The sequence below is a fragment of the Caloenas nicobarica genome, chromosome 7 (assembly GCF_036013445.1).
Source record: "Caloenas nicobarica isolate bCalNic1 chromosome 7, bCalNic1.hap1, whole genome shotgun sequence".
NCBI classification, from domain to species: domain Eukaryota; kingdom Metazoa; phylum Chordata; class Aves; order Columbiformes; family Columbidae; genus Caloenas; species Caloenas nicobarica.
This window is the reverse complement of record NC_088251.1, coordinates 15747463-15883454: the sequence shown is the minus strand read 5'-3', so window position 1 is coordinate 15883454 and position 135992 is coordinate 15747463. Positions and strand designations below refer to the sequence as shown.

Genomic DNA, 135992 nt, shown 5'->3' with positions numbered 1-135992 from the left:
TGATGCATGAAGGCATACCAAGGGCACGTCTTTTCATCAGAAAGGAATTACTAGGGAGTGTTTCAGTGGGAGGCCTGTTTCCTGGGAGTCTTGGGGACTGTAACAAATAGGTTTAAAATCCTACTCTTCAGTTTTAGGAAGCCCATATTTTAAATACTGATACTGTTAGCTCTGCCTTGAAATTTGGATTGATATGCTATTACGACCAAGGAAGAAATTCTGCTTGGGGTGCTACAGAGCAACAGTAATCGGTATGAGTACTTTCTTGGGCAGAAAGCGCGACGTAGTCTGAACAATATATGTTACTAAAAATATACGGGGGGGGCTTCAGTCTGGGGAAAACATGATGCTGATCTCACGCAGACAGCAGTAAAAAGCAGTAAACATTCTAAAAAGTACAGATTTTAACAAAAAAGCTACTGAAATGAACAAGAGGTAGTAACTCTGGTTTGGAGCTCTATATAAATGATGAATTAATCACTGCTGTCGGATGACTGCTCTCTATGGACCACTGATTGTTCCAGCATGGGGGCAGTAATAAAGTAAAATCTGATGGAAAAAAAAGCAAAGGAATGTGAATGAAGATTGTGAATTTAAAGAATACATACTGACCAGCACTCCAAAAACAAGAATGAGAGTGACTGGCTAGCTTACTCAGGTAGTCAAGGCAGTAAATAGAAGTTATTATAACACAAGCATTAATAAATGAAAAGGAAGTGGAAAAAGAGGAAATGGGGAACATCTGATGGAAAATACAGACTGTGAATTGTGGAAGATTCTTTAAAGAAAGCAAAGATGTCAGGGGAAAAATCTAAAGTAAACAGGACCAAGCACAATTCAAAGGAGGAATTCTGTGTGTCTTAGGAACAAAATAATGTATATCTAGCAATTGCATAACCATTACAGAGATGGAGAGAGTAAGATTTTAATGATGCAGAAAAAAAACCCCACAGAAGTGTTGGTTATATGCTTTTTCATATTTGAGGGAAAAATAAATTTTCACATGAAGGAATATTTCATGGAAGTATTACAACTAAGTAGCCTGTTTTGTAGATTAACATTTTTGGGGGAAACAAAGTTTTAAAACAATTTGAAATTAAATGCACCAAGTACTTACTGAGAAGATCTATGCTCAATGATGTTGATTTTCAACAAACTAGAGTAAAACACTAGGGATATCCCAGGCAATGGGAAGGATGCTGTTGTTGACCCAATACCTCAGCGGTATGATGGTGGGTAGCCTAGAGGTCTATTGCCAATTTAGTTTTACATCGGTAAAATAGAGAGAGAGAGATTTCCCCAATAATCAAGTTTTAATAGGCAGTTTGATTATGTTCTTTTGTTTTTGCAAAGGATAAGACTTACTAAAGTAACTTTCGGAATAATGTTGTAGAAATTGATAGCACTGTCAAAATGGATAATGGGAATGAATGGATCAAAAAGGAAATTACTCATCCCAGATGGAAGCAAGCCTAGGAGTTAATGTGGTCCCCTCAAGCAAACGTATTAATCTGCATCCTAGAAAGGAGATAGTCCCACCTGCAAGAGTTTGCAGCAAGAACTTCGAGGAATATGTTCCTTTTGGTTTTGGCATTTGGCTAGAAAATGCATTTATAAGGGAGGGGAGGGAGGAGTATTTCAAGTACTGATGGATCTTTTCATTTGTCCTTGGTTTCTTGAAGGATTCTTTTGTTTACAAAGTAAGTCAGCTGACTTAACAAAACAGTTGTCAAACAAGCCTGATTCTCATTTGGAAAAAACAGACTGTATTTTGCCTTATGCGTGTTATCACTATTAGCATTATCTTCTTGATTTACTTCTTCAAATAAGCCTGGAGGTTCATTGAAGTTCTAGGAAAAAAAAATATTCTTAATAATTGAGTGAATATTGAATAAATCTAGGCTTTAAGTTAAGGGACTTCTAAAGCCTGACTCCCCTGATCGTTAGGAAGCACCTCACAAAAGGGGACCTGGAAAAACTCATCTCCTTAGTTGGTATTTGATAGCAACAGAGTGGATTGTGACTGTAGAGCTGGGAAGACAACTGAAACTTTATCTGATCTGTTTTCCAGCTAATTACTTGCACTTGTTTTATTTTTCAGAGATGGCAAATGTGATTGAAAACAGTAAATAGTAATATCTCCCATGTCTAAACTTATCCACGGCAATAAATGCATTTTTGATGTTCCGATTACAAAAGTTTCCCTATGACTCTCCAGCAAAGAATGAGCTAAGGGATTAAGACCTGGATAACAACAGACCTCAAAAATAGCTATCAAAGGAAATGATTTTTAAACAGCTGTGTTTTCAGAGGTATTCTGTAAGAGGTCTAATGGCGTTAGACATTTTCAATAACAATCTAAAAAGTATAAAATTATTGCTGATTTACAGATGGAGTTTGTCAGTGCTAGAAGGACCAGTACAAATACCAATTAAGTTAGAGGAAAAAGTCAAAGGAAGCCAAGAGTGGTTGGAAACGTAAAGAGCAAATAATAGGCTTCAAGCCAAGCTTGTAAAAACACAGCTAATGCAGCTTTGGGTGGAAAATTGGACATTCAAATCCTGAACAGACTAGAAAGACTTCCAGACAATGCTGTCTGAAAAAAAAAAAAAAAGTAGAAGTATGTGTACATATGTATGTGACAGCCATAACTCATACTTTATTTGTTTTATTAAAGCAATTTTTTTTGTTGTCTGGGAGAAAATTGTGCTCTAGTCAACCTTATTGTGACCACTGCAACCTGTGTTTGCCTTCTGACTTGTAATTACTAGAAATATGTAGAAAACTCTCAAGGAATTTCTAGAGGAGAAAGAATAAATTTAAGAGGCTGGACACCTGGAAAGGAAGGGTTACAAAAGCTGTAATAATTGATAATACTTTTAGCCTTTCCTAAGTTGTATAACTGGCTTAGTAGGGTGCAAAAATATCAAGCTTGGTCACATTCCTTCTTTTCCTAAGACATCTTTGCAATTTTAGCACTTGTGGGGTTGGGAGTAACTAGCAAACCCAACTTTGGGGTTAACACCCCCGGCTAGGTATTCTGTACTGTTTTACTAGCCCAGTGGTTAATGACAGTGCTCAATGCCTGTGTTCTGTGGAGCTGGATTGGGTTTGAAGTGTTGAGACAGGAGCCAGGTTCTCAGTTTGGGAGTTATCTGTTCAGGGTGGTTACAATGTGGTTGAGGATGGAAGTGTTTAGCTTGAACTTTGAGGTGAAGTGAATGATACTGAGATGACTCTGGGAAGCCAACCTATCAGGGATTAGTATTGCTTGAGACCAATCAAACCTAAATTCTGGATTGTCTTCACAAGAGAAGCACTCCTGTTGGTTTTCTGAAAGATGAGCCACATTAAACAGTTTCTTAAATTCTGTTTTCTTATGGCTTCGTCAGCTAATGTGACAACTGGCTTAATCTCTCAGCTCAGTGAAAACTTCCCCGAGCAGAACCGAACTTTTATCACAGGTGCTTCCATCAGCATTTCCTAGCCACAGAGCTGTTGCCAGCGTGCTTGCATGGGGAGCAGCAGAGCCTAAGGGTGCAATTCTACAGTCAGCATAATTTGACATAAATATGTGCTCCTGAAAGAGAAGGGAAAAGGCGGCCGTCCTTGTCCCTAGCCTTATTCTTTTTTTCTGCAACAAACTTTCAACTTTTCTGGCTTGAAAGCCAATGCCAGCCCAAGTAAGAGAACAGAAGGAGGCAAGGGTAAAAGTCACTCAGATTAAAGTTACTGGGGGGGGCTTCACTGTAAGACAAGGAGAGACACAAAACCAGCCCTGTGCTCTGAAACAGTGCTGCATTAGCAGTGCAAATTAAGAAATGAGTTAAGGGAAAAAGTGTGAGAGACCAGATGGAAGGGAACAGAGTCGGCTAAGTGCACACTGAACAAATTCATCTGCTCATGTCCTTTCATGTATTCACTCCCCCCAAATGTGGCTGGAAAGATCCGTTTCCCAGCCTGCTCTTTGGGCACCTCGTCCCTCCATCCCTTGTGGTGCTCTGGCTGTCAATGTTCAAGCATGATGCAGGATGTGTAGCGGTCACTGTTGTCACTGTTCTGTCAGTGCTCAACCACTGCCAGCAGTGCTGTAGCCTCAGCCTGATAGTTCTTGTATGAACCCAATAGGGCTCTCACTGGTTCCAGCTTGGGAAGAGCTTTCCGTGAGGATCTGCAGAGCCGCTTCACTGTCTGCCTTCACGTTGCCTTTCAAATTCCCCTTGTAATGTCAACATACTTTGGCAGTCATCAAGCTTCTGGTATGAGGAGACACGTGCCCATCAGGCTGGCCCGCACTGTCCCATGCTCCCTTGTGCCTTTCATCTAGCTGCACAATACATCTCTTCTGACCAAACAGTAAATTTTACGAGGTGGCTGGATGATTTACAGGTTGGGACTTACACTTTTGAGAGAGCATTTTTATTTTGCATAAGTAGGAGTTAAAGGCTCTTATTTTTATTTGTATTCTCCCCTTTGTTTCTGATCCTCCTAAAAATCTTTGCCCTTGATCAATAGGGTGGTGAATGCCAGATCATTCTTGCGGGAGAGGATGGAAATAAAATGGACAACAAACGAATGAGAATTAGCTTTTTTTTTTACATTAACAGTCTGCAATGTTTCAGCAAAAGCTCAAACCACCACTGGCCTTTGAACTCTATATACTGCATGGAAAAGGTGAATCAGCAGCTCAGGACATAGAAACCACTTCAAGCCCTCAGCCGGTTTGCAGCACTTTCGCACTCGGTTCAGAGGGCTCCGGAGGCAGCAGCGCGGCAGCAACTGCCGGTGGCGCAGCTGCTGAGCTGCTGTGGTTTCCAACGTTCACTTATAGCGATGCTGCAGCTGGGGGCAGGGGAGGCAGCAGCCTCTGCACCTTCCTCCCTGGGCTGCAGCAAGAAAGGGGAGACTCCTCCGAAAGCGAGGGATGGAGGGGATTTGGACATATGCAGCACAGCTGATGGGATGGGAACATCCATGGTGCACAGCAAACCATGGGGAGCAGGCATGCAGTGGGGAGGGGAAGGATGGAGCTCCTGTATGGAGCGTGGTGGTGGGGACAGGTAACGGAGTGGAATTTGTTCCTCTGCTAAAAACTGTCCCTCCCTCCTACCTGCTCTTTGCCTGAATTGCATTGGGCAGCTCTTGCCAGGGAGAACATCTGCTCCTGGCCAAGATCAGCCCTTAGCTGCTGGCTCCAGTTGCTTTGTGGGAAACACACTGGAAATCTGCAATTTTGCCTTGTATTGAATGTGTCCAATAAGCTGATCTGTAGCTTCTATATATTTAGTCTTGTTTTCCAGAAATAGTATAGGAAGCTTACTGTTTGTCAGCTTTGCCTGAGACTGCAGTAAGCACAAAACCAGCTGAAGCTGAAAAGAACTTTATTCTGGTAAAACTAGTGGTTAGGTTCTTGTTTACAAGACTTAGAAATACGGTTGTGACAAAAAAGCATGAAAGCCATAAAGAAAAGAACGTTCCAGCAGTGTTGTTTAGAATTTGTCATTAGCCAGAGATAACTAAGACTTTATTTTGAAAAGACCTTCTTTTGAAGTGAATCAATTGCAAGTTTAATGATGAGTTTAGCAAGTGGTTTGACACATGAAATTAAGTAAGGTCTACCCTGCCTGATGAAGAGGACCATCAGACCAACATTTGTGACTGTGTCGGCCTGACCAGAAAACTTAACCTGTCTGAAGAGTAGCTTGGTAAAAATATATATATATATAAATTTGAAAAGCAATCTGCACTTGTACAAGTGCAAGGTAGAACTATGGCAAAAGGCAGAGGTAGGATAGTCCCTTTTTGTGGCAGAGTTAAGCCAACTGTGAAACTAAGACTGTGCAGTTCATCTAAAAAATAATGTTTTACAACTGAACCTGGCCCCATGCTATGAACTCCTTGTTAAAGACAGTAATTTTACAGTTGCTTTTTAGGTTACAAAGCATTTCTCAACTCAAGAGACTAGTAATTTCTCTACCAATTTAAGGAGCTTTTAGTGTTGTGGCCACTTGGTGTCTGTGAGAATGCTAACTGCATCTCATAAGCCTTGCTGGGAATAGAAGCCCTTCTCTAAACAGGGATCTTAGAGGGCCTCTGCTGCCCGTTTCCTTCTCAGGGGACTGCAATCATAAATTTATGTTGTAATGTACTGCAAACCACATCTCAGGAACTTTTGGTGTGGTGTAGCAGTTAAAGTTTACTAGTATTTCATAGAGATTATATATAATGCAGCAAGACTGCTGTTAGGTAGTCCCTAACTCCTTTATAAAGTAGTGAACCACTCTTTTACTCTACTGGTTTCTCCTGCCTCCACCCCTCAAGTCAGACGGCGGGAAGGAAACACAGGGAATGCTTTCTTTCCTGGTACAGGGCTCAGCTGCCTTTGTTCCTATTTTTCAGCACATTTCTCCTAACCTAAATGATATTTTCCACTTTTCTGTATTTTAAAGTTGTACAAGAACTAGATAGATCTTGTAGTATGAGTCATGTGTGTACTTTACTAGACCAATAATCTCCAAGTTGCTATTAGTGTGGCAAAATATGAGAGACTATATCAAAATGATGGAAGATGAATTTAAGAGTAGGTGTAGCTAGAGCATGCTGATATCTCCCCAGACCCTGGGAGCTCTGCTTCTCCGGAGGATGAGTGTGCTGTGAGCCCTGGTTTGTGAGAGCTTCCCAGACAAGCGGACTAAGTGGTGCAGGGGACTGAGCATCAGGCTGGCTATTTGCTGCTCTCTTGTGCTTTTTCATCACCTGGGGAAAAGGGGCCAATGGTGCTGACCTCTGTAAACTGCTTAGCAGTATATGGATGGAAAGCATTGTGACAAATTGAAATGTTATGATTTGTTATTAGGGAAAGGCTGAGGTTCAACAGACGGAAAAGAATGATGGTCTTCTCCGGCATTACTTGTTTGGTATTAGTTCCCCATATGTTGCGTGCAGACAGCACTGCTGAGAGCTGGAGTCAGCTGTGAAAGCCACAGAGTCAAGGAGAGCCTGGGAATAGTGGGAAAGTAGTGAGATAGTCCTGGCCTTGCTTGGTGTCTATGTGCTGAGAGAAGGCTGAACTCATACGGCTGTGATGTGAGCATGAGAAAATGTGTGCACAAAAGCCTCCTTGTGAGTCTCGTGGCTCTGCTGTGGGATAATTGCAGCTCTCCTGTCTCACCAGGAGCTTTATGGGGGAAGCTGAGGTTAATGCCAGCCTTGTTCTGCGAGCCCGGGTATAAGAACACTACCAGGTCTGCACTACACTAGTGACAATGGTCTCACCCTGTCCTGTCACAGGGAGCTGCTTGGCACATGACAGACTGAAAACAGCTCCAGCACTACCGTTCTCCGTGAGATCTTGGGTGTAAACTGTTTAAAAACCCTCGTTGTGGGTCTGGTAGTAACAGCCAGGGACAGGCTACGTTGTTCCTCTTTTCCTCCAACTTCCAAAAGACCAATGCTGGTGCCGTGCTCGTGTGTGCTGTGCTGCAAGCTCTGAGCAGGAGACCCGGCAACATCCGAGCAGCAGAGCTGGGTGCAGGAGCAGACACCACACCAGCCCTAAAGTCTGTTGACTTTGCTGTTATTAGGGTCTCCCATAACCTAACCAACCCAAGGAGACCTTTTCCCAGCCATGATGCTGGCCTGTGAAGCAAAGGTCCAGGCTCACCATGCATAAGGCAGGCATGCAGCTGAAGAAGCAGAAATACTACAGCTGGCCTGAAGGAACCATGAATGGAAGAGCATGTTTGTGTGAGGACTAGAAGAAGCAACAGAGCAACATTTAAAAGAATGGTCCGTTTTGATAACCCAGGATGTGACTGACTACACTAAAACGGGGTAAAACACTGACAAATGTGGTGTTTGTGACAAGGCTGGCAGCCTGCGCCCTGATAAGCCTCACATGGTTGGCTTGTCAGAAGAAGGCATGGGTGATGATAAAGTCCCTGTGCAGATGACTCCTTGGGGGAGAAAAACTGTGCTCTGATAACAGAAGGATGACAGCAAGGTTGCAGCACATCCTGTGTGCAAGTCCTCCTCTCCCAGCAGGAAGGCAGACTGTGGGAGCTAAGGCACCCAAAATGAGGAAAAAAATTCACTGAGCAGCCACCCGCCCTAGGGCTCTTGGGCGATGAGGTGAGTGAGATTTCAAGGCAAAGGGATCACACCATCGTAATTGTTAGCTCCTAAAGAATGGCAAAAGACCACTTCAAAAATTTGTAGCTTGCCACTGAAGAGGAACCCAAGAGGTGCGGTGAGGACTTGGCATCTGGCACCCTTGGTCCCATCTCACCCAGGATCCTGCCAGAGCACCTGGGCAAGCTCGGTGCCTGTGAGTATGAGGGGAGTGAGAGTGGGTGAGAAAGTAAGTGAGACTGAAATGATTTTCTGAAACACATACCATCTTCCTGTTCAATAAGGTCTTTCACTGTTGCTACATTAATTTCCTATATTATAACTACGTTAAAAATATTCCATTCTTAAATGAGAAAAAGATGTGAAACCTTTGTTTATAACTGGTACGATCAACAGAGTTTAAGAAGTTTTTGTTTTGGCATGATCAGTGGTACAAAAACGGTCCAAATTGAGCTGTGAGAGGCTCTGAGAGCTGAAAGTTGCTGGGCAAAAATATCAGACGAAACAAAATAGGAGGGCAAGAAAAGTTGTTGGATGCTTTCAGTGATGGAAAGTGAGAAGCTGAAACTACTCACCAACGTTTTGCTTTCATTGTTCCCGTCCAAAATGAGTTGACTTCCCGTGTGTCTGTGTAAAGGGTGAGCAGATCGTGGCCCAGGAGAAGACCCACTGCCGAGAGTCATCTGAACAAGAGTGGTGTTGGGAGCACAGCCAGATTATAAATGGATTTTAAAGCTAGGGCTCCCACATCTGCTCTGAGGAGATGTCCCCACAGATTTCTCTTTGCACAGTTACCGTACAGCTCCTATTTCTCCATCAGCCTGCTAGCCCTCGCTTCCAGACTTCATATCTCTTTAAGTGAGTTCCCATCTCTTTGAGATCAAATCCTGCTTTCAATTAGCATTATCGTCCTTACGAGTATCTGAAGTTTGTGATATTTTCCTCATGTTTGTCTTTTTCCAAGTTTTATTGTTTCCTGTGTAGGATGGTGGTTTCCATAGATACCTTGGACATTATTTATCTATCCTGCCTGGATGTGCAGTTCCTCTCAATGAATTACAGTGCAATTTGCCACTTTTGCTTGAGGCCTGTGCACCTTCATCCATATCAGTACCATACTGAGCGTTTTGATGCCATTGTTCTAACGCATCTCTTGTCATCTCGATATGTTGCCTTGTGCTCTTATACAGCTTTCAATCTTTATGATAGAACTCCTATCCCAGGCAGTTTTAAATTAAAAAATGATACATTGCATGTCTATTTTAGGATCCTGATAATTGTTGGAAACTTTAGCTCAGCTTTTCTCTGGGTAACTGTTAAACAGAACAGTGTTCTGTTATTTTTGTTCTCCCTCCCCCTTTGAGAAACGTTATCAAAGGAAAAAGTCTGGCAAAGTATTCAGGACTGGCATGGTCCCGTCAGAGAGCTCGGCTAGCACTGACTGGTATTGTTTGAGACAGCTCTTGCATGAGTTTTCTCTCTTTATCCTGTTTCCACCTCGTCCGGTAGGAAAGCGTTATGTCCTGGATTGCTGAGGAAGATGCTAATGTGAGTCACTGCTTGGTATTTAGTGGTGAGAAAGCTGACCACTATCAGTCTTTCTAAATACTAGGAGAAGCTAAGAAAAATCTGGATGCAGCACAAGTTAATGCTTTCTTCTTCAGGGCTATTCTGCCCTTATCTGGCTATTTACTGCGCAAGTGGGGCTGTTGTGCTGGTTCAGCATCAGAAGTGATGCCAGAGCAGCTCCAGGCCATACCTAAGGAATTACAAAGGAGACCATTAGAGTCACAAGTTTCTCTTCAGCTGATTTATAAATTGATTTGTTTTCTTTCTTGCTCCTTTGTCCCAGAGCTGTTAATAAACAACCTTTACAATGCCCCAGCTCCTGCAGGAGGTGTGAGGAAAGAGGCGTGTGCTCATGTTGACTTGCTGCAAGGGCTGGAGCTGGGCTGGGGATCCTGTGGCCAGATCCTCTGGCTTGAGCTTGGGACCTCCCGTACCTGGGGGGAGAATGGTGCTCAGAGACTGGGAAATGCAGTAGTGGCAGGGAAGCAGCTTTTTGCAGGGGCTTAGGTTTGCTGGCCAGTCCTGCTGCTGAGGGGCTGTGCTCGTCTTAACAGAGCCAGCCAGTGGCTTTTTTCCATGCTGTAAATCTGTCCCCTTTGCTGGAGCAGCTGTGTCACAAGCTTGTCACTTATGCAGCTGAAGTAACCTCTGTTTTGTTGACTTCTGACAGTGGAGAGTGTTGATTTCTCTGTGTCAGCGAGCATCTTTGGACACAGGCTAGAGCATGGGGCATAACACTGGAGGCAAGTGTTATAGAAGAGCTTGGGATTTCCCTGCTTGCACCTCCTTGCTGGGAACAGAGAGCAGCTCATGCTCTTACTCCCCCGGGGGAGATGCAATGAAGTCAGAGCTGTGACGTCCGTCCGTTTGCTGGTTCCAGTCCTGGTGCAGTCTCTGCAGATGCCTTGGGGGCTGCTCGGTCACCCAGAGGTGATGGTGGTTTAATGGCTCTGCAGCAGCTGTAACAGACAGCAGCTCAGGCACTTGTCAGAAGAATGGGTTGCTGTGACAGTCCCTTGTCCTTGTCACTGCTGTGTTTCCATGCTGCCTTATCCACAATACTTCATGTTTGTATTTTGAACTATTTGAGGCAAGGACTTTGGGGCGGGGTGTGGGGGAATAATGAAGGCATACAAATTGAAGGCCAAACTACAGTTTGATTGTAAAAGGGTTTCCTTTCCTGAGCCTAATTCTCTCCCGGGATTCACTGCACGTCTTGGTAATAAGTAAACTGAACTTTAGAGATTAATAACATCCTGTGCCAGCCCATTCATCCAGCTAAACTCCTTTGCTGTTTTGTTCAATGACTGCATGAGGCTCCAGCCCTTGCAAAGTGCTCTTCTGGCCACGAAAATTTAGATTCATATTTAACTTCTTACCTTTGTAACCTCCAAGAAGTATTTCTTCTCTTACACTCAGCACTTTAAGGCCTGTGCCCCGCAACAGCCTTTGGTCCCATGTTCCTTCCCATTGGTTGTCCTGAAAAATACCACAGGGTAATTTGTTTCCTGCTATTTGAAATGGAAATTGTAGCAACATGAGGAACAGAGTGTGATATTCATGCCAAATATCATGAGCTGAATTCTCCTAATGGTTTGTGGGAATCCTAGTTATTAAAGCTGACCTCTGAGAAATCAGTATATTTTTCCACAAAGCTTAGGGAGCGGATGCAGTCCTCAGCAGGAGACAGAAACTATCGCAGCTGTTCCCTGTTCTGTGCTCTGCAATAAGGAATGGAGATACCAGTGCTGACAGCTGGAGGTACGGGGGCAAATCTGGAAGTGTTTAACTAGAGAGTTATCTCTTTTATGCATGCAGCCTTAACCTTCGCTTACTGTAAGGAGGCAGCAGGGCTGCTGCCCTGCCTGCATAGCAAGAGGCCTTTCACTTCATCTGCTAGAATTAGTTGCAAAGGGAAGATGCCTACAGCTTTCTCTGCTGCAAATGGGTACTATATATGTTAAGGGAGGAAAAACTCAGTGGGTACCTTGCAGGTCTGAGATACGTTCCTCTAAAAGAGCAAGAACCTGTGTTGGAAATCACGTGTGCAAGGGGTGGCACAATCCAGATGTAGGCAAAATCCCAGGCACAGATGAGCAGAGCAGCGGTCCCCAGCATATGCACTTGCATCTATTCCTCTGTATGCATGACCTCATCGTACAGGGGCTTTGCCAATGCCTCTGCTGCTGCTGCACCAGCCTGGGACAATGTTTGTGCTTCTGCAGTTGTTCTCCAGTGTTTTTTGGTCCTGAGTGGGAAGTGAAACTTCAGGAGAAAAGCTGTTTGCTTTGCTGTGCAAAAATACTCGGGAAGCTCAGGTTCCCGCTGGCTGCAGCAGCGTGGGCGGCTGCTCTGTTCGCACACATGCAGCACTTTGGGCAACCATGTTGTTTTTTGGAAGCTGGGGAAGTGAGACCCTGAAAGCGGTTGTGTTGCTCAAGGCACAAGGCAGTTGCAGGAATCTGTGATTCAGAGAAAAATGTCTTTGAGACGTGGCAAGGGGCTTAGTCGCCTCAGCCCCTTCAAGGCAGGAGAGGTGGTCAGTGGAGAGGGCATACAGGGAAACTGGTGGCTACTGGGAAGGGCACATTTTAACACCTCTGTAGGCACCAGGCACAGAGTGAGCTGTGGGTGGCATGGGGTTTGGATGTGTTTTCTCTGTGGTCGTTCCCCATGCCAGAACCTCCTGTTGGGGGTACCAGTATTTACAGTGCTCAGGACTTGGTGTTATCCAGGAGGTTTCTGAACTTGCTGACCCAATGTGGGTATTGAAGCGAGGGGAAATGGTTGTTCTGGAGGCTATTTCCTCTCTTTTGCCATGACGAATTTTACATCCCCCTGGTGTGGGTGGCTGATGGGGCACAAGGAAGGGTGGGCTATACTGGGTTGTTGATGTGACTCACACATGACCAATTTCCTATTAAAGCAGTGGCCCTGCTGTCTTTAACAGCAACAACAATAATTAATAGCTGCCTGGGGCTGAACTGGGAACAAGCAACCGAGGTGTGTGAAGATTGATGCTCATTACCAGCCAGGATGCTGGAGGCAGCAAAGGCTGTGACTGCCTGTACAGGAATGAGAAGAGCTAGTGCAATATTGGATTTTAGCGAATGACAGGGTAATTCCTCAGAACCAAGGATAACCATCTCATAACTTGAAATGTATTACTTCCAGCACAAGGGAAATGTATACTGGTCCCAATCTTGACTGAGAAAGAAACATTGCTATGAGAGTTTATGAATTATTATACAAGTAATGCACACTTATTCTGTGTCAACAAATAATGTCAAGTAGCTCTTAAAATAAGTTCTTTCCAAGATTTAAAAATACTTGATCTGAATCAGTGGAGTATTTAAAATAATCAAATAGGAACACTAATCAGAAGCAGCCTATTCACTTCTTATTTTATTCCCCAAAAGCCTTAATCCAACACTTGAAAGTTATGCTAATTTGAGAAATAATAACATCTGTAAGAGATGCATATTTAGGGCAAAAAAGGAAGCTGCAATTAATGCAAATTTAAAGTTGGAAAGTGTAGAAGACAGTCAAAAGAAGTATAAGGAAAAAATTACGGCCAGAGATTTAAGAAGAGCAAATAATAATTTAAGGATATTGAGCAAAAAATGAAGTCTAGGAGCACCATTGGCCCATTGCAAGTCAGCACATTAGAACATCAATAATAACAAAACTGAAAAGGTTGTCAGTGTCAGTGCTTTTTCTCCAAAAGAAAAACAGATGTCTTCACGTCATGTGATAGCAAAGTACATTCAGGCAATAACTTAGGTGATAAGCTGGGGAGGCGGGGAAGCTGTCTTGACCTCACTGGATATTTTCTGATGAAACTTCAAGCTTTGTGGGTAATGGCAATAAATACTCTCTAGTTAAAATACAGATTTGATGGTCCGGTAGCAAGTTAATACCAGAAGTTGCCTGGTAGGAGACTGGTATAACTGATAACAGTTGCTGCTTCTGATTTGAAAACCTCTTTGATGTGTGAATCCTAAAGAAATGAGCACAAATAGGGTACGGGCTTAGAAGCCCAGTAAACATATAAATGTGAGAATTAACTGTCTAGAGGTCATTGTGTCAGTGGTATCCTGCCACTTGTTGGTTGTATCTGAGAATATTGAGTATCTTGGTCTGACTGCTGGGATGTAAGCCAGAAAAATACCTTCCTGTAGAGGGACTATTTAGTGAACAGGCACCCGGAAAGCTGGTGGGGATGGTGTATAACAGGGAGAGGGGCTGTAACTGGGGATGGGGGGGCAGCGTGTGTGCCCTGCAGAGCCGCCAGGGCGGCTGAGCAGAGCACCCAGCACGGCTGGGCACCGTGGGAAGGTCCGACAGGGGAATCTGCTTTGTGCTCTGGGTGAATGGGGTATTTGTTGGTCGGGCAGCCCGGGTTGCAGGGGCTCCTGCCCAGAACCCCCTGGACATCACTCCTCCAGCAGCAAACCCACACCCTTACATGGGGCCATGGGACTCCCCCCAGCACAAAGCCGCTCTGTGCCACTGCGCGGGCGGCTGCGCAAGGGAGAGAAGGGGCCTGCGTGCTGCCTGCTCCTGTGCGTCTGTCTCCTGCTGCTGCTGCTGCTTGGCTTTTGCAGCCTTTAGCACCCATCAGGTCTCTGGGATTGCTATGTGCTTTCCTTCCTTTCCAGCAATACAGGGCTTCTCCGATGTGTCTTGTGCAATTTTCCAGGGTTGGATCCCAGTTGCAACTCTAAAAGCAGCAAAAGAGTGAGGTGCTCCCACCACAAGCAATGTTGTACATAAGGATAGCATATAGCAGGCTGATTGCTGTGGCTGAATTATGCGTGGATGCAACCTGGAGCTGCTTTGGGAGGAGGGAACTGATTTATTCAAATGCATCTGTGTCCCATGAGGAGAGCATATGCACTGCATTGGTCTTTGCTAACAGCAGGGTTTATGAGTGCATCGCCCTCACTTTGCTAAATCCCTGCATTCTGAACTGAGGAAACAGAGCTGGAATACAGTCTAGGAGCCACCCCTGCCCTGAGGCAGGATCAGCCGTGCTGGTAGATAGAGGCTTTGCTTGTCTGAAGACAGCTAAGTGTCTCCCTTGCTCTTCTCTTTCTAAACTAAACAAGACAATTCCTTGAATGTTCCCTCATAGGTCAAGTTTTTAGACTTCTGATCTTTCTTCTTGTTCTCTTCCGGAGTTTCTCCAACTGGTCTACATCTTTCAAGGCAGTGTCCTAAATTGGGCATAGAACTTCATAGGAGGCTTTACCAGCGTTAGATGAAGGGAAGGATTACTGCAAACTACTATAGCTGCAAGAATGTTTTCTCTGGAAGTACTACTTAACTGATTGCTCACCACACTGTCTTTGGGTGATGGCTATTTTCTAAATGTCGTATTCACTCTTGTCCTTACTCAAGTGAGTTGGATGCTTTCCCCAGGCTCTTCCCTATTTATAAAATTTATTTTTAATTCCAGTGTTGTGTGTCAGTGTGCTTTTCACAGAATCACAGAATGGTTGGGGTTGGAAGGGACCTCTGGAGATCATCTAGTCCAACCCACGTTAATTTGTCTTCAAAATTGTAGCAGCAGCTTCACAGGGTATAACTTTAAAGTTATTCTTATTATCATTATAGAAGGTTTTTTGCCCCTTTTTGGAGAGTGTAGTTAAAATACAGCAGAGAGGATGCATCGGTTGGTAGCAAAGTATCCAGGGGTTTGGATGGCCCAGGTTGAGTTTTGTGAAAGCAAATGAAGGAGCTTGCTGCCTTTTGCTCCCAGCTTGGTATTATCACAGATATAGGTGCACTCTTTACTCCGTCTTGCAGCTCACTAATACACGTGTGCACATGGCACAGACTAGTTCAAGCACTCTGCCTTGCTGCATAGACTAGATCCACAGGAGTCCGCCGGGGTTTGAGACTTGTAGGGCTGTGTGATTTCAAAGTATCAAATGTCTCTGAAAGATGACATCCAAAAAAACCACATTGCATTGTTTAGATTATCAGTTTCACTGACATTTCAGTGTTTGTACTTCAGCACTTATAAGTATTTAATCTGAAAAGACATAATCCATTAAATGTGTATTTATAATTGCATATAGCACCACAAGGAGGGTCAGAGTTCACACCAGTATTTAGGCCATGGTCTGTGCCAAATGAATAATTAAAACTTGGAGCAGAGCCTCCCACTGTAAAAACTGATATAAAACCAATCTTGATCTAGAACTTTAATTCTAATTTCAACAGGTTCAGTGTCTTGCCCTGATATTTTTAAATAAAACTTCTCATACCAAAGTAATTCACTTACTGTATATGCGCTTGTATGTATATTCTAAGAAAAACCTGAGCCTCTCACCATCCTAAGAAAAGACTTTTCCAATATGTTGGCCTGAAACAAGTTGTTTACATTACTTTGCAGCAAAATCTTCCTAGGTAACTTGGACAAGAGCATGTTTGAATGAAAAAGGCACATAAGAATGAGTAAGAAGTCAGATGGGGACAGAGCCAATTTCAGAAGAGGGTTGACAAATGAAGCAGTGTGGCTCTTCTGAGTGCTGATGGACTCAGATGTTCAGCTGTGGTGAGGCTGAAGACAGGACTGCCTTTTCGTTAGTGCCTCAAAACCTGATGCACATTCAGCAACATCGCCAAGTGTGTAATTCAGCCTGACAAACTTTATCATTACCAAAATCTCATTTTCACTTAGCAGGAGGTTAATGTGCATGTGTCCCCCTTCCCCTTGAATAGCAGCACTGACTGCCCCCACCCCTTTTGCTGCCATTGCTGCTGACAGAGCCCCGTAGATATGAGTTCTTGCAGTTAACAAATGTGCACAGGTTGCATTGCTGGAGCCCCAGTCTACTGGGCTCTCTGCTGACCTGGATGACATTTGTCTGCAAGCACCTGCCCTGAGGGATGCTCCTTCTGCCCAAGTTGCCCACCCTGTGCTACAGAGCTGTTCACAGGTGCTGGATGCATTCAGACTGCTGAGGGATTCAGGCATGCATCAGCCATGGGTTGCTGTGCTCTTTCAGCTGGCAGTCAGGCAGGCAAGTTGTTGCTCCTTGCTTTAAAAATTCAGTGGTATCTGACTCATTTCAGTCTGTAGTGTTTCTCAGTCTTCAAGCATGCCTGTGTCCCTTTGTGACAGGTCATATCATTCAGTGGCTTCTCAGCACTGAGCTGGGTTTCTCTGGTATGTTTAGAGTGAGCAGCTCCACAGACTATATTCCCATTTGCTGGGCTACATGATTGCGTGAGCATCCAGCAGCTCTCCCACAAAGCCTGGACATGTGCTTAGGAAAGTAGCTACTGGAGAGACTCCCAAAAGGCTGCAGCAGCAATGTGGGTGATCAGCAGCAGATGTAGCTGAGGGGCAGAATTCATAAGATGGTGTCTTATTGTGTCATCTCGCCGAGCCTCATGGGCAGCAGGCATTGCGTCTTGGAACTCCCTTTGCTTACAGCATGTGGTAGGGCTAATTTAATTAAATGTAATCAAATATGGGTTTGCTGGGATTGCATAGGAGAGGTGCTGTGTTGATTTAGCACTGGCTGTGGTGGTAGATGATCATGTGTCTGAGGTAGTACAGGTCCTCACCTCACTTCATTTAGACTAGGACTGTATCATCTCGTGGTGTAACAAGTACGTTACTGTGCAATGCTAGTCTTATTGCAGTGCTGAGCAGAATACTTAAAAGCAGATTATTCTGTATGCAGAGAAGGGTTTCTGTACTATTCAGGTAGCTGGAGAAGTCTGGAAAGACAAAAAGTCCAGAAAGGATCATTGCTTATAAGTTGATTAAGACAATAAATTCCAGGAGGATTGAGTGTTGCAGTTTTGAGGCAGAGGTGGAACAAAAACAGAGGGAATAGACTGTCATTAAATACATTAAGGCTGAAAGTAAGAAGGTTTCTGACCATACAGAAGTATGCTGAGAGCATAAAGGTGATGGTGGGAACTTCCTCTGTTGGTGTGGCACTTGTGCAGTGGAAGAGTGATCGCCTTACAGTACGGCCTCTTGTGATCCTGTCTGTAACAGACTGAATGTAAGCATCCAAAGGAAAGAGCAAACATCAGCTTTAGCTGTTGGGCTAAGCCAGAGTTTACAACACTATTTGTATTTATTGAGAGATGGTGGGTCATAGTAAAGTTATCTGAACTGAGCATGGCTTTGGACTATGCGCAGCTTCTCTCCTTTTCTGCTTGACAATCCTAATTTCAGTCCTTAAACCAGCCTTAGCCTCTCCTTATTGCATCTCTAAAATCAGCTGGCTGTCCGATTCCTTTAAACATTTGTTGCTAAGTCTTATTTGGTGAGCAGGGAGTTGGAAGGCGGGCAGCCTTGGCTGTGAGTGACATCTCCTGGCGCACAGAGCTGCCGGTGACTTAGCATGATTTCAGCTGGAGGGGCAGTTTCCTATTTGCCTTGATGTTCGAAGACACTAGGGAGGATCCTGCTTCCTTGCCTTCACACAGAGCTCCCGCCCACGCTGGTGTGGTCCTTTCTGGGATATTCACTGAGAGCAATGGGGTTTCTGCAGCAAAACTGCTGTTATTTGGAGTGTCTCCCCATGTCATTCTCAGTTGATAGCTAATTCAGAGACAAAATGGACATAAGATCTGTTTACATCCTGGGACCTGCACCAATCACTGGATGGAGTCAGTGGTAGCCCCTACAAAAAACCCAAAGAGACCAAAATTAGAAACAGAGAGAGATGCCTGAGCAGCTGGGCCGTGGTCCAACATCTGGAGAGTGCTTAATGCCTGAGCGGCTGGGCAGGGCTCCAGCGCCAGGCGGCTCTGAGTTTTGGGGTGGGGAAGAAGAAAAGCAGCATCATTTCTTATGCTGATTTATGGCCTTACATGATGTTTTGATCACCACTGACAGTGGGTACTATGCGATAAAGAGTAGAGACCTATCTCTTTGGGTTCTGGCTGGGCACAGAGACAGAAGATTGTGTCTGGTTAATATGTAGCTGAGGAAAACTGCTAGTGGAAGAGAAGTTCTGGGGCCTGGCAATCAGAGGTGCTAGAGGGTCAAGTAGTGCCCCATTTGGTGGAGAACGAGGAGTGATTTTACAGCATTCAGCAACATGAACGTGGGGTGCAAAGGAACGGGAAAAGTCTTAGGGAATAAGTTAATTCTTTAGCCACTGCAGAACCTACAATTATGCCTAGAGCTGATGGAGGTAGCCAAGTGTGCAGAAAAAGGAACTTGTTCAAATGCCTCACTTTTCTGAGCAAATGGCAGGTGAGTTTTTTAAAATTACATTGAATTCTTTCTGAATTTCCAATGTTATAGGTCGCTTTTGGTATTTTTGAACAATCAAGTATTGAAGTCTGTACACTTTGAGTGCTATTTGGAAGGTTATTGCTCTGCTAGGCTACCTTGTGGAATATGCTTATCATTCTGTACCTTTTCTTGTTTGAAATATTTCAACAAAATGCTGCTTGGTAGCATTAGAGTTCACACAGATGGGTGCTCTGGTATGGGATACAGCAATGAAATCACACATACGGAACTCTCAGAGTCCTGAAAAGTGCTCATGATACTGAGCTAAAATTCAGGCAAAAGTCATGTTCAGGGGTAAGGAAAAAATGTGCTTTGGGAAAAAAAATGACTAATTTCAGGTTGCAGGTGGGATGCAGACAATTATCATTATGTCTCTGCCTACAGACAAGGGATTTCTGCAGCTGTTTATTGGGATAGTCCATTACAGTGAGAAAAATGTTCCTGCTTTGCTGTTAATGCTGCTACTTTCAGAGTGTGGCTGCTGAAAAGATACAGCAGACAGACAATACCCCTCACAACAGGAAGTCTGAAAATCATAGAAATGATGCAAAGTCACCCATCCTTTGTTCCTGTGACAGTAAACACCCAACAAAGCCATTAGTGGCTGCCTCCAGGCAACACCTCAGAGTAAGGATGGCAATACTTTACGTGGATGTGCTGTGCAACTGTCAGCAGCAGTTTCAGTTTTCAAGCATACTAGCCTTGTATCTATACTGTGCAGCTAATTTTTCATTTTAGTGTCTGTTTTTATTCATTTTTCTAGTGTTAAAATAATTTTTGTTCAACAGACAACACTCAGTGCTATCATAACCTGAGCCAACTGCCATTTACAATAAGAAGAAAAGTCTCCCAGTTGTCATGCTCTGCTGTTTCTAATCACTTCAAGCCATGAGTTCTGTGGCCTTTTGAATAAAGCTGTATAAAATGCATTCTTATCTCCTGCTGTCTGGTATGTGCACTAGACTATTTTTTTTAAGCTGCATTCTTAGAGATATTGGCAAGCATGCTGTGCCTCTAACAGGCACTCACAAAATGTAAGCATAACAAGCCTCCAAATTTCACAGTTAGCCTCAGCAGATTTACATGAGTGCGATGAGAGGAAGCACAAAGCTCGTGGTCAGTGTTAGGTTTCCAATGGACCTGCCTGCAGGCAGATCTTCAAAACAAGTTCTCTTGGCACTTTTAGGTTCCGTTTTCTCTAGATAGGTGAGAAGGTGTTATTTGTCTACAGCTAGAGATTTCCAGAGTTGCATTGCTTCTTTTCATGTGGGCTAACTTCTGAAAATAACTCTGGGACTTTGGGTCATTTGTAATGTTGGGTAGCAGTATAGTTCTGGCACCTGGGACGACCTTTCATGTGAAACTAGAGTGGTTAGAAGAGGACCCTGTTCAGAACTTGAATGCTTTTCGTATTTGCATGTGTGACACGGGGCGCCAGGATGGATTTGGAGCATTGAACCAGGATCACCCGAGGGCTGGAGAGTGACCTCTGGAACTCCAGTTCTGGCATGCAGGTGCAGAGCAGGTTCAGCCAGCTTACTTTCTTGGAATGTGAAGACAGTTGATGTGGTTGGCTGCACAGAGGTACAACTTGTAATGTACTTCTAAACATCTTCTACAGTACTTGTGTATAAGAAAAAGGGAGATTAGTACTCATGTGACCAGTCCAACAACCAGTGCTTTTGAGTATGGAGCATCAGTGTGGGTAGAAATGGATTTTATATCATAGTAGGAGCAGGCATATCCCCTGGAGTGCCAAAGCAATTTGCTTGTTGTAATTGTTGAATTTACAACTAGGTTATAAATCTGGAAAATATTTTTGCTGATAACTTTTTTAGAGCTTGGTGGTATAGATGGCATTTTTATTAAGCAATTACCAAACTGACTGAGCCTAAGTAGTGAAGTGAGATTTCCGCAGTGGGATACATGAAGGAGAAACCAGAGCAGGAAAATATAAAAGACAGCATTATGCTAGCCCATAATAAATGCAGGTGTATGTGTATTGGTTTAAAGCTCAAGTGCCATATTGGTTGTGAAGGATTTCCATCAGTCATAAGTGGCTTTTTTACAGAATTCTACTGCTAACTGTATATCTTCAAGCAGAAAATGTTAATTTGTTAGGTCATACCAAATGGATCAGTAATAGTTAAGGAATCAGACTGGTAAAAATTTTGCAAAGTGTGTGACTTTTAACTCTGTTATCCTAATTCTGCAAATATAGACTATTTGTAATTTAGTGGTCTTGTGAGAAGTGGCATCAAAAATCTCCATAGATTTCTTAAATATCCTGTGGAGTTCAGATCATATTTTCTATACAGTATTTCCAAGATGCAGGACAGCATTGTTTGAACCATGACTGCCATGCACTAGAATGTTAGTGTTAGACTTCCTAAAGGCATTACCAGTGATGAGGATGTTGTAAATTGTTATAAACATCATAAAAACCTGAAGCACAAGGTATACTAGAATAAAATGTCATGGAGTTTAAAGCCTGGGGTTCCACAAGATTATGTTGTTTATGTATTAGCAACCTGTTCTTTCAGCTTATCAGGGATTATTAAGCCAAATGCACTGTGTAGAAGCAGCTGGTGTTTTCCCCATAGAGATGCTTTTGCTATATGGTTGCCCAGTCACCTGCAGGTATCTTAAGGGCAGGCTAACCATAAGCTGCATCTTGAAGTCCTCCTTCGTCACCACTTGGCACAGAGCAGCCCATGGAGATGTGGCACAGCCCATGAGAGCAGATCAGCAGGGCACCAGCGCTGAGCTCTGCCTCTAGGAAACTCCACATGAAAACATGGAGCAGGAGCCGGGAGCAGGGATGGGCAAAGGCAGATGCTACAGAGTGGTAAGGGACTGTAGATATGTGCCTGAAGATCTTTGGGTTGAGGTAAGATGGACTACTGGGATACTCACATCCTTTTTTTGCTCTAGTCACAGGCGCCAAACCAAAGATGTCATGGACAAGAAAGATTCTACTCATCCTGGGATTCCTCTCTACTTTGGCTGTAATTGCTTTAATTGCTGTAGCAGTGACCCAAAACAAGCCACTTCCGAAGAATATTAAGGTATTATGAGCTGGGATTCTTACAGGAAAACAAGCCAAGCTGGGGGGTTGGGCATGCATGGTACTCCAGGACATGTTGCTGCCCTTGCTGGGTCTGGCTCACCTCTCTTTTTGGCTCCATGCACCTCAACATCTCATTTTACATCTTCATGGTAAATACAGATATGATTTCACCGGGGATCATCTCCTAAGTAATCAGTCCCAATTTTGCTGCTTCTCTGCTCTTGTATCCCTTTGATGAAAACTTTGCACTGAAGCACTACTGAGAAGAGTAATGGCACAGCATGTTCCCACAGCTGCCAGATAGGCTGCTCGTTTCTGGTCCCTCAGTGTGTGGAGACCAGCGTACATTGGGTCTGGGTCAGTTCCTTGGGTGCAATGACAGCTCTGTTTTGCCAACAGTACGGGATTGTGCTGGATGCAGGGTCGTCCCACACTAACCTCTACGTGTATGAGTGGCCAGCAGAGAAGGAGAACGACACTGGGGTGGTGCAGCAGGTGGAGGTGTGTAAAGTTGAAGGTAAGAGGGGAAGAAGGAGCTGTGGGATGAAAAAGGGAGAATGTGACCAAAGGATGGGGGAGGAGAAATCTGGAGGAAGAGGCCAACAGTGCAAACAGTGTTACATCTGTGAGCTAATGTATATCCCACCACTTCCCATGGGGACTTGTTATGTGCCTACCCTTCCTGAGGGGAAAGCTGGACCCACTTTTCCAATTGTTTTTAGGATGCTTGGAAGTAAGTGCTTTTTGGAAAGAACTACATCAAAGAATGTACTTACATAAACAGAAAGTCTGCATGCACCCTTGCTGAAGCACTGATGAACATCAGGCAGGGAGAGGGGAGGGCATGGATTGCTCTTTTTCAAGGCCTCTGTGCAAGCTAGGCACTGGGCTTGTGGGCCAAGGTTGCTCAACTTATGCACGTTGTGGTTTATTTTTTATTCTGTTTAATTGCTGTGTAGATATTTTATGGTTTAGGAAAGCATAAATGAAGCCCAAGGATGCACATAACAGAGTAGACCACTATGGATCAAGAGGCATTGTCAGACCCTGCCTGGGGTCTTTTCAGGCCCATCTGCAGCGCAGGGGAGAGCCATACTGTTACCGAGCTGCTGCCATAGCTGCTCGGTGCTGCAGCCACGCCACGAGCAGCACGCTGAGCATATGGCAACCTGGAGCAAACGCAGAGCGGGTTTCACTGCTGCCCATGCAGGCACTGGTCCTGGGGCAGTCCCCTCACCAGGGGACACATGGCAGGGAGGGACAGTGCATTTTTCTTTGGGTTAGCATGAAAGGGGGTGGCTGCAAAATGCGCAGTGCTGTAGTGTGAGCATACAATACACAAACAAATGACAGCATCTTTCCCCAGAGAACCCAGCATAGTGAAGGGTCAGGGATTTTCAGGCACAGATCCAGGGCACACCCAGGCAGAAGCAGAGATGAGTCTGCAGATGTCCGGGACATACTAAGCAAACAATGCATCTCACTGCAGCCCTCATTGCTAGTTCATAGCCTGGTCCTCACAGAATGGCTGGCAGATGCTGGGCGCTGTGGCCTTTCCCACATATATCAGGCTTAGTTGATACAGTAGGATTTCTAAAGCTACCTAGAAATGGGGTGGTTGAATCTGATATTGCTGCCTGTGATAGTGATATGGTTTAATGTGACTGCTCATGACAGCACTCTGAGGTTATGCTGGGAGCTGGAGCAATGAAGTGTCCTTATTTCTTGCAGGCCCTGGGATCTCAGGTTACTCCCATGCCACAGAGAAGGCAGGTCCCTCTCTGGCACAGTGCCTACAACAAGCAGAAGAGGTGATTCCCTCACAGCGGCACCAAGAGACACCCGTCTACCTCGGAGCAACCGCTGGCATGCGGCTTCTCAGGTACCGCAGGGCTTGTCCCCTTCCACCCCAGCACTGCACTGGGGACCACCATGGATGCTTGGGGTGGGGGGCCTCTTGGGCAAAGTCCTTGAAGATGCTGCCAGTTCACTCTTTGACCCTCTTCTGCCACTGATCTCAGCCCCAAGACTCCCTGGGTTCTTCCCCTGCTTGCCCAGCAGGTCCATTTCCACTCACTCCAACCTCCCGTCTTCTCCAGCCACTCACACGCAGTGCAGAGGCACCAGGAGCGTAACAGTGCCCACGCTGTTCAGGGGATGCTCAGACGTCGCCCGCAGTCTGGTATTAGGCCTGACCTAGGATTTTTGTGCCCAACCGTGTTGCAACTTCTCATATACCTTGACTCAGCCAAGACCTTCAGAGCTAACATAACTTTATAATCGTATTTCCTCCTTTAATTCCAATTTCTGATTTTCATGGGGGTGCCCCAGACCTCTTGCCTGGCTGGGACAGGGAGCTGATCTTATGTAAGTATTACCTGGGGAATCCTTCTGATGATACCCAAGGGCATGGATTTCTTCTGTAACGGTGATGGTAAAGAGTCGGAGGAATCTCCACAGTGCAGTCCCTACCAGGGCACATGCTCCAGGAGAGCAAGAGAGCTCTGGTCTCTGCTCCAGGTACTACTCTCAGCTGTAAGTGTCAGAGCTGGTGGCATCTTTGCTGTCAAGGTGTGACAGAGAGGGATGTGGCCGGTGAAAGCTGGATGTACCCATATGAATTACTGTTCTGTTACAATTAACGCTTGGTGGGGGATTTACAGCCTGCCTGCTCAGAATAAAGCCCATAGGCTGTAGAGAGCTGTCAGCCAGAGTCACTCCATCCTTTCTTCCATTCATCCAGCTTGCAGAATAAAAGTGCAGCTGACAAAGTCTTGTCCTCAGTAGAGAAGACACTACGCTCAGCTCCCTTCAACTTCCAGGGTGCCAGAATCATCAGTGGTCAGGAAGAAGGAGCCTACGGATGGATCACTATTAACTACCTACTGGGAAATTTCAAGCAGGTACTGTATCAAGGGCAAGTCCATATTTGAATCATCAGCTTGCAGCAGTTTTTAAATCATGCCTTGCAGGAGGGTGTTGCAGGCACTGTCTTCCCTTGTAAGCCATTTACCAGAGATCAGGGAGCTGCACATCTTGCCTCAGCAGTTACCCTGAGTACATTCTGATAACACTGTAGTCAGGCTTAAAGCATTGAAATAAAACACCAGCATTGAAATAAAACACCTGCAACAAGAACTTTGCTTGGGCACGGAATCCTCCTCACTTCCTGATCTAAAATATTTTTGTGCCTGCAAAATTTGTCAATTATTCTTTACTATTGAGATTATAAACAGTAAGCCGACTGTGTTTTTCACATAATAACTGTATTAGATTTCATATTCTTAGTCCTCCTGCAGACATTCAGACATGATCCATCTTCTGCTTTTCTGAGCCTGTGTTTTTTTCTTCTGTCTTGTTCCAGCTCTCATCTTGTGCCCCCCTCCAGGTCTTCCTGCCTTTCCTGTGTTCTGTGCTTCTGCTTCTATCCTCATAGGTCTTTCTCCTTTTTTTTTTTTTTTTTTTCCCTCCAAAATAAATCTTCTCCATTCCTGATGTGTCTGTTTTACTTTGGTTTTTTTGTTTGTTTGCGAAGTCTGGCTGGACAAAACTTCTACATTCCCTGAAATCCATAAGTGAGACATCAGGAGCACTAGACCTTGGAGGAGCCTCAACACAGATTACCTTTGTACCAAAAGAACTTTCTTCTGAGTCCCCAGAGAACCTGCTCTACTTCCGTCTCTATGGCAAGGATTACATAGTGTACACACACAGCTTCCTCTGCTATGGGAAGGATCAGGCTCTGCAACAGAAACTGGCCAGGGACCTACAGGCAAGTACATCTGTAATGGCAGGTACAGATCCTTGACCCTCCTAGCTTTGACATACTGGTGCTGTAAAGTTGCTGTGTCCCAGCTAAATGTCTCATCCCTTAGTCTGGATTTAGGAAACATCATTATTCACTAAAAAGTCTTGGCAGATGCCCAAAGAGAGAACAGCCAACATTTTCAAAAGTACTACCAATCTGAGGTGCCGTGATTCTTGGGCATGGGATAGCATGAGTACCATACTTAACTGAAGCACTCAGGGGAGGTGATGTTTCACTGTCTCTGGGAACCCCAAATCAACAGAAGCTTCACAAAATCTGGTCAAAAGTAATTTGCTCAGGGCCCTACAGGGAGGCTGTGGCAGTACCTATATCTCCCAAATCACAGCCAATGCCTTAAACCAGGGATGTCAAACTCATTTTCACTGGGGGCCACAGCCTCGTGGTTGCTTTCAAAGGGCATTAATACAGTCCTAAAATTACATTCAGCCCTTCGAAGGCAACCATGAGGCTGATGTGGCCCCCAGTGAAAATGAGTTTGACACCTCTGCCTTAAACCACCCTCATCACTTTGACCTGATGTGTGTGTCTTGGTGTGATGTACTGCGACAAGTGCTTTGTGGCCACCCTTTCTTGTGGCACTTTCCCAGGGTGTTAGTCTAGAGTGAAGTGTAACAGCTTGGGTTAATTTTACTTTCAGACCATGGAGAACAGCAGCCTCCTTGATCCATGCTTTCACCAGGGATATCAGAGGACTATAAATATAAGTGACCTCTTCAAAAATCCTTGTACATCAGCCAAGAAAAAGCAATTCCCTTTCAGCCAGCTGTACATACAGGGAGAGGGGGATTATCAAGAGTGCCGAAGAAATATCCAGAAACTCTTTAACAAAACCAATTGTCCTTACTCCAGTTGCTCCTTTAATGGGATATACCTACCTCCATTACAAGGGGATTTTGGGGTAAGTCTTCACATTCTTCAACTCTGTAACCCAGAATATCAGAAGAGCAGAAACTCAGAGTAATGCTCGAGTGTGTTCTCCATGGTTGGGGCAGGAAATTGTTTACAAGATGGCTTTTTGGACGTGTAACTAGAAAAGTAGTGTTGCACTTATTGTGAAGACACCATGTGTACAAGCTACCCCAGTAAATAGTACTGCACTGTTCCCATTCTAACTCACCTCCTTTAGGCATCTCCTTGGGGTGCTCTGTTAACTGACTCATTTTTCAAGCAGGCCCTCCCGATGGCCAGCACCAGAGGTAGGAGAGCCTGCTGCAGGCCATGCGTGACACGCTGGTCCTACAAACATTGGCTCCTGGGTCAAAAAGCGGCACCAGATCAGAAATTCATTCAGAAGTGTGTGAACACTACTGAAACCAGTCAGCTCACCTGTCTCCTTCCCAGATGTGATGCAGAGAAAGTGCATGCTCTGAACACACATCCTGTGTGACACCACACTGAACATCAGTCCTGGAGCTGCAAGACTCCAGTGGCTGTGAGGTTCTCTGGGGGAACTGTTAATACTCCCTCGCCCTGTTCATAAACTCCTCCCTACCTGTCACCAATTGGCCATGGTCAAATATGGGCTACCTGTATTTTGGATTGTATGCCGGGGCTGTGTACAGTCCTTTCAGACTGTCGCCTCTGCTGTTTGTGGTGAGATTGGATGCACGTTCATCTCATTCAGTTGCCAAAATGGGATCACAAATGTTATGGCAAGCACAGTTTGCCAGATGCCACTCTGGCACCAGGACATAGAGAGGAGGAATTTATTGAAGTTCTTCAGGATACTGTGGTCAGTGAAGTTCTTACCCCCACTTTCCTTTTTGGGATACTTACCCCTCGTCAGCTCTGAGTGATGTCTCAAAATGACATTGCTATTGAAAATATACCTACTTTTGTATGTGTGACATTGCTTCTTATATTTCTTGATGTGTAAATAAAACCACTTTATTTTGTGTGATTTCCTCCATCCTGCTCATGCTGTGGCCCAGTCAAGTTGAAATATTCTTTCTCCTTCAGGCTTTTTCTGCTTTCTACTTTGTGATGAACTTTTTGAACCTGACCAGTGATCAAAGCCCCATTTCCCTGGACAAAGCGGCCAGTGTCATTGAGAGCTTCTGCGCCCGGCCTTGGCATGAGGTAAGCAGTGCTAGTGCCAGTGGGCTGGGGCTGCCGGGTGACAGGAGCTGCTGATATTTTTCTGTAGGATAAATGGTTGGGGGTAAGTTCCAAGGCTGGAGGAGGAAGATCCCCCCAGCACCTGCAGTGGATGCTCAGGTGCAAGCTGGAGCAGCAAGAAGCTGTTTTAACAGACTGGTGACTTCTCCCTCCTTCCCCAGGTGAAGTCAGCATACCACCACATAAAAGAAAAGTACCTGAGTGAATATTGCTTCTCTGGGGCCTACATCCTCTCTCTCCTGGAAAACGGCTATGAATTCACTGAAAAGAGCTGGCAAAGGATCCACTTTCTTGGAAAGGTGTGTCTTGTGGTGGGGAGGGCTATACCCCCACAGCCAACTGCAACCTCTGCTGCACAGCCTGGTCCTTTTCCCCAGGGATGTCCCTGCCCTGGCAAAGCAGCCCCTGCACCTCCCGGCACTGATTCTGCTCCTCTTCTGTTTCAGATCGGCAGCAGTGACGCGGGCTGGACCCTGGGCTACATGCTGAACCTGACCAACATGATCCCCGCAGAGGAGCCCGCTGTGCCCCCTCTTTCCCACGGCAGCTACGTGGGGTTGATGGTGCTGTGCTGCCTCGTGCTGGCGTCTGTGCTCCTGTTTGCCTGGCTTCTCTTCCACAAGCCCAAGTGCCTGCAGAAGGGGATTGTTTAGAAAGAGCATTAGGGGGAGAGGGGCCATGTCACCCCAGCTGCTCAGGGCTAGGAGACCCCCACAGAGCAGGCTGTACTGCAGAGCCCCTCTCACTGAAGCTACTGACTGTGTACAACAAGGGCATTTATTTCTTCTGACTCGCACTTGCACTGACAGATGTTGGGACATCAGGCTTGCCACCTCTCTCTGCCAAGGACAGACAAGTGGGTGTCCCCTCCTTGAATGAGTCATACTTTCATTCAATGAAACTTTGCTGCTTGTTGGTTTTTGCCTTGTGCACAGCATTATAAAGAGAAAAGCAGCAACAATCTTTGGGAGCCAGTGCTCCTGCAAGGGTAATCTCAGGGTCATACATCCCACTAAGCTCTTGGGAGTGATCACACACAGGGTGATCCTGCACCTCCTCCTCTGAAGCCATTCCTGAGAGCCCTTCCTGCACCAGCACACCTCTGCTCGCCTCCCTGAGCCCTTGCAGCCCTACAGCCAGGTACAGCCACCCAGCTGGCCCCTGAAGGCTGGCCAGGCTCCCAAATACCACTCTGGGACAAGAAGGGATGAGGATAAAGAAACTGAGTGTGCTGGTGGTCATCAGCCCTTAGCTGGGCTCTGGTGGCTATCCGCTCCTTTCACAGGCGGCAAGAAGCCTCTTTCCCATGTCTTCCTGATGTTGCTGGACCAAAGCTGGCTCACTGTTACACTGAGCCATTCCCATGTCCCTAGAGTACATCAAGACACGAGTTCCAAGCCAGGCGTTGCTGATTTTTGTAGGAACAGCCCATACTGGCCAAGGATCCTTGACCAGTAGTGAGTGCTTATGCCTACAGGGACTCTGGTGTGATCAGCGTGCCTACAGGTGTGCATCCACTAAAGCAATCCGGTGTCACTGTGCTGATGATACAGCAGCCTCCGATCTAGCGAAAATATTTATTAGGTCATGTTCCTTTATAAATAGACAGCTGGCAGCAGTTAATCAGATTGAACCACTCTTTCCACTAGCAAAATCAGTGAAAATTTGCTTTTCTGTCCCTCATGGCTTAGGTTTATCTCATGACCATAAGACCTAGGGCTTGTGAGCATACATACTGCAGCCCATCTTCTAGCACCCAGCTAGGGCAATGCCACTGATCAGGTTTATGAATCTCTTTCTTCCATTTTTCCATTCCTTGGTCCAAACAAAAGGAGAGGTAAGTTGGAAGTCCATTTTTATAAAAACACTTGGAAACCACTGGTGCCTCTCTACCTCCCACAAAATCTTGGAAATCTCTTCTGCTAATGACCTGTAAGTGCTGGAGGCCAAAAGAAAGCAGATATTGTAGAGAGAAAGGCATGGCAGACACACACCTTCACCTGTTTCCCCAAGCAAAGCAGTAGAATGCACGGAGGGGATCAGGATCTGTAATCCTAATAAAGCCTTCTCATTTAGGCAGGCACAGACACACAGCTTGGGGTTTTCACACTCTCTCAGCCTGTCTCTTTGCACAGTGCAGGCTGGAAAATATCCCCCTGTTATTTCTTACTTCATGCCTGGAAGTAGGAGCTGTAACATATTGAAGGACCTAAAGGTAAGGGGAAAGTCTACCCTGTCTTGTGGTAAGAACTTTGGGCAGTTCATTGTTCTTCCAAAAATCTGTGTCTTACTTTTGCTCTGAATTAGCTGGCTTCAGCTTCTTTTGGATCTTGTTCTGCCCATTTCAGAAAGACTGAGTAACTCTACTATCAAAATCCCTTTTTATTTGTTGGTGCTTGCAAGTTGTCATTGTATCATATTAAATAGATTGATATTCAGTCTGTAAAGTCCTCTGTGCTGACCTTACTTGTAGCTCTTGACTCCACTTCTTTGAAAATTTTTACATCTCTCTGAAATTTGGACACCAAAGTTTTCAGCAGCGAGTGGCAGTAGATTTGCTAATAGTGTAAATAAAAGTAATACCCTCTGATTTTGATCTATACTCTGTGTTCCCTATTTGTATATCTCAGGGCCAGGCTTCCTCACTTAAGAGAAAGTTTTGGAGCTATTTTGTCCAGTAGGACTATTGCAACTTGGCCTTTTTTCCCCACTCGTATTCCAGAACAGCCACTGTCTCACACCCCACATCACTGTATCTGAATGTGAGCTGCTTTGCCTTCCACATGGCTCCACTGAAACGTATACTATTCAAAGAATATTCCCTCAAGCAAATGATCCAGATCAACCCACAAATGTCACTTTCCCACACAGTTTGTCTGTTGACCAGTTTTTGTTTTACCTGCAAATACATTGAGATGTTGGAATTCATCTAGAGATGGCATTTTCCTTCTGTTTTTCTCAGCAATGACGGGTAGATGAGAGATTAACAGTGGTCACTGGGCATGGCTAGAAGGCTTGCAGGAGGAGCGTGTGATCAGAGCTGCAACAGCTCCCCAGTCAGCCCCACTTGCAGCACACCCCATCCTGTGCCATTCCTTGCATATGGAGTCTTGCATATGGTGCCCTGAAGAAGTTCTCCCCCTGGGCTGGTGCATCCTTCCTCCCTGTGAATAGTGTGGAAAACTGCAGAATGGTAATTCCTCTCCTCAGGGATCTGGCTGCTGCTTGGTTGTGTCTGTGATGCTGGAACTGGCAGATCCATTGGGGTATTTCAGAAATTGATGGAGAAACTCCATATGGAAGCTGGTGTGGAGAGAAAGCCTGTGCCAGTCTGTTCTTCTGGTCCCTGCTAAGGGTTTGTGCCAAAGGAAAAGGTCAAATACAGAATCTGGGAGAAGAGATTTAGCAATCTTTTGTACCTTAACTGCAAGTCCCATAGTATTAATATTGTTAGCTCTTGATTCTGGAGTTAGGTGATCAGCTGGTATCATCACTTACTCCCTCCTGCCTTCCTGCTCTTGCTTTTTGATTTGGGTTTTGTCTTTTTTTTAAAGCTGTAAATGTGACTTGAGTGCAATCTAAAGGCCTCAAACTAAGACAAATACAAAATATGTTACATTATTTTTAAACCTTATGACTTTTAGACCACACTTATAAGTCAATGTCTCCGGGACTGGAATTTCTAAGGTGACACCAGATGTGCTGTGTAAAAATCACTTGAGCAGGCTGAGGCTCCAAGAATTGGTTAACTTAAGGCATCCTATCAGGGTGAGAACCTTGCATATCGCTGGCTGTACTTGAACCTTCCCAGAAAAGTGTATGATTTTTTTCTCCTGCTATTGCAGGACTTTATCCATGGAGGCTATTCAAAATCCCTGTTCAAAGAGTTCAAGTTTAATGAACATTCATCTATTTGCTTCTGTGCTGCATCTGACCCAGCTGTACTCAGCTCAAATGTGTTTTCCAGTGCCACCCAATGTGTACATGAAGACCCTTAATGATAGTGGGAGGAATTTCCAGGTATGCCAGTGATAATACAGTATCAATTCTCTTGTTAATGCAGTCGATCTGCCTCACTGATAACTATCTGTGCCTTATTTCTAATTTGATAACTCCTGGCTTTAATTTCTAGCCGCTGGCTCCTGTACAGTTTTGCTTTTCTGAGTTAAAGCATCTTTTAACACCACATATTCTTGTCTTGCAAATATTTATTCACTGATCAGCTCTGCTGAGGCTCCAGACCTTGGTCTCTCCCGTTTTGCCACAGGAAGCCCTGAGATGTGCTGCAGCAAGGTGGGATGAGGGTCTGTGGTTCGGGTTCAAATGTGGAGTGGTCCAATTTTGGGAAGGTTCCTTGCAGGGGGATTTGATAGTTTTGCTTGGTGTGGGAGCATTCTGGTCTCTCTGGCACTGTTGACTTCCAGGAGCTCTCTCCTGTTCACCCAAGTGTCAGGTCTGAGGCAAAACTTACCGGTGAGGCTGAGATTTCCAGGGGTTGGAAGAGAAAGCCTGGGTGCCTGCAGCATCCTCACCTCTTGCAGAAACAACCAGTTCCCACCGCAGGCTCTAAGTACCCTTCAGTCTCCTCCCTGACACAGCCAGCTGATTTCTCTGGCCCTACAGTGAAGCACAGTGGAGCCTCCACTTGGTAGAAAGTTCTTGGAAGTGGGGCCATCATCTGTGTGGTGAAAGGCTGATTTGCAATGTTGGAGCTGGCCAGGGCTTCCCAGCTTCTCCAAGGGCAACTCTCAACTGAATATGTGCCCCCTCCTTGTCTGTCCCAGTTCTTCCCATGCTCTGTGCTGGGAGGACATGCAGGCTCTGCAGGGCTGCCAGCTGCATCACAGAGCTCAACACCATGTTCCAGGAGGGGCTGGGAGGGACACACTGAGTCCCTGCCACCCAGGCCATGTGCTTTATTTTTGTGGCTCAAATGATGAAATGAATCTTTGTTTTGATGCAGGCACAGATCTCTGTATCCTTATCACAACAAAGATTTCTGAACTGATGCCAGAAAAATATTTGCACTGTTTTCCAGAAGATGGGAACCTGCCAATAGTGGAATGGAGCTTCTGGCACTAAATATGGAAAAGTCCAGAGATAAGATTTTCTCTCTTGCCTGTTCTCTGTTGTTCTTCTGGATCAGACCTGGAGTTCCTGGTGGATGGGCAGCATCCCCTCCTGGCAAGGAAAGGCACTGTGGTCCTTCCCAGGCTCCAAGCACCTCACGTCGGTGGCCTCACTCCCGGGAAGGCTGCTAGTACCCAAACCCCACCTTTCCTTGCTTTAGCTTTACCTTGACCTCCCCAAAGCAGTTCGCTCTCCCCTGCCGTGCACTGGCCGGCAGCAGTCCTCTGTCTTCTCCCTTCCCCAGGCAGCACCACTGGCATCATGCTGGCACTGCACCCCCCCCCCCCCCAATAGATGAAAGATGGGGGCCTGCGCCCCTTGTTTCTGGGGCCGAGCGGCTGCGTGCCTCTGCATACAGCCAAGGCTGTAGCTCTGCCAAGGCAACCAGGCTTGTCAAGGCCCACCATTTTTCTTTCAGTACACGCTCTCCTCAGTTTGCTCGTTCTTACAGCTCTTAGCTTGAACTTTCCTCAAATTTTCCAATCTTCCTCTGGTAACAATATGGTCAGAATTAAACACACCAGGTGGAGTCTTTCCACAGGCAGCTCTGGAGGGAATGGCTCCCTGCTGCCTCTGACTCTTAGCTGCAGAGCGATGAGGGGGACGGGGCTCACATTTGCATTCCTCTCACTCTCATTGCTGTGGCACGGCGCCTTCCTGCTTGCCCTCGTTCTCCCACTGCCTCGAGGTCTCTCCTTCTTTGAACATCTGGGAGGGATGATCCATCCCAGATGTATTAGCCGCGTGTTCCAAATGAAGTCTTTGTTTACTTCCTGCACTGTTTCTAAGAACTAAGGTCCTATACTGTTTATTTCTGCTTTCATCAGTGGTTTTTAACATATGTGAATATATTATTGGCTTAGTGCTTCATTTGCATGTTGTTTTCCTAGGATGTGATAAGAGTGAGTCAGCACATTGGTGCTTGTCTCCAGCTGTGTGGTGGGCAAGGATTTAGATGGACAGTTAGGGAAAGGGTATGATCCTTCTCTTCTAGGCATCAGGGGTGTAGGAAATTTGTGATCAAGCAATTGCTCCTGGATCTACATAACTAATAGCTGTGGATGCCCTGTTTCTCTATGAATTCATCATATCCTCTTTTGCACTGACTTAACTTTCAGCTTTGACGAGGTAATTTCATTGTGCCTTATGTGCAAAACTATTTCCTTTTGTTTGATTTAAACCTGCTGCCTGATAACAGGCTGCCTCCATCTCTATGCTATGGATAATGCTGACTAATTCTCCAGATCTAGTAATGCGTCAGATGTGTTCCCCGCCCACCCCAGATTTTGCTTATGGTTCCTTTTTAGGATCTAATGGTCTGGCATTTCTTTTTTTTTTTTTTCCTGTTGTTTCTCACATCAGTGTTGCTTGTCTCCACAGGAAAGCAAGTGCTTTTCTCATGCATCTCTTGGCAGCTTTGCAGCTCCAACTCTCCCACTGCTGTCGCAGGCCACTGGAAACAGCCTGGGAAGAGAAAGGGGAGGGGGGAGACAGACCAAACATGGGGTTTGTGCTATTTTACTATAGCCATGCCTAGCGCTCTCTGGCTGCCAAGTAATGCTGGCTAGCACTGGAAATCTGCCCACCTCCTTCACATCTCCTTGGTTGCTGAGAGCTGGGGGGAGAGCAGTTCCCCAGGAAGCCAGCAGCCCTGGGAGCAGAAACATGAAGGAGGTGAAGGCATTTGCCACTGCTGTGTGAGCTGCCAGCTCCACAAAATACCACCAGACGTGGTTTGCTGTAGAGATACGAGCTGTCCTGCTATACCCATGCTCGCCGTGCCCTGCCTCAGCTACTTTTCCTTTGTTTTCTATAAGAGCTGGGAGAAGCTAGCACCTCCAAGACTGTTTCTTGTTACCTGATTAAAGACAGGTGCAATGATATCCTGCTCCTGAATGTGTATTGCTCTGAGACTGACTGACAAGTGGAGATGTAGTGGGATGGAGCTTAACTGGGAGAAGGTATTAATGCTATGTTTATACATATATAAGTATTTTTTTTCTGGTCATGTCTTCAAGAGATATTTATTCAAAACCAAGACTTTCACAACCTGTTTTTTGTTTTGTTTTCTTTAAAGGAGCCATAATTGAGAGGAGGATGCTGTGCAGATGGGGCAGGAGACCAAGAAGGCACAGGGACAAGGACAGAAAGGACTGGTATGGTGAGAGTGGGCCAGAAGAAAGTTGGAAGCGGGAAAGTCTGAGTAAGCCAAGCCAGGAGCAGACAGACTGTGTGCTTTACCCGCCAGTCTGCACTGCTTGTGTTAGAGGCTATAAGTAGCAGCTTCTTGGTTTTACCACTGCTCTTCCTGGGAAGCCGATGCAGAAAGGTGATCACTGACCCAAGTGGATGTGGAGGACAGGTAGGACAGCACTGGTGCTGGGCAGCACTGGTAGAGGATGCTTGGCTGGAGAGAGAGGCAGCTAGAGCAAACCCTGTCACAGGGTTTAGAGCAATGTAGCGTGGATCCACCTCAAGGCTGAAAGGAAGACAGATGTTTAGCATGGCACTGAGTATCCTGAGAAGCCCATTGCTGATGACAGGAGGAGATCCTTTCCAGGACAGCATAGACAGAGCAGTGTGGCTCATGTTAGCAAAGGGATCCTTTCTGCTGACACATCCAGGTGTGACAGTAAATCTTTTGGCTGTTTGTAGTCATGTTTGGGCTCTGTGTCAGGGATGTCCTAATAAAGATCTCCATCAGAGCCACTAAGATGTGGAGTTCTAGCCCCATGGGGTAAGGCTGCCTCCCACAGCTGCACCCATCCATGGGCAGAGCACAGGGACCTCCAGGTGACCACTGCCCACTGGGGCATGGGTGCATGTAATAACAGAGAGGTGGAAAGGAACAGTCTTCCCCAAATGTCAGAAACAGTCTGCAATTCTGTTTATTAACAGACAGTGGGGCACTTTCATCTGGCTTTAGGCTGTTGAGCTTTCTTCTGCTGCTAGTTGCCTGATGCCTGTTGGACACCATTATCTTGGTCACTTCCAGTGCACAGCAGGGTGACACCCGAGCTCAGAGCAGCGTTCTCCTTGCTGGTACGTGTTCAGCAGACAACCCCTACATCAGACCCCACGTTGCCCTGTCCTCCCCTTGTGGCTTCCTAGCTGGGCTGCCTGGGTTGGCAGCTCCGGGGAGAGCGATGCGGTCTCCGCCTCTGTCCCGGGAGCAGCAGCCTGCCGGGTGAGCAGGGGCTAGGGCAGAGGGCCCGGCAGACCCGCAAAGCCTGCGCTGATGTCTCCCTCTGCTTCCCCAGGAGATGGGGCAGGAGAGCAGGAGCGGCTCCGAGCTGGCGGCCGGGCCCCGGGGGGAGCGGCGGGAGCTGCCCGCGCCGGGCAGGGCTGCAGAAGCCGTGCGGGCACCGGGGCCGCCCCGGCACCGTTCCCACTCCGCTCGGCTCTTGCCCCACCGACGGGCTCGACGACGGGCATGCCCTCCGCCCGCCGCCCCTTCTCTTCTCCCCCGCCCCGCCGCTTGCCGTGCGCTTGGCAGCCCCGACGCCCTCCGCAGCCAGTTTTCCAGCCCTGTGCTTCTTCTGCAGTGACAGCGAGTGGCTGCGCGGGCCTGTTTACTATCCGGTTAATAAGTGAGCTGGAGCGGGGGGAAACTTCTCCGACGGCGGAGAGCGGGCTCGCCGCGGAGGGCGGGCGGGGGGAGCGTTCCTGCGCCGCGCGGCCCCGGCGCGCCCAGCTCCCACCGCCCCCCGCCCGCAGGTGCAGGGGGCTGGCACTCGCAAACTGGAAAGAGCTGGTTGGAGTTTGCACTTTAAGCTCCCGGCTGGGAGGGAACCGGGGGCTCGGAGCTGGTTTGGGCGCCGGGAGGATGGCTCGGTGGCTGCGGCCCCTCGTGGGAGCCCTGATTCTGCTCGAGGGGGCGGCTGCGCTCAGCTTTCTCCATCATCGCTACGAGGAGATGGTGCAGGCCCTGTTCCGCGTGCAGAGCCAGTGCCCCTACATCACCCGCATCTACAGCATTGGCCGCAGCGTCGAGGGCCGACACCTCTACGTGCTGGAGTTCAGCGACTACCCAGGCATCCACGAGCCCTGTAAGTATGGGGGGACAGGGATGTGGCGCTTTGGAGAGGATGGGAGTCATTGCTGCACTCCTGGCCACACAGCATCATTGGGCACAGAGTGGTGGTTATATCCCTTCCCAGGTAGGACTCCCAGTGATGCCTGGGTGTCAGGCAGTGCCGGCTCTGGCAGGGACCCCATAGCCAGCCCAAGGACAGGCACCCAAAACACATGCACACGTGCTGTGCTTGCATGAGCTGCAGCGTGGCCCAGGCTCGTACTTTGGACAGAGCTCTGATTTTTCAGCACAGGCTACCACGAGAACCCAGGCAAGTCCATCAGAGCACCACACCTGCAATGCCACCTTCTCCCTCCCAAACCAGAATTGTGCAGGCTGGGGAAGGGAGCACCCACCCTCCACCCTTTGCTGCTGGATAGTGACAGGAGAGAAGAGTTCAGCCCTTCTTCCTCCAGACCGCAAAGCAAGGGGACAGCAAATGAGAAGCCCCAGCAGAGCAGGCGCTGTGCTCCCACAGCCCCACCAGCCCCACGGGCTGTGCAGCCCCTGTGACAGGCAGGTCTCAGGGATCTCTACCTCCTGCCACGTGGCCCTGCAGAGCCTTGGCAGCCACAGCCCCCTGAGCTGCTGCCTGTGCAGCGTGGAGACGCTGCCGAGCCAGACCTTGCTGGCAGCCAGGTGCCCTGGGGGGCTGAGGGAACCAGATGACTCCCAGGCTGGGGGCGTATGCACAGGGCTTCCTCACTTCCCCACCTTGTGCCCCAGAGCCACAGAAGCAGACAGGGCTCTGCCTGCTTTTTGCAGGATCTTTTGCCTTTTCAAATCCTGGCTTGCTCTCTGGTGTGGTTAAATGCAGGGGCTGACAAGTCCAGGCAGCCAAGTCACGTGCAAAAGCGCTGGCAGTGCTGCACGGATGAGCAGGACCTGTACCTGCACTCCCCTCAGCAGGGCAGCGCCCCCAAGCCCTACTGTACCCTCTGCTCCCCTCCTGAAGCCCAGAGTATTGCCTTCAGGGATGCCAGGATTTGGGATGGAAGGCTTCCCACCCTGACCTCCTCCATGCCAGCCCCATTTGGTACAGGGAAACCTGCATGCTCCTGAGGACACCTCGGGCACCTCCACAGCACAAAGCAAGGAGTGAGCAAAGGGCATGGGCAATGCGCCAGTGGATTTTATAAACCTGCGGAGCTTCAGGAGAGCAGCTGAAAGTGCCCCAGGAGGTGATCGAGATCTACTCTGCCCCAGCTGGGCAGCATGGACCTGTGGCCCTGTTTGTAGCATGGGCCACCTTCAGGCTGCCCTTTAAGCATGTAGCATGAGGACTTCGGGAATCTGTGGGCTCCCTTGAAGGCCATGGAAAGTAACTCCGAAAAGCAAGCCTAGTGTTAGTGAGCATATGTGCAGTAATTAGGATCTGTGTGGCCACGTGGGTAATGTTTAGGGGTCTGCATATTGAAAAAGGCTTGCAAGTCCTGCCACAGACTCAAAGCAAGCAGCAAAGAATCCCTGCTGAGACCTTATATTTTTAAATAAAGGCTACACATATCCCCTGGACATTTTTATAGTTTTTATAACTGGATTACCTAATTAAACCAGTTCTCATGTCTCCTGAAATTTAACTAGGTCAAAACACATTGCCCACCTGTGGTCTCCTGCGCTGAGGCACAGTGATCAAAAGATACGGAAAAGCAAAAGGCGCGGGGGATTTTGGAGGCAGCAATGTGCGACACGTGGCCCTGTGGTGCTTTTGCCTCGGGGATCCTGGCAGACACCGTGTGTGGCAGCAGGGCTGCACGCTGCCACAGTGGGTCTGGCTGCTGCTGGTGGCTGGAAAACTCATGGTGCAATGCGAGTCTCAAGTTCTGGCACAGACGGCATTTATAATGACACCCTGCTTTTCCTTGTTCTTCTCTGACCCTTTCATGTGAAAGTCAGCTTTCCTTTTTAACCAAATTCCCCTGGTATCTCTCATCTTACCACTGCTAACTCCAGCCTGCAAGGGGGCATTATATTTTCCCACAAGTAACTGCTTTAAAAGCCCGTCTGGGAAAGTGTAACCTATCCATCACGTGTGGTGCCTCTCCTTCAGCAAAGAAGCAAGTCCTGCTCCGGGCACTGTCTGCCTGCAGTCTCTAAATCTGTATTTCATCATAGAATGGTTTGGGTTGGAAGGGACCTTAAAGATCATCTAGTTCCAAACCCCCTGCCATGGGCAGGGGCACCTTCCACTAGACCATGTTGCTCAAAGCCCCGTCCAACTTGGCCTTGAACACTTCCAGGGATGGAGTGCCTACAGCTTCTCTGGGCAGCCTGTTCCAGTGCCTCACCACCTTCATGGTGAAGAATTTCTTCCATGTATCTAATCTAAATCTACCCTCTTTCAGTTTAAAGCCATCACCGTTTGTCCTATCACTACATGTCCTTGTAAAAAGTCCCTCTCCAGCTTTCTTGTGCATCCCCTTTAGGTACTGAAAGGCCACAATAAGGTTCCCCTGGAGCCTTCTCTTCTCCAGGCTGAACAGCCCCAACTCTCTCGGCCTGTCTTCATAGAAGAGGTGCTCCAGCCCTCTTATCATCTTTATGACCATGCTCTGGACTCTCTCCAACACGTCCATGTCCTTCTTATGTTGGGGGCCAGAGCTGAACACAGTATTCGAGGTGGGGTCTCACGAGAGTGGAGTAGACAGGGAGAATCATCTCCCTTGACCTCCTGGTCACACTTATTTTGATGCAGCCCCAGACACAGTTGTCTTTCTGGGCTGCAAGTGCACATTGCCAGGTCATGTTGAGCTTCTCAGCAACCAACACTCCCAAGTTCTTCTCCTCAGGGCTGCTCTCAATCTGCTCTCTGCGCAGTCTGTATTTGTGCTTGGGATTTTGTCGACCCAGGTGAAGGACCTTGCGGTTGGCCTTTTTTAACTTCTTGACGTTCACACAGGCCCAGCTCTCAAGCCTGTCAAGGTCCTTCTGGATGGCATCCCTTCCCTCCAGCGTGTCGACTGCACCACAGAGCTTGGTGTCAGCCACAAACTTGCTGAAGGTGCACTCAGTCCCACTGTCCATATCACCAGCAAAGATGTTAAACAGCACCAGTCCCAATACCAGCTGCTGAGGAACACCACTCGTCACCAGTCTCCACTTGGACATTGAGCTGTTGACCATAACTCCTTGAGTGTGACAATCCAGCCAATCTGTTATCCACCGAGTGGTCCATTCATCAAATCCATGTCTCTCCAATTTAGAGACAAGGATGTCATGCAGGACAATGTCAAATGCTTTGCACAAGTCCAGGTAGATGATGTCAGTTGCTCTTCTCTTATCCACCAATGCTGTAACCCCCTTGTAGAAGGCCACCAAATTTGTCAGGCACGATTGCCCTTAGTGAAGCCATGTTGACTGTCACCAATCATCTCCTTATTTCCCATGTGCTTTAGCACAGTTTCCAGGAGAATCTCCTCCATGATCTTGCTGGGCTCAGAGGTGAGACTGACTGGCTGTAGTTCTCTGGGTCTTCCTTTTTTCCCTTTTTAAAAATAGGGGTTATGTTTCCCCTTTTCCAGTCAGTGGAAACTTCACTGGACTGCCACAACTTCTCAAATATTATGGATAGTGGCTTAGCAATTTCATCTGCTAGTTCCCTCAGGAGACTGTGACCTCATTTTAGAAAAGTCAGTGGCAAGAGACCTTTTTGCTTGTAATGAAATTGCCTGAGGGACAGTTTGATCCATATTCAACTCAACCACTGAGGGTTTCTCCAGGCTTTTTTCCCTGTCCCTTGAGGGTAAGGAAGCCTCTAAACCTTTTCCTTGGAGGCAGGTGAAGGGGAGGGAGAGGAGAAGCTGCTGATGCCTCCCACCACCCCAGGAGTCAGGGGCTGACAGGCAGCAGCCAGAGGCGACCGTGCCCTTCCAGTGAAAGAGCACGGCTCACCCCAAGCCAGAGACTGATTTTATCCTGCTGAGTAGTGAAAAGCTCCTTTAAGCATGCAGAGCCAGGAATGTACCATGCTGGTGAGAGGCACTGAGAGCAAACAGTGAAGGGCAGAGGTGGGAGAAATGGGCTGTTTTCTCCCCTGCCACCCGCTGCAGAGCTGGGAGGCCCCGGAACCCCAGGGCTTGGAGCAGCAGCAACGCTGCCGGTGCTCCATGGTCCCTCTGTGCTGCCTCTGCCCAGTCTGAGACCAAACCACTGGCAAATACATCCTCTTGTGTGCTCTGAAAGCAAGCGGCAACCTTGTGGAGAGCCTGAGCTGCTCCCAGGTGTGCTGTGCAAAACAGAGCAGAGCCCATATGAGAACTGTGCCACTCTCCCTCACTGAAGTTTCCGTTTTCCAAGGGAAAGGGCTATTTCACACCGTTTACTGGGCATCCTTTGGACTTACCCAGGCTCCCTGCAGTAGGAATTGGCTCTTACCCCCGTTGCAGCCTTGGCTGACAGTTTCACTCTCTGTTGCTCTCTCTAGTGGAGCCGGAGTTCAAGTATGTTGGGAACATGCATGGGAACGAGGTGCTGGGCCGTGAGCTGCTGCTGCAACTCTCCGAGTTCCTGTGCGAGGAGTACCGCCGGGGAAACGAGCGCATCACCCGCCTCATCCACGACACGCGCATCCACATCATGCCCTCCATGAACCCCGACGGGTACGAAGTGGCTGCCAAGCAGGTACCAGGCAGCGATTGCCTCCTCCAGCTGGGTAGGGGCAGAAAGCCCTTCAGATCCCTGTGGGATCCCCGTCACTGTGCTTGTGGGGAGGGAGCACCCTTCCTCTCCATGCTCTGCCAAACCCGGCCCCCTCAACTGGCAGCATTGCTCTTCTGCTCCTGTGCCCAGGGCTTGCACTGTGTGTCCTGCCCCAGGTGTCCCTGGCAGATGGTGGAGGAGGCTTCCTGCACCTGCCTTGCCCTCTCCAGAAGTTATTTGTCACAGGATGGTCACTGCAAACTCCCTACGCCAGGTGGCAGCTGAATGCCACTGTCATGAGCAGACAGGGACATGAGGGATGGGGCAGGGGGGAAGCCCTCTAATCCTCCCCGAAAACCTCATCCTTTATAGAATCATAGAACGTCAGGAGTTGGAAGGGACCCACAAGGACCATCAAGTCCAACTTCGTACTGCTAGAACTCAGGAAAATATTTTATTCATGGTTCTTCTGGTTGAGGCAAATTATTTGTTTGGCTCATGCCTTGCTCTGTCACCCTGGAAAACAGAGATACTGTTATTGACTTTCCCTGTCAGTACCAATATTCTTTATTCTCCTGCCAGCAATAACATGTGTGTTGTGACTCAAATGCATGAAGCACTGTTAGGACAGCCAGTCCTTGTCACCCTGACACCCAGCCTGCCTGCGCCCACCCTGTACTCACCCCCATGATGCACCTTTGCCCCGCAGGGCCCAGACAGCAACGGGTACTTGACGGGGAGGAACAATGCCAATGGAGTGGACTTGAATCGCAACTTCCCTGACCTCAACACGTTCATGTACTACAGTGGGGAAATCAGCGGGCCAAATCACCATATCCCACTGCCCAACAACTGGAAAAGCCAGGTACCCATCTGGGATGCTGTGAGGGCTTTGGCATCCTCTTAGAGTGGCCCAGCACCCAAGCAAATATACTGTCCTTTGGCTTGCATGGTGCTTGTCTCCTTCCCTGTGCCTCCAGCATGCAGAGAAACCATGTAATCCTGCCCTGTATCACAGCTTACACCTCTGCCAGGAGAGGCCGGCATCACAGCCAGCTTGGGGAGGAGGTTGCAATCCAGAGGAGGTGGCACATGCTGGCTAATGCCTGTGCCTTGGGGTTTGGGGCTGTGCTGGGAGAGCTGTAGCAAGATGTGCACCAGAGGAGCCAGCTCTGTGCACCAGGGTGGGCGGTGGACAATGGAGGAGGCTGCAGGGGCTGAAGCAGGCACATTGCAGGGTAGGGTCTGATGTGACTGATCACACCACAGCCTGACATGGACCAGCAGCTGGCCCAGATGTGGCTGAGCTCTTCTCCTTGTCACCGGTCCTTTCCTCACAGGTGGAGCCGGAGACGTTGGCTGTGATCCAGTGGATCAGCAGCTACAACTTTGTGCTCTCAGCCAACCTGCACGGTGGAGCGGTGGTGGCAAATTACCCCTATGACAAGTCCCAGGACCAGCGGTTCAGGAACCACCGGCGCACGGTCAACACACCTACCCCTGACGACAAGTTGTTTCAGAAGGTGAGCATGGCCCCAGCGGGCAAGGGCATTCCCACAGCCCTGGCAGGGTGCAGCATACGAGAGCTGGCTGGGAGCCTCTGGGTCACTGCCTCACACAGGAGCCAAGCCAGGAAACGTGTTGGAAATAGCATTTAGCAGACTACGGCATTGCTGCCAGCCACTGGCTTGTGAGCCAGCTCAGGGCAGTCCCAACATGAGCTGGTTCTACCGCATGGACAGGCCAGTCATAACCCTCGGGAGCCCCTTCCTCATCCATGCCATGTTTAGGTTCCCCATAACCCCAGTACCACCAGTGTCTTCAGTACCACCCTGCTCTTCCAGAGCTAGAGCCTGCCCCTAGCTTTGCTTCACTGTTGTAGCATGCATATATGTATATGTTTGTTTGTTTGTTCTTCCTGGAGAGGTGGCAGGGCTTGTCTGGGGGTCTGCTGAGGGCAGGATACGGGAGGTGAGTGCCCAGCAGGGGCTTGTGGATAGTGAAGAATAAGAAATACAACAAAAAGAGTGCCAAGAGAATAGGCAGACATCAGGGAATGTATCAGTGTGTGCTGCTGATCCTGCTAGCTCTAGTTGAAGCGTGTGGTTTTTCTCTATTGTTAAAATGTCCTGGAAAACAGTGCCTTCAGTCACTGCTTCCATTAGGAAATACCCAGCACAAGACGAAGCAAGTCTGCATTAGAACAGTTAATGAGAAAAATAAGTCTGAGCTGGAGTTCAGCCTTCTCTGGAAGCAGAGGCTGTGCAGGGGCTTGCCAGGACCTGCTGGGATCAGGGCTGCACTCAGGCCCAGATGTAGAGAGGCTGCAGTCTGAGGCGTAGCCTAATGACACCCACATAGCCTCAGAAGTCAGAAATGTTGCAAAGTAACTGTTTTCCTACTGATAGCAGATTACACCAGCATCTGAACCATAATACAAGGCTATAGAGTTTCCATTAGAAAATGCAAACAGCAATCTCTTAAACGGTGTCTTACACAGATGACAAACTTTGGATGTAGTAGCCTGATTTTAGCCCTGCCCTCATACCTAAAAGTAAGCAGTAGTCTTAATAAGGGTGATAAACAAGTGGTTGCCAGAACCAGAAGTTGCCCAAATTATTTCTTAATACAAATTCCCCTGATGTATGTGATATTTGCATCAGCACTGACACTGGTTAGTTTTCCTCGCGTATTTGCTCCCCCTGTTAGTGCCATTTGAGATGTGTGGGCCAGCAGTGATGGGGCTGGGTGCCCCTGCGTGGGCCCACTGCCCTCCACTCCCCCTCATCTCAGCAGGAGCAGGGCAGAAGCTGCCTGTGCCAACAGCAAGCCTCCAGCTTGCCAGATTTCTGCTCTTCCTCCTCCGCCTTCATCTGCCAACATTTCATAGAGGTCCTGGCACCTCGTGTTGTATTTCATGGCAGCAAAATGCGGGAGCTGTCTCCTGTCTGACTTCCCTCCCACACTCCCCAGCAAAGCCCGTGCAGGAGGGGGGATGTTTTGCCCAGAGTTGGGCAGGGTCCCCAGCCACCCAGTGCTGGAGCGGTGACCAATGGATGCTCTCTTTAGCTGGCCAAGACCTACTCGTACGCCCATGGATGGATGCACCGTGGCTGGAACTGCGGGGACTACTTTGCTGATGGCATCACAAATGGAGCATCCTGGTACTCGCTCAGCAAAGGTAAGGGCTGGGCAGATGAGCACCAGCTGCAGCACGGTGTTCAGCTGAAGAGAGGTGAAGGGATAGACGAGAAACCTCAGGACAGGATGGGCTGGGGAAGGGCTGTGGTGATAGCACTGTGCCCATTACTAGATACAGTTCTGGTGTCTGCACCTCAGACTGGGAAGTGGCTTGGGAAGACTGGAAGTGGCTTGGGAAAGAGCCACAGAAGTAGTCGAGGTCTGCAGAGAGCTGCTGTGTGCTGCTGGATAAAAGAAGCATTAATCTGTTAGCGTATTTGAAAATGCTATGGCGTAACTCCATCAGGAACCACAACTGTGACCAACGGGAAGACATTTCTCGTAGTGGCTAGCTCCTGAAAAATCTGTTTAAAAAAGGCATAATGAAGAAACTGAAGATCAGCAAATTAGGCTAGAAAAAAGACTGTAGAGCAACTGGAAAGGGACATACAGCCCCTATGGTACCAAACTTCCCTGAGCTTCTGGAGGCAGAGTGGTGAATGATCCATCTGAAGGAGGGTGTAAGGCGGCTATAAGGGAGGGAGCTGCACCAGGGGAGAAGGTGCTGGTTGTGCTGCATGGAGGGAGGAGGCTGCACCTGTGGAGCAAAGAGGAAGAGCAAGACAGTTCTGCTGGAAGACAGACATGGGCCAGGATGCCTGGGAGATGGGAGCGGGGCAGAAAGGGGGCTTTGCATTGCCCTGGCCATGGGCTCTTCTCTTCCAGGCATGCAGGACTTCAACTACCTCTACACCAACTGCTTTGAAATCACTCTGGAGCTGAGTTGCAATAAGTTCCCGCCTGAAGAAGACCTGGAGCGACAATGGATGGCCAACCGGGAGGCCCTTGTTGCTTTCATGGAAGAGGTAAGGAGGCAGTCCTGGGACCTATGCCTTTCTCCTGCAGGCTTCCATGGGTCCCAGCCCTGGTGGCAGGAGACCAATGGAACCTGGGAGCACAGGGGTGGAAAGGAGGTGGTCATGGAGCTCACTGGGTGCCCTAGTTGGCAGGCTTTGGGAGGGGTTTTGTGTCTTAGACTGGCTCTGCTGGGGAGAACCAGGAGATCCAAGGGTATGGGGAAAGATGGGGTTGTCACCAGAGTTCTGCACTCCTTCAGTGCTGGCAATATCCTCTTGAGCAAAGGAAGGTCCTTGGCCCAGCAGTGTGTCTCCCTCCCTGCAGGTCCACCAGGGCATCAAAGGGATGGTGTCAGATGAGAACAACAATGGCATTGCAGGAGCAGTGATTTCTGTCCAGGGAATCAGCCATGACATCACCTCTGGTGGGTTGTTGGTCCCCTTGTATGCTGTCCCTTTTGGATACAGCCTCTCGGAGGCTATTTGGGTATGTGGGAGGGGGTTAGCAGGGGAGGCTATAAGATGTGTGGCCAGTATGATTTACTTCTGAAAAACATTAGGTGTGAGGATTGAGCAGTGCACAGTGCTTGTGCGTGCTGGACCAGGGAGGACTTAAGGCTTGGGAAAGAACAAGGTGAGAACTGGAATGCAAACCTTACTGTAAAGGACTTCGGAAAGTCAATTCTGATTTTATCTCAGAGAAAAGAGAAAATGCATTTATATATAATCAAAGAGAAGACTGAGAGAATAATCTACTCAAGTATCTAAGTATCTACACAGTGCTGAGAAAGTTAATAGCGAAGGACACGATGGCAGGTCAAGATGAAAGGCTGAAAGTTCAAGCCAGAAAAAAATTAGACTGAGAATGAAGTGCCACTTCAGTTTATCCAAGTTGTGGTGGTTTCTCCTTTGCTGGCTGATTTTGACCTCCTTTTCAGCCAAACCAGACATTACACTCTGGCTACAGAAAATAGCCGATACTCCAGCTCTCCAGATGTTGGACTATGAAATCATCAAAACTCCTTCTGGCTGTAGGACTATGACCCAGTGACACTCTAATATTCTGCACTTATTATGCCAGCCTGCATAGGAAAGGGGAGTGTATGAGAGATCACAGATTCACGGAGCTGCTGGCTGCAAGAGCCCTCTGGGGCTTAAAACAGGATTGTCCCCAGCGTTGGCTCTCATCAGGCGTCGCTCCGTCCAGCCCATTCTCACTGACACGCAAGGATGGAGATTTCACAGCTTCTCTGCTGTCCTGTGCCAGGGCTGCACCACCTTCACAGTGAAGCTGTGCTCCCTGATCCACTCTGACGCTCCTGAGCTGCCATCTGTGGCTGCTGCACCTCGTTGTATTGCCTGGCACTGCTCAGAGGAGTTTGGCTCCATCACCTTTGTAGTTGCCCTTCAAGTAGCTGCTGGCTGTGAGCAGATCCCCCTCTGCCTCCTCCCAGCCAGACTGAGCCCGCCTGGCTCCCCCAGCTCTCCTTGTGTGGCCTTAGCTCTCCCTGTGGGTCAGGAGCTCTGGTTCTCTGATGTCCCTCTTGAGCAGGGGGCACCAAAACTGGGCACAGTATCCAAGTGCAGCCTCTCTGGGACTGAACAGAGGGACAAAATGATCCTCTTTGACCTGCCAGCCACCCTCCCTCTTTTCCCTTGGAAGCCCCTGACTTCTGTGTCTCACACCAATTAGCCTCACAAGCCAAAGTGATACAGGCTGCCTGTAATGCTTTCTCAAATTCGCAGTACCCATCCAGTTCCATAGATGGGAATACACTGAAATTGTCTAAGTCATTCATAATTTGCTGCTGCCTCATTGTTGGCCATCCCCCGTCCCCAACCACACCAGTGCACAGTCCATCAAAGTGCTCCTGAGGCTTCCTTGTGCAGGGAGAATCAGGCAGGGGAGCAACTGAGCTGATGAGCAATTTAAACCCACTGATAACCCAAATGTGGCAAAATTGTATATGACAGGAATTAGAGGTTGTGTTATGCATAAAGAATCAGACTGGAGATGATTGCCCTCAAGTCTGCTGTCATCTGACTGGTGAATGCTCAGATTTGCATTTGGTGTTTGTCATTTGGTGTTTACTTGCAGACTGACGTCTACTCTGTAGCACTAATGAGACATCACTTGCAGTCTACCAACGTGAACCCAGCCTCATGGTAGCCGGCAGATCTGGAAGGAAGGCCAAAAACTGGGTTTTGAAAGCTACACATCCTCAAGGAAGTTCACCCAGCAAGAGCTACTGGAATAGCTTTTGCTCTGCTCCCTCTACATCCTGAGTGCTTTCTCTTCTCATCCTGTGTTCCAGGTGATATGGGAGATTATTTCCGGCTGCTGCTGCCTGGCACTTACACTGTCACAGCCTCTGCAGAGGGGTACCAGCCCCAGACGGTGACAACAACAGTGGGCCCAGCTGCTCCTTCATTGGTGAGTCAGGCTGCAGAGTCACCCAAGTGCCTCCAAATGTCTTCACCCTTGTAAGAAAAACGTAGCAGAAGATGTCTAGTGAGCTGTAGAGAAAGGAGATGGGATGTAGAGCATTGCCAGGAGCTACATGCTGTCTGCTTTGGCAGACACAGGGCTCCACACAGCTCACAGAGACGGACAGGGTGAAGGCAATGCTGTGTGCCTCTCGATTCCTTACTGAGGGCTCATAGCTGCACTGGGCTGCCCTGCCAGCTCCTGTGTCCCTCTGCCTTCTGGCTGTGGGGACAGACCCTGGCTGGCTAGGGCTGCTGCTCTTTAGCTCTCCCTCCATCCTCCCCACTCTCTGGGATGTGATAATGTGGAAGCAACATCTGTTCCCTGAGGTTCCACTCTCCCCCTGGCTCTGTGGGTTTCAGTGCTCTGCTGTCACTTCCATCCTGCCTGGAACCAAACACATTATCAAACTCATAGCAAGAGGCTGAGGTCTGCCCTTCTTTCTGGCGAGAGCGCCCAAGACAGATGGAGACTGGGTGCCAACAAAGAACAGCCAAGCATCTTTGGAAGATGAAGTGAAACCAAGTGCTCTTGCCAACAGTGTGGCCTCTACAGCACCCTTCTGAGGGCAGGCTGGACAACTAGAACTTGGTTATAAAAACAGCGGGTGGTGATCCCTGCCCCCTGCTGTTGCCCTGTGAACACAGCAGGACTGCAGATGCAGCCTCCTCTGAGGACTAACAAGAACCCCCCGGCTGCATCATCCTGGCACATCATTTGCTACGCTGCATGTACACTGGTCAGGCTCTGCCGTAAATACACTGTGGTGGTTCTCCCACCCTCTGTCTCTTCATCCCAGCCTACCCAGCCTCTGAAGTTCTTCCAGAGCTGCCCTTTTCTCAGGATTAGAAACCTTCTAATTTTCGTCCTAAATTTATTTATGGTCAGTTTATTCCTTTTTGTTCTTATGCCAACATTTTGCTTTAAATAGTCCCTCTTCTTCCTTGGTATTTATTCCCTGATTTATTTATAGAGAGCTGTCAAGCCCAGTCCTAGCCTTTGTTTTGCTAGGTTAAGCACCCAGCTCTTTGGCTTTCCTTTTTGAAAATAGATTTTCCTTCTACCATGTTATTGTAGAGGAGTGATTTGTTCCCCGATGGTCTCATTTTTGCGGATCTCCCCTCACAGCAACCCTCCTGTCCCTTTTGCCCTCCACCCCTGCAGCACCTCCCCTACCCACCATTCACCCCAGCCCTCCCCCAGGAAGCCCATATAGCCCCATTCTAGTTTCATCTTTCTGTATGGCCTCCTCATTCCTCATTTATCTGATGCTGTGTCCTGCACATTTCTTGTCCCCTCCTCCCTCTCGTACCTGCTTGTGTGGCTGTAGTGGATGGAGCTTTCTTTTCTGTAATTTTTTTGCCTCAATCTACTGGAAGCACTGTTTGCTGAAAGACAGATTAAGCAGGATTCAGCTAACAAGATGCAACTGAAAAAGGACTGTCTGTCCTAAAGTATTCTGTGTATTAAATATACACAGAGATGCAAAGCAATGCTATTTCTCTACTCTCTCATGAGAAAAGATGAAGAAAGAGCATAGCTCAGTCCCTTGCCTTTCACAGTACATCTTCCAAACCATCCTAGGACATCACATTGCCACAGGAGCAACTCTCTACATAAGAAATGTAGCTGAGTGTTGGTACAACATTTTCCACAGGGAAAAAAAAAATGTTTCCAGCTTATTTAAGCACTGAGTTCCCATTGTATCCTAACACTGGCTGAGGCCCCTTATTGCTTGTCTTGGCCCTAGAGTCAGTTTTGAAGTCTTGCGGCAGAGGCAGGTCCTGCAGACCCCTGAGCCAGCAGAGCACGCACATGGCGTTACATGGTTGGTTTTGTTCTTTCTCCAGGTGCATTTCCAGCTCAAACAAGATGTGGTGAGAAAGCCCCCAGACCGTAAAGCCTCAGGCACACGCATGAACAACAAAGCCCTTCAGAAGAAGGTAGTGCCAAGAGCCACTCGTTGGGGGACCCAAAGATGAGGACAGCTCACTTGACTGAGAGTTGGGAGAAGCCGTTTATACAAGGCCTGGCTGATGACTCCAGCCAGTGAACTTTCCAACAGTCCAGCATGAAACTAGCCCAAATTATTAGGTTATTAAACAAGGAAGTATTTAATCCCTGAGCAAATCCTGAAGTCATTCACAACGAGGTGTGTCTGGGCTATGGTTTCCCAGGCAGCGTGTCAGTAACTGCTGAGTTCTTCTCTGCACTTGCTCCATCTAGGAGACCTCTGCTCCCTTTACTCCTGGACTCAGTTGCTACAGCTCACATGAGATGCCCAGCATTGGTGCAAAGCAGGGTGAATGAATCCAGCCCCTGGTCTTTGCTGCACTCACAAACTGGGCATGTGAATCCTGGCACTAAGTCCTCTGGGTGCAAGTGCCATGCTTCTCCTTCAGGTAAGGACAGTTGCTGCCTGCAAACCTAAAATAGTTAGTGGGAGGTCAGTTTTAAAGCAGTCAGTGATGTGACCAGCTCTGAACACAGGTTGTCCCGTACGTAGCACAGCTGTTGCTGGTTGGCAACACCACAAGTAGGAATACAGCACTAGGAGGTGGTGGTCCAAGGTCATCTCCTGGCTGATGTCACATTTATCTTGATGTGCAGATGGGACTTTCGGGTAGCTGATTTGAATTATTTGTAGTCAGACAGGCTGAAGTGATACGTTCTGGCAAAAGCTAAGGATTATCCCCTCTCCTTATGTCTTCAGACCCAAACCAGATGGCTCTCTGAAGGGTCTGCTCTAGCCAACATGAACTATTAGTGTGAGCACAGGAGCAACTAGGTGAGGTCTGACAACCGGGGATGAGTAGGAGTACAAGAGAGGTGATTTGATATGCCTTTGAGACAAATTCCCTGAACCTTGGTCCTGTCAATGTGCAACAGGGAAGTGTGGCTGCTTGATGTCAGCAGTGCTGTGCAGGTACAGCACAAGGCATGTGAGTTGTGGTTGGGTTAGGGGAGACATGATCCATAGTTCAGGGAGGTGGGGTACTGCCAGCTGGGCTTTGAAATGCTGCTTAAGCTGTCTGGGCAGGTTTGGAGTAGAAGAAAGAGTAGAAATACAGCTGGTTATTTCCATGGTAAAAATGTCTTAAGCAGGCAAAACCTTTCTAGCATTCTTCATAGAAAATAAATTACTCCAGAGCGATAAACGGTCCTACCCATGTGCCCAGCGCATGGTGGGGCTGGTTATCCCAATCTCCCTCTCTGTTGCACTGGTTCTCTTCATGTCGCAAGCCCATCCAAAAAGTGTCCCCCAGACATCCTCTTGCTCCTCCTCTTTTGCAAACATCTCTTCATCTCTTGTGAGCAACCTCTACCACCCTACTGCATAGGCAATATTCTGTACTTCATCCCTCACTGCCACCTCCTCCTCTGTCTCTGCTACAAGATGCTAGTGGCATTTTCAGCCCTACCAGCACACACACACTCTCGTAGCTCTGCCTGCTAACAGAAGCTCTCTGTCACGCCTGTGCTTGAAAGAGCAGAGCAAACCATCCTTTGGAGGATATCTATTCAACCTATTGCAAAAACATGCAGAAATGGTAGTGCACTTAACCATGGCTGTGAGTGATTTCAGTCTGCAGAGGCCAGTGTAGGCTGGAGACACTGGCCAGTTCCACATTCACAACAAAAGATGAACTTAGATTCTCATTTTTTTTATATTTGGGTGGCAGAAAAAAGTCAAAAACAATGGTGAGGCTGAGATGTTCAATCTCCTATGTGGTTTAATACCTCTGCCCCAACCAAGCCCAGCAGCATCACTCCAGATGCTGGACCCTCTTGTTTGAAGCCACATGTCAGCACACATTCATCCAAAAGATTTCCTGGTGGACGTGCAGGTAGCATCCTACCTGCATGTAGGGAGAGCACCCTGCACCCCACAGCCTGGCCCCATGCAGCATGCAGAAGGGTCTGCTGTCACCACGCATCTGACCCATGTGCTGGATGATACTGCTGCCCCCAACCATGGCACTAGCTCAGCTGGCTGAGCTAACTGCTCACCCCTGAGGATGTGTATGGAGCTGAGAGCATGGAAGGTGCTCCAGGGCGCAGCCTTCACTTGGCTAACTCAGCTGAGTGGCCCCTGGGCAGGGTGATGCTCAGCCCGCACAGAGCTGCCCACATCACCCACATCCCAATTGTGTCACAGGTCACCTTGCTGAGCCTGCTGGCTGCAGGGTGCTCCTATGTTGCCCTCTTGTGGTCCTAGAAAATGTAAGACCATCTCAATTCCGCTTACTTTCTGGGGCAGAGTCAGAGGAGAGGGATTTCTTCTCTGTTTGAAACAGGACAAGCAGTCCAGGAGGCCACATCACTCGCCCTTGCAGCCTGCTGTGGGGTCAATGGAGCAGCAGCAAAGTTAGAGCCTTGGTGGTAAGCTTTTCCCCTATAAGAGGGTTCCTACAAGATGCAGCCTTTTGAGGGACTCTCTCTGGGCTGGGATTTGTCCAACTAATTCTCCTCCCAGCTCTGAATATTTTGCGTTGAACAGTTTGGTAAAGCTCCACTTGGCCACGGCCAAGCTCTCCATGTGAAAACATGGTTACAAAATGTTTCCGAGGCAGCACTCTCTTAAGCACGCCTCTCCAAGGCTTGCCATGAACTTAGCCCCCAGTGTTGCAAGAAGCAGGGGCTAAAAGCAGCACTAAACCTTTGGACACACATCTGCAGTGCGGTGGTTTTGTATTCCTTTGACGCTTCAGTCAAAGCAAAAGCAGTTGACAGGTTTGTGTCAGAAGAAATGGTAAGCAGTTGATTCCCCTCCATACTGTCTGAGCCACTCATGATTTTGTAGACCTCTTCTTCCACCATATGTCCTTCTTCCAAGCTGAAGGGTCCCAGCCTACACCATTGTTCACTGTACAGAATCTATTCCTGTACCTCTGAGCATCCTCGCTACCTGCCCTGGAACCTTTTTCCATTCTCATTTTTCCTTTCTGAGACGAGGGGACCAGAACTGTGTGCAGACACTGGAGAAACATGTACACACAGTGAAACCAGGCCCAGAAGAATGAGCCAGAACTCTTACAAGCAAGACTGTGTGGATTTGGGGATGAGCAGGAAGCCCAGTGGGGAGGGCAGATGGGACTCTGTGCATGCGATGCATGCTGGTTTCTGTGGCTGGCATAAAGGAGGCAGAAAAAGGGAAAATACGAACAGCTGAACTTGAAGAGCGAGGCAGGTTTGCTAGGAAGGTCAACAGAGGTGAAAAGTTGCAGGAGGGATCGGAATGATGGAGAAAGCTCAAAACCTGTCTCAGCAGGCAAGAACAGCAGAACTTTTGGGCTTAGAGGACACATCTAAAGCCCTGTGGCATAGAGCTTGTGTCCATCCTTCAGCTCTAGCAAACCTTATACAAGCAACCGTACCTGCGGGGAAGAGAGCGCCCAGCTCCCTGTGCAGCTTCGGGCCCTCTGCCAGTGGCATCACGCTGTGCCAGCGGCGTAGGTCCCCCCTCAGCAGAGCAGACAGGGACTCAGCGCCCAGCCTACACATGCACCACCACGACTCTGCCCGCGGCGTGTGCGACGCACTCTGTACACCTCGCTCCGGGCTGGTGGCAAGCCAAGCTGGGATCTGGGTGGTTGCCATGGAGAAAAGTGTAGCTAAATGCACAAACAAGTGCGACAACTGCTCTGGGGGCTGAGAGACTTGGGGCTTTTACAGCGTGTTACTGAAGCATGGTATCCCGTGGGACATGGAGGCTTTTTTTGGCCTGCTGGGAAAACCAGTGCAGGAACAAGTATACTCGGTGTGCCTGACCTCTATGTGATGCACAAACTGGCCCTTCCTCTCACGTTTGTTTTTTTTATTATTATTCGTTTCTCTCCATTTTGGTGCTGTGATGTGATCTTACACTGTATCCAAGCAGTCGAAGCCTTCTGTCAAAGCCTCCTAGCATCGAAACCTAGACTGCAGCAGATGGAAAGTGTAGACCCACTTGTCAGCTGCTGCCAAAGCTGAACCCCACAAGGCAGCAAGACTCCCAGGACAAGGCAGCAGCGGGAAAGGGCAGCCCTGGCACCGCTCACGCCTGCGAGGCGGCAGCACTTCGCAGGGAAGAAGCGGGAGAGAGTTCACACAGGCAGCTGCCCATCTTGCTCTGTGCCAGGCTCTGCGGTGCTCTGGCAGCAGCCAGCAGGGGTGCAGGGCACGCAGGTGCTGTGCCCGGCCTGGCAGCTACGGGAATGGCTGCACCCCACGTCTGTCACCCCACGCTGGGCAGCGTGTCCCATGTCAAGGTGTCCCCGTGGGCCGCCGCGGGGGGGGATGTCTCGCAGCCTGGGGCCGAGCGCTGCTGCCGAGAGGGTTGTCCTCATATCACCCGGGGGGCCCCAGGCTGCGGGTCAGGCCCCGCGGAGCAGCTCCGGCCCGCCCCGCCGGCTCTGGCCGCGGCCTCCCGGCAGCACCACGCCGGGCCCGCAAGGCCGGGTCGGGCGGAGGCAGCTGGGCGGTGGGGCGGGCCGCGGGGCCGTGCGGGGCCCTGCGAGGCCCTGCGAGGCCGGGCGGGCGCTGGGGGCCGGGCCGGCCGAGGCCCGGGCGGGGCTGGGCGTCCTCGGGGGGCGGAGGCGGGAGCGGGACCCGCAGGGCCGGAGCGGCCGCGGCGCCCGGAGCGGGCCTGGAGAAGGTAGGGACACGCAAGCGCGGCCGGGGTGAGCCGTGCGCTTCCTGCCCGCCGCCGCCCGGCCTCGCCGCTGCCCCGCCGGCCGCCTGCCCGCCTCCCCCCGCCCTGCGCGCCCCGCGGCCGCCCGGCCTGCGCCTGCCCCGGGTCCCTGGCGCCAACCGGCCCCCCGCCTCTGCCGCGGCCCCAGCCTCAGCCCGCCGCCTGCTGCCCTCGCACCGGCCCCCTGTGCCCCGCGCCGCCCCGCCGGGGCCCTGCCCGGGCCGGGGGCTGCCCGGGGCCGCGCTGGCCGGCGTGGGGGCGGCGGGCGCCCCGGCTGCGGTGCCGCTCGCCCGGGTGGGTGCTCTCCCCTCGTGCCAACGGCCAGGCTGCGGCAGCGCGGGCCGTCCGGCTGCGTGCCCGGGCGGGTGCTCGCTGTGCCTGCCGCCTCCGTGCCGCGGTGCCCGCGCTGCCCCGGCAGCACTGCGGGGACCTCGGCAGTGGGGAGCAGCTGTGGGGTGCAGCGGCAGCCGCCCGTCCACTCCCCACGTTGCCAGCGTTGGGATTTCGATCTGTTAAGCCGTGTCTGCGCAGCCGGTGGTGACTGGGGGCGGTCATCCCCAGGCAGGCATTCAGGTAGGGGTGGCTGGTGCTTCCTGGACAGCTTGTTGCAGGGAAGCACCTGGCCCTGTAGAAACAGTGTGGGCATCCAGGACCTGGGGTGGTTTGGCACTGAGAGCCTGGAGCAGGGGCACTGGTGAAGGGTGGCACAGGTGGCTGCACACAGCGGGCAGGAGCTCCAGGCTGCTTGGCTGAGAGCACCCGCTCTGCTTGCAGCAGACTGGGAAGAGAAACTCCGAAGAGCTCCCTCCTGGTTTTACTCCAGCAAACACAAACCCTCTGCGTTGCTGCCAGCCTGACATTGTCGTGTCGTACTTTAACAGAGAGGAACTGGAGGTGCCTCCTCCAGTGGCCTCACCAGGGGATGGAGGCTTAGCTCACCCTCAGCACCTCCTGAGAGGCTGCTGCTGCTCCTGTGCTGACGTTTTTGCTGACCTCGAGTGGTGCCTCAGCTGATCCCATCCTTGACAGTTTGGCCTCTGAGTTCAAACATGCTGCCTTTTGAAATACTCCTCCCACCTCTGTGCTTTTACTTCTCATTCCTCTTGCTGTAGTACCTAGGAAGCCTCTAGTTGTGTCATAAGCATTAACATCTGTTTTGAGGTTTGTCGTGTTTCCATGACTTTCAGTTTCTTCTGAAAAGGCTCTCTGCTCTTACCCCTGCCATTCTCTCCTTCGCTTCCATTACGATTCTGTCTTTTCTTCTGCAAAAGACCTGAAAGTATTTGTAGATACAGAATTTGCAGTTTTGCAGGTGCTTTGCCAAATACAGCCTCTGTGCTACAAGACGTCACCATCATCCCCCTCATCTTGACTCACTCCTCTGGCTGCACGTTGTGCTGGGCATTGTATCTAAATGTGTCTGGCTTGTTTGCAAGGCCCTCTATAGTGCCGATAATGCCCACATTTCTGAGCTGTCTGCTTCAGCTGTTCTTTTTCTCAAAATTATCTGCTCTGCCAAGGCCGAAGGTTTCACTTCTCTTTCCAGCTGCTCCAATTAGGGTTAGCAGTGACATTAAAACTCATATGAATATATAATGATGTTAGAGAAATTATAACTTAGCAATGGGACAGGAGGAACCAAGCAGGAGGGAAGAGGAAAGGAGTGACACTTGGAGCCTTGCAGAAGTGAGCCATCATGGGACGCGTGGCTGTGTGATATCTCAGGGATTGTCATGAAGTTGAGGTGTTCCTGGGTGGGTGACTGTTCAGACGGACTTTGTGACAGTGCTGATGTGGGCTTGGGTGGGACAGCCTGAGTTGTGCTTACCTTAGCACTTCACTACATTAACTGATAATTTCCCCTCAACCTTCAGCAAAAGTATTTTTCTAATCACATTCTGAGGATTGCTCAACCCCACTTCTGAGTGACACAGGTTTTACTTTGTCTTATTTTTAGAACCCTTCTGTTAGGAAATAAGATCTGTTGCTTCCTTCTCAGGAGCACCTAGGGGCTCTGAAAGGAAGAGATCCACGTGATGCCAGGTGTCAGCAGAGTCCCTGACAGGGATTTAGGTTCTTTGGAGACAATGAGTGGAGCAGAACAGGGGGTAAAGACCCAAGCTTCTAAGTCAAACTTGGGTGATTTCCAGATTTCTGGACTCCCTGCCCAGCAGCCCAAGCTTCATAATGGGCTTCTGTCCAAAAGCTGCCTTAAAAATGTTGTTTGGGGTGCAAAGTCAAGTGCTCCAGTGTTGTAGCCCCAGTTCAACCTGTTTTGAATATGTGCTCAAGGTGTAATGACTAATTTTATGATTGTGCACTACTCACCCCTGGGATCCCAGCCATGGGTACTGCACAGCAGAAGTGGTGCTGCTTCGGGATTTTATCTGTTCCTTGTTCCAAGTTGTATCATGTCTGCAAAAACAGCAAGAGAGACAACTGTGTGACTCGGGGTGGGAGAAGACAGGACTCAGTAATGGGGTCTGTGGTGTGGGTGCAGCCACTCTGTAGTGAATTTGGGAAACTCTTGTCCCCTAAGGTGGTGTTCTGGCCTTTACGTGCCTGGGTCCCCAGTGCCAGAGATTAAATATCCATCACAGACTCCTTGTTCACATGTTGTGGCAAGATGTTCTGCTTTGCATTAAAAATTGATGCTGTGCACTAGTTTCCAGATTACTTTCATTTGCCTGCTGCCTGGCAGAACACGAGCTTCTCTTCATTCCTCCACAAGCTACGCTTACCCCATGCAGATGCCACCAGCCTGTCCTCAGCCACATCCTGCAACAGAGCAGGTGAGAACGCTGTGACAGCCACTGCCCAGCTGGAGGGAAGAAGAAGGGATTTGAATGAATGACTTGTGTGGTGTGTGGCAGTACTCAGAGGGCAAATACTCAAACTGTCACACATGTGTGGTGGGACACCAGAGGTTCCTCAAGCAGCCCTTGTCCTTGGCAGTCCTGGTTCTGGAGCACTTGGTGATCCAACCTAAATGTGGTCATTTAAATGGGGTTTTTTTATATGTAAGGTCACAGACGAAGGAAAAGAAGCTATCTCTTTTAAAGTGGGGAGATTCCTCTTCTGCCTGGGAGCCATACGGGGTTAGGAGATGGAATGCATAAGAGGAAATCTCCTGTTTCCCACTATGAATCTCAGTAGGGAGGCTCTTTGGGATCTGCTGAGGCAAGCAGCGTGTCCTAATGAGAGGCTGCAGCAGTCAGCATTTCCCTGGTGGGAGAAGGCTCCTCTTCTCCACACCATTCGGTGGGTTTTTGCCCTGTTTGCTGCCTCGTCTGTTTGCTGGGATTTGTAGGGTCAGCTCTGCAGTTTGCTGGAGCTGCAGTCACTGCGTTGGCACCATCTCCAGCTGGGGCCCAGGCGGCCTGGCTCAGCGGGGTATTGTTTATCCCACCCAGGAATGTGCAGGCGAGCAAGGACCTTCGGGAGCTTACAGAGCAACACGTTCTGCCGCGAGCAGAGGGAGTGACTGTGGGTGGCAAGGCGGCTCTGAAGGCTGGTGTGGGCGGTCAGGGTGTGCTGGTGTGCAGGCAATCTCCTACCCTCGAAGTGTGGATAGGGACCGCGCAGGCTGTGCAGATCCAGTGGGGTAAGGAGGAGGGAAGGAGGGCTATCTAGATGTGGAGACCACAGGGAGGAACACAGGAAAAGGATAGGAATGCCTCAGCATGTAGTTAGTAAGTTCTGTTCTTGACACAATGGCGTGAAAAGCCCAGCATCACTCCTGATTTCCTCCCACTGTATGTTAGGTACCCATCCTGCAGCCTAGAGTGCAACAAGAGCTGCAGCAAATCCCTTATCAAAGCCAGACCCAGTGGCTGGAGAATGCACTGAGTGGGGCTGAGGGGCTTCTCCACTTCTGGGGGTGGATTGTGTTTCCATTGAACGGGCATTAAGCTACAATGAGTGGAAGATGGTGTGAAAAGGCATAGGTGAAATGCACGACATTTTTAAATTTTAAGAAAAGATAACTGGCGGTATTTGTTTAATGTTTTTTAAACATTTTTATTCATTCTGCAACCAACATGGCTTTTGCACATTTCTGGGAATCTGGCTGCTTCCTGGTCTACTGCTCAGACAGGCTCTAAGGTTTTAAAGAGACTGAGACATCTGCTGCACAAGAATCCACTTGTCCCATTCGCTCAGACCCAGTCTGCCTGTGGAAGCCTGCAATCTGGTGTTATGTTAGTTTCTCAGTTACAGTGCTGTAGTGATGACCATAGCCAGTTCTAACAGTGCTGCCTCTTGAGTGAGAAGCTAAAAAGTGTTATTTAAAGGGAAACAAGTGGTAATACCACCTGTCAAGTTTGGTTTTCTTTCAGCTACCTTTGTGGCATCCATCCGTTACTGCTCTTTATCTCATGATCTGATCAGCGCTTCGGGTATGCCATGGGATTAGGTATCTGCAAACCCTTTGGGTCTCTTCTTTTACTGAAGCTATTAATACTTTTTGGAATCAGCCTGAAATGGTCTCTTCATGTTGCTGCTTTAGCTCTTAACTGCTTGAAATCCTTGTTTCAGCATCTTCCAGTAAAAAGCAGGGGAGACAGAAATCCTGTTTCTAAGGTACAAAAATGCATCAGTGACTTGTTTGCTCACACTTAGCATCAAAAAGGTGCAAAATGGGTATTTATGGCACAATCTTCAGTAGGTCTGTTTTCATCTAAGTGATAGCACTTGGAGCAAATGCCTGTCAAAAATTTGGTGCTTCTGAGTCCGTTGTTTGAGACTTCTTACTCTGTCCCATTTCAGCTAGAAAAAGAGGGGAGGCATACAGGGAGTTGTGTGAGTCAGTGTGTAAATGTGTTCTCTTGGCTGCTGTGGCTTGATCCAGCCTGTGCTGAAGGTCTCAAAACAATATTGTAAGAGAGTTAATAGCCATCGTTTCATTCTGGTCCCTCCTTTAATCAGCCCATGCCAGACCAGACACGCTCCAGAGCTAATGGCAAAATGGGACAGGCAGTCGTCCATGGAGGTGATGTTAATGTGTGCTGAGCATGCACGCAGGCAGGCTGAGGGGAGTGATTAACGCTCTGGGAATCCACTCTCTGCCGTGCTGCACAATGCTGTTGTGTCAGGCTGGAGCTTGGCACCGGGCAGGCTGCCCTTGGGTGCTGGGAACACATTAGGGAGTTTGTGCAGGACCCAGCAGTGGGGCAGAGCAGCGTGTTCCCAGCGAGGCCAGTTCGCTGCTGCGCGGCAGCTTCATGCTTGCACACGGAGGCTCGCTTTGGGCGTGGGGCTGCTGCAATCTGCAGTCCTGACCTCCGCCAGCTTAAAGGCCCAGTGTTTGCTCAGTTGTGGAAGAGGCCTCCTCCCCTCCCTCCCCCTGGCAGACAGGGATCACCCATCCTTGAGGTGAGAGGGGACGGGTTTTGGCCGTCCGTCAGGAGCCGTGACTCAGTGGGGAGCGCAGGCGGAGCGTGGCTCTCCCTGCAGTCTGCTCTTCCTAATGGAGCCTCTGCGCGAGCTGTTGCTGGATGTTTGTTTTCACCAGATCTAGGGTGGATCTCGGAGAACGTCGAGTCCAGCATTAAGGCTGAAGAGTTGGACTCAGTAAGTTTCCAGTCTGGAAGATGCTGGGAGGCTTCCTTCTCTAGGTGGGGGTTTGGAGACAATGTTGGCAGGCAGCACTCCATAGAGTAAGACAAGCCAAGGTCCTGGAAAACATAATATTTTGTGTTCGGTTTGTGTTACAGAGCAAGCAAACCCCACAGGACTGATTCACAGCTTTCAAATACAGGGGCACGCTGTCTACATTCAGATGGAGTCAGGGAGTGATCCTGCTCTTCTTGGTACTGTGAGGGAGCGTGGGCTTGTTGGGATTCTTTTTTTGGCAGTTTCAGAAGTTACTTCACGTTTTCTTACCTCATGGGCTGGCTATCAGGGAATGCTTTTCACATGAGTATGTTAGCATCCATGTTTTATTATAACTGCAATTAATATCTACATAGCAGAACAATTGCAATCCTGCCTGCTCCTCTGAATCTTCTGTATCATTGGAAAATCTTGTATATTTTAATGATCGAGTCCCTAGAGCTGCAGCTGAGTTAAGGTCGGGACACTGCTGTTTTTCATGCCCAGTGGCAGCAAAGCCAGGGCCTGGGACTGCAACACAGGTGCTATAATCCTTCCACTCCTCAGCCTACTCTTATGTTACACCTTTGACAGAAAAGATGCCAGAAATCTCACTGCACCATCATGTGCTCCTGGAGAAACTACCCTGAGGCAGCAATTATGCCTGCGATATTTTTTTCCCTTTTGCCCAGTGCAGCTGTGAAGTTTGCGTATTCGGACTATGGCAAGGATTTCTAGGACCCTGAGCTCAGTAGTGCCCAGCGCCACAGAAGCCGGCAGCCTGTGTGTTGGATGGCAGCCTGGGCTGCCTGCCCGGGGCTGCTGCTGCTGCGCCTGTCGCTGCTGCTCTCCCGTTCCCGTCAGAGCACGCAGCAGCATGTCCCGGCCACCCCACCTTGAACAGCATGAGGCTCCTTCCTTCTCTTTAGCCTTTCCAAGCTAACTGATGGCTCTTCTCATCTTTTTCCCTGCTCCACATGGCCATGTTTTTAATACTGTTACTCCTTCTGCCTCAGTAGGTTCCTGCTGCCCTGAACTGGAGCTCTTTGTGCTCCTGATTTACTCCAGTCCATTCATCTCTTTTTGGTGGCAAAGTGCTGTCGGCTGCTGGATATTGGGCTCTTTGTTTGTACAGCCAGCACGTCGCTGGTGACAAAGGGACAGCCTGTGCCCCAAGGAGCCCACGTACTACGGGGAAGGCAGTGGTGAGCAATAGGAGTGACAGACGGGACGGCAGAGGTGAGGGTGGCCGGGGGCCGGGGCACAGCTTGCTGGCTGCAGCGGGGGCACGGCTGGGGGTGGGGGAGGACGTGCTGAGGAAGCTGTTCCTGCCGAGTACAAACCCGCTTTGTTCCCAGGAGGTGAGTCGGACTGGATAAACAGAGCAGTCCCGTCAGCAGAAAGCCTTTCCCTGGCTGGATCCCCTGCTGGCACTCGTGCTGGAAGTTGGCTGCACCTCATCAGTGGGGATGTTTTTCTCCTCCCTGTGTTAGCGTCCCCTCTTCATGACTTTCCGGGAATCAGGTGGGCAGTGCGTGGCTGTAGGGAGAAATGGGGGCCCCAGGGGCCCCATGTGTCTGCTGTGGGTTCTGGTGTGTGTTGTCATTGAGCTCTTTCTGCTGCTAGCTAGGTGGGACTGTTTGACAAGCCTTGGTGAGTACAGGACGGGTATCGCTGACTGGGCGGTGCTTGGAGGGCGACTGTTGATGGTGCACGTAGAGGTGCTTTGGGAGGGGAGGAGGTTGGGTCCCATTGCAGGGAAGTTGTGTCTGACCGGGTGGAGCAGGGGCTGTCCTTGTGATGTGGGAGGAAAGCAGCTTGTTTTGGGGTGGGTGCTGGCGGGGAGGATGCTGATGTCCTGGTGTCATGGAGGGCAAGGCTCTGAAAGCACCTCAGAGAGTTGTCAGCAGTGCCATGATCTGCCATAACTGCAGTGGGACAGGAAGATGACGGGAAGCACTCACTGGTCTGAGGTGCAGATGTTGAGGAATGATCTCAGGGTTCCTCATTGCCTTGGACGGATGCACCTTTCAGTTCACTTCCCAAGGGATCTGGGAAGAGGAGAAGGAGCAGCTGAAGCTGCAGAACTGCTGCTGCCTCGGTGCAGCAAAGTGCCTTGGTGGTGAGGTGGTGTTACAAAACGAAGGTGATACAGAGAAGTGTCCCAGCTCAGCAGCCACTTCCAGAGGAAGGGGAAATCTTGCTGGGTGTAGGACGTAGCCCTTGATGAGGATATCTTTGCCAGCCTTCGGGTTTTCCGCCAGGGGCAATTTCAGCTTTGGCTCCCAGAGCCATGAACAGGATCTGCACCATGAGTTATGGCGAGGCCTCTCAGGGATGGCTGAGCCTGGTACCTAGAAGGCAGAAGGAGCATTTCCAGCTGGGTCTGAGGATGCCCAGGCTGGGTCAGCCCAGGCAGAGGTGGGAAGATTTCACCGGTGAGGTAGGCTGAGCTTGCCCGAGAAGACTTAGTGCCTCTTCTCTTGCTGGGCAGAAGTGCGATGCTGTGCCAGCAGATGGCTCCTGTGGCCCCGAGCGGTGCCATGGGAAGGGGGATGCCTGTGCCCGTTGTGCTGCAGCGTGTGCGGTGGGACCGCATGAGCGTTGCTGTCTGCCTGCCCCGGCGCTGGCAGGCTCAGCGCCCTGCCCTGCGTGTCAGGGAAGCACTGAGCTTCCTCCCCTCCTCTTGCTTCCTTCCTGACGGGAATTAACTTCCAATTTTCTCGCCGTCTCTCCCCCCATTGCAGCACAAACATGTGTCCCCACAGAGACAGCCAGAGAGGCTGGACAAGGCAGGCTGGACCGTGGGGGCTTCATTGCTGGAGACCCTGGCACCTGTGGCTTCACGTGGTGAGAGGTTTCAGGGAGCTCAGGACAGGACTCCCTCACACTATTCCTGCCTCTCATGCTCAGGAAGGGTTTTACTTTCTGAGCATACATATGATAATTTCAGGTGTTCCTGGCTGCTAACAAACTTCTCTCTGTGTCTCAGCCTTAGGTATTGATCCACCTTCAGGCCCTGCACGATGGAGGCTGGCTCTGTGGTACGAGCAGTCTTTGATTTCTGTCCCAGCGTCTCTGAAGAGCTGCCCCTCTTCGTGGGAGATGTCATTGAGGTGTTGGCCGTGGTGGATGAGTTCTGGCTCCTTGGCAAAAAGGAAGGTGTCACAGGTAAGACCTGGAAATGCCTGCACCTGGATCTATAGACATGCCAGCTAAATTTCCACTCCATGAGCACACCTTCCTTTGACCAGTACTGTGCAGGACCAGATTTATTTTACTAAATCATTCACTGGGTTTTGCCTGGGACTGAGGGTGCAGGTTCCCCACCACTGGTCTCCTGCCAGCTTTGATTCAACTCTTCAGATACCTTGTCTGTTGTTTTTTGAGAGAGATTAGTGGAGTGTCAGTTCTCGAGGAGACAAGAGCTTCACAGTACGAGGTGCTTCATCCTCTGTAGTGGGACAGCCCATTTCCTGGCTGGTTTATGTGCTGACCCGCTGTGACAGTGGAAAGGGAAAGAGGAAACAAATGTTCTGAGAGTGGAAATGCATCTATATCCAAGTGACCTCGTCAGGTCAAGTCAGTGGGAGACTCAGCGACAGATTCCGTGTGTCCCGCTGAGCCCTCTGACTCAGCCCCACTTCCTCCTCTCAGCTTTAAAGCATTTTCCTGCACAAGCTGCCATCGATATCTGGGTGCCTGAAGGAGTGTGCAAGTCTCTCAGACTTTTGGAGGAGTGTGAGAAACTTCAGAAGCAGCAAAATGCTTTTAGTGAAACACTTAAGAGTCCCATGGCCCATTTTTAAGCAGCTGTTTGTCGTCTTAACACTGATGTTTAGAGGATGTGTGAGCTCTCAGGGAGATGAAAACCAGGCCACTTCAAAGCATAAGCCTGACTGACTCTGTCTCCAGCATGAGGGTGGGACTGGGGTTTCCTTGCTGGCTGTGGAGATGGGGCTGCTATGGTTGCAGCAGTCTGGGCTCTGCTGAAAGACACGAGCTCTTCTCCTGGCTAAAATAAAGATGGGCAGGAGCAAAAGCGGAGAGGAGGACTTCTCTCCTGTGCTCCGTGTAGCTGATAAATGGCATTGAATGAGCGTGTGGCTGCTGAAGTCACTGGGCACAAATTACTTCTCCAGAAATCACCAGTAGCTACTTCACCACAGTTTTGTCTCCCAGCATAACTGATGCGCTTGTTCTCGAGAATATGAAGCTATTAAGGAATAATAAACAGATGTGTGTCATAGCTCAAAGATAAAGAAACACGCTGAAGTCAAACTGAATAGTTTTTAATGACCTTTAACTCAAAACACACTTGCATTCCTGCTTTCCCTTGGAACAGCTGTTGTAGATGTCTGCCCAGTTTTCTAAGCTCAAGTTGTAGGGGATTGAAAAAGTGCTTTTGAATAGAAGTTGTGGAGGTGCTGCAGCCTACCAGTAATAATACTCAGTACTCTGTGGGGACTAATTAATGTAGCTCCATTACTTCCTTTCCAACAGCATTAGGTTGTTTCCATGTCCAGAGCAGGAAACTAAGACATGGAGAAAGAGGTAGTCAAGACTGTGAAAGAAGCCACTGAGGCTAGCAGCCTGTGGGCTGCTGGTTGCACCTCATGTTCATGACAGCAGATGCCAAACTGCCTAAACCTAGTGCAAAGTTCTGGGTGTCTAGGATATGGTGTCTCTCGGTTTTATTGGAGAACGTGGATGCCATAGTGGGTCATCAAGAGTGAATGCTACAAGTGCTACTAGCCCATACTCCATCGTATCTCCTTGTCACAAGTTATAAAGGACAGGAATGACATTTTTAGCAGCCTTTGCAGTGGGCTCTGCCACATCCTGTGCTCCAGGACTGAAATTAGTAGTTGAGTGGTATGTTGTGATGGCCAAAATATGTGCACTGTGCATCTGGCTGTGGCCTGTTCAGAATAGCTGAGCATCCAGCCATGGGTGCTGTGGTGAAATAGCAGGTGATAAGGTGGGGAGGGTCCCTGGAGCCTCAGCAGTGCTGAAGCTGTGACGAAGCTTGTGACTCATAGATGTGGCCGTCCCAAGCCTGGTGGCCTGACTTCTGCACTGAGGCTGCGTTGGAGCCAAGCCTTGGAGTGAGGACCGCCAGGTGGATGTGCCCACTCACAGGACACTGGTCTCGTGATCCAGCACTACTGGATCTCTCAGTCCCCATCATAGCTCTGAAGTGGGAAGCAAGCAGTGAAAGCAGAGAAAACCTAGTAGGTCTGTTCCCAGGAACTCCTTGCCCATGTCATAGTCCCAGCAATGAACACAGCCTGTTGGTTGCCTGGACTGAGCCAAGGGCACAAAAGCTCTTAAGCATTTAAAACCTCAGGAATTCCTGACTCCCAAAATCGTTTCTCTTCCACCATGCTGTTGAAGCACCCTAGGTAGCTGGCTATTTTCCTTTAGCAAGAGATGAACAGATCCCAAAATCTGGAAGGAGGGTGGAGGGAGTGGTGGTGGGGTAGAGGAAAGACTCACTGCTGACAACTGCTTCTCATTTTAGGGCAGTTCCCTAGCAGCTTTGTGGAACCTGTGGATATTCCCCCTTTGAAGCAGGGAGAAAAACTGTTTGTTTGTACCAGTGACTTCACGTCTCAAGAGCCAGGGAGCTTGTCATTGCAGAGAGGTAATCTCCATTCCCTTCCTGTGCTTTGCATCTCGGAGCCATCACCTGTCTTTCCAGAAGCGTGAACCTAGTCACAGCATCCTGCCTTGGGTGACAGTAGAGACAGGGAATTTCCTAATACTTCATGACATGGGTCATGTCAAATCCACCACAGACCTTTGTGCTCCTGCCACCTCATAATGCTGGTTTCTCATGATCCATCATTACTCTTGAAACTCCAAATATTGGGATTTGTGTGATCATATTAGACTTACAGGTGCCTTTTAACTGCCCTCCAGTGCCCAAATCTTAGACTTGCATTTGGGGAGAAATCAAAGCTTTGGTGCATCTTCGTGGCTTAGCAGCTAGAAAGTCATGGAGCCAAAACTGTGCATCTTAGATATGTGTGTGCAAGAGACAGATGATGCTCCATGCCTGACCTCCATTCTGTGCTGTTGTGCATCCCCAACATGCACTGCGCTCTTTGCAGAGTGCCAGACCTTACCCACAGCCAGGAGGGCATGGGGAGGCAGGAATAATAGGGCAGGAGCAATCATGAGGGCAGTTTTGAACTGGTGTGTCTCGTTCCCTGCAGGAGACCTGGTGATCCTAGGGGGGTCCCTGGCCTCCAGCTGGCTCCAGGGCCGAAGCAGCTGGGGTTCCAAGGGCTTTTTCCCCTCATCATGTGTGCGGGAGCTGTGCCTTTCAGTTCGGAGCCATCAGCTGTCCCAGAGTGCTCTCCTGGAGGTGCCTGCCTACTCATTGGGCCAAGCCCGGGCCCTGATGGACCTGTCTGCTCAGCTGGAAGAGGAACTGGACTTCAGGGAAGGGGATGTGATCAACATTGTTGGCATCCCAGAGCCTGGCTGGTTTGAGGGGGAACTCAGAGGCCACAGGGGCATCTTCCCAGAGGGTTTTGTGGAACTGCTTACTCCTCTGCGAGTATCAGGAATATCAGAGGATCCGGAGCCCCCAGTGACTTGTGACACCAATGGGACAGTGGAGATGGCCCCCAAGGAGGAGGAGGATCCAGGCAGTACCTATGGCGTTGCCCTCTATCAGTTCCAGGCCCTGGAGTCCAAGGAACTGGATTTTGATGTGGGTGACAGGATTCGGATTGTAGGCATTCTGGAGGATGGCTGGCTGGAGGGGGAGTTAAGGGGGAGACGAGGCATCTTTCCACACAGATTTGTGAGACTGGAAGCCTCTGAGCCTTGCAGGGAAAAGGTGGGTGCCGGAGATCCCCAAGGTGTAAGCATCCATCAAGAACCAGAAAGCACCTGCTCCGAAGCCCTTCCTTTGCCAGGGAAAGATGTCAGGGAAAAGGAAGATGGCTCAGCTGCACAGCCTAAGCCTGACACCATTTTGTGTCATGTGGCGGGGATGTCAGAGGGTCCTCTTGGCACTGACTTGAGACAGCATCAGTCGTTTCCCAGCAGAGGACACCAAGCATCACATCCCAAAGGTAAAGAGGACTCTCTCCCCTCTGACTGCATGAAGACAGTCAATGGCCTTCTCCCCTCTGCTCAGCTGCCTCCCCAACGGGGCAACGGGCCTGGCCAAGCATGTGAGCTGGAGCCTGGAGGGACCATTTCAGCCTCCCCAGGAAACTCAGAAACTCAGGCCCTACCTGAGCATGATGGAGACAGTCCCACTGTGCCCCTGCAGGCCCCCTGCTCCCCCCCAGATCTATGCAGGAGCCAGGCAATTTCTTCTCCTAACACCTGGGCAGCCTCCAAGTCCCACGAGAGCCAGAGTAGCGCCCAGGACCTGGACGGTTGGGTGAATGGTCAACAGGAGAAGTCCAAACCTTGTTCATCCACTTTGGGAGGTGCCCAGGTGGGCCTGGACCCATGGGCTGGGACCTGGGGAGAATGCTGCCCGCTCGCAGCCCAGGGGGACAGTGGCACAGACCTCGACTCAAAACTAACAGAGCAGCTGGTGCAGTTTGAGAAGAGCCTGTCAAACACCAGCACTGAGCAGGACAAGGTCTCCCGACACTTCTCGATCTTGGACTACAGCTCTGAAAAGGACATTGTCCGTGGGTCTCCTGAGTGTGCCCCCCACGCCAGGCAGCCAGAAAGGAAGAAGGCCCTGAGGCCACCTCCTCCTCGGCCCAGCAGCCTTGTGACAAGCCCCGTGCACACGCTGGGTGGCCGAGTGCCCAAAAGCAGGTCTCTGTCCTTCTCGGTGAAGCCCTCCCGGCCTGCGCCCCGGCCTCCATCAAGCAACCAGCGGAAAAATGTGCCCCCTCCACAGCTTCAGCCCAGCACCCAGGAGCAGCAGGCAGAGGAGGGACATGAGGACTTGACACGAGCAGGATCAGCTTCTCCCCGCTCCATTCTGCTGATGAGGATCGGAGAGGTGGAACGAGACCTGGAGGCTTACGGCAGGACCCGCACTGAGCTAAGCCTGATGCTGGAGGAGCAGCAGGATGAGCTGGTGAGAGCAGAGGCCCTGGAGAACCTTGATTTCTGTGACTCCAACATTGAGAGCCTCAGCGCGGAGCTGCAGGAACTGAGAGGTGAGTCTGCAGTGGCGCGGGATGGGCGTGCATCAGGGGGATGGCTGCCTGCTGCCTGCAGGCACTGTTGGAGCCAGTCTTTTATTTCCTTTTTTAATTCCTTACTTTGGTAATTTTGTAAGCATTGTTGCTGTACAAACCATCATGATTTTACCTTAGAGAACCACCATGTCATTCTCTGGACATCCCTCAGCCCTGGCCTTCCCCACCCCCTCTTCCTTTCAACTGTCCCATCTCCTGTTCCAGCCCCACCATTCAGAGCCCTCATTCGGTCCATTCCCAGTGTGTCCTTGCTCTCAAGCAAAAACATAGCTGCTGCAGGTTCAACCTCCTTGCCTCATCCCTTCTTAGCTGTAGGGGAGCAAACAGCAGCTTAAGAGTGACTTTGCTGGTGGTCCTTCAGTTGAGATTTGAGTTGATGTCTGTGGTGTGACTGCTGTCAGGGCGCTGGGCTTCCTGCTCTTTCTGCTGGGGTGGTGATACAGGCCTCTGGGGACTTGTCACTTCAATCAGAAGGCATGCACAGAAGGGCGCTGAACCTGGCCTGAGAGTGGGATGGGTTAGTGGGCAAAAAGTAAAGCCTGCTCCTGTTGTCCATGGAGTCCAGGACAGGAAAATGATGCTGAGCTGGCAGTAACAGCAACAAAGGGCTTTAAGTTGCAGCACGTCTGTGGCCAAAAAGATTACTTTTGTCCTTGTAGCCCAGAAAAATTACTCAGGGAGGAGAAATTTGGCCTGTTTATATCAGCAGATTTGTGTTCCAAAATCCAAAGAGGCCATATAAAGATCAGTACTATTAATTACGTTATACTTGATATTACAGTACACAAAGTGGAAAGACAGGACCACGTACATCTCCCACAGTCCCTTCCCCAGGTTCTCTGGGAGCTCTGACACTGCAGTTCTGTTACCGAAACCCACGATGTGCAGGAAATGTGGGCGCTGCATGCGGGTGGTGGAGTGAAATGCCAGCTCCTGCCTGGGGATTACTCACTGACTTCATTGCCTCCATCCTCCCACTGCTTCATCAGCGCTGAGGAGCCCAGGCACTTTGCTGCAGGATCGTGTCTGATGCAGCGCCCATGGGAATGAAGGAATACGGGTGCACCAGGGAAACAGGGTGACAAACAGCCTCCACGTCAGTGGCGTGAGACAGGGATGCTTGGAAGGAGGCTTAGAGGATTTGAGGCTAGATGAAATAACGTGAAGGTAGGAAGAGGAAAATGGGATGGATCTTGATGGGAAATGTATCCTACAGTCCCACTGCTCTCTGACAGAGGATGGATCCTGTGGAACCCGTGCCCTGTTAGTTAATGGAACTGAAAATTTTACGCAGGAACTAACGCGCTATCCTGAGATGTCCTACCCATCAAGTTATCCCCTTGGCATTCCTGGGGGATTTTTTACCACTTCAAGAGATCTGAGGATTTACAAGTAGCCTCTTTGGCCTGATGATAAAGATGTGCCCTACCCAAGCTCTGTCACATCACTCCTGACACATCTGAGGGTGGCCAGAGAGCATGTCTCAGGCTTGCTAGCCCAGCTTTGGTGCAGCAGGGCAAATCAGTAATAAAGTGTTGCATCGGCTCAGCAAAACATGTTTGCCCCATGCCTACAGCACGGCCTCTGCCTTGCTGCCACTAGGGGAACATGGAGGTATGCTGGAGGGAGAAGAGCTTTCCCTAAGCATTGACCAGCAAATAAAGTAGGGCTGGTGTAGTCTTGGGGGCACCCAGCCCCTTGGCGTATCCTTCTGGGAGCCAAAGGAAGAGCAGAAAGTACGTGGTTTTCTAAAATACATGTTTAAAACCTGCAGGTTGCTTCTGTGGTGTGTCTTGTGTGCACCCTCGGGGTTTCACTGATCACCAGGCTTGGGCAGGATTAGCACTTGCCCTCCTGCGATTGGAGTAGGTCCATTCGTTTTATTTTTGTCTTCTACCAGCTGGGAGCATTGGCTGTGCATACCTAACAAGTGTTGCAAGAACCTGAGATGTGGATGACATCCATGGACTCCCCCGCTTTCTGTCCAGGGCATGCTGTGCTCATCTCTTGGTTTCTTATAGGAGCCCCTGCTCTGTCACATAGGGAGCTGCTTCTCTCCTGCTTTTCCCAGGACCTGTGGATGAGGGCTGGGAAAAGGGTGGGCTCAGCATGAGGTTTGAGCCAGGGGCTGCCTGAAGGCCTCAGTTTCCCCCAGCAAGGTGTGGAACAGAGTCCAGTCTTTGCTAGACTGCATCATTTAGCCCCCATGCCAGCAGTGTGCAGGCAGTGGAAGGAGCTCTGGTATCTCATCTATGTTTTGTGGCTTCCCGCCATCTCACACACTGTCTGTTTCCCTTCCCTGAGGACTTTGGTCTCGGGGCAGGGCCTCTGCATGCTCCAGTGCCCTCCTTTTCCCTGCCCCTGAGCCGCCCGCAGAGAGGTTTGGCAAAGCTGCAGAGCCGGTTTGGGTGGTGGGAGCCTGCCCAGCCCGGGCTCCCTGCACCGCGCTGGTTACTGATTACTTGGGGCAGCAGCTGGAGGAGGCCGGGGCTGGCAGCGATTGGGCCTGTGTCTCTTCATACTCTTGCTGGCCGGTTTCAGGAAGAGACGCCTACGTTTCACTTGGTACGGGAGCCCTGGAACAAGCAGAGAAGCAGTGTCAGCCCGAGCTTGGGCTCGGGAAGCAGGTAGCAAAGGGAGGCAGCACCTGCACCGCACCCCAGCAGGACTATGCACACTTATCCTGGGACAAAACACGGTGTGGAGGACCTGAGGCAGGAGCCACGGCCTCTTGGCTGGGACTACGAGGACTGTTGTGCTGTCCGGAGAGAGGACGTGGCCAAGCTGCGCGGTGAGGCTGGCTGCAATGACAAACCCAGGGCGAGCAAGCAGTATCCAGGCTGCCGAGGCGCAGACAGCAGCTGGAACGGTTACAGGAGAGAGGAGGGCATCTCTGTGGACCGGTGGAACATGAATGGAGACTGTGGAGGTTTTTGGAAGGGAGGTATCCAATATGTGGACTGCAGGAGAGCGCACAGTGCTTCGGAAGGCAAAAGCCAGGACACAGAGGGTAGAAACTATAGGGTGTGCGAGAGGGAGGGCATTCAATATAGAGAGTGCAGTTCTGAGATAAGAGAAGGGCGGTACAGAGAAGACAGTGTACCTGCGCAGTATCGGGATGGAGGAAGGCGGTACAGAGAGGACAGAGTACCTGCGGAGTATAGGGAGGGGCAAAGGTGGTATAAGAATGTCAGAGATCCTAGGGACTACAGTGAGGGCGAAAGACAACATAAGGAAAGGGAAAGATTGTGTAGGCAGGAGAGAGGCTCTGGGGAGTATAGGGAGGGGGAAAAGCAGTATAGAGAGGATGGAAACAACCAAGTATATAGGGAAGGGGAAAAGAGTTATAGAGAGGATAGAGGCTCTGGGTCATATAGAGAGCAGGAAAGGCAGTATATAGGTGTCACACACCAAGACGACTTTGAGCGGCACAGGCAGCCCAGAGGCCATGCTGTGGATCGCAGCAGTCTGGACAGAGGTTGTGAAGCTCCTGCGTTTGCCGTCTGGTCCTCAGGAGACGGTAGCATGAGCCCGGGGTCAGGCACCTGCTACACACAGTCCAAGATGCAGAACATGGACTACAGCGGCCCTGGGGGGCTGGAAAGAGCAGCCCCAGGGCCCGGGATGCCAGCCAGGAGCAGCGGCAGAGCAGAGCACGCCAGGGTTCGCACGGGCCATCCGGACTGGAGCCGGATCTGGGAGCAGGAGGCCGAGGAAGCAAACAGGGTGGGCTCCGTGCTGCAGCGAAACAGCTTCTACAGGCGCACGGCTCCCAGCGCCCTGCGGCACTCGGAGTTTGTGCAGACCAGGAAGGAGAAGCAAGGTATGTGGGGAAGCGCTGGGCGGTTGCCACAGGTATGCCTTAGCTCTGTTTCACAGAGGCCGAAGTGGGAGGGAAGTGCAGGCAGCACAGACCCACAGCTCACTGCTGTCCTTTCGATCGCTCTTCTATCTGTGCCCTGAATGTTTTGGGTACATCCTAAAACCTGTGGCCCTGACTTGTCTGCTCTCTCAGACCCCCAAAGAGGTTCCTCATGGGGGAAAGGGTGAGGCGCTGGGGTTATTCTCACTGCCTGTTTTACAACCCATCATGAACAGATTCTGTGTATAGGAACGAATTCCTGACCCTGTGGAGGACAAGTATGGCAGCTGTTCACAGGCAGCATGAAGCAGGAAATTGGGAAGTTTTTGTTGTAGCACTTGGACCTACAGGGAGGGCAAGTACTTGCATTTGCGTGATTACACATGGGCAGGACACTGGGGCACCTATGTGTTGGGGGACTGTTGCAGATGGGAATGGTACGTCCTGGGTGCCTGAGCCATCCCTGGGTCTCCAGTCCCATCAGCAGACCCTGGAGCTGGAGAGATACCAAAGCTGGAGGGCTCAGGCTGCCTTGGCATGGGCACAGTTGTTCTGTTGACACTGTGGCTGGGACAGGGTCAGCTGCATGCAGCTTTGTGGGGGCTTGGCTTGTTGCTGCAATGATATTTGTGTGTGTTGGGGAAGTGGCAGCAAGGTGTTGGGGTCTGGGCAGAGGGAGTGAAGGAGCACTTCTTGGTGGACTGGCCTCCCTGTTGGGCAGCCATGTGCCTGAAAGCCTGTTTTCTTCTGTGCCCTTCCTTTCTGCCAGCGTCTGTCTTGGGCATGTGTGAGAACTCTCCATGGAGGGGGGTTGAAACGCAGAGGAAAGTGGCACTGCAGTGCAGCGGCCAAAGAGGCGGCAGAGCTGGAGGCTGTGGCTGCCTGTCGGCTTATGCAGCACAAAATCTGTCCTCTGGAGGTATTTGATTAAGCAGGCTCCGCCAGCTGCATTTCTGTGCTCTGGCCGCCCTAGTAGGGTGGGACTTTGCTCAGCTGTGTCCCCAGGGCGAGGGAAGGGAGAGGCTTTGCAGTGCCAGAACGTCCAAAGGGCAGCGGGGAAGCCAGGAGGAGCCAGGAGCGGAGCAGGGAGGGAAAGAGCCCACAAGCCTTAGGAGACTGGAGCAGTGCTGGCCAGGACAGCTTTTGCAAGAGCTGAGGGGACAGACTGCTTCACTCCTCCGATATGAAATGAGACGCTGCGCACACCCATGCTGGCGCTGGGAGGGGGGTGGGATCTTTTCCCCCGTTGCGGCAGGCTCAGGGGCACAGGAGCGGCTGCGGGAGGTGTAGGTCAGGTTGCCCTCACCATCAGAGCCAGTGTTCCACAGCAGGAAAGGGAGGGAGAAGGGTCCAGGCATTTTCTAACACTGTCTGTCCGTCCTGTGGCCTGTTTCTGGCTGCAGTTCCCTGTTCAGTTCCTCCTGTCCTGCAGCAACAGCCATCCTTAGCACATACACATTGCTGCCATGGCTGCCTCAATGTAAGATCTCTCCAGCACCAGCACCTCTCTGCTGCCTCGTTGTAAGACCTCATCATCACTTGGGAGCCTCCCCAAAAGCCCACCCATCACCCTTGGTGGCAGACACCCTCCTGTCCAGCTGACAGAAAACAGTCTGCTCTGTTTTTTCCCTCTGTGTGTGTTCCAACCACCTTTTCTACTGCTGTTTGCTTCTCTCCCAGGTTCTTCCTCCTCTCCACAGAGTAACAGAATTTAGGACTTGAAAGCCCCATTAGAGATGGCATGACCTGGTCTTTTCCATAGACAGGGTTATTACACTTCTTACAGATTTCTCTGCAGTGCAGCATAGTGACAGCTACTTGGTTAGAGCATCTCCTCTGGGATGAGACTCAGATGTGTCTACCTGCCACATCAACAGAAGGAGAAGCCTCCTGTCATAGCTGTGCTGCTTAGTCACCGTCACTCTTACATGTTTTACATACTAATGTGTTACATTTCAGCTCTGAACTCCAGCCTTTTTCTACTAAAATAGAGCTCTTTAGTTGATGCTGTTTTCTTCTCAGGCAGGTACTGTAATTAAGTAATTTTTCAGTCTTCAGTTCTTTGTAGTGAATAGAGTCTTAAAATACTCCTTGCAAAGACTCATAGGAAGACCTTTCAGTGTTTGTTTTTCCTGATCCTCACTCATTTTTCAGTTCATACTAAAAATAGTGGACTTCAGGGCCGTGTGAGGCATTCTGGGTGGGTGTCAGCACAGAGGTGCACTTTGCTGCTCCCCTGGGCCCTTGTCTGAGGACCCCAATCTGCCTCTGCAGCACTTGGGGAACTGCTGCTGAGTTTTGGCTGACCCAAACAGAAACATTACTCCCCAGAACACAGTCCTGCGTGTGGCTGCATTTCTTGTCCCCATTAATACATTAAGGCATTTGTCTGCATTATACCTGCTTGGTTTGAATAATTCCACTTTATTCAGAATACCTCATGTCAGTTTTGAATTGATGTTCGGTTCTCTACATGACAGCAGTGATTTTCCATTTACTTTAAAAAATATTATGCAGGATCAACTCTAAATACAGTCTGTGGAGAATCTGATTAGGAATGCCCTCTTTTCTGGATATTCTCCACTGGCAATGGGTTTTTGAGGTGCCAGTTAGCAAGGTCTTATTTCTGCTTTTTAGATGGAAAGAAACAGAATATTCATTGTATAATTCTGCCTTTTCACCGAACTTATTGATAATTTTACTATCTCTGCTTACTTGTGGGATTGCATTGTTGAAAGTGTTTCTTTTGTCCTGGGTAGAAATAAGAGTCTATTATAAAGTAGGATTTTATTTCCTCATTTAAAAAATGAAAACTGAATTCTTAATTCTACCATCCATGGATCTTTCTTGATATCTTTCTTTTCCCATTTTTCTGTACTTCAGAGTTCCTGGTGGTCAATTATCTGGTTTTCTATATTCATTCATTTATTTATACTTGCTGTGTTTACTGAAGCACAGAGCTGGGACAGATTTTTCATCAATATTGTTCTCTTTCTTGCTCAGATAACTGTGGTTTTTGGATTATCTATTTAAAACATTCTTTTAAAGAACTTCCAGTTTTCATTCTTTTTTCTGTTAGTGTTTTTGCTCACAACTTGCGGTAATGCTTTGCCCCAGCTTTGGAAGGTTAGCTCTTCGCAGACCATTGTATTACTTCACTTCTTTTCTCCATCACGGGTTGGGACCATCCCCTGCTCACACTGAATGCAATGGGGCTGTGTTGGGATGATGGTTCTAATCTTATCTGGCAGAGAGATGTCCCCACGGAGCAGGCTCTGCGTAAGACAACTTTGAGACATCACGACGTTCCAGTGGCCCTGGAGAAGTGTCCCCAGTCTGTTCCCGTTCAGCTCATTTTTATGGTTTGTCTGGATTTATCTCCTGCATCTTGGTCTCAGGACTCTGCAAAAAGGCGGAATTAACTTATGTGGGCTGAAGTCCTCTTTTGCCATGACACCTCTGCACTTCCCCCTAAGGAGCAGTGAGCTGCTGAGTATGTCCCGTCTATTGCTTTTGGAGCAGTGGGTACATTCTGTTACAGGCTTATTACCAACGTCCGGAGTGAGAGTTTTTACCCCAGCCAGATCTTGCTCCTGGCAGCAAGCTTAGCCTTTCGCTCAGATTAATTATTCCCTGCCGTAGTTGCTACCCCACTCTTCTCCTCCTAGGAAATGGCTCCTCCCCTCCTGGCCTCCACATACTTCAAATATTTGCAGCTGGTTTGTTTTGCCCTGAGTCACTGCTTGACTCTGCTGAGCTGCGAGCCTGGGGCTGGGCTCGTCTGCGGGTGGGTGCAGCTCCCGTCGGAGATTGCTGCTGACCGAGCCGGTGCGAGGGATTGTCCTCAGCGCTGATGGGCGGCACGTCCCTCTTCAGGTTGCATTAGCAGCCTGGGCACCCTGCGAGGCTGCACTGTGCTGCGAGGGATGCTGGCAGGTGAGCCCCGACGAGGAGGAGCTGGGGGGCAATGCAGCCCTTCGGGTGAGCCCCACCAGCCCTTGCTTGATGGGCACGCATCCTGTTGGATCTCTTCTTTGTGGATCAGCTCTGCTTCCAGAGTAGGGCAGGGAGAAAACCTTTAATTGCATGCATGCTCCCGCTAGGAGGTTGGGTAGCAAGAAGTAGAGTTTTTATTAATTGAAAGGACAGTGGTGGAAGTGGTATTTCTGAGGTGATCAGGATGAGCCGTGTGATTGCAGTATTAAATCATGGCCTCCAGGGGAAGGGCAGATGCAGGAACATGCTCCATCTTGACACTTCGCTGCCAGGGGCTGAGTTACGAGTCGGTGTTGAATCTCCCACATGTCAGCAGGCCAACTAGCAAAACTCAAAAGCAGGTGTGCCTGGGAGGCTGTCACAGACCATCAACCCGATCCAGAGAGCCAAGAACTTATCACAAATACGCCAAAGGGGAGAGAGGGAACAACATTGTTAGAGGTTTTAATTTAGAGAGGCAGACTGCAAAGCTCACGCAACCTATGCAAGAACAAAATTTGAGTCTCTGAATATGGTGACTGAGAACATTGTTTTTGGAAATGTATTTCTGAATGCCCGTTTGGCATCTGTGTCACGGGTGAACACAGATTTGTCACTAGATTGGAATTTGGTGGCTTCATTAGAAATACCAGTTGTATTCCTGCAGGCTAATGGAGTCTGTTCCAGGTTCCAGCTGTGGTGGTGCAGCTCAGTGCCTCCACAGTTGATGGGCACAGTGACTCAGATTGGAAGGTAACATTTAAATAGAAAACCTGGGAAGTAAAGTGGAGATCGGTTTAAAAAGCATTTACTAAATGACCCAAACCCACACCTGTAAAATGGGTAGGCTTAGTTATATGTTTAATAAGCCTTATTTAGAGAAAGCTGCTATTAGACATACAAGAATCTGTGACAAAAAGGAAAAAAGAAATTGACAGAAATTGACATGGTATGAAATACAAAAAGTGAGAGTTTTTAAATGTGTCAGAGACAAGTCCTAAATATTATACATATTGGTCAGATATAAGAGCCAAATATTAGAAAACAAATTCTGTATTTGAATTTTTTTAACTGCGAGTGTTTGGAAAGAGGCGGGACAACTTTGAGTCCATTGCTGAAGGAGGATGCTGGACTAGTGATAAACAGCAAGAGTCCTAAGAGACTTGGCTGCAGCGTAGCCTTGTTTTTAAATTAATCTTGAAATGTTCAGAAAGAGCAAAAAGGCCAAAGGAGAATTAATTTGTATGGATTTTCAAAATAATGCAAATACTGGTATGGTAAAAGTGGATAGAACTGGTGGCTAGCATCATGCCAGGTCGAGCAATCTGGGCTGATGACTCCTGTGAGCTTAAAACCCGTGCAGGGAAGGTTTTAATTTCCCTTCCACAGGTGGGCATTTGAGGCTTGCCGAAGAGGGGTGTCATGGAGCTGGCAATCTCACGAGTGTCAGTCAAAGCCTCGCTGCAGGGCGCTCTCTGGAAGGGCCTGACCTAGATTTACTTGCCTGGGGTTTTGCTCGGTGGAGCGTGGGGAGCTGCTGCGTTCACTGGCGGCACTGGGCATCCCCGGCTCCGTTCTGGTGAGCTGGAGCCAGACACATGGTGTGGCTGCAAATTAGCTGTGGCTAAAGGTGGGAGCACAGCAGGGGTGTTCGGTGCTACAGTAAACTCTGGAGATGTTCTGTACAAAGTTAATCTGGTGGCATTTTGCCTGGAGATAAACACAAAATCCTATTCTTTGACCAAGGCACATGTAATCTTTTCCATTTGTCTTCCCAAACGCTGCTGCATGAGTCATTTCTGGCTGTTGTTCTGGCTGGTCTTCATTTTCAAGATTGTTCCCAGGCCACCCCATGCCTCAGTATCAGCTCACCTGCCCACCTCCTCTGGGTTTCACAAACCTGTTTGCGTTGAAAATTCTTCTAATTGCCTTCCCACTTGAGATGGCTCTCCTGCAAAACAAGCACCATTCATTTAAAAAAAATATATGTCCTTCTTTACAATAACTAATTTATTGTTGCTTTCTTAACTCTTTGAGCTTCAGAGACCTGCTCACTGTATTATCTTGGTGGTTTTTTGTACCTCCTGTACACTTTTCTGTCTCGTGTCCTGTTTGGGCTCCAAGCGCTGTGTCTCAGGCAGGATATCCCTGTTGGGTGTTTGCAGAGGACCTTGCACAGTAGGGCCTGGTCTGCCACTGAGGCTTTGCAGATGCTGTGGAAATGCAAATGGCAAATATTATACACAGCAGCTGCTCCCAGGCCCTCCTCCCAGATTCCAGCTGCATTTGCGTTGATGAAGTTCATCATCAGGGACTTACCTGGTGGGGAACCAAAACAGCCATCAACTTTGCTGAAACCAGCCTCTTCCCTTATGCAAGCTGGCTCTGATGGGTGTAGTTTTAAGGATACTCGTCAGTAGGAATCAGTGAAGCCTGCTCTTCTCAATACTTGCTTACTAAATGTAGTGCTGGTTGTGCCACTAAATCCTCCTCTGCAGAGCTGGCCCTTTTGTCTCTCCACAGGCTCGATTTCAAGGCAGGGCAGCAGAGACACCTGCTTAGAAAGACAGGTATCTTCCCTCCCACATCAAGGGCATCTTCTGAGCAGGGTTTCAGCTTGGTTTCCCATTTGCTGCAGTTGAGGAGTGTCTGGGACTGATTTTGAAGTTGCTCTTTTTGCAAGAGCCACTGCAGCTCGTCCTCAGCCCAGGTAGCTGCGAGAAGTTGCTGTTTGATGCCAATGCTGCTTGTTTCTGTTTGTCACTGCTGCTCTGCATCAGGAAGGGCTGGAAGCGCTGGCAAGGTTTCAGCTAGTTATGGGCTGAGTCAGTATCTCACCCATATTTCTTTTATGCCCTGAGCTGTTTCAGTGCAAAAACCCCACCCTGGCAGAGCTGCAGGTGGCATGCTTAGGCTGAGGCAGCAGCTTCTCACCCCACGCTGCAGGTTATTGCCATCACGGGGCAGGGCAGGGCTGGGGGCTGCCTGCGGGCCGGCAGGGCATGCCCAGCACCTGGGTTGGGTTGGGACTGTGTGTGGTGGGCGCTGGGGTGCCAGGATAAGTCCCAAGCCCTGCTGGTGTCCCGGGGAGTCCCCCAGGTCCAGCTGCAGTTGCCTGAGGCTGTGGCGAGAGAGGTAGGGAAGTGGAGATCTGGAAGTGCCTGTCCTGCAAAAATATTTTTACAAGTGTCTGAGGTGGGGCATGCCCACAACTTCAATAAAATCCCATTGAGGGAGAGCAGCTGGGGATCCGTGGGAGATGGCTGGAGTGGACAGGCATTTGTCAAATCAGCAGTTGGCCTTAAATCAGGTACCCAAGGCTGGCTGGGGTGCTGTAAGGGGCTTGGGGTCCCGTGGGCACCTGCAAAGCAGCCATAAAATGGGGAGACCTGAGTGTTTCTGGGCCAGAGCCTGCCTCAGAGAGGTGTCCCAGGGAGGTGCTGGAGAAGGGATCACCTGAATTTTGGGGGACTGAGGTGGTATCGTTGCAGTTTCTGGCCAGAGGGCGCATGCATTTAAAAGCAGGCAGGTGGGGTAGAAAGTGCCTGGGGCCCAGGAATCTGCAGGGGGATAAAATGTCTCAATGAAAACTGGAGGGGGCTGGGCCGGCCTGGGAGCCGCAGGTGGGACAGAAAACCAGGAGGGAAACCGGCTGCCCGGGGCCTGGGACAGGGAAGAGGAGGGTGGGCAGCTGCCTGCACCCCCAGAACCTGCACCCCCGGGCCCTGCGGGCGGGGCAGCCACCCTGCCTGTGCCGGGCGCCCAGCCGGGTTAGGGCCGCCGGCTGCTGCGGGGGCGGGAGGCCCGGGCACAAAGCGGGTCCCCGGGCTGTGCCGGGGGCCAGGGGGTCTCCCCGCCCCGGGGCCGCCCGCCATGGCAGGGTGGTGGCTCATGGGTGCGCCGAGCCCCCCCGGGTCTCCGCCTTGCCGGACCGTGGGTACCCTGCCCGGGCTCCGCCGGGCTGCGCGGCTTTGCTCGGTGCGCTCCAGCTCCAGGCTTTGCCGCCGGCAGCCCCATTGTGGGTGCCCGGGGCCTTTTCGGCCATTCAGATGGAAATGCCTCGGGGCTGGAGAATGGAGACCCTGTTCCCGCTCTGAGGGGAGGGGGCGGCCGCCATTGCCGGGCCGGGAAGAGGGCGCGGAGCGGAGCGGGGCGCCTGTCCCTGCTCCCGCAGCACCACGGCCGTTTCTGCGGCAGAGTTGGAGAGCGGGGGTAGGAGAGGGGTCTGGACCCAGCCGGCGTTGGGGGACGAGTCTGGAGCAGGTTTGTGCTGTTGGTGCCAGCCTCCCCCATGGCGGGGTGTTGCAGCGTTACTGGTGCTGCGAGGGCCGGCTGTGGAGCAGACTGGGGCTCCCTGCCGCCCCGGGGCTGGGAGTGCTGGGGGTGGCCTCTCTGGAAAGGTCCTTGCATGGGCAGTCCTGCTCTCTAACAATCGTGTTTGGCAGGCTTACAGGTTGCTTGTGGCACGGTTCAGGTGCTACTTGTCTCCTGTCTTTGCATCCTTGCTGGAGGATGCTGATCTTGTGTGTCTGTCTTGCAGAGATGACTCTCCTGTCCTCCCAGACACCATCCCTGGAGACATCCTCAGCTGCCACTGAGAGCCCAGAGCAAAGGATGCTGGAGAAGAGGTCCAAGGTTATTGAGGAACTGCTCCAGACAGAGCGAGACTACATCCGAGACCTGGAGATGTGTGTGGAGAGGATCATGGTGCCCCTGCAGCAGGCACAGGTAGGAGCCGGGGAGTAAGCTGTGATTCAGCTCTGGTGGGGTGGGATGAGAATACTGAGTCCGCTTTGTTGATGGAGGCAGCCAAACAGAAGCACAGGAACCCACAGAGGAAATTCAGCTGTGCTGAGGGGAGCAAGATGGTTCTCACTGTTCCCCGCACTCATAGAAATAGCCAATCTGTTTGGGGATCCTGCTGAGTTCTCACTGTTGCTGAGAGCAAGAGACCTGGCAGCAAGTACCACATATTATTTTCCTGAGGCAGAATATGTTCCTTTTCATTTAGGTTGTAGATTAAATCCATTGTCAGGTGAAAGAAATCTGGAGTCTTGGCATGGGGACAGAGTTGGTGGGAAGAGCAGGAGAATATCAGGTGAACAGAGGCAGGGAAAGAGGAGGACACTGGTAGGACACATAAGGAGTGAGAGTTTCAGTGCATGGAGAGGATGACGGAGTGAGCAGGGAAGTCACTGTGATGGGAGCAGGTCGTGCTGGGTGGCTGCAGGGGAGCTGAGGGCTGATGGGTTGTAGCAGAGCAAGGGGGCTGTTAGGTCTGACTGGGACATGTTCCCTCATCCAGGACATCTCTCTTCCTATTCCCCAGATGCAGAATATAGACTTTGAGGGTCTTTTTGGGAACATCCACATGGTAATTAGCTTCTCCAAGCAGCTGCTGTCCACCTTGGAGGCTTCAGATGCCATCGGTATGAATTCCGCTGTTACCTTTTCTCAGCAGGCTGGGACAGGATTTGCTGGTGGCAGGGCGGTACAGTTTAAATGGTGGAAGAGGATCACTGGGGCTGGACTTCTTCATCAGTCCAGCAGCAAAGCCCAGGAGATCTGTGTTGCCCCGTGGGTCACTATGCTGAGGAACACAGTGGCCCTCTGTGGCCCCTTGCCTCGAAGGGAGCCCCATTCCTCACTCCTGCACTGCCAGCTTTTGCTGCTCAGGCCCTGGGCAGCCTGTGTGTTCGCTCTCTGTGTGACTTCAGTGATGGGTGTCCCCACTGGTCATCCCTGGGACAGCTGGATCAGCTGAGGTCTCTGTACTAGTTGGTGATGAGGGAGAGTCCTGGTTGCTGTAGTAACACTGTCTTCTCAAGCTGTGTGTGGGGAAGGGCAACACTGGACATCTCACCATGAGACATGCCGGGGTTGTTGGAGGCGGTTGGGGACCAGGAGACGCTGAAGCCTTGCTTTGCTGCTGTGTGCAGGGCCAGTGTTCCTGTCACTGCGTGCAGAGCTGGAGAGTGTCTACAAGGTGTATTGCCAGAACCATGATGAGGCTATCACACTGCTGGAAACCTACGAGAAGGATGAGAAGATGCAAAAACTACTCCTGGACCTGCTGGATAGCCTCAGGTTGGAGCCTCTGGCTGTGGCGGCCAACAGGCTAGGGAGAGAGGGTCAGGACCAGGCTCTGGGTTCAAATGGCCACCTATCCCTATGCACAGGTGCTGGGACGCCTGTAGGCCCCCTTAAACTCTGGGCAGGAGCCACCAAGGTACAGAGAAGGTGGCATGTCCTGGATTGAGGGCTTCTGTTCCCCAAGCCCTGCCTTGCCATGGCCAGTGAGGAAAGGAGCTGCTTTGCCTGGCCCAGCGACTGCAAGGGCTCCAGCTCTTGGAGGTTAATGCCCCAGGAGCTGGCAGTGCCAACTGCTGCTCCAGGGGGACAGGGCTGCCCCCTGCACTGGCAACATCACTGCGGGATGGGGCGAAGGCGCTGGCTGCGGGATTGCACGCCTGCCGCCCCATTAACCCATTGCTTTTCTTTGCTTTTTGGCACTCTGTGGGCCGGCAGGAGCCTGTACAGTGAGTGGTAAGTGCATCCTTCCTGTTAGTCCCCGCTTGTCTGTCTGTCCTGGCCTGGCTGTTCCCTTGTAACTAACCTCCTGCCACCAGCTGTGTGCTTGTTGGGGGACCCTAATAATGCCACATGGAGGCACGTCTGGGAGGAGTGGGGTGTCTGTGGTGTGATCGCAGCAGAGGCAGTGGGTGGGCTGCACAGGCAGGTGATAAGGTGAGGAGAGGTTTGGGCAGGAAACAGGTTTGGGGAGCAGTCAGCCCCAGGGGGCCAGTAGAGCCCTGTGCAGGCTGTGGTCCTGAGCACAGTCAGTCTGTCCTGTGCTGGGCGTCAGATCTGGGCAGCTGGATGGTGGGACACATTCTGGTGAATGTGAGGCTGTGCCTGTGTGGGACTTCATGGTGGGTCTGGTGATGGAGAGGATCCTGGCTGGGAGGGGTCATCTGGTGTGCGTGAGGTCTGGAAACCTGGGGTTGATTTGAGATCACCAGGGATTCAGGACTACAGTGAGTTTGGAGATGAGGGTGGCATGACCTAGGAAATATGGTAGATTTAGAGGTGTTGGTGTTCTGGGTCTGGTTGGGGTTGATTTGAGGGGGCAGAATTTGTGTGGCTGAGCTGAACTGAACCTGGTGCATCTCCTTTGTCTCACCTTCCCAGGGGCTGCACAAACTACATTAACCTGGGCTCCTTCCTCATCAAGCCAGTGCAAAGGGTGATGCGGTACCCGCTGCTGCTCATGGAGCTGCTGAGCGCCACCCCCGAGGCTCACCCTGACAGGGCACCGCTCACAGCTGCTGTCCTCGCAGTCAAAGAAATCAATGTCAACATCAACGAATACAAGCGCCGGAAGGACCTGGGTGAGTAGCTGGACAGAGTTGGGGAGCAAGGGATAGGAGTGGATTTGTTGAGGCTGGTGGCTGTTGGCTCCTGAACATCAGCTGGCAACACAGTCATGGGGGGAATCTGCCTCCAATAGACTGTACCCTCACAGCAGGGCAGGAGAAGAGCTGCCTTTAAAAATCTGAGGTTGAGATACAGTACACAGAGTGAAACAGTACACATCCGACTAGCTATTTCTTGTGATATAGAGATATGAAATGTATGCAGTTGCTGACCACTTGGCTATTAAGTGAAAACAAAAATAATGATAAGATGAAAGAATATATATTTAAGGTTTAAAAATGTAGTTTTAAACAACACAAGTGGGGAATGAATCTGCTAGGGCAATCTCTGTCTTACTGAGATTTGGAGACTTAGTTTCAAGGTGTCTCTGTAGACAGGACAGAATCGCAGAGATGCTGGCTGCAAGAGCCCTCTGGGGTCTGCTGTCCAACCTCCTGCATGTAGCAGGATTGTCCCCACCATTCGCTCTGATCAGCCATCGTTCCCTCCAGCCAATTCTCACTGACCCCCAAGGTTGGAGATTTCACAGCCTCTCTGCTGTCCTGTGCCAGGAGCTCTGGTTCTCCCACATCCCTCTTTAGCTGGGGTCACCAAAACTGGGCACAGTATCTGAGTGCAGCAGGAGAAAATTATTCCCTTTGACCTGCCAGCCATCCTCCCTCTTCTCCCTTAGAATCACAGAATGTTAGGAATTGGAAGGGATCTCGAAAGATCATCTAGTCCAATTCCCCTGCCGGAGCAGGAACACCTAGATGAGGTTACACAGGAAGGCGTCCAGGCGGGTTTTGAATGTCTCCAGAGAAGGAGACTCCACAACCCCCCTGGGCAGCCTGTTCCAGTGTCTGTCACCCTCACTGAGAAGAAGTTTCTTCTCAAATTTAAGTGGAACCTCTTGTGTTCCAGCTTGAATCCATTACCCCTTGTCTTACTGTTGGTTGTCACCGAGAAGAGCCTGACTCCATCCTCGTGACACTCACCCTTTATATGTTTATAAACATTAATGAGGTCACCCCTCAGTCTCCTCTTCTCTAAGCTAAAGAGACCCAGCTCCCTCAGCCCCTGACTCATGCGAGTCTTACACTTTACTCTTCCCACATGGCCCCGCTGAAGCTGAGGTGACATAGGCTGCCTGTAATGATTGCTTGTACTTGCTAAAGAAGCAATATAAATACCTTCTGTATGCCCAGTGATTATTGTACTCTATGTCAACTTATGCTAGGCAATTGTTGATGAGGCACTGTAAGAAACGGGCATTGTGCTGACAAGGTTCTGATTTCTATGTCAATCTCTTTAGTGCTAAAGTACCGGAAAGGGGATGAGGATAGCCTCATGGAGAAGATCTCCAAGCTCAACATTCACTCTATCATCAAGAAATCCAACCGTGTGAGCAGCCACCTTAAGCATCTCACAGGCTTTGCGCCCCAGGTAATGTACATTAGCTGCCAGGTGCACTTACATCCTGCAGTGCTTGAGGAGGTGGTGGTGTCTGCTGTCCCCCCACACACCTTTCCCAGTGAGTAGCTCTGATCCAGGTCAGCAAGGCAGAGTGAGGCTTAAGGTCTGAACCACCTGTCCCTGCTGTCTGGCTTGTGAGCAGGAAACCTCACATCTCACACTCTGGGAGGTTCTGAAGTCCTGCGTTGCCTCCCTTGAGACATTTTCTCTCACAGCTGAAGGATGAAGCCTTTGAGGAGACAGAGAAAAATTTCCGGATGCAGGAGCGACTGATCAAGTCCTTCATCCGGGACCTTTCCCTCTACCTGCAGCATGTCCGGGTGAGCCAGTCTGGGTATGATGCCCAAATCATGGGGCCTGCTATGCACTGCCCCTCCTGCCTGCATGGTGTGTACCTGCAGTGCCTCTGGCCAGTGCTCCTGCGCTCAGCTCTACTGGAAGGTGGTCTCTGAGGGTCTGCGCTGCCCCGGGAGGCCTGTTCTGGACAGCAAGCATGGCTGTGCTGACTGTGTGTCCCTGGTGCAGGAGTCAGCTTGCATGAAGGTGCTGGCAGCAGTGAGCATGTGGGACCTGTGCACAGAGAAGGGCAATGGAGACTTGGACCAGTTCCAGAAAGTGAATCGGCTCATCAGCGACCAGCTCTTCTCCAACTTTGTGAGTGTGGGGCTGTGCTCTCAGTGTGGGGGTGACCCCTCTGGGGCCCTCCCTGTGGGGGTAACACAGCCTGGGAGAGATGTGAGCACTCCTGTTCGGCTCTTCCCTCCTGAGAGCTTTGATGCCTGTGGGCTTATGATGTGTATTGAGTGTGCCTGTTAGATACACACTTTTTCAACCCTACCTGAAATGTTACAGCTCTGTTTGAGTGGTTCAGGTACTTCCCATAGCATTGCCCACCCTGGCACATCTATGTAAGAGTATAGAATAATTCCTGTTGGCAGGGACTTCTGGAACTCTGGTGGGTGTCGTCAGGAAGATAGACCCTATGCTGTCCCGGGGAGGCTGTGTGCTGGAGGGTGAGCTGCTGGTGTTCACTGCACAGTGGGAGAGAGCACCTTGTTTCACCTGCTCTCTGCATCTCTGCCCACCAGAAAGAGAGGACGGAGCGGCTGGTGAGCTCACCCCTGAACCAGCTGCTGAGCATGTTTGCGGGGCCCCACAAGCTGGTGCAGAAACGCTTTGACAAGCTCCTCGACTTCCACAACTGCACAGAACGAGCGGAGAAGCTGAAGGACAAGCGAACACTGGAGGAGCTGCAGTCCGCCCGCAACAACTACGAGGCCCTCAACGCCCAGCTGCTGGATGAGCTGCCCAAGTTCCTGCGCTTCGCCAAGGAACTGTTTGCCAGTTGCGTGCGGGGCTACGCCGAGGCGCACTGTGACTTTGTGCGTCTGGCCCTGGAAGAGCTGAGACCCTTGTTGTCGGTGAGTTCCTGGAGCACAGCCAGTGTGCTGGGCTCCGTGCAGCACTGATCTCTGTGTAGGACCTGTCCCCTTGCAGGGGATGCTGATGCTGCACTTTCAAGCCCTGAATGCCTTGGGGAGGGCTCGTGTGGGATGCTGTCAGGGCAGGGACTGCAGTTGTGCATAGAGATGGTGAAGGCTCTGGCTGCTCCTGGAGCAGTGGCAGGAGAGCATTTGCCTGGGAGAATCTTGGGTCATGAGTTTGGGGACCACTCAGAGCTGGGTCCATACAGGACTGCAAATTGAGCCTGATACAAGTCACAGGCACGACTCAGACCCCGCTTGGCCTGGGACTTCGCGTGGCCTCTGCTGTAGCTCTCGGCTGCTTTTCCCAGCGGCTGTCACTTAACCATAACCCCCAATCCTGCTCTGGTTCCAGTTGCTGAAGGTGTCCGGCAGGGAGGGGAACCTCATTGCCATCTTCCAGGATGAGCACAGCCGAGTCCTCCAGCAGCTCCAGGCCTTCACCTTCTTCCCAGAGTCCCAGGCAGCTCCCAAGAAGACTTTTGAAAGGAAGACCGTGGAGCGGCAGTCTGCCAGGCGGCAGCCTCTTGTCGGCTTGGTGAGTTGCCTCTGCCCCGCATCAGGGCTTGCAGAGCCCGGGACAACCCCTCACGCCTGCCTTGTTCCTCTGCAGCCCAGCTACCTCCTGCAGTCAGACGACATCCGAGCTGCCCTCCTGGCCCGCTATCCCCCAGACAGTCTCTTTCAGGCAGACCGCAACTTCAATGCTGCCCAAGACCTGGATGTCTCACTGCTGGAAGGAGACATCGTGGGTGTTATCAAGAAGAAGGACCCCATGGGCAGCCAGAATCGCTGGCTCATAGACAATGGGGGTAGGTGGCTGCTCCCTGCCATTGGCGCCTGCTGAGATTCCACTCCTCTGGTCCCCAATCTGACCTCCCTTCTTCTTCCTCTCTGCAGTGACCAAGGGCTTTGTGTACAGCTCCTTCCTGAAGCCCTACAACCCACGCCGCAGTCAGTCGGACGTTTCTGTGACCAGCCACTCTTCCAACGAGTCAGAGCACAGCAGCTCCTCTCCCCACAGCAACACCACGCTGAGTTTCAGCCCCAGTGGGGCGGCTGTCACCTTCACTCAGAAACTTGTGCAGGACTCAGCTGCCCCAGCAGACCCATACCAGTCCCCTTCGGAGGTGGACTCCCCCTCTCTGCCCCAGCTTGGCTCTGGCGACAGGACACTGGAGGCTAGTACAGTGACATATCAGCGCCGCTACAGCCGCCCCGAGCTGGGCTGCAGCCCCGGCTCTCGCAATGGGCACCCCACCAAAGCGCATCTCAGGCCCACACTCTCGGTGGAAGACAGAGACTCTGGGCTGGAGAGCAGCGAGTCAGAGGGCAACCAGGTGAGTCCTCAGCCGCACTGAGGGGGGCTGGGGATTCTGAGGGCTGAATCATCCTTCTCCCTGCATTGACCAGGGAGAGGTGGAGGCTGCTTTGTCCCAAAGGGCTGAGGTGGAGGATGAGATCTTTCGTTTCAGTGGCAGAGGTGCAGAGGCAGAGAACTTACCTGCCAATGGGGGTGGGCAGGTGGGGGTAGCTGTGGCACAGGCCAGGATGAGACTGGGGCTTTCACTTTGGGGAGAGGAGCAAAAGCCCACACATGCTATACAATGCGACACCAAGACTGTGTGGCACTGACGCTCTCCCTCTGTTTGGCAGGTGTATTATGCTCTCTACACCTTCAAAGGCCGAAACACCAACGAGCTGAGCGTGTCGGCTAACCAGAGGCTCAGGATCCTGCAGTTTGAGGACATCACGGGCAATCGGGAGTGGTGGCTGGCTGAGGCACATGGGAAGCAGGGCTACGTGCCCTCCAGTTACATCCGGAAGACAGAGTACACGTGAGGCAGTGGGCAGGAGCCTGCACCCCCGTGCCTTGTTCTGCCAGGACTACCAGAGGCCTCGGGGAAGTTGACCAGCCCGACAGCCCCGCTGCTTGCCTTGGGGCTATGTCCCTCATAGCCGTGCAGTGTTCCTGGGCCACACCACACTGGCTGCCACCTCCTCTTCTGGGGAGGAAAAGGGTGGGCTGGCAGAGCAGGCAGCTCATGTGAGGGGGCAGGGGTGAGTTCACCTGTACTGTTTGAGCCTCCCGTGTCCAGCCAGGAGCAGGGCAGCAAAGCCTGGGGCGGTGGCCCAGACAGGTAAGGCTTGACCAAGGCTGAGGAGCTGCTGTGAGCTTAAATTGTGGAAGGTTAATACTGATTTTCTGGAGTCTGTCTTTAGCCAAGTAATACTAAAAGCAATCTGAGCCCTGTGAATGTGCTCCGTGTGCCTTCTCAGCAGCAGGAGCCTGGTCTCACCTGTCTGTGCAGGACCTCCGGGTGGGACATGTACACGCTGCCTCAGGAAGCAGCTCTGAGGTTTGCTGGGAGCGGTTGAGCTCCAGGGCTGGGACTGGTCTGGCCTCTAAAAGCTCCCGCAGTGGGTGCTTCATCCGTGTGCCTGGTCTCCCAGGGGCTCGGGCCTTTCCAAGCTCTGCTGCTAGCAGCAGCCATCAGGGTGTCATCTTCCAGGTGAGCTAGAGGCCTGGAACGCCGTTTCCCACATCCGTGTAGTTATCTCCAGTGCCCAAGACCGATCTTTGAGCTGATATGCCCACCCACTGCTCTGTGCTGGGGCAGGGCAGAAGACAAAGCATCAGCTGTCCAGCAGCCTGATTTTTTTGGCGGGGGGGCTCTGACCAGAATTGCCTCACCTGCACTTTCCTGCAGTGCACTGGAGATGGTGATGATGTTCTGGGAGGGCAAGGTTCTTCTTGGGAGGGATGTGGTGCCCCTTGCGGGGGTGGTGTGTCTTACCCGCTGCTACCATGCCCTAAAGGAGGGAAGCTCCCTTCTCTTGGGGAGATGTTTGTATCCCCTATACTGCTGCTCTGTAAATAAAGATTTGCCCTTGTGTACAGGAGGTGCCTGTGCAAGTGTTGGGATTGCTGGGAGAAGCGTCTGGCTGCTGCTGGGCTGAGAGAAAAATCCCACAGACTTCACGCAGACCGCGCAGAGCCAGGAAGAACATTTACCTTCAGTAGGGTCTAGCATGCTTCTGCCTTGGTGTTTGTGCCAGCTGCAGCTCGGGCACTAGGAAACCCTCACAGGGAAGTTCTTCATTAGGATGAAGCAATTGCACTGCACTTTCACCCCAGTGTGTGGTACATGACTCAGCTGGGGCTGTGGGTGCCTTGTGTCCTCCTGCCACCAGCCAGGGTGAAGGGGTTTGCTCTGCTGCAAGCAAATAGGCAGCAGCAGCATGCCATGCCAGCAGCTGATGTCAGAGCTGCAGCTCCTGGCTTTCATGCCTAAGAACAATCCAGAGTTTATCACCAGTAACCACCATGTTTTGTGTGTTATATGTTTGTATGTCAGTGTAGATCGCACATGTGCCTGCAGCTCTCCAGCTTTTCTCCACCACAGTCAGGTTTGTAGTGTGGAGCCACAGCCTGAAATCTGCCCCACTAGTGGTTGTGATCACCCCAGGGATTGCCTCATTTATTTACACTACAATCAGCAGGAGCTGCAGCCATAGGGAAGGCAGGCCCTGGCTTCTCCACCTCTGCTGCCAGAGTGTTCACGCCTTGGTATAGCTGTGCCACTTGATTTGGACACCCCACCCGTGTGCGTCTCCATGAGCTGTGTTACCAGCTTCCCTCAAACACTAGCCAGGTTTAAAGCAAAACCGAGACTTATTTACCATGCTTTAAAGTAAAACTTTTAGTTGGAACATTAGAAACAGCTACAAAAAGTAAATAATAGATTCAACTGTAAATTTCATTCTGTAGTGCTAAAACTTCTCTCAACTAGGTTCCCCTGGCATGGTGAAGCACAAAAACTAAGACCCCCCGCATGGGGGTCATGGTCTCCCTGTCTGGCAGATAACTTCCCCTCTATACTGGACTAAACTATGCAGCTCCAGACCCTCATGTGCACAGCAGGCAGGATGTGGTAGCAAGGTTAACAGCTCACTCAAGTCCAGGTCCTCTCTCCCTGACAGCCAGAGAAGCCACTCTCTCCACTTCCCAGATGCAGAGACAAAGTCCTGGGCAGTTGCAGGAGACGCCAGTGCCTGCTTGGTAAGCACCAGCGGGAGGGAGCTGCCCAGGCACTCCTGGACACTGCTCCAGTCCACCTACAGCATGGAAGTTTCTGTATTTGTGATGCCGGCATCCTTTGCCATCAGGGAGAAGGTGCCTTGCTTCTTGAGCAGCTCCTCGGGGCTGTCGTATTCCACAAGCCTCCCAGCCTGCAGCACCATCACCCTGGAGCAGGGAAGGAGAAGGCCTGAGCTCCCTGGATCCGATCTGATAGCACTGCTGGTGCCAACACTACAGCCCCACCAACCCTCGCTGCTCCACAGTCATGTTACACGGTTCACCTCTCAGCACAGAGCTGATGGCACCACTCTCCTCCGTGTGCTGGCAGGGTGACACACACAAGTTGTCAACAATTCCTCTGTGGCCTGTTGCTCTAAAGAAGGATCCCCAAAAGTGTTTCTCCCCACAAAGGCATAACTACTGCCCACCCATCCTTCCCATCCCTCTATTCTACTCTTCTGGCAGCTCTGTATGTTGCTGTACTGGGCACTGCATACACCCCTGTCCCTCTGGCTGCATCCTTGCTTCTGCTGCTGGCCACCTCTTTCCCCATCCTTGGAGTCCAGAGCCCCGTACCCCTTGCCCCATGGTACCTGTTGCTGTCCATGATGGTGTGGAGGCGGTGGGCGATGGTAAGGACAGTGCAGTCAGCAAACTCACTCCGGATCGTTGTCTGGATTAAACGATCAGTTTCTAAATCTACAGCTGCTGTTGCTTCATCCAGGATGAGGATCTTGGCTTTGTGGAGAAGGGCCCGGGCCAGGCACACCAGCTGCCGCTGCCCAACGCTGGGATGAGGTGGGTAACATGAGTTACTAGGTGGACGCCAGCAGGACTTCTGCAAGGCCACCGCCACAGGCTGCCCAGACCCCAACACCTGCCTGCACAGCCCTCCCCAGCCTTGCCCCAGCTGATCATCTGCCATCCTGAGTACCACATGCTTCAGGATCTTGCTCCCTGGGCCACCACGGAAAGGCTGGCTCACACTGGTTCCGTGACAGCCCTGACTCCTGGACCGTGTTCTCCCACCCTCACTTCCAAAAACTTATGTGCCCTTGTCCCTGGACAGCTGCTGTTCCCTGAGACCAGGGGAAGGGAGGGGAGTTAGACATGCCTCCACTCCTGCACTCACCTCAAGTTCTCCCCTCCCTCGCTCACAATATGCAGCAGCCTCTCAGGAAAGTCTTGCACGTATGTCTTCAGGTGGGCCAGCTCCAGGGCCTTCCAGACTTCCTCGTCTGTGTACCGGTCAAAGGGGTCCAGGTTCATCCGCAGGGTGCCAGTAAAGAGCACAGGGTCCTGCCAAGGACAGCGCCGTGTTCAGCCATGCCATGGCCATTCAGAAGAGTGCCCAAGTCTGGCCACATCCTGCCCACCCCACTGCTTGCAGCTGAGCAGGGAGGTGGTCATGGCATGGTCACAGACCCTTGGACTCTCCACAGCACCAGGGATGCACTAAGGCCAATGCACTGCCCAGGGAACAGAGCTTGGGGTGCCCATGCAGCAGTGGGACAGGGAAAGGTGGGGATCAGCTCACCTGGGGGATGATGGTGAGGTTCTGGCGCAGGTCGTGGAGGCCAATCGTTGCTATATCCACATCGTCAATGATGATTGTCCCTTCAGCAGCCTCCAGCACCCGGAAGAGGCAGTTGGTGAGGGAGGATTTTCCAGCCCCTGTCCGGCCCACAACCCCAACCTGTGGAAGCAGCTCTTTAGACCAGCTGACAAGGCTGAAGAAAACAGGGCAGATGCTCTCTGTCTTGTTCTGGTGGGCCTTCCTGCAATCACCACATCCCACACTTTCTCCTTCGATGCTTGCCCTGCAGCTCGAGTCCCCAGGAGCCATGTCCCATCATCATCCCTCCCCAGCCCACAGACCAAAAGCTAAGAGGACAGAAACAACTTTAACATCATGTCACTCTGGCAAGAGCATGGTGAGGACAGAGGCAGAAAGGTTCTCACCTTCTCGGTGCTCCTAATATTGCAGGTGATCCCCTGAAGAACCAGCTCCAACTCAGGTCGGTAACGAACTTTGTAGTCAATGAACTGGATCTCGCCTTTGCTGGGCCAGCCATGGGGCGGACGCTTTTCTGTCACCCACGGAGCCTGGGGGCACAGGAGCATTAGAGGGTTGCACCCTGTGATGACGACTTGCACCAAACTGTGCAGCAGGTGTTTGCCTGGACCCTGGTCTACTCACCTCATTCTTCACCTTTGAGTACTCATGTACCCGCTCAACAGCCACGATGTTCGTCTCCAGCTCCGAAGACGTCCGCACCAGCCAGTTCAGTGTCTGGGTCACCTGCATGGCAGAGCCAGAGGATGCAGAGCTTAGTGGGACTCAGCAACAACCACCTCCCACCACAGCTCAGGGCTCAGTCTGGGCACGAGCAGCTTTGCTGCAGCATCTCTGATCCACAGCAGGAACATGCTCCTCCCCATGACAGCAAGCACCCCCCTCACACTGGGATGTGTGTTCCCCTGGCTTCATAACAGCTCCCCAGGTGATGGGACACCCCAGCTAATCCCCTCTCCATGGGTCAGGGCTGGAGGCAGGGCAGCACCCTGCAGTCAGCCCAGAGCCATCAGCGTGTTGCTCCTAGAAACAGCCCTGCCCTGGAAAAAGAAGCTTTCATTGGCTCACATTGAGGGCAGAGGAGACAGAAAGACCCACGATGCCGCCGTCCAAAGTGCCCTTTGAAATGACAGCTAGAAGCGCAGAGAAGAAGACGACCAGGCTTCCAACAAACTCCAGACGGATGGCCAGCCACCTGCACCGGGAGAGCATGGCTGAGGGGTGGTGGGAGAGGCACCTGCCTGTGCCCAACACAGGGCCCACCAGTGAGACCGGCATCCCTGTGCCCCCAGCCCCAAGCCCAGCGCTGTACACATGGTACCTGCACCTACACAGCATGTGATTTGTGGCCAATTCTGCAAGCAAGTTCATTGTATCTGTCAGCCCCTGTGTCTCACACAGAACCTCCTGTGCTGGTAATGCCATGTATCTGTACAACCCTCACACACCCAAAGCATCTACGCAGTAACATATCAACACCAGATACTGTCCCCATCACACTCCCATCTGGTCTGGAACATCAACCTCTTCCCAGAACCCACCAAGACCATCTCAGCCCTAGACAGCACAGTTCAGCCTGCCCAGGCTCTGGACACTTTGTAGGGGGCCACACTCTGGCTTTCAAAATCACCCTAAAATATCTCCTTACCACAGATGGTGTCCCTGTCCCAAGCTCCCCCAGTTCGTACACAGACCCTCAATCCTGAGATCAAGAGGGAGAACTGCAGCATCTCAGGGACCTCCCTCAGGACCCAGAAGCCGCTGGGCAGAGGTGCTGCAGTCTGTACTGTGGCATGAGTAAAACTCACCTATTTGAGATTATCCAGGAGTAAACACTTTTCTGATTGATGTCCATGGTGCTCTCATTTTGCTGCAGGAACCGTTCTTGGTGTCCATAGGCCCGGATCACAGAAAGGCCTGACACTGTCTCACCGAAGTGGGAATAGATGGGAGACCTAGTTACAGAGTCCAGACGCCGTAGCTGGCGTGATGTGGAGATGTAGAAGCGCTGAAATGAGGGACACAGCTTGGTTAGCAACACAAAGCCTAGCAGCAACAAAGATACTGCTCTGAGCAGGGCAGAAGCTTCTCTGAAGCCCCGGTTACTCACCAGCACAAAATAGTAGAAGATGCCCAAGGGAATCATAACAATAACAAAGAATGGGGTGGCCAGGGAGATCACGAGCAATGTGCTAATGATGCCCATGAAACAAGAGAGCCAGGTGCGGAAGGACATGGGAATGGTCTCATCTATGGTGAAGATGTCCTGGAGCACACAAAGAAGTGGGGAGAAGCAGTCAGTGACCCCAGGGAGAGGGAGAAGCCCAAAGGCTCCACACATGTGGGGCTCCTAGACACTCATATGGTCCCTTCCAGGCCCTGATCAGGGCCCATCTGTGCAGTGCTGAACAGTAACAGGGTTATGCCACAACCCAACGCCCTCCAGACCTGCTGAAACAAACACTTTCTTCTAACTGGGGCTGTCCTCTTACCTTAGCAAACCTATTCACAATGCGGCCAGTTGGGGTCGTGTCAAAAAAGCTCATGGGCACACGCAGGATGTTGCTGAGCAGCTGCTGATGCATAACTTGGGAGGCTCGCATGGCACCACGAGCAGACAGCATGGTTGCAAAAAGCAGGAGGACAGCTGCAAGGAGAGGACAAGGCGGTCATCACCAGCTCATGGTGACACTGGCCCCAGGCTCGAGGGACACATCGAGCAGCTCCAAGCCAGCAGCTCCACAGCAAGCCACTGTGACAGTCCTGCATCCAACCTCCTTGGGAGGCCCCAGTAACTGTGTCCCACCACAGAGGAAGAACATTAACCCTTCTGGAAAGCTTTGAGCCCTGGCACTATCTGCAAACTGGTTAAGGACAGTGATCTTCAATCTCAGAGGGCAACACAGACTTCTTGGGACAATTTACACTGGCTTCAGACTGATACCTGCCCCTAGTTCAGCCAGGAGCAGGAGGAAAGGCAGCAGCAGACAGATGGACACAGTGCTGGTCCCTTGCTCCTTGCCGCACTGCTGGCTGCAGGTCTTGTGAGTCATAACCCTTCTGGACCCCACAGCTGGGGTGAGCAGGAACCCCTCTGCTCCCACACTCACCCTGGGACAGTCCCAGCACCCCAAAGACACCGATCCGCAGGTCTCGCTGCTGCACGGGGTAGGTCTGGTTTAGGTAGCGCTGTGCATCGTCCGTCCAGGCGCTGAGCCACAGGTTGGTCCCCACGTAGGCGGCGTTCTGTCCGACATAGCCCATGGCAACCCAGAAAGAATACCACAAGCCAACGCCACGCAGGTACCGCAGGTACATGGAGAACTTCACCTGTGGACCAGTTCAGCCCATCACCACTGCTCAGCAAACTGTGTTCGGTGACACCCAGCACAGTCCTGGAACTCGCACCTTGCTGCCCACACTGGTCCCCTCCGCCACTTTGCCCACCAGTCCCAGGCAGCTCTGGCTGCAGTGAGGCCACAGAGAGTCAGCACCAGCCTCTCTGAGCCACAGTCAGGGTCTTGTAGCACTAAGCCAGGGCAGCACACTGCTTTCTCCATCCACCCTCCTCACCTTGCCAGTTTCCACAGCTTCTTTCTCGATCAGTTGCTGGCCCTTCACCTTCTTCGGAGGCTCCTCCTGGGCCTTCTTCCAGGAATTGGTGCTGTTTTTACTAAGGCTGCAGGGAGGTGATGGGCACCATTAGTCACAGGGTGCTGGATGGGTCCTACTCTCCTGGGCGTCCATCCCCATGCTGCATTGGGACACCAGTGCTGGAGTTCTCTGGGAAATGTCCTAACTGGGGCAGCTTTGAATGAGTCTTTTGGAAGCCCTAGGCATTTGCAGCCATGAAATCATAGCCCTCATCCCCAAAAGCAGAACCAGCCAGCAGCACGAAGTTTCAGGCAAGACCACAGAGCAAGGCTGTGACACACTATTGTGAGTAAAAGCAAGAGCACATGCTCCTGACCCAGCCCAGCTAGTGGCAGGAGTATGTAGGGAGGCTTCCAGCAGGAACCCCTCCCAAGAAGACCCCAGACCCCTGTGTCCAAAGGAGCAGGGCAGGGGGCAGAGGCGGGAGCTGAGAGTTCAGGTTGAGTTCCCACCTGCGACTGAACTCTCTCTGACGGATGCTGGCCTCTCGCTTCAGGGTCATGGTCACCACATCTTCAGGGCTCTCCTCCATGCAAGGCTCAATGTCTTCATCACTCTGCTCTTCATCCCCAGCTAATGCAACAGCTACAAGCACAGGGATGTGGGAAGGTGGGGTCAGGCGTGGAGAAGGGAGCAGATTGCATGCACCACAGCTCTGCTCCACTCAGCTCCACCCTGTACCCCAGGCCCAGGCTGGGTCTTACCACCACACATCAAAGTCTCTTCCAACCCTGCTGCAAGCCCAGTACAGCAGGAGGAAGAAGAAATCCATTGTGCTGGAGAGACGACTGACAGGGGATACAGGACTAAAGGTCTGCATGGAGGCAGTCTGTGCTGCTGACTTAAAATCATAGAATTATTTAGGTTGGAAAAGACCTTTAAGATTATTGAGTCCAACTGTTAACCTAACCCTGCCAAGTTCACCACTAAACTAAGTCCCTAAGCACCACATCAACGCCTCTTTTGAACACCTCCAGCGATGATGACTCCACCTCTTCCCTGGGCAGCCTGTTCAATGCTTGACAACCCTTTCGGTGAAGAAATTTTTCCTAATATCCAATCTAAACCCCTCCTGGTGCAACTTGAGGGCATTTCCTCTTGTCCTATCACTTCTTATGTGGGAGAAGAGACTGACACCCTCCATGCTACAATTCTTTTGCAAGAAGGTCTCTCCTCAATCTCCTCTTTTCCAGGCTAAACAGCCTCAGTTCCGTCAGCCGCTTCTCATAAGACTTGTGCTCCAAACCCCTCATCAGCTCCATTGCCCTTCTCTGAACTCTCTCTTGCACCTCCATGCCTTCCTTCTAGTGAAGAGCCCAAACATGAATGCAGGATTTGATGTGGGCCCTCACCAGCACTGAGTACAGGGGGACAATCGCTGCCCTAGTCCTGCTGGCAACACTGTTCCTGATGCACGCCAGGATGCTGTTGACCTTTTTGGCCACCTGGGCATACTGCTGGCTCATGTTCAAGCGGCTGTCAATCAACACCCCCAGGTCCTTTTCCTCCAGGCAGCTTTCCAGTCACTCTTCCCCCAGCCTGTAGTGCACCATGGGGTGATTGTGACCCAAGTGCAGGACCCGGCACTTGGCCTTGTTAAACCTCATACAATTGGCCTCAGCCCATCGATCCAGCCGGTCCAGATCCCTCTGTATGGTCATCCTGCCCTCCAGCAGATCAGTGGAACTTATCCTGGTACCACCCGTGGGACTACAGCCAGAGATTTGTCCTAGTTTAGAAGGTGCAAGATCTGGTAGATCAAGTCATTCCAGGTTGGGAACATCCCTCTGAGCCAGTGGAGATGGGTCCTGTGGGGGTGGACTGGGAATAGCCAGGCTTCAGCTTCAGCTGAACAACTGGGCTGAGCCCAGGCAGGGTGAGCATCCACCTGACCTGACACCACTCCTCCCCATAGCACTGGGGGACATGATAAAGATTAAATGTTTCCCAACAGTATGTTTAGAATAAACTGAAGGGTCTTCCTCACCCCAGCATCACTAAGGTATGGAGCCTGTTGCTACTCAACATTATGGGACCCATAAACAACAGTAAACTTAAAAAGGAGTAAAACAATTAGACAGGTCCTTCTCTGGCTGTTCAACACAATGTCTGGATGCAAATCTTAGGCAGAAAGTCCTTGTGCTGCTGATTTTCAGAAGCTGGGAAGGATTCACAGTGGCCATCACTGGTGCCTGGGCTAGATGGAGCCAGATCAGAGTGTTGGATCAGGTCTTGGGGTTTTTATCACCTCAAGACACACGCATGGCCCCTCCAACTTCCGCAGCCCCCTTGTGTTCCCAGTACCTGTGGTATTTTTCTCTGAAGCATCCTCCTCCTGGCTGCCATACAAGTTCAGGAACTGGGCAAAGGCCCCCCTGTTTGCAAGCAGCGTGCTGTAGGAGCCGTGCTCAGACACTGCTCCTGCCACCAGCACCACGATGTTATCGACCTGGGGCAGGAAACTGATACTGTGCGTCACCAAGATCCGCGTCTGCAACAAAGTGGTTGCAGAGTAGTGAGCATCAGTGCACCCCTTGCCCCCCAGCCACAGGCGTGCAGGCTCTCTGTCCCCTACTTGGGGACCTCTGCTTATCAATGCCTGGCTATGAGGACATGGGGCACCCCTCTGGGGGCCCAAGAAGCCTCTTCTGCCTGCTGCAGCCCCACGTGAAAACCACAGAACCCCTCTCTGCCCCAAGCAAGCAACCTCAGCCTTCCCTGAACGGTCAACACTGTGCCAGTGTCACTCCTGCCTGGCTGGGTAGTGGGGAGGAGGGTACAGGTGCTCACCTTCTTTTGCAGCAGCCCTTTTGGTCCCAGCACATGCTCAAAGAGGTACTTGCCGACGTGAGCATCCACGGCAGACAGGGGGTCATCCAGGACGTAGATGTCTGCATTGCTGTACACTGCCCGGGCCAGGCTGACTCGCTGCTTCTGGCCACCACTCAGGTTAATGCCCTGGAAGGGAAGGGACCTCTGTGAGCCCTGGGCTGGCACAGGACAACAGCTCTGTTCTCTGCTATAGGTGCAGAAAGGTCGTGCTATAGGAAACCCATAGTGCCTGGGGCTGATACCTTCTCTCCGATCTCTGTCTGGTCACCTGCAGGCAGCAGTTCCAGGTCTGGAAGGAGGGCACATGCCTTGATGACCTGCTGATACCTGGCTTCGTCCAGCTCTGACCCAAAAAGTATGTTGTCTTTCAGTGTGGCATTCTGGATCCAGGCCTGCTGGGGCACATAGGCCAGCGAGCCCTGGAAAGGGAGGCACAAGAACACTGTCATCTCCTGCAGTTTGTCTTTGCCCTGATCCACCACTCCAGGATCACTCTTGCCCTGCTGCTGCCCCGCTGAGCTCCCAGGTAGCCCCGCAGCCCCCCACCCCAGCTGCTCCTCTCACCTGGATGTTGATGTGTCCCTTGATATTCTCCATCTCCCCAAGCATGGCTGACACCAGCGAAGATTTGCCTGAGCCCACAGCTCCCACCACGGCCACCAGGCTCCCAGGCACAATGTCCAGGGTGACGCTGCAAAGACACGAGGGCTGAGAAAGCAGCACTGCTGGGTCACCCCCCGGCTCCTTCATGGGACCGGCACAGAACAGCATCTTTGTGGCACTCGCCTCTGGCAGCACTGCCATGTGACTGCCATCCCCAACTAACATCACTCATCTGCCCCCAACATGGCACAGAGCACTCACTTTCTTATCGCAGCATTGCCGTCCTGCTCCCAGGCAAAGGTGGCCTCTGAGAAACGCACAGCGCTGCCTGTCCACAGAGAGATGTCACTCAAGGCTGGGAAAGCCCAGAGCTGGGCCAGCCTGTGACCCACAGGGACTAAGCTGGAGGTTCACCTACCTGCAATGGGGTTGTGGTGGATAGCTGAGGTGTCCAGGTCTTCTCCGCCCAGGTAGCGCTCCAGCCTCACAGTTGACACTTTGGTCTGCCATTGCAGAGTGAGGATGACATGTGGGCATGGGGTGCAGCTGGGTGGGCTGGCAGGAGCCCCGTAAGCAGACACCCCATGCACAAAGTCCCCACCCAAGCACCAGCTCCAAACTCCGAGCCCAAAGCTTGTGTCGTGTATGTGAGTCCTGTCTCACCCCAGGTCCAGCAGATACCTGTGCACTGACCCCTGGATGTCGAAGACCCAGGTCTATCACACACCTGAGCCCTATGTGCTGGTTTGGGCAGAGGTATCATGAGATCCCTTGGCACCCCCTGCCCTATGTGAGGACTGACCTGCACCACGGAAGAGAGGACCATGGGAAGCATGGCCATGGGGAAACGCAGCACATTGAAAAGGGAGATGGCAGTAAAGGCCTTCTGTGCATCCAGGATGTTGTTCTCATCCACCAGCACGTAGACAGCAAAGCTGGCCAAGGAGACCTAGGACAGATAGCAGGGAAAGTCACCATCAGTGTGGTTGTGTGCAGCCCAACCCCTCATGCTCCCCTAAGGTCTCAGCAGTGCCTTTCTGCTGGGGACCTGTTCCCCTCCTGATTCCCTTCTCCAGGCCCCATCTCGCCATGCTGATGGGACTCCTTCCCAACCATGGCTCTCCTGCCAGCAGCCAGGACTATCCCATCCCCTTGGACACAGCCCAGCCCCAGCTCTGAGGATGGCACAGTCCTGCCCAGACCTACTGGCGCTCACCAGGAATGGGGCACATGTGAACACGAAGACAGAGACTGCCTGCAGGTAGCTGAAGTTCGCCAAGTCCTTGAGCTCACGTGTCCGGATCTCATTGACTCGATTCTCAAATGAAGGCTCCCAGGCAAAGAGTTTCAGGATCTATGGGATGAGCAGGGTGAGTGGGTGCTGGCCTCATGGGAATGTTCACCTCCACGCTCAGCTTGCTGGTGGTCAGCACCTCCATCACTTGCTCCTGACTTGCTCAGAAACCTGCTTATCCACTGCATCTCCCCTCTCCTGTCTTGCCCCATGGCTCAGAGCACTTCCCCAGAGCATTCCCACTCTCTCATCCTCAGCTTACAGGTCACTGCCAGCTCCTCTACCATCATGGCAACATCCTCACCACCATGGCCATCCAGAACACACTCTCTGGGCTCCCAAGTCTTGGTCCAGGTACCCAGAGCTCCTCCCCAGACAGCTTTCAAAAGGTAAGGAAGACAAGGGAATTGCAGAGACTGAGGCTTGGCTACGCCACACACAGGGGCTCCAAGTGAGACTATAACACTGGTGCTGTAGAGCTATATAGGTGCGCTGCCTCTAGGTACAGTGTACTAAGAAGACAGGTGCAGCAGCTGCTCATGGTGTCTCCATTCCACTGTTTACCTTTATTCCATTGAGGATTTCACTCATTATTTTCATGCGTTCATCCTTGTTCTTCATGGACCTCACCTACAAACAGAAGAGTCAGAGGTCGCCTAAACAGCTGCTCAGCCTTGGAAATACGCCTGGGATATCAAAGGGAAGGGAAGCGTGGGCTCCAGAGCCCAGAAAAGACATCCCACAAAGCCGGACCTTGGCTACCTGGGGCTCTGGACAACCTGGGTAAAAACAGCACCCTGTTGTCAGGTAGAAGCTAGAGCTTTATTTTCTGGTTGGTAATATCTCACTTTGAGTCCTCAAGTCTGCACCCAGCCCTGTTCAAGTTCAGCCGTGATGCTAGGACAGGTCTCACCTGCCTCTTGCTTATCTCAGCTCATCAGCCTCCAGCTCAGGCTAGAGACACCCATAGCCCCAGCCAGATGAACTTCCCCAGCATTACGGGAGGGGTAGGGAAGTGTGGAAAATGAGTGAGGCGAGCAACAGTGGGCCTAGGGATTGGGAGGCCAGGAAGGATCTTGTACCCACTGCTGACCTGGATGTTTTTGGCCTTGGCGACCAGGAATCCATTTATGGGGATGAGCAACACCATGACTGCAATGCCAGCCAGGACAGAGGGGCCCAGCTCTCCCCAAAGGAAGAAAATGGACAGGATAATTTGCAACGGGGATGACCACAGCTGGTGAACAAAGTTGGCCGCGTCCATGAACCTCTGGGCATCAGCTGACATCAGATTCACAGTCTCTCCCACTGTGGACTCCTTGCGGGTGGCGCTGGACATGGTCAGAGCCTGCGGAGAGAAAGCACAAGTCACCGTATGCCGGTCTGGGAGCAGCCTGGCTGCCAGCAGCATGGCGCAGAGCAGGGAATTATCAGGCCGGGCTAAAACTGCTCCTGAGTTTGCTGCTGGTGCCTCTCTGCTGGCCACAGTTGCTGCCATCACTGTCTGCGCACCAGGAGCCACTGGATGCTGGGGGCAAAGAAACACAACCCCGTGCAGGAATCCCAGTGGCAGCTGCCCTGGGTGTTTCACTGCTCGGAAGAGAAACCTCCTGTGGCCCCTGCTAGCTGTCAAACACACAGCTGCAGCACCCAGGTCCCAGGCAGAACTAGCACCCACAGTGTCCCCAGTGCTGGGTGGGTGTCCCACAAGCCAAGTTCTCCCCATGCCTTCCCAGGAAGTAAAGGGCGTACATCCCAGTCACCCCAGGTTGATGGGGCAGGCAGTGAATGCCAGTATCCCCAGCCCAGCTTGGAGGAAGCCGACGGGTGTGACGACGGGGCCATACCAACCTTCTTGTAGATGGCAGCGATGAGACTGGCGCGCACATTTGTGCCAAGCAGGAAGCACAAGGTGAAGTACTGCTGCAGGCAGATGGACTGGATCAGCGCCGTCAGGAAGAGCAGGATGGTGTACGCATAGCCCTGCCAGGCAAAGGACTCCTCATCCGACACAAAGGCGATCAGCAGCCTGAAGGGCAAAGTGGCCCATGAGACCCCCACCCTACTGGGACAGGCCCCGGCAGGATGCTCTAAACCAAGGCAGGGAGAGCATCCTCACGAGAGGAGTGACCGAGACCCTGCCCAGACAGCTGGGTCGACACTTCAGCACACTGGGGACCCCCGCCCCAGGGACATTCAGCAATGGGTCACTTGTGAACAGATCATGCACAGAGACTGTGCAGCTCTGCAAAACAAGTGGGGCAGGTCCTGCTGGGCTGAGCCAGACTGACTCATGACGGGCCCCAGACAAGAGCCAGGACTGTCTCCAGGGAGGGAGCAGGGAGCAAGATATCACCCATAGGAGCTGGCAGCCAGCTCAGATCAGTTTTTCATTAAACTGTGACCCAACATATTCTCATATCTTTGGTGAGGACACAAAAAGCCCCCAGGGTGTGGGGCTGGGAGAGGTACACAGATGGAGCTGGGTTGGATGCACTGCACATAGGAAGGTTGTGGGGCTGGGGGCAAAGCCAGAATGGAGCTAGGGGCAGAGAAAGGACTCACTTCAGCAGCTGGGGGCTGACAAACACAAGTGCGTCATGCACCAGCTTGATAGCCACAGATATCAGGAGATTCTTCCAGAAGGTCTTGAACAGGGTTTTTATCAACCAGCCCCTGGGGTAATCCTTGCAAGGGCTGGAGTCCCCTTTGTCCTTCTTCTTCTTCTTTGGCTGCTTCTCCTCCTAGAGGGAAGCCCACACAGAAGTAAAAGACCTTGTTGTGCAGGCTCCTTGCACCTGGAAGGATGCTTCCAGTGCAGTGCCACAGCCTCCAGGTGAGGTATCCTGAATGAAGTCTTAGCTTTACCTCCTGTCGTGTTCCCTCTCACTGATCTCTGCTCATGTCATATGTCCCCAACACTAACACCTCTCTTGTGCAGATGTGCTAAAGACAGCTATTGCAAACCCCTGATCAGCCTGAACCCCTCAGGCCAGAAATCAAGTGCCTCAGGAAGAATCTGAGGCCAGAAGTGATCATAGTGATGCTCACTCTGACCTCATTGCTGGGAGGTATCAAGGTGAAGGAAAGACTACGACATAAGGGAGCTGCTTGTACTGCAGACTTGAGGGTGGTTCCTGTCGTTCTGTAGGGCAGAAAGATGGAGACTTTCTTGGTCTCTCAAAACATGGGGGATCTGCCAAGGACAGGGAAGACTTTGTCATGGGTTCCCCCATCCTTGCCCATGGCCCTGCAGAATCAAAGAGTGGAAAGCCCAGCCAAGGAGGCTGCAGGGAGGTGATGTGACTCCACTCCCCAAGCCTGGACCTTGATCTCTCAGTCCCATGCAAAGCCAGGAGTGGGAAGGGATTTACCAGCACGAGAATGTCTTGGCTCTGGGCCTTGCTCATGTTGTTCCCATGGTCTGGGTCACGTTCCCGGTGTCTTTTCTTGCGTTTCCGTTTTTCCAGTTCTACTTGGGCCTTGCTCACTGCAGTCTTCATGTTCTTCTCCAAAGCAGCGTAAATAGCTTGTGTCTTGTTTTCGCCTTTCAATTCCCAGATATCCTCTATCTCCAAGGGCTTGCGGTAGCCCTTGAAAACTGTGCTGTGGGGCAGAGAAACCTCCCCTCAGCAAGTCTCCTGCACTACACCCGAGGAGGAGCTCTTGCTGCAAATGCAGAGCCCTCACAGCAGCTCAGGCTGCACAGACTGCTCTAAATGTGTCTCTCTCAACTAACTCCAGGCAGCCTGTCCTGCAGACTCCCTGAAACAGCACTGGCTCAGCGCTAAAGCACCCCCACATTCACCAGCCCAACCTCCTGCAGAGCCCAGCTCACCTGGAGTACCATGCGAAGGTGATGGAGCTCAGGAAGGAGGCTGTCACCTCTGGGTTCTAGGGTACAAAGCAAAGTGGGTACAAAGAGATCGTTGATGCTGAGGGATGGTGCTGACAAGAGTTGACTCAGCACCCCCAGCCATTAAGGAACACCAGAGGTTTCAAACCATGCCATCTCCAGCCCCAAGAACCCCATCTCACAGCCAGAAGCAGCTGCCCTTGGTCACACGTGCAGATGCCCCAGGCTGGAGGCTCCAGCTCTCACTGTGCCTCTTGTTGAAGTCCCCAGACCTGCCCTCCCACAGGGCCCAGGAAGAGCTTCTGCATGGAGCCCACTCTGCCCCATGCAACACCAGCCAAGATGTGGCACCCCAAGCCCACTCCTGCATGGACCTCGCACCTTCTTTGTGATTTCCTTTGTTTCTGGGGCAACGTCTGAGAAGCTCGAGACAAGGAAGAGCAGCAACTGGAGCCCATAGGAGATGAAGAAAAGGACAAACCGTGGCACGTCAGAGATTGGTGCCTGTAGGAATGGAGAGGCCAAGGTGACTAGGGGCTTGTCTCAAGGTTGCTTGGGCCTCAGAGACAAGACCCATCCCCAGGACAGTGAACATGGCTGAGCCCAACAGGGCAGTGCGGAACTCGCTCTGGGTCCTGGTTCAGCTTCCCTTCACCACCCCTCCCTGCATGTCCCTGAACTCCTCCCATAAGTCCCTAAGGGGAGAAATTGGTACTGGAGAGCTTATGCCTCCCCAAATGCGCAGGGTGAATTCAAAGAGCCGTTCCTTCTCAGGTCTCTTCTGGTTCTCCAAGGTCCCTAGGGCAGCTGGGACCTTGGTGATACCACTGAGAGCTTGTCAAGAGATAAGTCTGAAGGGACATTCTTTGGGGAGAGAAGAAGACCACAGGGAAGCGCAAACTCAACCTGCAGGGCTCTCCGGACGAGCGACTGGAACGGCAATACTCCACAGAGCAGAGACAGTGTCCAGAAGCAGAAAAGTATCCCTGAGTCTCTGCGCAAGCAGAACCGTCGTGCTTCATGGATCAGCAGGACCAGGAGCTGGGGGGAGGAAAATCAGTCAGAGGTTCAGGCAGGGCTGCAGGACTAGGTCTGGGCTCTAAACATGCTGTAGGAGCACATGTCCCAGGATGCCAGCCTGCAAGATCTGCTGGGATTCTCTGCCTCAAAGATACTGAGCTCCCAGTGCCTGAGGTCACTGCCAACCCTACATTAGCTTTGGAACTGCACAGAGCAAAGGTTTACCTCAGGAAGACGTAAGGTCAGGCTGTTATAGGAAAAGCAAGGGCTCCAGACACCCTGACACTTTTCAGTTGTTCTCATCCCAGATTCTCAGATATGCCCAGGTGTAAGGAGTCACAGCCTGTCTCCTGCATATTGCCTCCAAACCTGGAATTAAACCCAGACCCAGCATGCAGCCTCTCTGGGCAATCCCATTGGTTTATAATCTCATGTAAACTCTGCACATGAAACCAAATGACATGACAAAATATGAAGGACAGCAAATGGGGGTGTTACTTTTGCTTTTAAGTGTGGCTCCTGAGCATTATGGCTTTGTTAAGACTGTTAGAATATTCCATGTCTTATATGAGATACATGCGACTTCCATCAAGTTAATAGCCCCTATGTCCTCAGCTTTGTCCTCTATCTGGGTGTCCTGTGGCACTTCTCAACTCCTTACACAAAACTGAACAGCAACCCATAGGAAGCTGTGAGACATCAGAGCAGCAAACTATAGTCTGATGTTCACTCTGTGCGATCAGTTCCATGAAACCCAAACTGCTGCTACTAAGGCTTCTGCCAGAAAGCTCAGCTGCACTCACCGGCATAGTATCTACCCCAGCTGTAAAAATAAAAGTGCAGAGCACTGTTCAACCAGACACGTGCCCTCAACCTGTCACCCTTGTGCACCACCCACACGTGGTCAGAGTTAGTCCCAACCCACCCTCCAGGCTATGCGTCCCTCGTGGACACGGCTTCCAACCGATCTCTGTGCTGTGGGAAATTTTCTGCTGCTTGGCCCCGTGGTCTCACACCCTGTCTCTTTGGTGACACCCAGCACATTTCTCGGCTGATCCCTTACCCAAGTGATGATGTACAGGCTGGGGTTTGTGTACTTGACAGCTGGCGGGAGCTCCTGCTCTGTGCCCTCAACAAACGCCAGCACCAACTCTGCCACTGCGGTCAGCATCAGCAAGGTAGCCAGCACCTGCAGGGAGGAGGGAGCAGCCGTGAGGGGAGACCCAGCCCTTTGTGGGCACAGGGAGCCACTGGGAGACAACACAGTATGACACAAAAGCACTGCGCCCCATACACAGTTACACCCTTTCCAACCCAAACCTGGCCCAGAAGAACTTTCTGGGGTTCTTCCACAGAAGCGCTGCCGTCATTTTAAGCTCAGAGGATAATAGCCCACAAGATGAGAGGCCCCAGTACACACCTCAGCCCTCCCTCCCAGTGCATCCCAGCCCTGCTATCCTCTTGATCCCAATTATGCCTCGTGATGGGCTCCCCTTTACATTTCTGTCCCAGATGGTGCCCTAGCCCACTGCTCCTTCTCTCCTACACTTCTCATCTCTCCATCCCACACCTGACTCCAGCCCAGAGGTTTTCCAGTCACCACCTCTCCATCCAAAGCTGCTCCAGCCTGCCCTCTGTGCCCCTCAGCCCCACTCTACCTGTTTGATGATGTACAGTTTGGTCACAGAGGATTTCTTGGCTCTGGATTTGCATATGGGCAGGAGCTGCCATGGAGCCAAAATCCAGAGGAAGCCAAGGGGGACCCAGACCAGCACGGTTTGCTGGAAGCACACGGGCAGGTCAGCATCCGGACGATCGAGGAAGGAGTCGTTCTGGGGGCAGCAAGGACAGACAGCCAAATGACTTGGGATGGCTCAACTCTCATCTGGCTCACGGCACGAGAGCCAGCATTCCCGTAGCTCCTGCCCACCTTGTTCCACCCCGTCACATCCTCCTCCTCAACACCCACCTTCCTGTCTGAGCATCTCAGTGCTTGTCCAAGGTCCCAGGTGACACCCCCCTACCCATCTATCTGCCTGAACCAGAGAGGGCCAGCCCACAAACACCCCTTGCTGCATCCAAGCCAGCTGCAGCAGCTGGACCCAAATCATTCCCCAAGAGGTCCGGGCAGGGTGTCCTGTGTTCCCAGCTGGACTGCAGGACTAAAACAGGACAGGGCTCACTCAGGGAACTGTCATTTACATGGTTGTCTCATGGATACCATCCGGGCAGTGCACAGCACTCAGTGCATGGCAGCCCTGGAGAAATACTGAGCCTCAGCTGACTGTGGACAGTTGGGTCTCACTGGCTGAATCTGCCATGAGCCTTGGGATGTCATGCCCTCCCCTTCCACTGAGCGTCCTACCCCAAGAACAGGCAATGATGCAGCCACTCACCCAAAAGACGGAGCCGCAGAACTCCTCCAGGGCTGCCGACATGGCTCAGGCAAGAAGAGACGGCAGCTCCTTCCCCTCGCTCTGCCTGTCTGTGTGAGCCCTGGGTGGATGCTTGGGATAAAAGTCCCCACACACTCCCAGATGGTGTTGGACGAAATCCCTGATGACACACAGTTAATTGTTAACTTGGTGCTCTTGCACAACACCACAAACCAGTGACCAAAAGGGCTTTGGAAACTTCGTGGGCTCTGGGGAAGGGAGGAGAGGAAGGCCCAAGAAAGAGATGAAAGGTGAGATGCAGGGAAGCTGCTCTCAGTGTCACTGCAGGACACCATGGCCATCACTCAGAAACCACAGACTTCACCAGTGCACACCAACCAAGACAAGTTTGTATAGACCCACTAAAGGCAACTTACTTTGGTGCAACAGATCTTTCCTGCCAGAACAAGCCTGCTGAACGCTGCAAAAAAGTCCAGCAAAGACTGGAGCCAAAGAAGACAGCAACCTTTTTCTGATGTATCACCCAGCCCCGAGGGCCAGGACACCAGCAGAGCTCCAGGCTTGGGGACTTGCAGCATCTGGCAGCTGACCTGACCACGTGCTGCAGTGATCCTTCCGAGTCCCCAGGATCCAGGTTCCTTTTACCAACTTCTTATGGCTTGCAGAGCCTATAGACTTGCCCTGCTCTTCCTTTTGCTTCTCCCTTTCCCACATCTCTGTGTCATCTGCATATTATGGCAGCTGGCTGACCACAAAACCCAAAAGAGACTTTGAATCTTCATGCTAAGGCAACTGAGACATCCAGAGGACCATTCTCAAGAAGGATGACTGTCACATCACCCTGCTGCTCAGAAAGGTGGAGGTGTGGGGGCAGGTAGGGATGGTGCTACTTTAAGGCCAGAACTGAATTTGTTTGATCATGCATGCTCTTAGGGAGCAGCAGTTAAAATGGGAAGGTTGGGCAACTGCAAGCATTCTGCTGTCTCATGGTTCATGGAGATAGTAGGTGGCTCAGAAGTCAAGGGTGATACAATGAGTAATTGCTCAGAAAAAAACCCCCTTACCATCAATAGCAGGGGAAGGTTCAACGTCCAGCTCATTGGTTAATTATTATGAGTTTGCGTGATTAAATCCACTTGTTTTTGTAAGTAAAGCTACCCCTAGTGCTACATCCTCCAGGCTGGAATCAATTGACTGATGAGAGCTGCAATCTCACACAATGGATAAGAAATAAGTGAATGGAGCAATCACTCCCTCAGCTCTCCTCCATCCACAGCCTTGATGTAATTCTTCTTTTTGCTCGCTGGCACAGGTGTCCCCTGGCCTTGCCTGTACTCACCTGCAGCACTGCTGCCAAGGGGAGCTCTTGCTTGTGACATTTTCCTATTTAATGCTCTGCCCCATCGCTTGTCTTGGTTTTCAGTCCATGTGACAGCCCATCCTCATCCCATCTTTGGTCTCTCATTCAGAGCTGAAGTGCTTTGTGCAGCACAGGATGCCAGCCCTCTTTAATGTTCAAAACAAACACACCCCCACTTTCACCACCCTCATACCTGGGACATGCTCCTCCTAAAAACCCACAAAGCCACCTCACCGTCCTTCAGCTCCTTCCATAAAGCTTCCTTCATTACTGTGCCCAGAAAATGTTCACTGGCACCAAAGCTAATTGAAGGGGTAAGAACTCTTTGGCCAACAGTACCACACCATTTCCCTGTGCTCCCCTGTCTTTACCCATCTGTTGTCCACCATCTTATAACTTCGGTTTTCAAAATTAGGCTTTGCTTCATGCTTATCTCACAGAGGGTCTGGTCCAGAACAGAGGCTTCTGCAAAGCAATCTACACATTAGTTCAGCGCTCACTGCTCTTCTGTTTCTGAAGGGTTTGTTTCTTTGCCTCGTCATGCTGTAACCCTACATGAGTTCAAAAGTCTTTTTTTCCTTTTTTTAAAAAAAAACAAACAAAAACCAACCAACTAACCAACCCCCAAAAAAACCCATCACACAAAACGAAAGAACTAAACTCTGTGTTTATGATGCTGCAGGGGCTGTGTCAGCAGAATATTAATGTTAATTGATTTACTGTTATCTTAATCATCATGACTCGTGCAATATCACAATATAAGTCATGAACTCTTAAATCAGCTGTTCTAAACTATATTGACCATAATCACAAATTAAATAATATCTTCTTCTGAGTTTGGGTCCTTCCTATAGCCTGCATATCTGTCAGTGCTGAAGCAGGTTCTGACACCAGCACTGAGCAGCTGTTTCCTTCCCATCTCCTATGATGAGAGCTACCACATAAATTCCTGAGGGGTGTTTTGGGAGACACTGATACCTCTGATGGCTCCATGTGAAAAGGTGGATGTACCTTTGAGCTGAAGATACATCATTAGTCTTGGTTACAGGTTTTCAATCACTTGATTCTGTTTAAGGTGACAAAAGGTGCTGCCACCTTGTCAAATATTACATTTTACTGTACATCCTCACAGGCTGTAGGGTATTCCCAAGATAGGCAGACAAATCTGAACTTTGTTTTTTATTTCTTAAGAAGGTTGCTGTCTCTGCTGTCAGCGGGATTCTCTTCAGCTTTGTGGATCTTTTGGAGAAAAGCAGGCAGCAAGAATAAAGGTGCTTTATCTCCAGGTCTCTGCTCTTCTAATGGAGCACTCTGGCACCATTCAGATCTGCCATTGGGTATTTTGCAGGGTAACCAAAATTAGTCTAATGCTTAAATTCTGAATTGTTAGCAATAACCCAACTGGCACATTGCTCCAAGCACTGTCTGGAGAACAAGCAGATGGTTTGTGCAACACGTTAAGAAAAGGACCTGGAAAATCCCTGAGAAAAAGCACCTTGTCCTCCCCAAGGAATCTTGCTGTATGCCCATCCCACCTCAAGTACTTGCCCCCCACAGCCCAGGATGCCTCACAACCAGCTCACCGCATCAGTCAGGCAGTCAGAAGCTCCTTCCTGTTAGAACTTGATGTGTTCATCACCTCTACGTACCAATGTGCTTCTCTCTACCTCGCAGCTGCCACATTGCTAATCCCCAGCTGTCCCACTGGCTGACCACGGCAGGCCTCGTTTTCCAGCTGTGGCTATGACATTTCCCTCTCTGGCACTCTGGGTGTGATTGTTTTCTCCCCTGGTGCAGCAGGGGCCTAAGTCAGTGCAAGCCTGGCTGTTGCCTCTCAGACCTACCTCTCCAGACACGAAGGCTCAAGTCATATATTTAGCCCACTGCTTATTTCTTGGGGAGTGTTTCTGACTCCTGTGCAAACTGCCTCCTGTCACACAGAGGAGCCCATCTGAACTTCTCTGTTCACAGTTAACATCTCGAACAGACACCAAAACACACTGCACTGAGCTATGCAATACAGATCAGTGTCTTATCTGTAAAACAAAAATAAATTTTAAAAAGCACAGCAAGAGGGGGGCAGCTGCAGTGTTTATTTGACAATCACATGCAGTGCTACACAATTCAATCCCCCAACTTGCTCATCTCCCTTTCTCCCAAATACTGCCCAACAGCTTGTTGCTGCAACATCTGAGAATGAGTCCTTTTATTTAAAATGGCCAACATAAGTTTCCAGGCCAGGGACTGGTGATTCAGGGGAAGCCAAGGGAAGAGATGTCAGGCTTCGTCACCTAGTTTACATCCTCTGCAGCCCGAGGATGGAAGCGGTATCCATCTGTCCATGTAGCAGGGAAGACCCTGGAGTCTCAGCGCTCTTGTCCCAGCATGGTGCCTTCCACTACAGAATGTTCTTTGCAATCGCATTCAGGGTCCTCACTTTGGCCACGTCTGCCACCTTTATGGAGTATTCAGGGGCAGAGAAGGACGCTCCCATAGTGATGTTCGGATTTCTGTAGGAAAACGACTGGTTACTATATGCAGGTGATACAGACGAGTAAGATGCATCAAAGAAAACCTACCACCTCCCCAGCCCTCAGCAGTGGCCAGAGAATCTGCTGGTGCCACCCAGACCAAAGATGAGACAGTAACAGAAAGAATAAGAATCCAAAGGCAAGAAACAAAAGCAGCAACAGAAACCCAGTGCAGACCTGCGGACAAATGTAAGTCGTTCTTCACTCATTCCTCAGAGGCACATCCCACTGGCCTCCCAAACCCTGCACACCCCAGTGTTAAAGGTCTAAGGCAACTACACCAGAACCTGCCTTCCTGAGTGCCACACACATGCATTCACAAGCCCTAGGGCAGCAGCAGCAGAAAAAATGCCCCAAGGATCCGGTTAGGCATGGAGCTCATGTCCAGATCAGCACTGCTGGATTTATAGGCTGCAGAACACAGAGCCAGGCATGACAATCCCAACCATAAAAGCACAAATACCTCCCAGAAAGCGGTTTTAAGTTTATGCGTGTTCTACAAACTCATGTACACATTAATCCAGCTCTTCTGTTGTACAGTTTTGCTAAAAAACAACAACAACAACAACAACAAAAATAACCCATTACCTGAACTTCATTCCAGAGTCCCGGGCTGAGCGAGCAGAGCAGTGAAACTCAGAAGCAGCAGAGCCTTCCAGAATCCTCTGCAGGTTGCGCTCTGTGATGCCACCCCCTGGTGGGAACAATCCCAATGTCACACACAGTGCAGATCGCACTGTCCAAGCCTTGACACCACCCCAGGACCAACCCCCTAAGGGACAAGCACCATCTACACAGAGGGGAAAATACAGCCCTAGGGACAACAGAGATCCGGGCATGTGCAAAGAGACAGGAGAAGCCTCAGCTCGTGTTCTCCCACAGATCTAGAGCTGCCCCCAAATCCTCCAGTAAACAGTAGCCACAGGGCTCTGCCAACCCCAGGGCTCTGCCATCCCCAGCTGTGTGGCCTTTACTTGTACCAGGGCAGAAGCTCCTCCTCCTGGGGACCTGGCTTAAAAAGCCCGATCAGACAGCACATCTCAGGGCGAGAGCTGGGGCAGCAGGGGCTGGGGACTACAGGACTTGTTACATATGGAAAAAAAAAACCCATTACCTGGCACCACCACAATTCTGCCCTTTGCCTGAAAAAAGAATAATGTGTCAGTGACATTGCTCAGCACTACATCTGCACATGCAGTTGTGGAGCGCCAATGAAGCCTTACATGCAGCGCCTTCAGTAAGCTCATGGCACCGTGGCTTATGATTTGTTTATTCTCATCCATCTTTTTGGTACTGTTCATGTTTTACAAGGAAAAGTGGAAAAGACTCGACAGTTACAGCTAAGACAACTTGTCACTGTTCCCTCCTCCCTCTCTATCCCACCTGGCCACCTCTCAGGTACCTCTGTTGCATTTTCCTAACCGGAACTGAGAGATCCCAGCAGGGACCTCACTTTGCTGTTTGCGTGGGCTGATCACACCAGGTGCTGACACCAGCTCTTACCGCCCTCCTCCCAGCTGCGAGCAGCAACAACCTAACCAGTCTCTGCTGTGGGAGACTTTGGGGTCCAGCCTACGTGGACTTGGGAACACAGATTAAGGCCAAGACAGACAAGAATGGCGAGTGCTCCTTGACAGAAGTGCTTCCCTTATTGAAATGTGGGCCACTGCGAAGGAGCTGCCTCCAGGCAATGCCAAGGGAGCAGCTGTGGTAACCCAGGGAAGCACAGGGAACACTCACCTGCTCCGCAAGCCTCTTAATTAAGGACAATCCTTCCAGCGCTGAGCTGTCGCAGCCACTGGTCAATACCCGCTCAAACCCCAGAGAAATCAGGGTCTCCAGTGCCACCAGAGGGTCATGTACCATGTCAAAGGCTGAGAGATCAACAGAACAGCTCAGAAATCATTCAGCTCATCATGCTCAAGCCCTGTCCCCCAGCCAGCTCAGGAGATGACGTGAAAGGTCCTTGTCACAGCTGGACACTCCCGTGGGGAGCCACAGCTCCTGACTATAATGTCCCCCTTGCAGCAGTGGCAGGGCCACCGTGCTCAGCTCCTCAGACACCTCCTCCCCACACTAGGCAATGACAGAGCCCCCCAATCTGGAGCCCCTGGACCTTTCCCCTCCTGGGGCAACAGCACAGCCACAGCTGGCTCCTGCACAGCAGGTAGAGCTTTTCGTCCTCCAAAGAACCACCACGGAGCATTTGGCTCACCTCCCTCCCAGCCACACCAGCCCCTGGCAGCAGGGCAGAGGCTAGTCCCTGCCAGGGCTGCTGCCCCCCACGACTCACCTCGATGAAATGTGACTGGCAGGGGACGGCACACGGCTGCAATAAAACCATATGGTCAGTCAGGGCTGCAACAGAGAGTTCCTTGTGCTAGAACCACAAAAGAACATGGGATGCAAAAGGGCAAAGGCTTCTCGGGCCATTCCTGGGGAGCTCAGAAGACTCCCAGTATTTGCTGGGAACAGTGCAGCTGTTCCTCTTTGGCGGGAAAGAGTTCATCTGCCCTTTGAGGAAGCAACAAACCTTTTGTTTTTATGAGTAACATCAAATTCCCCCTTCTCATCTGCATCGTGTAGAACTCTCATTCCTAGCAGAGATGTCTTTCTCTGCAGGAAGGAACCAGGGAAATGGTCTCATCTACGTGGGGAAGGGACAGGACCAGTGCTCTTTGACAGCAGGATAGTTGATTGTTGCAATTTTTTCACTACCTATAATTTCTCCTCTGTCTCAGACCACAGCAAACTTCCCCAGTGGGACTCTATTTACTAGGTAAAAGTTATTTATTTCTATTAAAAGAAATCCAACTGCCTCCTGCCCGAGAAACAGTGGTTCCATCGCAGCATCTCATTGCCCTAGTGGAGGCAAATCCTGACAAGACCCCTCTCTTTTGCTGCTCTCCCTACAGCACATTCACCTTCATGTGAGAACCTCAGCACCACATCACCAGGGAAAGGTTCAACCATCTTTAGCTTTGGCTGTAGGTCACGGAAAACACATGGAAGTAAATTATCTATGTGTTAAGGGTCTGGACTAACAACTTCCTGCTGCAGCTTCAGTGACCTTTTGCACCTCTCTATCTCATTATCTTTTCTCACTGAGTGTGTTACAAGAAAAAATGAAGATGAGTTGACAGCTACCCACAAGGTGAAAGTCCAGGAGAGACACATCCTAGACACCAGTAGCAGGGATGTAAGGAAAAGAACAAAGGGCAAAGAAAATGAAGAAGGGAGAGAATCCAAGTTTCATACACTGATGCCCCCGAAGCAGATCACCTAATCCTCTCTCGTTCTTAGATCCTGTTTGTTATGTCCCGGGTGGCCTCAAACTATGTGTGAGCTGCCTGGGGCAGTGGCCGTCGGTCTGCAAAGCTTCCTAACTATTTAATGACTCACAGGTATGACACTACATGGAAGCAGAGCAAGGCCACAGACAAGACGTGCAGACCAAAGCACCCTGCGCAGTTCTTCCTACAGCACCGGACCGAGCAGCACTGACCTCCCGACCCCGTCACAGCGCCGGTACCAGCACAGCGGTTCTGACCGGGGACGCTCTTACCCAGCAACGCCGTGCAGAGCTCGGTGTCGATGCGCCCGTCCTCGGTGAGGGCCCCGAACACCAGCCCGTCGGCGCCGTGCAGCTTGGCCAGGCGGATATCGGCTTTCATCACCTCCACCTCGCGGTCCGAGTAGAGAAAATCTCCTCCGCGAGGCCGGATCATCACGAACACCGGGACCCTCACGCATTGCTTCACCACCTGCAGCAGCCCTGGGGGCGGCGGGCGCCGCTCAGCACCGGCTGCGGCAGCTCCGCACAACGGGCGAGGCGGGAGGAGGCGGCGGGGAGGGGAACGGGGAGCCAGAGGGGAGGAGGGGGCTCGCAAGGCTGCGCTTCGCCCCCGGGAGGGGAGCGGCCCCGCGGAGGGGAGGCCGCGGCGGGGAGGGGGGGCTCAGGCACTCACCCATGCTGGGGGTGGTCCCTCCTTCCACCAGCCCCGCGCACAGCTCGATCCGGCCGGCACCTGCGGAGAGCCGCGTCAGAACCGGCCCCGCCGCCGCCGCCGCCTCCCCCGCGGCCCCCGGGCCTTACCTCCGCGCTCCGCGTTGACGGCAGACTCCACCGAGTCCACGCACACCTCCATGAGGAAGCCATCGTCCATGCCTGGGAGGGAGCGGCGCCGTCAGCCCGGCCCGCCCCATGGCGGCCGCCCGGTCCCGCACCGCCGCCGGCCGCCGCGCCGCCCCACTTCCGCCCCAGGGCCCGCCCCCTCACTCCCGCTTCCGGCCTCGCCCCCTCGCGGCCCGGGCCCGCACCGCCCGCGGGCGCGAGGGCGTGCGCGGGAGGACGGACGGTGGGTGGGCGAGCCGGCGCGCCTGGCTCGCGCACGGCCGCGGAGGCCCCGCCCCCCCGGCGCCGCGGCCCCGCCCCTGCCACCGCCCGGGCCCCGCCCCCGCCTCGCACGCGTCCTCACCTGCGCTGGCGGCGCGAGGGGGCCGCTGCTGGCTCCGGGTCACGTGCCGGGGATTGTCATGGTGACGCTCAGGTGTTTCCGGAAGTGCTCGCCCTGTTTCCGGCGGCCCGCGCCACTTCCGGGGTCACTCGGGATGCTGCGTGCGGCGCGTGGCGGCGTCCGGCTCCTGCTGCCCGCGCGCGGTGGTGGCGCGGCCGGGGGGCGGCGGCGGCGGCCGGTACCGGGCCCGGGCCCCCTCGGCCTCCCGCCACACCGGTGCCTTCCGTGCCGGCTCCTGCAACAGGCGCCCCCGCCCGCCGCCCCGCCCGCCGTGGGGCGATGGCTCCTGGCCTGCAGCGGCGCCGTGGCCGGTGCCGTGGTGCTGGGCGGTGTCACCAGGTGAGCGCGGCGCCCCCGTCCTGCCGGCACCGGGTCGCGCCCCGCGGCCGTGCGCGCCCCGCTGGAGGGTTCGGGTTGGGACCGTGCAGAGGCAGCTGTCCCCGCCGGTCCCTGCGGCCTCCCGGGACCCGCCCGAGGGCACCTGTGAGAGCCGTCGCTCCCTGCTGCAAGGGGACATCGAGGGGCAGGGCTGGGGGTACCAGAGAGATGCGGTTCTAGGTCTATTGGTCACTCAGAATCACTGATCTCCGTTCTATTTCTAACTGTTAGTTTAAGAGTTGTCTGGTGCAGCCAAGCGCTCTCATTTTGGCTCAGCTGTGTTACCGTCAGAGTGAATTGTGCCCACTGGTGTTTCTCTCTGCTCCCAGGCTGACAGAATCGGGCCTTTCTATGGTTGACTGGCACCTGGTGAAAGAGATGAAACCCCCCAGGACGCAGCAGGAGTGGGAAGCTGAGTTCCAGAAGTACCAGCAGTTCCCAGAGTTTAAAATGTGAGTGTGCAAAAGTGGAAGGAGGGTGGGCTGGGAACAACTCTCCTGCAACTGAGCAACACAGGGGACTCTTGCAGGGAGGGAGATGATGTCTGATATCACTGGGAAGGCACATGAAGTGTGATGGTGACTCCTTTGCTGTCAGTTGCTTTCTCTGGGGAAGGTGATCTCTTGTCATGAGAAACAGGTCTGCCCCATCACATTTAGCTGTTCTTTGTTTTACTGTCTTCAACAGCCTGAATCACGACATGACACTCACAGAGTTCAAGTTCATTTGGTACATGGAGTATTCGCACCGTATGTGGGGCCGCGTTGTGGGTCTGGCCTATATCCTACCTGCTGCCTACTTCTGGCGAAAGGGCTGGCTCAGCCGCCCCATGAAGGGCTGTGTTCTTGCACTCTGTGGGCTGGTCTGCTTCCAGGTGAGCGAGCTCTGTAACTGCAGGGATTAGCAGCAGCATCTCTCGTGAATGTCTTCTGATCGAGCGTAGTTGAGACAGCGGGATTTGGGAAAGCTCGTGGGTGTGTCAGTGCTGGTAGCTGGTTGAAGGTGGAGGAAATAAGATGCCCCTTTCTCCTAATGTTTATCTGATTTAAGCAGCTACTGCTGCCCTGTCTAGTTCTAACCCCTCCTGTTCCATCAGGGGCTGCTGGGGTGGTACATGGTGAAGAGTGGGCTGGAAGAGAAGCCAGACTCTTATGACATCCCTCGGGTCAGTCAGTACCGTCTTGCAGCACATCTGGGCTCTGCGCTGGTTCTGTACTCTGCCAGCCTGTGGACAGGGCTGTCGCTGCTGCTTCCACGACACGAGGTACGGTGTGTCAGGAGCCAAAAGTGCGGGGTTGTAGCAATTGAGAGGGTTGGGGGTGTGATGTGAAGGGTGAGGAAGGGGTGTGAAAGGTGATGGTGCTTTCATTTTAGTCTCTGTTCCTGACTCTGATCTAATTCTGCATTACAAAATACCCTTTTCGTAAACCTCTTGGTTGTGGGATGCTTTCTTTGACTCATGCAGTTCCACTCAAAAGTGATCAGTCTCAGAGTTTGCACACACTCAGGCAGAGGTGTGCCTGGCTGGGCTAAAGGGTTTGTGCCAGTAACCATCCAGCAGCTACTTCAGTTTCTGCACAGGGTTGGGCTTGATTAGTTGTCGTTTTGAAGAACCACTGAAGCGTGGCTGTGCTGCGTGGTGGTCTCTAGATTGCTCCTGTAAAACACAGGCCAACCCCTTTGCCCATATATTCAGTGTTTTCTTACCTGCTGCAAACAGCACTGGAAATGCCTTGATTTTTTTTTTAATTTTTTAAAATTTATTTTACAGTTACCTGCGACCCATCAGCTCCTTCGCTTGAGGCAATTTGCTCATGGCACTACAGCTCTCATTTTTCTTACTGCTCTTTCAGGTAAGAGTGTTTCTTACTGCCATCCCGTCTGCAGCTTGTTCTTCTCTGCCTTGTTTTCCTTCTGGTCTGGCAGGGACTGTGAGTGACCCCATCATGTTATCTGAGAAAACTTCATTGCTTTCAGGGAGCTGAGAGTTGAGAACCTCCCTCTCTGGTTGTTCCTGAGCAGGTGGACATGCTCCTTCCAGCCTGCCTGTTGCTGTGTGATCTCTGTTTATGTTTCTGAAAGAAATTTGGAATGAGGCCGAGCTCTTGGGTTAGAGCTATGCAATATGGAGTGCCGACTGTGCCTACTCTGGAAGTCTCATTTTCTGCTCTGGCACTGCAGGTGCCTTTGTGGCAGGGCTGGATGCTGGCCTTGTGTACAATTCCTTCCCCAAAATGGGGGAGCGCTGGATCCCGGATGATCTCTTGGCCTTCTCCCCCGTGCTGAGAAATATCTTTGAGAATCCTACAACCGTGCAGTTTGATCACAGGATCCTGGTAAGTGCTGTCTTCCTGCCATGTCTGTGTTGCGTCTCGGTTGCTTCCTGATCCAAGCTGTCCTCTTTGGGCTGTGGTTCTGTCAACTTGAGTGATATCCAGGGTGTCCGAAGGTCCTGAGAGCACGTTACCAAATTGCTTCTGCAGAAAGAGGAAGTTTAGCATTCTGATTTATTTTCAGTGTGGTCTCCTTCCTTAAGGATGTCTTCCTCCTGTACAAGTTACGGACTTTGTTTCTTTGTGTCTCCTTTTCCGTCACATGGGCTACAGACCGGGGTAGCCCTTGCTACTGAAATCTCTGGGAAAGTTGTGAAATAAAACTTGGAAATCCCGATATTGAATGCTTCTTCCACAGCACTGCTAAACTTCCTTTACGCCAGTAGCACCCAGTGAAAATATCTCAGCCAGTTAGAGCAGTCCAGGTATTAAATACCACTGCTGGCACTGCTGTGGACTAAAACATCACTAGGACTGAAAAGAAAGATTAAGTGACTTAGAAGAGGAATCACCTGGGGTGACCTGCACAGCAAAATTATGATGGCGAACTACAGCTGAGTGGTGAAAATGAGATCGTGACATCTTCCACCTTTAGTTGTCAAGGTGGCAGGGGGAGAGGGCAGAAATAATCCATAATGATGTGAAGAAATGAGGAAAAGCTATCAGAAAGTAAAGCTTTAATTGGGAGAAAAGAATGGAACTCTCACTTTAGTTAAATTTCAGGGTTGTTAACCTGGTGGACATGGGAGCTCCAGGATCTGGTCATGGCCACTAACACATTTCTACAGCTAAATATTGCTCATAGAGTTTCTTTTACTGCACGGAAAGTGCAGCCAAAGGCCACTGCACCCATTTCCCTTCCATTTTTTTTTTCGAATGGTGGTTGTTTCTTTTCCCTTCTGTAGGGAATCGCCTCAGTCACAGCTGTCACAGCACTGTACCTCTTCTCACGGAAGATCCCCCTCCCTCGCAGGACCAGGATGGCAGTGACTTCCTTACTGGCTGTGGCTTGCATGCAGGTACTGTACTGCACGCAGTGAATTTGAGGGTGGGAAGTCTGGCTGCGGCCCTGGGCCTTTCCTTTTCCACGTTATGCTCTGTGCTGAGGCTGTACCAACGCTGCATCCACAGCAGCTCTCACCCTTCTCCCTCCTTGGCAGGTGGGCCTGGGTATCAGCACCCTGCTGATGTACGTCCCCACGCCTCTGGCCGCCACGCACCAGTCGGGCTCCCTGGCTCTGCTCAGCATGGCACTCTGGCTCATGAGCGAGCTCCGGCGCGTCCCCAAGTAACCGGCCGGAGGGAGAGGAGCCCTCCCGGAGGAGCCGTGCCACGGGCCCCGAGGCGGCAGCGACCTCCCCGCCCCGGGTGCGGGGTGAGTGTGCGCCAAGCAGGGCTGTGCGCAGGGAGAAGGCGGGCGGGAGAACTTTGTAACATAAAGGAGTTTTTACGGAGCGGCTGGTGTCTGGCTGGGTGCGTCCTTTCCGGAGCGAGGTGAGGAGGGGTGCGGGAGCCCCGGCGGGAGCTGCTGTGGCGGGCGGGGGGGCCGGGCCGGGCCGCCGCGGGGAGGGGAGGGCGGGCGGGCTCCTTTTGGCGCCCCCTGCGGCGGCCCGGCGTACGCTCGGCCTCGCGTCTCCGCCAATGGGAGGCGGCGGTGTCGCCAGCGCGGCGCGCTCCGCCCGGGGATTGGCTGCCGCACACGGCAGTGGGCAGAGCGGCATCCGGTGCGGAGGCGGTCGGCCGGTGTGTCGGTGCGGAGCGGCCATGACCGCGCACAGCTTCGCCCTGCCGCTCGTCCTCTTCTCCGCCTTCTGGGGCCTCGTGGGCATCGCCGCCCCCTGGTTCGTGCCCAAGGGGCCGAACCGCGGGTGAGTGAGGGCCTCGGAGGGATACTGGGGGCGGGGTGTGGGACCGGGCCTCGCCGTTCTAACGGCGGTTTCTCCGCAGGGTCATCATCACGATGCTGATCACCACCGCCGTGTGCTGCTACCTCTTGTGAGTACCGCGAACCGGGGCCTAGTACCGCTCCCTACCTCCCCCGTTCTCCATGTGGCTTTATCGGGCCTGGTGGCAGCTGCTCAGCCTCCCACCCGTGGATGAACGGGACGGGTCCGGGGCTGCGGACTGCGTCCTTCCCGGGACAGCAGGTCCCTCTGCCGGCCCCCTGAGGCAGCAGCATCCCGGGATCCTGGTCCTTGCCCCCTTGCTACCAGGGCTGACAGCGGGTTGCGTCCCTTTGCAGCTGGCTCATCGCCATTCTGGCCCAGGCCAACCCCCTCTTCGGGCCGCAGCTGAAGAACGAGACCATCTGGTACGTGCGCTTCCTCTGGGAGTGAGCAGTCCCTGGGAGCTGGCACCTGAACGGAGACTCCTCCCAAAATCCTTACTGTGAGTGGGCAGAGGGCTGGGGTAGCAGAGGTGTCCCTGCCTGTGTGTGGCTGGGGAGGGAGCTGCAGCCTGGTCCTTGCTGGGTGAGAGATGCTTTGGCTTCTGTGCATTGTGGCTGTGGTGAGCTGGTCTTGGTGTATGCCAGCTGGTGCTGCACTGGACCTGAGCAAACCAAGCGCTTCCACCTGAGTCTGTGGTTCTCTAGATTTCTGTGGAAGCTCTGTCGTGGGTGCAGTTTGGTGCTGACTTCTCCTCCTTTCTCCCTCTTCCAGCTCCTGCTGCTGTTTCAGCCTCTATCCTCCTGTACCAGGCAGCCCCCAGAGGTGCTGGGACAGAGGCTGGACCCGCTGCCCCAGGACACCCTGAGCACTGCAACCTGGACCAATGATGCTTGTGCCCCTGACCATGGCAGGCAGCACGCCTGCCTGGGACAAGGGCCTGGTAATCACGGCCCTGGGAGCAGCCACACTACCAGGGAAGGATCCCCTCATTTGGCACCGTGCTGCAGTCACTGACACTGAACACCATCCTGAGAGGGCTCTGTGCATAGTGCCAGTGGATCCTGTCCCTGGAGCACTCACCCTGCTCCCTCCAGTGCATTCAGCCCAAGCCCCCAAGTGAAACCCCTGCTCGTAGCCCAAACTGCCCAACTAGTTGCCACATCTCTGGTCATTTCAGGAACCAGCTGCCCGTCTGTGGGAGAAGGCAGAAGCCTGTAGCCTCCTCTGTTGTATGGTCATTCCCCTGCAGTGACTGTGGTCTTGGCTAAGACAGATTCTGGCTGTAGGTGTGGGAAGGGAGGGCTGACCCTGGAGGAGCACGTGGGTGTGATGAGGGAGGTGCTGGGGTGCAGGGCAAGGGTTCCGCTGTTTGGCAGCCCGCTGGAGGGGGTTAAAGTGCTGCCCTGTCTCCTCCTGCCTCCACAGTGAGGGTGCTGCAGTAGTGTCTAGCTCCCCCCACCCCCTCACCCCTCTGTCCAGGTTCTGCAAAGAACTGCATAGGGTATAATGGTTCAGATTTCCCTTTATTTATCAGATAATTTATCTGTATTTATTTGTCTGTGTTTGTTAAATTTGTGTCGTGGAAATAAATCCTTTTTCTAGTAAGTGATGCTGGAGGCAGAGTCACTTGCTGCTTTGAGGCTGAGGAACAGTCTTAGTTTTATTCAGACTTCTTCCTTTCCCCCCAAACCTGCTCTTGCACCATGAGAACAAGGCTGGGATCCTCAGCTGTTGAGCAGGAGGTTCACAGCACAGTCATGCATGGAAAGTTTATCCTTGATGCCACCTGTGCACTCGTCCTGTGGGACCAGGGTCACAGGGTGGCAGCAGCATGTGCCAGAGGGAGAACTGGGGACCTGCCCAGCCCCTCTGGTGGTAGACAGCTGTGCTGGGGCCAGGCCCATGCCCATGCAGCACCTGGAGAAGCTTAGTGGCCTCTTTCCCAGGCAGCTCTGTAAGACTTAGGTGAGGAATATGGTAAAAAGCAAAGAACAACATCTTCCTGGCGCTCTTGCGTGGGCAGCAGAGGATGCTGTCTGCAAGGATCACAACAGTTCAGTTTGGATCAGTTTCCCTTGCTGCCACCAGCTTGGGAGGTGAGCCCAGCTGTCCTGCTGGAATCACAAAGAGCATCTGCTGGCAAGAAAGCAACACCTTCATCCCACCACAGCAGCACAAAGCAACACTGTGCAGATGTGTGCTGGCCCCTAGTCACACCACCACCCAGGAGCTGTGACAGCTCAGGACATGCTCGCTAGAAAACAAGACCAGTGTTGGATGGCTCAAGGGGTTTGTTTATTGCTGCAGGAATGAGAACAGCTGAGTTCAAGTAAAAGGTGACAAACTTCATTAGGTAATCAGGGGCTCCAACCCCAGGGAGGAGGCTCGTGCCTGTGTGTGCAGCCGCAGCCCCGAGCTGCCCTGGGGCAGGGTGCTCAGCTGGAGTGAGGTGGTTTCTCCAAAGCCAGGCCCAGCCTGCATTCACAGAGAACCACTGGTCCTGGTGCTAGTGCCCAATTAACGTGTGGGACACCACAGGGCAGATGTGCCCAGAAAGGAATGTACGAAAGGAAATGCAGCCCGCTTTGGTGGTGCCTTAGGAACGAGCCCCTGAGCCCTCAGTGCTGAGCCTGGGGCATTGGCGAGGGCCACAGGAGGATTGTCCTGGGAGGAGAAGACATGGCAAAGAGCAGGACACCTCTGAAGGAACACTCCGAGGGGCCAGGCTGGGCTCACCTGGCTCCTGCAGTAACTTTGCCAGCGACTGCTGTTCTCTAGCCTGTGGGCTCGTACGGGACTGCAGAAAGGCCACCCTGGGTAACAAGCCGCAGCATCTCACCAGCTTGCTCTGCAAACCAGTGGCTGAGTCATGGGGTGGCTCAGTGCTTCAGGCCACAGCCCTGGGTTGGCTGCCTCAGTGATAGTGTCCTGTTTATCTGAGGGACCTGCCAGGGCTGCAGCCTTGAGCCCACTGGCAGCAGAGGACTTTGCTCTACACCGTGTAGTGAGACGGAGGCCGAAGGCCAAGGAATGCAAAGGTTAGGACTGGGGTGAGGCAGAGAGGAAAGCTCTGGTGGCTGTAGGTGCCTCAAACTAGAGGTTCTGGTTCTGATGTGGAGATGATGGAGTACAGAGTTGAGATGATCTTCAAGAAAGAGTCCAAGCCCTCAGAGCCCAGGCTGTCAGCCAGTCCTGGTTCTGCTGGTGCAACTGGACGGTGGGTACCACCGGTGTCATGGCCCATTTGCCTGGCCCGGCGGCACCACCACCTTGTCCAGCCAGGGCAGGGTGAGCTCGGCTGCACGCAGCTGCCGGCGGTGGATGCGGCGCAGCCGCAGGAGGTAGAGGACGATGGCCAACGCTACAACCAGGATGCAGGCAAAGAAGAGATAGTGGTTGTAGACAAAAGAGAGGCGCAGCCAGGAGGTGTGTGCCTGCCGGACACTCTCCGGCCGGAGATCCCTGCAGAGAAGAGAGTCAGAACAGGCCGTGGGATGCCACGGAGTACTAGCAGGGTCCCACACTGCTGCTCCCCTTGCCAGGTGGCAGAGCCCTCACCCAGTGTGGTAACCTTGCTCTTCCTCAACCACCCATCCCTGAATGATGTCATCAGCAAACTGATGGTACCTGAGTGGCAGAAACCGTGTCTTGTAGAGGATGGCACCCAGCGTCCACTGCACCTCCCGGTCATACACCAGCTGGGCCGTGCGCAGGCTGGGGTAGTCCAGGGGGAAGCGGAAGCCTTGGTGAAGGACTTGGTACATCCAGGCCGATTTGAAGCACTGATACCTGCAGGAACATCAGCCAGCTGCTGCCACCCGCACCATGGTCCTTCACCCCAGCAAAAGCGCCCTAGGAGGTCTGACCGTCGCACACCCCTTCAAAGCCACTTACTTCAGCCGGTGCTGGTCGGCATGTGACGAGTAGAGGCCACCACGGAACCTCTGGGTCAGCACCTCCCATCGCTGGCTGCAGTACTCCTGAGCAAAGGAGAAGTCAGTGGAGAAACAGCCCCCACTCCCTCACAGCCCCAGGAACAGCAGCACCCACCTGGGCGGCAGAGGTGAAGGTGGGGGCACTGTATTGCCCCCCCAGGCGCAGCACATCCTCAGTGCAGTAGAAGAATTCAGAGAAGCCGTAAAATTCGCTGTTGCTGAAGTCGATGGGGGCTTTGTAGGCCCCCAGCAGGGAGGCCTGGCTGCTGTTGGGCCCGTCCAGGAGGGGCTGCAGCACCTCTGCACAGGCCAGCCAGTCCCCTCGTCCCCGCACGTACAGGGTTTGGCCACCCCTGGCCACTGTGTCCTCCAGCCCCACTGGCAGGCAGGGGTCCAGGAAGGGCATCTCAGGGCTCAACCCTGTCTGCTGGCTGTGCAGGCTGGAAAACAGGCAAAGAAAGAAAGGCAGTTGCACAGGGGGTCCTGTACAATGCCCAAAAAGCTTCGTCTAACACTGCCCCACATCAGAATACCTCCCGCACCAGACTGGTCTGTGTCCCCTTGTACCCCGCAGTGCTGGCGCCCCCCCCGCCACTTCCCGCCAAAGCCAAATGCACCAGATCTGTCACACTAACCCACAGCCATGTGCCCATAGCACCTGCAGGGTGCAACAAGGCATGGCCCACATCACCCAGCTCACAGGGATCCACACCCCTGGGCAGCCCCTGGGGATCTGGAGGCAGGGTTTGCTCCTGGCACAAGAGTACCTGGGCACCAAGCCTCTCCACCTCTGGCGACAGCTTCACGTAGTGCTCTGGGAAAGGGAGACAAGAGACAGAGAGCTCGAGGTGGGGATGCGATGGAAAGATGTGCTGAGTGAGTTGGTGCTGGAGAAGGAGGGAAAGTCAGAGCAAGAGAAGCCAAAAGCCACCAGGAGGCCTCCCCGCAGCCTGCCACAAGGGGAGGAGAAAGAAGAAGGCAGGGAGCTGTGGCACGGATAATGCCCTCTGGGCTCAGGGAAGGGCAGAGCCCGTGCACCCTGTGCCAGCCTGGGCATCTGCTACTGCCAGCGTGGCTGTGAGAGCTGTTATCGCCACAGGCAGCTCTTGGGGCAAAGCCAACGGGGAGAGGGTGGCATGAAGGAACCAGCACCCTGTTTCGCAATGCCCCAGCACAGGCACCGCTAGGCAAGGCAGCAATACCGGTTGTACACATGGGTCTGGTTCAGCACAAGCTCTTCGTAGCGCTGCCGGGCAAAATTGCCCCCAAAGCCCAGGAAGGTGTTGACGTAGACACGGTACATGTGGCCAGTGTGCTGCACATCACAGCCCAGGTTGAATTCCGCCAGCAGGCTCTTGGCAGCTTCCTCCTGGGGATGCAGAGAGGTCCACGATCAGCAACGACCCAGGGAAGGTGGGGGCTGCTCTCAGGGCCAGCCGGCCAGATACACACCTGCTGCGGGGAGGAGAAAGCTCCAGAGTCGGGCACTTCATAGGCGATCTGCAGGGAGGCACCCCCCATGTCCAGGATCCCAACTGTTCGTTTACGAACCAGGGACTCTCCCTGGTCCCCCAGTGCTACAGTGACCACCGCATCCTCCTCTGCAACCCACAGCGGCGCGTCAGCGAGGGGCAGGGCCTGGGGCACCATCTCCTCCCTTCCACCGTTACCCCCCACAGCAGCTTCATGGGGCTCCTCCACCCCTGCAAGCAGCCCTGGGGATCGCTTGTGGGGCAGCAGGTCCTGGCACTTGGGGCTGGCTGCCCCCCAGCTTTGTAAGTTCCCCCAAAGCATCCACCACTGGAAGCCACTATAGGAACGCTACTACAAACCCTCTCTCCCTGGTTCTTCTCCCAAAATGCTGCAGGAGGCCCCCTCACACAGGGACTTGTTCCTGTGATCGAGGCAGATGCCCCTCCAGGTCCAGGAGAGTTTCACACACACGGCTGGGTTCAGGCATTGCCTGGCCAGAGCAACAGATGCTGCACGCCCCAGAGCCTGCTCTGAGCTCCACCACCAAGGCAAGCTCCAGCAGGGCTCTGCTCAGACCCTCCCAGCCACTCTGCAAGCAGTTAAACTCACCATCGTCATGATCAAACCGACCCAGGACAAAGTTGATGCCAATCCAAGCATAGACACCTGTATGAGACAGAAAGCGTCATTACAGCAACACACTAAAGGGAACGAAGCAGTGCTTTGTGGCAGCTCCTACCTTCCTGTTTCCCTGAAATCACTTCTGCATGTGATTTGGAGAAGAGGAAATCAAACTCCAGGGGCACATTTCTCACCAGGTCCTCCAGGATTGCAGCTTGCTGCCTGCGAGGGTGCAGGAGAGAGACAGATGCTAAGGGACCTTCACCAGCAACACTCCTTTGTGGGAGTGCAAGAGACACCAGGATCCCTCTGCAATATAGCCCATATCCAGCCCACAAGCCCTGCTCTGCACCCAGCCTGCTTTGGAGATGAGAAACTACATCTGTTCGTTTGAGACTTCAGTTCAAAGTGTCTCTTCTCTCCTCCCTCCCCATGTGCTCAAACCTTCCTTCTGCACCCTCGCTGCTCACCCCAAGTGACACGCCATTTCCCAGATCTCCCCCAGGATTCCCAGTTCTCCCACGCGGCTCAGGACGAGGTTGTTCCCTTCCCCCTTCTTGTGGCTGAGGGATCCCAGCAGGTCCCTGGCTCTCCCCGGACAAGGGCCAACGAACTCACCTCTCAGGCAGCAGCCGCATACCTGCCGTGCACAGGATGTACAGTGGAGTTTCCTTGTGCTTCTGAGCCGGGACGTGAGCTGCTGCGAACTGAAGCAGAGGGCGCAGGTACGGCGTGGCTCGCTGTGGGGCTGCTGCCGCCACGGAGATGCCTGGCCGGGGAGGGCGGTGTGAACCAGCCAGCCCCACTGCGGGCAGGGCCGTACCCATTCCGTGTGCAGGGACCTCCGAGCTGGGAGCGGAGAGGGCTGGCACCGACCTGGTTTAATTTTCTTGACGACGGGGCGGCTGCTCTGGTCCCTCATCTGCTTGATGTCCAGCAGGTCGTGGGGGTTCCCGTTGTGCGGGGGCCAGAAGTAGACGAAGACTCGGGACCCGCTGCTCCCGCAGTCGATGACCACCCCGTAATTGAGGGCCGAGTCCTCGGTGTCGGTGGCCGACAGATCCTCCACCCGCGCCAGGTACCTGGGGCCCGGGGAGGGGGCGGACAGGGCGTCTCAGCACCGGCGGGCAGCGGCGACCCCCGGCGCCGGCAGCCCCGTCCCCGCTCACCTCTCGTCGCGCCGGGTGGCGCGGGGCGGCGCGGCCCAGCGGCGGGGAGCGGCAGCCGCCAGCAGCAGCAGCAGTCCCACGGCGAGGCCCAGCCCCAGCGCCGCCGGGCGCTGCCGCGGGCACGGGCACGGTCCCGCCGAGCGCCACGACGGGCAGGAAACGCCGATCCTGCGGGCAGAGGCCACAGCTCAGCACCGGGCCCGGGCCGGCCCCGGCCCCCCGGCCCGGCCCCGCTCACCTGGCCATGTGCGCCCGCCGCCGCCCGCCCGCGCATCGCCCCGCTGCCGGCACCAGGCACCGGCACCGACGGCCACGTCACCAGCTGCCCCCGCCGCGGCCAATAGGGGCCCCCGCCGCCGAGCCCGGCCGGCCAGCGCTCCGCCCCCCGCGGCCGCGGAGCCCAATCGGCCCCGCCGCCCCCCGGCAGGGCTACGCCCATGCGGCCCGGTGACCAATCGGACGGGGCGAGGCGGCGCCCCCAGGCGGCCGAGGGCCGCGTCTTGCTTCGCCCTTGCTCCTGCGTCCGACCTTCGCCGGGCTACGTCACCGGGAGGCGTCCTGCCGCGCGTCCTATCGCAGCTCGCGCTCGGGGCGCGACGCGCCCGCCGCGGGCCGTCCCCGCCGGCGCCCAGCCAATCCGAGGCTCCAAAATAAACAACACGCGCCGAGAACCGGAGTGGCGGGAGAGGTGGCCAATGGTGGTTCTGTGGCCCCGCGGAGAGGAACGGCGGGCGGACCAAAGGTCGCGGGCTCTTCGCCCAATGGGCTGCCCGGCGGGGCGGGGCGCGAAGTTGAGACACCCAATGGACTGCACGGGACGGCGGGGCGGGGAGCCTCGGCAGCCAACGGGCAGCGCGCCCGAGAGCGCCGGAGGCAGCGGCCGGCCAGTGGCGGCTTCCGAGTCGCGGCGGCGGCGGCCAATGAGCGCGGCGCGCGGGGGCGGTGGGCGTCGGGCCGAGCCAGTGGGCCCGCGACGGGGGCGGGCGACGGGCGGCGGCGGCCAATGGGCGCGGCGGGGCGGGGCCGGAGCCGGGGGGGAGCGGCGCGGCGCGGGGCCCGGGCGGCGGCGGCGGCGCCATGGAGCTGGGGGCGGGCGCGGGCCCCGGCGCGCGGGGCAGCGCGGAGTCGGGCCGCGTCCTGCTGCTGCTGATGGGCGGCGGCGGCGGCGCGGGCTGGGCGCGGCGGGGGGGCGCGGAGGCGGGGCCGGGTCCCGGGGCCGGCCCGGAGGGGCCCGAGGCGGCGCGGGGCCCTGAGCCGCGCTCCCCGCCCGCTCCCGACTACGAGGCGCTGCCGCAGGGCGCCGCCGTCTCCACGCACATGCTGGCGGGCGCCGTGGCGGGCGTCATGGAGCACTGCGTGATGTACCCCGTCGACTGCGTCAAGGTGCCGGCAGCGGCGGCGGGCCCGGGCCGCGGGGAGGGGGCGCGGCGGGAGCAAACCGGGGCCTTACCGGGGAGGGGCGGGGGGTTTGCCCCGGCCGGGCCCCGCGGGGGTGACGGGCCGCCCGCCCGGGCCGTGTGTTGCAGACGCGGATGCAGAGCCTGCGGCCGGAGCCCGCCGCCCGCTACCGGAACGTGCTGGAGGCCCTGTGGCGCATCGCCCGCACCGAGGGCGTCTGGCGGCCCATGCGGGGCATGAACATCACGGCCACCGGCGCAGGCCCGGCCCACGCCCTCTACTTCGCCTGCTACGAAAAGTTAAAAAAGACGCTGAGCGACGTTATCCACGCGGGGGGCAATAGCCATGTGGCCAACGGTACTGCTCACGGGGGCCGGGGGCCGCCCCCCGCCACGCCGGGCTGGGGAGCGGGGTGGAGAGAGGCCGAGCCCTGTCCGTAGCGGGGTCGGGGCTGGTCGTGCTCGGCCGCTGGGACTGGGGTGCCGCGGGTGTCCCAAAGCCCCGTGCTCTCGCCAGCTGCGCGGTGCCAGGCAGGGGGAAGCGCCAGCCCTGTGCCTGCTGGAGCCGCTCCCAGGTGTCCGGCTTGGAGCAGGTTGGTGGCCCTGGCTCGGGAGGATGCTGGTGGACAGGAGCTGCCTGCAGGGGAGTCAGGACCGGCCGCAGCCCGGTGGCTCGGTGGTGCTGGAGCTCGCCCCGGGAGCACCGCGTGTTTTCGGAGCCCATCTTGCTGTGGTGCCTGTTACTCGACTCAAGGAGCTGCTGTGGTGGGGAAAGCGAGGGGCCGAGGAGGGAACAGGGCCCTCGGCCCTCGGCAGCACACGGTGAAGTGCCCTCAGGTTTCCTTTTCTCCATGGGGCACGGGGACACTTGACGTCCTCTGGGCCCCTGCCAGGTGGCAGCAGCGGCCAGTGCCCCACGCAATGGGCCTGAGTGAGTCCTGGTCAGCCCACGGATTTGACAGCCTGTCACAATCCTCTCCTTCTCTTTTTTGGTCTCTCTCTGGGTGGGAACCACTGAGGACCAGCCCACCTCTTGGAGGGGAGACGGAGGCCACCTTTGGATCTTGCCCGCTTGCGGATGCCTCCTCCTGTGCCTTGGCGGGGGACTCGGGGCTGTGGTGGAGCCCCGGGGTCCCTCGCCTCCCCTGGCTACATGTGGCAGTTCTTGTTTTGCAGGTGCAGCCGGGTGTGTAGCAACGTTGCTCCACGATGCAGCCATGAACCCTGCTGAAGGTAACGATGGTCCTGGCCTGCCAGGGAGGGGAGAAGCGGGATCTGCCCAGGCCGCTTGGGTCCCCTTTGTGGCACAGAGGGTACTCTCCTCAGTGCTCCCCTGACTGCAAGATCCCATGGGGTCCGGTGGCTGCAGCTCTGGTTAGGGAGCCTGTGGCTGCCTGTCATGGAGGGGTTAGGTAGAAGAGATTAATTCTGGGGAGTGCAGCAAACCCCAGCTTATGAGGAGCTGGGAGAGCACCAGCCTTTGGCCCACGGGTTGGACTGGGAACAGTTACCTGGAGTGAGCGAGGTGGCAGGAGAGATGTGATCCGTACTGCTGAGGTCATTCCGAGCGTGCAGAAACTGGGCTTTACTGTGGTGAGATCTCGGAAGAGGAGGTACGGTTCTGGGCTTGTGTGCAAGAAGGAAATGGAAAGAATGGGGTACAAAAAGCATGCTAGAGAACCCAGGAGAAAGGAGATCTTGGGTCGTGGAATGTCCGGAAGATACTGATTTTCTTGAGCCTGATAATTGTGAAAAAGGCAGAGGGACTTTGTTATTAATGTCTGTTAATGTGGTGGGAGAAGGAGGAGTAACAAGGAAAGACCAGTCATTAATGTATTTTTTTCCTCTTTAAACTGGAGGGCTTGTGGCAGTCCCGGCTCCAGCTGATCTGGGCCCAGCAAGGCTCATTCCTTCCCTGGACTCATCTTCTTGTCATGACTGTAATAGTTTGTAGTTGCGTCATTTTTAGCTCCTTGTGGTCATATTGAAATAGGGGGAGGCAGGACAGCAGCAGGCTGCACCCTGGGCTCCCCTGCCCTGCTCTGGGATACGTCAGAGGGGGTTTGGCCTTTGGTTCTTCCCTTGAAGTGGCCATGTTTTGGTGGCGGCTGCTAACAATTCCTGGCTGTTGGGCTCTGCGACATGCTGTGGTTATTCTGGGCCGCAGTGGGGGTGGCTGGGGAGGGACAGGCTCATCCAGATCAAGAGCTGTCTGGAAAATAATAGATGCAGAGGGCATTCTGACTGCGTGGTAACTGCGGTGATGGGTGGGGAAATGTCGGTCGCTTGGGAGCGAGGGTGGATCTGGGGTGTTAAGTGCCTGAGTATGGGGATGTTCTGTGGGGCTGTGGTGGCTGTGGGGTTTGCAAGTGGTGACGTGTGTATGACCGTGATGCCTCAGGAGATCTAAATGGCTGCAGTCCTGCCTGGGGACATGCAGGGCACTGCTGGTCTGAGTTGTCCATCATTAGCTCTTAAGCCAGCGTGACTGAGCTCTGGGCACTCGCAGGAAGCCTGGCTTCACACTTACCCTTTCTCTCTTCCTCTTCCCCTCCACGCCTGGGTCCTGGCTGCTGCTGCTGGCTGCCACCCTCCATCCCAAGTGGTCAAACAGAGGATGCAGATGTACAACTCACCTTACCAGCGTGTGACGGACTGTGTGCGGGCTGTGTGGCGCAACGAAGGGGCCGGAGCTTTCTACCGCAGCTACACCACCCAGCTCACCATGAACATCCCCTTCCAAGCCATTCACTTCATGACCTACGAGTTCTTGCAGGAGCAGCTAAACCCCCACAGACAGTACAACCCAGGCTCCCACGTGGTCTCCGGAGCCTGCGCGGGGGCTGTTGCTGCCGCTGCCACTACGCCTTTGGACGTTTGCAAAACACTGCTCAACACCCAGGAGTCCCTGGCCTTGAGCTCCAACATCAGTGGACACATCACAGGCATGGCAAATGCCTTCAGGACGGTGTACCAAGTGGGCGGCGTGACCGCCTACTTCAGAGGGGTCCAGGCAAGAGTCATTTATCAGATGCCCTCAACAGCAATCGCCTGGTCCGTGTATGAGTTCTTCAAATACATCCTCACCAAGCGCCAGGAGGAGCGGCGGGCTGCGAAGTGAGCCAGAGCCGAACGCTGTTCCAGACCTGCTTCACCTCCCCTCCTGGTTTGTCTTCTGACCCTCCTCCCTTTCGGTTTGGTTTGTGTTGAAGAGAGTGGGCAGCAAAGCCCTTTGGGGCTTAGCAATGCCATGTCTTGCCTGTGGCTGCTGCAGCTCTGCCCAGGCAGCACGGCTTGCTGTCTCCCAGGGTCCTCCAAGATGTCCCGCTGGGAGCTGCAGCACAGGTCACGTCCCCTGGCACTTCTGTGGAGCTGTGCTCCTGTCCTTCCCTTAACAAAAACAACTCCTCTCACGCAAAGCTCACCCCTGCTCAGAGGGGAAGGTGAATGCCCCGCCTCTGGCAGGGCCAATCTGAGCTCACAGTCGCCAAGGAGGGGACAGCGGGGGTGTCAGGGGCTTTGTCTGGCTTTTGGCTGAAGCGAAGTGTAAGCCTTGCCGTTGTCTTGTCGCACGCACACGTGATGCTGCCTGCCCTGCTGGTGATGGGGGGAGAGGATGGCACTTGAGGAGGGGAGCCTGTAGGTTTGTTATTGTTCCTGCTCTTGACACCTCCAATAAAAACAGTTCTGCTCTGTCCTCGTGTCCCCTTCTTACTCCCACATGGCTTAGTGCCCAGCCCTGACGGTTTCCAACAGTGCCTGGTGCTGAGCTCTTTTGATGGGTGCCAGAGGGGGAAAGGGAGTGGGGTCTGGAGGGGGCCTGCCTGGCCCTGCCACCCTGGCAGCGTGCAGCGGGGAGAGTGGTCCCCATCCTCTTTGGTTCATGGCCCAGCCCATCGCCCGCTGCTGGCACAGGCTGTAACCCCACTGGAGAAGCTGAGGTTGACATTCCTCAGCCAGGCAGTCCCACACTCCCAGTCTGGCTGATCCAAATGGAGGCAATGGCAGGAGGGTCCTGGGTTATGTGCGTAGAGAACAGCACAGGAATTTCAGCACTGGGTGAGGCTGGAGGCCTCTCTGCATCTCGCACAGGAGATTTGAGGCTGAGCAGGGCTTTTGCCTCCTTGTTTTGAGCAGTTAAACTAGTTTGTGCCTTGTTGGGCCTCTTAAAACTATCAACGCACCTGTCCAAAATGCTCATGTTTTGTCTAATGATAATTAATAGAATAGGTTATTTTTTTACCATTTTGTTAGCTGTCTCGATACCAACTTCTTTTAGGGTTTCACCCAGCTCTGGGCCTGTGAGCCAGCCTTGGTGGGTCACATGCTGAGCACCGAAGCATCGTTTAGCTGCCCTGACTTTCCCAGAGCAGAGTTCTGGTTCCTCGAGCCGGGTGCCGTCGGGTGATGCCTATCTCTGGTGGGATGCTCCCACAGTGCTTGCAGGAGGGGCATCCATCCCAGAGTGCCATGCCCAGAATAACTACCTGGAGGAAATGCGTTCACAGCCATGATATGTGCTGGTAGTGAGCATCTGGGTCAGCTCAGGATCCCTCAGCCTGGCCAGGCCTGCCTGGGGGGCTGCCAGGGTGGGCTGTGACAAGGGGAAAGAGGTTTTCCTGTGGCTGGAAAGGATGCTGGGTGAGCAGCGGGGATGCACAGTCCTCAGGGACATCGGGCCCCAGCACTGCTGGGAGGCTGGAGGCGAGAACCCCACACTGCAGGGCTGAGTGCTCGATACCCTGCCCAAGCCCCATCCCAGCCCCCCTCCACCTTTCCCTTAAGCATCTCTCTTGTCCCTGGTTCCTGAGGATGGATGGCAGATGCTGAGCGACCTCCAGTGGGATTTTTTATGGCTGCCCAGCAGGTCTGGGTGTCCCTGGGCACAGAGTGGCCACAGACACTGCCCGACAGCCCAGGTCCACCTGGCCAGTGTGCCTGGCCTCTGCTCCCTGGCATGAGCTGCAGGCTCCTGGTCCTTGCTTTTGCTGCACAAGCCAGAGGATGAGAAACTCCTTAAAGAAATGAAAGGCATCAGAAGGTGGGAGCCACCAGTTTTCTCACTATTTCAGGAGCTGGGGCTTTAAGAAATCAGCCTGAGTATTGAAAGATTTGGCAACCCTGCAGCTCCTCCACCCAAAAGGGAGAAATCTGAGACAGAGAAATGTCTGGGAGAGACCAGGGGAGGATTAGCTTGGCGGGCAGGGCATTAGACACAAGACGGGTACAGCTGGGCTCTGCCAGGACAGGTCTCCCTGCCCAGAAGCTGAAAGCTGTTGGCAGCAGAGCTGCAGCTTTGATTTTAGCCCTCACCCTGCACTGGGGCAATGAGAGACCCCGCAAAGGGAAAGGCATAAACACAAGCTGGGAGTAGGGGGATTCACACTATTAAATCCATCAGCTGCTAGAAGCAGCTCTATAAATGTCAGCAGGCGACAGCATGATGGAAGGTGACTCCAGGATGTTTCCAGGAATAACTGCTCACAGAAGTTCTGGGGGAGGAAGCAAGACCCCTGGTAATGGGGATAAGTCAGCGCAGCAGAGATGCTGCCCAGTCGACCCCTGGCAATGGCATGGCCTTGCTGGTCTCCCGGTGCTCTGCCAGCTTATCCAGCAGCAGCTGGGTGCTGCCCAGCGCAGGCAGCAACAGCCCAGCAGAGGATGGTGATGCCTGTGAGGGGTCTGGCTCTGCAGGAATGACAGAGTCGCCCAGGGGGTTTCCAAATATCCCTTGGGCCACAAAAGACTGGAAAAACTCCGTCCTGCTGCTGTGTCCATCCCCTGAGCTGAATCTCTGGCACAGACCAAGGGCTGGCCATAGGCGGGTGCAGCTGCTCCCCAGCTCTGCCAGGGTGGGGTGTCCCCTCACCAGCCAGCCCAGTTCCTCTGGCACCTTTGGTGTGATGAGATGTCAGGGGGTAACAGAGTTATTGGCTGGTTCAGCTATGGCCACTGCCTTTCCAAGGTCTGATAACACCTCGGTGAAGCCATGCTGCTCTGGATCTGTCCTATGGCCTCCTAGGTATTTGGCTGCACTTCG

General features: G+C 52.5%; 9 protein-coding genes across 16 annotated transcripts in view; 6 read left to right on the top strand and 3 right to left on the bottom strand.

Moving 5' to 3' along the window:
* ENTPD1 (ectonucleoside triphosphate diphosphohydrolase 1) overlaps nt 1–30572 on the top strand; it is a 32685-nt gene extending 2113 nt beyond the window's left edge. The window contains exons 2-10 of the mRNA XM_065638783.1: nt 21914–22047; nt 22449–22566; nt 23781–23931; nt 24793–24952; nt 25585–25821; nt 26516–26776; nt 27838–27957; nt 28158–28295; nt 28443–30572. Coding sequence (XP_065494855.1) covers nt 21914–22047; nt 22449–22566; nt 23781–23931; nt 24793–24952; nt 25585–25821; nt 26516–26776; nt 27838–27957; nt 28158–28295; nt 28443–28649 — 1526 coding nt within the window. The 3' untranslated portion in view covers nt 28650–30572. The remainder of the gene's footprint in view (nt 1–21913; nt 22048–22448; nt 22567–23780; nt 23932–24792; nt 24953–25584; nt 25822–26515; nt 26777–27837; nt 27958–28157; nt 28296–28442) is intronic.
* Nucleotides 30573–36092: 5520 nt separating this feature from the next.
* On the top strand, nt 36093–50441 carry CPN1 (carboxypeptidase N subunit 1). Of its 3 annotated transcripts, none has more exons than XM_065639189.1 (10): nt 36093–36168; nt 37043–37175; nt 41625–41821; nt 42549–42704; nt 43180–43362; nt 44909–45020; nt 45746–45885; nt 46202–46301; nt 48192–48310; nt 50215–50441. In XM_065639189.1, the coding sequence occupies exons 2-10, from the start codon at nt 37043–37045 to the stop codon at nt 50344–50346; spliced, it is 1272 nt and encodes a 423-aa protein (XP_065495261.1). In that variant the 5' UTR covers nt 36093–36168; the 3' UTR covers nt 50347–50441. The 3 variants fall into 3 exon arrangements, with proteins under 3 accessions (XP_065495261.1, XP_065495260.1, XP_065495262.1); XM_065639188.1 differs by having other exon boundaries at nt 36098–36168; nt 36844–37175; XM_065639190.1 differs by lacking the exon at nt 46202–46301 and having other exon boundaries at nt 36098–36168; nt 36844–37175; nt 50215–50296.
* A 4489-nt stretch (nt 50442–54930) lies between these two features.
* Nucleotides 54931–89925, top strand: DNMBP (dynamin binding protein). 4 transcript variants are annotated; one of them, XM_065638967.1, is made up of 17 exons: nt 54931–55001; nt 63622–63800; nt 66154–66276; nt 66851–68779; nt 81199–81386; nt 81988–82087; nt 82598–82745; nt 83187–83204; nt 83850–84049; nt 85390–85520; nt 85766–85870; nt 86076–86204; nt 86639–86971; nt 87390–87572; nt 87648–87846; nt 87935–88374; nt 88691–89925. In XM_065638967.1, exons 2-17 carry the CDS (start codon nt 63656–63658, stop codon nt 88874–88876), a joined length of 4557 nt encoding a protein of 1518 aa, XP_065495039.1. In that variant the 5' UTR covers nt 54931–55001; nt 63622–63655; the 3' UTR covers nt 88877–89925. The 4 variants fall into 4 exon arrangements, with proteins under 4 accessions (XP_065495039.1, XP_065495042.1, XP_065495040.1 ...); XM_065638968.1 differs by lacking the exon at nt 54931–55001 and adding an exon at nt 55369–55610; XM_065638969.1 differs by lacking the exon at nt 54931–55001 and adding an exon at nt 57740–57829.
* Nucleotides 89926–91153: 1228 nt separating this feature from the next.
* ABCC2 (ATP binding cassette subfamily C member 2) lies at nt 91154–108425 on the bottom strand. 2 transcript variants are annotated; one of them, XM_065639481.1, is made up of 33 exons: nt 108350–108425; nt 107612–107785; nt 107017–107142; nt 105840–105974; nt 105315–105437; nt 104916–104971; nt 104452–104683; nt 103643–103821; nt 102929–103106; nt 102171–102425; nt 101642–101707; nt 101000–101137; nt 100586–100732; nt 100202–100286; nt 100045–100111; nt 99745–99871; nt 99423–99599; nt 99139–99306; nt 98609–98839; nt 97626–97649; nt 96801–96874; nt 96268–96373; nt 95805–96024; nt 95187–95341; nt 94805–94960; nt 94503–94702; nt 93763–93889; nt 93319–93420; nt 93081–93224; nt 92656–92814; nt 92251–92417; nt 91712–91906; nt 91154–91283 (listed from the first exon to the last, which is right to left on the bottom strand). In XM_065639481.1, exons 1-33 carry the CDS (start codon nt 108389–108391, stop codon nt 91154–91156), a joined length of 4665 nt encoding a protein of 1554 aa, XP_065495553.1. In that variant the 5' UTR covers nt 108392–108425. The 2 variants fall into 2 exon arrangements, with proteins under 2 accessions (XP_065495553.1, XP_065495552.1); XM_065639480.1 differs by lacking the exon at nt 97626–97649 and having other exon boundaries at nt 96801–96933; nt 98653–98839.
* Nucleotides 108426–111819: 3394 nt separating this feature from the next.
* On the bottom strand, nt 111820–116799 carry CUTC (cutC copper transporter). Of its 2 annotated transcripts, none has more exons than XM_065638930.1 (9): nt 116719–116799; nt 116337–116408; nt 116209–116268; nt 115806–116004; nt 114534–114569; nt 113981–114114; nt 113355–113382; nt 112829–112934; nt 111820–112219 (listed from the first exon to the last, which is right to left on the bottom strand). In XM_065638930.1, exons 2-9 carry the CDS (start codon nt 116397–116399, stop codon nt 112108–112110), a joined length of 738 nt encoding a protein of 245 aa, XP_065495002.1. In that variant the 5' UTR covers nt 116400–116408; nt 116719–116799; the 3' UTR covers nt 111820–112107. The 2 variants fall into 2 exon arrangements, with proteins under 2 accessions (XP_065495002.1, XP_065495001.1); XM_065638929.1 differs by having other exon boundaries at nt 115806–116015; nt 116719–116793.
* LOC135990832 (heme A synthase COX15) lies at nt 116540–120922 on the top strand. The gene is made up of 8 exons (XM_065638928.1): nt 116540–117096; nt 117465–117587; nt 117823–118009; nt 118232–118399; nt 118907–118988; nt 119317–119471; nt 120374–120487; nt 120629–120922. Exons 1-8 carry the CDS (start codon nt 116777–116779, stop codon nt 120758–120760), a joined length of 1281 nt encoding a protein of 426 aa, XP_065495000.1. The 5' UTR covers nt 116540–116776; the 3' UTR covers nt 120761–120922.
* Nucleotides 120923–121121: 199 nt separating this feature from the next.
* On the top strand, nt 121122–122935 carry ATP6V0E2 (ATPase H+ transporting V0 subunit e2). Its single transcript, XM_065638931.1, has 4 exons — nt 121122–121336; nt 121416–121463; nt 121711–121856; nt 122129–122935. Exons 1-3 carry the CDS (start codon nt 121233–121235, stop codon nt 121802–121804), a joined length of 246 nt encoding a protein of 81 aa, XP_065495003.1. The 5' UTR covers nt 121122–121232; the 3' UTR covers nt 121805–121856; nt 122129–122935.
* A 709-nt stretch (nt 122936–123644) lies between these two features.
* Nucleotides 123645–128801, bottom strand: ENTPD7 (ectonucleoside triphosphate diphosphohydrolase 7). Its single transcript, XM_065639035.1, has 12 exons — nt 128794–128801; nt 128556–128723; nt 128263–128468; nt 128005–128155; nt 127505–127608; nt 127375–127431; nt 126745–126893; nt 126495–126661; nt 125408–125732; nt 125252–125337; nt 124985–125146; nt 123645–124819 (listed from the first exon to the last, which is right to left on the bottom strand). Exons 1-12 carry the CDS (start codon nt 128799–128801, stop codon nt 124591–124593), a joined length of 1812 nt encoding a protein of 603 aa, XP_065495107.1. The 3' UTR covers nt 123645–124590.
* A 533-nt stretch (nt 128802–129334) lies between these two features.
* On the top strand, nt 129335–133649 carry SLC25A28 (solute carrier family 25 member 28). The gene is given in 5 exon segments (XM_065639404.1): nt 129335–129586; nt 129588–129938; nt 130082–130310; nt 131129–131185; nt 132556–133649. Coding segments are annotated over 5 exon segments (1383 nt in total). The 5' UTR covers nt 129335–129358; the 3' UTR covers nt 133074–133649.
* The last annotated feature ends 2343 nt before the right edge of the window (nt 133650–135992 follow it).

Excerpts from the sequence above, each read along its gene's own strand:
- CPN1 (XM_065639188.1), top strand. The coding sequence starts at position 36,953 with ATGGCTCGGTGGCTGCGGCCCCTCGTGGGAGCCCTGATTCTGCTCGAG. Across the intron at positions 41,822-42,548 it reads ACGAAGTGGCTGCCAAGCAG|GGCCCAGACAGCAACGGGTA; the intron begins GTACCAGGCAGC and ends TTTGCCCCGCAG. Across the intron at positions 48,311-50,214 it reads GCCCAGCTGCTCCTTCATTG|GTGCATTTCCAGCTCAAACA; the intron begins GTGAGTCAGGCT and ends TTCTTTCTCCAG.
- DNMBP (XM_065638967.1), top strand. The coding sequence starts at position 63,656 with ATGGAGGCTGGCTCTGTGGTACGAGCAGTCTTTGATTTCTGTCCCAGC. Across the intron at positions 63,801-66,153 it reads CAAAAAGGAAGGTGTCACAG|GGCAGTTCCCTAGCAGCTTT; the intron begins GTAAGACCTGGA and ends TTCTCATTTTAG. Across the intron at positions 82,088-82,597 it reads GGAGGCTTCAGATGCCATCG|GGCCAGTGTTCCTGTCACTG; the intron begins GTATGAATTCCG and ends TGCTGTGTGCAG.
- ABCC2 (XM_065639481.1), bottom strand. The coding sequence starts at position 108,391 with ATGTCGGCAGCCCTGGAGGAGTTCTGCGGCTCCGTCTTTTGG. Across the intron at positions 102,426-102,928 it reads TCGCTGCCATCTACAAGAAG|GCTCTGACCATGTCCAGCGC; the intron begins GTTGGTATGGCC and ends TTCTCTCCGCAG. Across the intron at positions 97,650-98,608 it reads GGAAGTTGGAGGGGCCATGC|GAAGGCATGGAGGTGCAAGA; the intron begins GTGTGTCTTGAG and ends CTTCACTAGAAG.
- CUTC (XM_065638929.1), bottom strand. The coding sequence starts at position 116,406 with ATGGACGATGGCTTCCTCATGGAGGTGTGCGTGGACTCGGTGGAGTCT. Across the intron at positions 116,016-116,208 it reads AGGGACCACCCCCAGCATGG|GGCTGCTGCAGGTGGTGAAG; the intron begins GTGAGTGCCTGA and ends CGCCGCCCCCAG. Across the intron at positions 114,115-114,533 it reads GCCAGTCACATTTCATCGAG|CCTTTGACATGGTACATGAC; the intron begins GTGAGTCGTGGG and ends TTGATCTCTCAG.
- LOC135990832 (XM_065638928.1), top strand. The coding sequence starts at position 116,777 with ATGGTGACGCTCAGGTGTTTCCGGAAGTGCTCGCCCTGTTTCCGGCGG. Across the intron at positions 118,010-118,231 it reads GTGGGCTGGTCTGCTTCCAG|GGGCTGCTGGGGTGGTACAT; the intron begins GTGAGCGAGCTC and ends CTGTTCCATCAG. Across the intron at positions 118,400-118,906 it reads TGCTGCTTCCACGACACGAG|TTACCTGCGACCCATCAGCT; the intron begins GTACGGTGTGTC and ends TTTATTTTACAG.
- ATP6V0E2 (XM_065638931.1), top strand. The coding sequence starts at position 121,233 with ATGACCGCGCACAGCTTCGCCCTGCCGCTCGTCCTCTTCTCCGCCTTC. Across the intron at positions 121,337-121,415 it reads CCCAAGGGGCCGAACCGCGG|GGTCATCATCACGATGCTGA; the intron begins GTGAGTGAGGGC and ends GTTTCTCCGCAG. Across the intron at positions 121,464-121,710 it reads GCCGTGTGCTGCTACCTCTT|CTGGCTCATCGCCATTCTGG; the intron begins GTGAGTACCGCG and ends GTCCCTTTGCAG.
- ENTPD7 (XM_065639035.1), bottom strand. Across the intron at positions 127,609-128,004 it reads ATGCGGCTGCTGCCTGAGAG|GCAGCAAGCTGCAATCCTGG; the intron begins GTGAGTTCGTTG and ends GCACCCTCGCAG. Across the intron at positions 124,820-124,984 it reads ACACGGTTTCTGCCACTCAG|GGATCTCCGGCCGGAGAGTG; the intron begins GTACCATCAGTT and ends TCTTCTCTGCAG.